The sequence below is a fragment of the Paroedura picta genome, chromosome 5 (assembly GCF_049243985.1).
Source record: "Paroedura picta isolate Pp20150507F chromosome 5, Ppicta_v3.0, whole genome shotgun sequence".
Lineage (NCBI taxonomy): Eukaryota > Metazoa > Chordata > Lepidosauria > Squamata > Gekkonidae > Paroedura > Paroedura picta.
Window position 1 is genome coordinate 20,718,014 of NC_135373.1, and position 143,340 is coordinate 20,861,353.

Below are 143,340 nucleotides of genomic sequence, written 5' to 3' on the forward strand. Positions count from 1 at the left end.
TCAGTTGGGTGTGTGATGCTCACACATGTCCATGGTGGGAAGTCCTGTAAATGTCTCCAGTTTGCCAGGAACGGTCACAATGCTGACAGGGACCCCGTTCGCCCCTAGTTGAAAAGATTCCAGATCTTGTTTCAAGGAGAAGCATCTGCGGTGGACGATTATCCCACCATACTGGACCTGTTCCAGCATCTCGCTGCCCTGATCTGGTCATCTCGGATTTTAGACATCTTGTACCTCAGGGGCAGGACCTGAATTCTTGTGCTCTGGACCAATGCAGAAGTGCCAGGGAAATAATACAGAAGAACCACTGTGGTAGGCATCAGCAACTTCAGTTCAGGTTATCTGCTCAGGCAGATGCTTTTCTTCAAAGGGGAGGGGGAAAAAATATCTCCTGCATTTTTTGGAAAAGTCTTTGGTTCTCCAGAGTTGCCAAATGACCCCATCCACTAAAAAGAGGCACAATAATGCTATCAAATAGGTTTTCAGATTGTTTTTTTTTTAAGCCCTAAGTCAGGGATAGTCAACCTGTGGTCCTCCAGATGTTCATGGACTACAATTCCCATGAGCACCTGCCAGCGAATGCTGGCAGGGGCTCATGGGAATTGTAGTCCATGAACATCTGGAGGACCACAGGTTGACTACCCCTGCCCTAAGTTATATCAAATTGATTGTGAAAAAAAGTTACCTATGGTCCAGTTCAGACGCTGAGTTGAGATGAACACACTGTTCTTGTGGGGGAACAGCTCACGTGCCCTCCTCCACTGGGATCAAAATGTAATGTGCCATGTGGGCATTCCACGTAGGAGATTGGACGGGCAAGAGATCAGATTGTGCCATTTTTACATCTCAGAAGGGATGGGGAGAGAGAGAGAGGGGGAGAGAGAAAGACGGGGGGGGGGGGGGAGAGAGAGAGAGCGGGTGCAAAAGTGCTTATTTTTGTTTGCCCGGGTAACGGATTCCGGATTCCTACACTGCTTTTGGGTGGAAAGTCTCTTAAAACGGCTTCCAATAAATAAGAATTCGTTTAAATCCAATAAAGTAAGAGCTTGGTTTAGCAGTACACCATGAAAACCAGTGTTCGGATTAAGCCAAACCAAAATCGTGCCTAAAGTGAATTGGATTAGCCTTTCGGTTAAAAAGAGTTTATCCTGCATATATTGCCAAACACGCAAGATTAGCAATTAAATGAAGTGCCTGGTTGAATATGTATAAGGGCTAAAATGGGTCTTTTGGAGTTATGAAGGATTCCAGAATTTTTAATCGATATCATATTGTTGTATTCGACTGTTATGTATTTTGTGTTGGTTGGCGACCACAACAAACTGGATTATTCAATCTATGGAAGTGAGCTTCTGGAGGGAAGGGATTTCACAGCCTTGGTGCCAACACCAAGAGGGCCCTGTCCTTAGTAGATTCCCACTGAACCTGTAAAGAAGCTAAGTCTCACTTAGGAGCACTGGCGTGGGAGATCTCTTTGCCAACCTCCAAGCAGATAGGAGACAATTAAGAATTCTTCATATGGAACACCGCTGAAGTTGGCTTTTCTCTTCTGCTTTAGCCTCCAGGTAAAGCCTGGGGGTCATCTGGAATTACAACACACACCCTACTCCCCAAAGCAGGGGTAGTCAAACTGCGGCCCTCCAGATGTCCATGGACTACAATTCCCAGGAGTCCCCCGCCAGCAGTTGCTGGCAGGGGGCTCCTGGGAATTGTAGTCCATGGACATCTGGAGGGCCACAGTTTGACTACCCCTGCCCCAAAGAATACAGAGATCAGTTCCCTTGGAGAAAATGGCAGCTCCAGAGGGTGAACTTGATGGCATTTTAACCTTACTGAGCTTCATCCCCTTTTCCCAAACTCTGCCTTTCCTCAGTTTCACCTCCACATTTCCAAGACTTTTCCAACTGGGGATTTGCAACCTTAGAGGGAAAAGGCAATTGGGAACATAGTGGGAAAAGGTAACTGGGTACCCGTGTCAAAGGTTACACGGATGAGGCTTTCAGGCACTCTTCCACCACAAAGACACAACCTCTGACTCACAGAAACTGGCGCGGAGAACACAAAAATCCTTTTAGAAGACTTTACACAAAGGCAGAGTTCACAAAACCCGCAGGGACTGAGAACCTTGGCTTTTTCTAAAGCCATTTCCCTAGTTACAGAGTGCAAAAATCCCGATGAATTCTGAGACAGCTTTCCTCCATTCTCCAGAGATCTTCCCACTGGTACCAGTGTACAAGCATTTCTCTTCCCCGTGCCAAGTAAAAGCCGTCATTCTTGGGTGCTCAATTAACGGGCCTCATCCCATTCACAGTTCCTTCAAGAATCTTTCCATTCCTTTGTCTGACACCATAAAAAAAAAAAATTCCAAATTTTTCCAGTAGTGCTTGCCATACTTATGCAAGACTAGGGGTTCCCCCAGCTAACCCATCTGAGTAAAAGAGGGGGCTGACCATCATTCACATACCAGTTACAGTTACATCCAGTATCATTTAGGTTTTTGTGTTTAAGTTCTTTTTAGGGAGACTGTCTTCCATCCAGGGTCATCTTCGAGTAAATGCCGTCTAATGCAGCTCATGCCAGGTTAAGCAAAGGGAGGATGGTCAAGTATAAATGGGGGAGTGCAACTACAAATGGGGGAGAAGTTAGGGATACCAATCCCCAGGTGAGACCAGGAGATCCCCTGAAATTGTAGCTTATCTCCAGACAAAAGAGATCAATTCCCCTGGAGAAAATGGTAGCTTTGGAGGCTGGACTTCATTGTATTATACTCCTCGGAGGTGCCTTCCCACCCCAAGTCCTGCCCCTGCCTGCAAAGCCTCCAGGAAGAAGGGAATAATACAGCGAGCCCGTGGTCAGTGGTTATACTTAAAATTCTGAGCACCGAAATGCCTCATTGCGTGGCAGGCTGCATTTTGATGGCTTCTATGTAGGTGTGGTCAGGAATAGGTATCAAGTACGCAGTTCGATAGGGTATGCTTCCTTGAATGATGACAAAGGAGAACAGAAGTGCCTTGGAGCACAATCCTAAACAGAGTTACATGCTTCCAAATCTAGTGAAGTCAGTGGGCTTAGAAGAGTAGAACTCTTCTGAGGACAACAATGGCAGCCATGAAAAACAACTGTTGTCCAGTTTGGGCTGAGCAATGTGCTGATTCTGTGAAGATTCAAGGGGGTGGCAGGTTACAGTGTCAGCGATAGGGTTGTGGGTGTCCTGCATGGTGCAGGGGGTTGGACTAGATGACCCAGGAGTCCCCTTCCAACTCTACGATTCTAAGGGGCTGCGCAAACGGTACCTGCACTAGATGGTTCCAAAGGAAGCAATCGCTATTTTCTGGAACAGACCCAAGCTGTACCAGATTTTAGGGCTTCAGCATGCATTGCTGGAACAGTATACCAGGTGGGTCTAGGCTTGCTGTCTGCCCAGCTGCAGCAGGTCAAATCTTGACTTTAGCCCCAACCTCCCACTCTGGAGAAACAGGAGGGGAAATTGGCACCCACGGTGATGCTCTAGGAATTTCCCCATGGACTTTGCCATAGAGATCAGGGTGGGGGAGTTCCTAGAACGTCACCCCTAAGTGCCCCCACAGCCTCTCCAAACTCCACTCTCTTCAGGCACAACCCTCAGGAATCTCATTTGCTGAGGCACGGCTGGCAACCATACAGTCGGCCTGCCAAGAAGCTTCCAAGCATTAAGAAGGCCCAGATACTTTCCTGGGCTGTCCTCACTGAAGTCTATGAGGCAAGGCCCAATATGGCTGAGGGATAGCTCAGGCAGCGCGACGTTTCTCAACGCTACAGCCAAAAGCCTCTAGAGCAGGGGTAGTCAAACTGCCACCCTCCAGATGTCCATGGACTACAATTCCCATGAGCCCCTGCCAGCATTCGCTGGCAGGGGCTCATGGGAATTGTAGTCCATGGACATCTGGAGGACTGCAGTTTGACTACCCCTGCTCTAGAGCAGTACGGGGTCAGATTTCTTCCTCTGCCGAAGCCTCTTGGACTGGAATAGATGTGGTTCTGCACATTGCGACTTGACAGCGGATCTGCTTTGATGTGGCCCTGGTGAGGCTGGCACACCCTGGCGCCTCTCGCGTTGCCGGCAGCTCTGAAGCCACAGAGACCCACCGTGGCCCTCCCGTTAACATCCTAGACGGAAAAGAAACGGCCATGCCTGGTGAGGCCTGACCCGTCTTTGTATTTTGATTACAGCGGCCAGAGTGCTCCATTGCATTGTGACCCTGTGTGGAGGTTTTGTGAGACACTCCTTCTCTGTCCTTGTCGCTCTTGGGGTTGTTGGGGCTTTGGGGGGGGGGGGGATACTTTAGCACTGAAGTGAATATTTCTGTAACAGGAGCTAACCTTATTGTGATATTTCCTTAACTCCGGGGTGCCCAGCCTGGTTGAAGCTGTGGGCACCTTTGGAATTGCAACACACGGACGACTACAAAATGGCTGCCGTAGGAGACGGAGCTCTCTCTCTCTACACACACACACACACACACACACACACACACACACACACACACACAGAGGAAGCACCAGTGCAGGGCAGAAGGGGGGGTGGTAACTTTAAAAATATGCTGTGAAAGAGGAGAGAGAGAAGTTGAAGCCAGGACTCTGATGGTGGTTTCCACTGAAACACATTCTTTGAATCTGCACAGCGAATCAGACTGCCAGTGGCCAATCGGAAGCTGCTGGGGAAGAGCCCCCCTCCCCATGCCCACTCCCACTCTAAAAATACTTAGTGGGCACCAGGGAAGGTGTCAACATGTGCCATGATGCCCACTGGTGCCATGTTGGGGCCTACTGCCTTAACTGTGGCAGATGTGAAGGGATGTATCACAATACTTCTCCTTCTGGCTGTGGTTCAACTCTGTCCTCAGCCTTTTCTTTCCAAAGTTGGAAGCTCTGGATTAAGAAATACACAGAAACCTTGGGGGTGGAGGGAAGGAGTAGGATTTGGGGCAGGGAAGGACCTCAGAGGAGTACAATGCTATGGAGTCCACCCTCCCAAGCATCCATCTTCTCCAGGGGAACTAATCTCTTCATTCTGGAGATGACCTGCAATTCCAGGGGATCCCCAGGTCCCTCCTGGAGATTGCCATCTCTATCCCTTTTACTGGGCTCCTACTTTCTTTCAATCACAGACTGACAGGTCTGATTGTTGGAAACCTTAAATAAAGACTAAATGTACAGTCCTTCGTAGGTGCTTTAAACACACCCAAGTAAGAGGCTCATGTTTTGAGTCGCACTGAATATTTCCTCAGATGCTATCTTTCCTGGGTGGGCAACATGAAAGTTCAAAGGGTCTTCAAACATCTACTACCTTTCCCTTTCACAATTTCTGTCCCTGATGGAACTGTCCAGAAAGGAGAAATCTGTCCTTGCCCTGATTCAGATATCTAGGATATTAGAAGGCATTTCTCAATCAGGCTTCTACACAACTGAACAAGAGGGATTCTAATCATAGTTCTGCTGTTCTCTGTAGCAGGGGTAGTCAACCTGTGGTCCTCCAGATGGCCATGAACTACAATTCCCATGAGCTCGTGGGCTCGTGGGAATTGTAGGCCATGGACATCTGGAGGACCACAGGTTGACTACCCTGCTCTATAGCATCATGCAATACCCATTCAGATAACAACAGCAAAAGTGGAAGGTATAATACTGGGGTGGAGACATTTGGTGCATGACAGGTGAGCAAGACCCCTGCCCTCTGGATTTTTTCTTACCTGCGAAGATGTGCAAAAATGCCTCCCCTTTCGGGGAAAGAAGTGGCCAGCGGTTGCTGTTCATGTCAAACTGCACTTGAACGTGGTCATGGGGCTATCTGAATGCAAAGCAATAGCAGGGCCTTTAAAAGAGTGATGCAGGAAAGTGAGAAGAAGAAAAAGAGTTGGTTCTTATATGCTGCTTTTTCTCTACCCGAAGGAGTCTCAAAGCGGCTTACCTTTCCTCTCCCCACAACAGTCACCCTGTGAGGTGGGTGAGGCTGAGAGAGCCCTGATATCATTGCTTGGTCAGAACAGCTTTATCAGTGCTGTGGCCAGCCCAAGGCCACCCAGCTGGCTGCATGTGGGCGAGTGCAGAATCAAACCCAACTCGCCAGATTAGAAGTCCACACTCCTAACCACTACACCAAACTGGCTGAGATCTGAGGCATGGGCATGTAATGCCGCCCGAAAACAGAAAACCATGGAGAAAGACTCCATCAGCAGCCACCTCACTGCCCGCCTCATGGAAGATTCCCTTCCAGAAGGTAAGACAATAGCGCTTATGCTAGTCTACATATGTGCATAGCTGCATTGCAATCGACCCTGGAGGGGAAAAAACCACCCCCACCACGCCCACATAGAAATACTGGAAAAAAAATAGGCTAACACCAGGGAAAACATAGAAATGTAATCAACATCATCTGGATTTTCCAGATGGAATGAGCAAGTGGTCTCAAGCCTGGAGAAACCTGCTGGTATGGAAGCTAGGATTGTGTGCCACAAGAACCCACATTCTGTGGCAGACGGAACCTATGCAAAATAAGGAGGGCCGCATATATCTGCATAACTGATTGGGCTTTTCTTTGGCACAAAGAGGAGGAGGTGCTAAGCAATGCAATATGCAAGACTTCTCTACCTTTGACAGGTAAAATCCGGGCTCCGTGTCCTTTCTGGCATCTGAAAGGTTGAGTCTGACTTTCTGATCTTAAAGGCTATGTATTTGTTTTGAGTAATAAAAATGAAAAGGGTGTTGACTAGGGATGACAGACCCTAGGGAAGATCTGAGGGGCAGAGACAGGCAAGATGTCACTGTCATTAAACTCACTCACTTAGTGAATAATACTCTAGTACAAGGGTGGGCAAACTGTGGCCCTCCAGATGTCCATGGACTACAATTCCCATGAGCCCCTGCCAGCTTTCGCTGGCAGGGGCTCATGGGAATTGTAATCCATGGACATCGGGAGGGCCACAATTTGCCCACCCCTGCTCTAGGATTTGCCAACACTCTGTGCCCAATAGATACAATATTCTTTAATGATTTTTAAACATTCTTGAGCTATAACAATAAATTGTTTCTATTTTCTCTATATTTGGTTTTATCCCCAACCTTTGCTGTTTTCGCCAGTTCTCCAGTTTGGCTTTTTATTTCCCTTTATTACTATTTGTTCTCGATGTTTAAACCACTGGTTGTTTTTTTTTTACAGATGCTGGGGCATCAGGGTCAATGTCATAATGTCACTTTCAATTTTTGCAAGAAGCAATGCCACCCACCCATTTTACTCCCAGTTTGTAGTAATGGTTAAGAGGCCTCTAAGCTGGAGAACCGGGTTTGATTCCCGCTCCTTTACATGCAACCAGTTGGGTGCCCTTGTGCACAGTTCTCTCAGAGCTCTCTCAGCCCCACCTCACAGGGTGGGGCTGAGAGAGGAAGGGAAGACGATCGTAAGGTGCTTTAAGATTCCTTCAGGTAGTAAAAAGCAGGGTACAAGAAAATAGTTCTTCGTCCCACCCTTTGAAAATAGTTCTTCGTCCCACTTTGAGGCGTTGGTGGGCAACAGAGGGGAATGTCAGGAGGTCTCCTGCCACAGCAAGAAGCCGAAAATCCAAGTGGGCCTACACAGTATAGCAATTGTGCAAAAGAAGAAAACCCACTGCGTAGTGACAAAACAACTTAGTCATTGATTTAAAGCACCAGCACAACATTGTGATACTCCAAAAGTGTGTATCTGTCGGAATGCCACTGGAAATTCCAACTCCAAACGAGGAACCGGGAAAGCAATGGTTCTCAACCTGGGTGTCAGGACCTCTTTAGGGGTCGAATAACCCTGTCACAGGGGTCGTGGCAGGCGAGCAGCTTGGCTGGGCCATCTACACAACAGCCTTGCAGGGTATATCGACATAGAGTGTTCATCTGTCTGGAGCAGCGGAAAAGAGCGAGATCGACATGGTGGGACAAGAGGCAGAACTGAACTGAGAAACCCTGGGGAAAAAAAACAATTTATATACCATCCTGAACCATGGATCTTCACGCCATCGGTCAGTTTCGGTTTAAATTCTGTGAAAGAGCCCTTGCATCATTTTATGGTTGGGGGTCACCACAACAGGAGGAACTGTATTAAAGGGTCGCAGCATTAGGAAGGTTGAGAACCACTGGCCTAGGAGCTTAGAGAGCTGGGTTTGAATCCCGAGGACCACTGTGGTAAAGCCTGTGTTTCGCTCAGGATTGCTTCCTCAGTAGACCCCAACCCAAAACTTTACTGCCCGTGTGCAAGAGGCCTCTATCTAACCTTCATGTCCTAATGCAGGGGTAGTCAACCTGTGGTCCTCAAGATGTTCATGGACTACAATTCCCATGAGACCCTGCCAGCAAACCCATGGGAATTGTAGTCCATGAACATCTGGAGAACCACAGGTTGACTACCCCTGCCCTAATGAATATCTTCATGACTTTGTTGTAGAGATAACAACACCTAAAACATGTGAAGGACGTGGAATTTCCAGTGGCCCCCTCACAGTTACATGCTTTTGGAGTATTACAAAGCTGTGTTTGTGCTTTTAAAGCACTGGATGAACTTTCCCCATATTCCATAAACTTAGTTGTGTTGTTACCACAAAGTGGGTTTTCTTCTTTTATACAATAGCAGGAAGCCTGGCGCCCCTAGAGCTGTGCTTTCCTCTGCACTGTCAGCTACTATCGTTTGTAGGGTGTCACCACAGCAATATTTAATAAGCATGTCAAATCATATAATACAGATTGAACAATGTACAACGCAAGAATCGTATAATGTACAGCACAGGGGGTCCCTATGTAGGCAATTGATGATCTACTACAAAACTCCACCCAACTCTAGCCAGTGAGCCAAAGAACACCGAACCACTAAGTACATCCACAAAAAAAAGGGAAGGGGGAAAAATACTTACTTGCTGACAAATCTCACTGCAGCCCAAGATTTGGTCCCCAATTAAATCCTGACACTGCCAAGTGACATGCCTCCCGGCCTAATGTGGGCCTCTGAAAGGCACGATCCGCAAGAGAGAGAGCACTTCTGTCTACAGGCCCTAAGTGATTTGGGGGATTTTTGCCAAAGGATGTGGCACCGGTGCTGTTAGTTTAATGGGATTAGGCAAATGCACAGAGGAACGTCCCTCGGTGACTATTACGCATCACATGTCCACTGCGGTGGGGCAGGATTCGGGGGAGGGTTGACTTCTGTGTCCTAGTTGTGGACTTTTGTGGAGAGCCTTTTGTCAGGCCATTGGCCTGATTCAGAAGGCATGTTCATGGGTCCTGACAGATCCCCACAGCCCGATTAAGCACCACGGCATCCAAAGCTTTTCTTCGGGATACCAGAGCCGAATGCACAAACCATAGTCCTATAATTGTCCCCACACTGGGGGGATCAGAGCAGGTGCTGCAGACCTTGGTGATGGGGAACTCAGTTTAATTATTATAGCTGACCTTGGACTGAGAAACCACATGTTCATGCTCCAGTGCCGGACGACAGCACCCAATGTTCCATCTGTGCAAGTGCAGACCTCTGATGCTTCCTCAGAAGATAAATCCACATTTATGGAGGGTGCGGTAGGAGGAATAAAATTGGAATCCATGCTGCCATGACCGCTGGTTCATATTTCAGACTAGGGTTCCTAACCTCCAGGCAGAACCTGGAGATCTCCCACTATTACAATTGACCTCCAGACTACCAAAATCGATTCTACTGGAGGAAATGGCTGCATTGGAGGGTGGATTCCATGGCATTATATCCTGCTAAGATCCCGCCTCTCCCCAAACCCCGCCTCCCCAGGCTCCACCCTCAAAATCTCCGGGTAATCCCAACCCTATTTCAGGGGAAGGGAAACAAGGTATTATGCTATTGTTTGAGATTTGGTTTAAGGAGTGTGGGTTGTGTTGTTATTTTTTTTAGTTCTTCCTAAATAGATGGGATCCTCTCTGGTTCTAAGAGCTCAAAAAGTGCCTTGCTGGAACAGACCAATGTCTACTGAAACCAACGTTCCGCAAAAGCTGACATAGTGCCACAATCCGAATGCTGAACTAGGATCTGGGAGATCCAGGTTCAAATCCCCACACTGACATGGACGCCTAACCTCACAAACAGGATAAAACCGAGGACAACGGAGGAGAGAGGAGAAAGATGCAGGCCATTTTGGAACCCCACTGGGGAGAAAGCGGGATATCAATGAAATGAGTAAATAAATTTCTAAAAGCTACCTTTCCTGATGTCTCTGGAAGCTCTGCCAGCAAGGCATGGAGAGGACAGGGTACTGTGAGGGCCTTGTTTTTTTTTTATTCTCTGGCATCTGAAACAGGTGTACTACTTCTGAACCTGGAGGATCCATCTGGTGGCTGAGAGACCTATTAATAATACAATAGGTGTTTTGATAGACATACCTTTTGTACATTCATTTAATCCTTTGGAGGGGTAAAAGGTGTTTAAATAAGAGAGCCAGTTTGCATCTTGTGCTACAAAGGCTGGTAGGGCAGCAAATGGCTTGCTCACCATTTTGGCCCTGCATTTATCAGTATGCCGGTACGCTTCTGTGCCGCAGCAGCAAACAGCTAGGTCAAAGCGCTTTTCCTTCCTGGCAGTCAGGAATGAAGACCTTTGCGTTAGGAAGGTCAGTCAGAGCTATCAGGATGATCAACAGATTAACTGGACTGAGCTTGGAAAAGCCATCGACAGGACAAGTTAACCAATTTCATGGGGTACAGCCGACAAACAAGCACAGAGCATGTGCCCCCCTCCTGCACCCTCCCAAAAGGGCCAATCCCAAGTGACTGAATTTTGAAAGATGGTCAGAAATTCAAATTTTGTCCCAAAGGGCAGCATAATTTTGCAAACTTTACAATTCAGATTAAAAAGGGACAATAACACTCTTATTACAAACTAGGGGCCAAGCCCGTTGCATTCAAGAATACAACGGGTGCTAGACTGGAGCGGTAGGGGTGGAAGAACTCTGTGGATGGCCTCTCCCTCCCCCAAAGACCTGGAAAGGCAGCAGGCTGAAGGCGCCTGAGAAGGAAACTCACCGGCAGGGGCAGCTCCCATGTGGCAGGGATCTGCAGCCTCGGAGGGAAGGAGGAGGGGGTGGTCAGGGGTGGGGGACGGAAGGCAATTGGCTGGCTGCTGGACAGACAGGCAAGCTGGTTGGAGGAAGAGGCACTCAGGGGCGGGACAGCTGCCCTGAGTGGGTGCTAAGTGGTACTTAAACCATGAGACAGGCTCCTCCTCCAAGCCCTTACCAGAAATATATTATGTGGAACAGATAAGCAGATACCCCCACCCCTTTAATACACCTCCTTTGTCCAGTAGTTCCATACTGTGCAGTCACTATACTGATCTCAGTTGCTTCAACCTGTCTATGAACACTCACAAAGTAAATTAAACAGGCACACCTTCGAAGATAGCTCTTGAGCAGGGTCCTATTCTAGGACCTCCAGTCTCATAGGCTCTCGGTTAGATTTTCTGTTTTTGCAATTAAAAATAGCCCCAGAAAGTAAAAGTTTGCCCTGTTGGAGAAGCATTAATGGATGGATGAATGGCAACTCCCCAGGGCATGCACCCTGGAAATCTTGTTGGTCTTTAACACCTTACTGGACGTATTTATTTATTTATTTATTGCCCTCCTGTGAAGCTCAGGGTGGTTTACATAAAATGCAGAAAACAGTACATGGAACTCAGCTTTTCACAATAACAATAACATTAGCAATAAACTATAACAGAGGTAACAGAGAATAACAATGCAAACAGGTCCAAAACAGAACGCATGGGTGGATTTCTGGGAGGGAGAGAGCAGGGGCCCTGTAGCTGTTGCTGGTTTTACCTTGTCTCAACCCAATGCCTGGTGGAAGAGCTCCCTTTTGCAGGCCCTGCGGAACTGTTTTAGCTCACGGCCCTGATCTCCCCTGGGAGCTCGTTCCACCAGGTGGGGGCCAGGACAGAGAAAGCTCTGGCCCTGGTTGAGGCCAGCCGGACTTCTTTAGGGCTACAGAACTAAACTACAGCCACCCCCAAAAACTATCCCCAGGGTAGTTATAAGACAGGAACATTGTGCGAGGGGAAGACTGGAGCACCCTCTTCTCCTCAACCTATCACCTACCCTGGTCTGAATTGGGGCCCATTTGCCTCAAAACCAAAGCTTTCACTGGGAACTCCAAACACTGGTCATTTTGACCAGGACCCAAGACAAAGCGATCTGTATCATTAGATCCTAAGGCCCTCTGAAACGGTCCGATTCTGCGTCTTTTTTTCCTATGAGGTTTGGGATGGGAAAGAGAAGAAGAAGACGAAGAAGAAGACGACGAAGACAATGAGAGTTGGTTCTTATATGCCACTTTTCTCTACCAGAAGGAGACTCAAAGCGGCTTATGGTCACCTTCCCTTTCCTCTCCCCACAACAGACACCCTATGAGGTGAGTGAGGCTGAGAGAGCCCTGATATTACTGCTTGGTCAGAACAGCTTTATCAGCGCTGTGGCGAGCCCAAGGTCAACCAGCTGGCTGCATGTGGGGGAGCGGGGAATCAAACCCAGCTCACCAGATTAGAAGTCCACACTCCTATCCACTACGCCAAGCTGGCTCTCTTAGAAATGTCTTCCCAAGGAAATCCACAGTCGCCCCTCCCTAATTGAAGATGATTATTTGATACTAGTGTGTTTTTTTACCATTTTAGCAGTCATCAAGTGTGACAAGGCTCCTTCTAAGGAAGTCGTGGGGGAAGAAAACATTCAATGCATAAATGCTCAGTCCAGACGTGCATGCCACCTCCACAATGGCGTTCGCTTCCTGCAGCAGAGATGTAGCAGCCCCTACCCTAGTCACAACCAGTCATTTCCCTGGAATGGGAGGCAGGGAATAGAAACTGTGGGTGGGTGGGGGGATATGTTGCAGTTGCTAAGCTACCACAAAGCTTTCTTCCCATCCCATATCTCCTGGACCGGTGGTCTTCATCCAAGGGACAGAGATCTTAAAGTAGATTGTGAGCCCCTGTGGAGCTTATTGGAGGCAGGTTGTTGCTTTTCTTGGAGCAGAGGCATGAATAGAGTGAGGACTGATCCCTCCTGTCTCTTCTTGCACGCACATTGAGGACAGGAACTGCAAGACAGAGGGGCAAAGTCAACCCAATGGGGGTGGAGACTCCTCGAAGGTTCTGTACCCCATGTCTTGACCTCTCCTTCGAAGCAGCCTGTGCTTCCCGTCCCAGGTGTCTTGCTCTGCTGCCCACGGATCCGGGTTTGACATCGCCAAGGTGCCTCCCTCCTGTCATGTGACTCTGATGTCACCTGCTGATGACTCAGCAGGATCCATGCTAAATATGGGAAGATGGACACCCAGCTGTCTGACACCCAGCTAGCTGGTCAGTCGGGTCAGAGCTAAGAAGCAGTAAGCAACGGCCGCCTGTTCCTGTACTGATTGACTATGTTAACCTCTCACCCACATGTGCCTGGGACAAAGGCCCCATCTGCCCAACCAACGGTCAGTTGGGAAAGGACACTCACGTAAACATGCAGCGTTTTTCTGGCTAACCTCATGACTTAAGCTGACATGCTACATGGTTGGTCCGCTATCAGGGCAACAAGACCACTAATGTTCAAAACACCTTGTAATTTTAACTGATACATTTTATTTATTTATTAATTATATTTATATACCACCCTCCCCGAAGGCTCAGGGCGGTTCACATAAAAGAGAATAGAAACAATGCAGATAACTTCGATTAACAATAACGAATGAAATGAAACAACAAGCAACATGGAATGGTAGAAAAATGTGGGAAGCATTAAATTAACTCATACTGATAGCCCAGTGGGTTAGGCGGAATTATAGTGGGCGCCATAGGAGGGGGCTCAGGAGGAGGGCCCTTGGGAAGTGATGGCACCACTCAACCTCAACCAAACACATGGTGGAAGAGCTCCCTTTTGCAGGCCCTGCGGAACTGTTCAAGTTCCGTCTGGGCCCTGATCTCCTTTGGGAGCTCGTTCCACCAGGTAAGGGGCCAGGATGGAGAAAGCTCTGGCCCTGGTTCATTCATAGGAACAGAAACCATTAGGGTTATTCAGCACAAATGGGCCCTTAATTTTGTACTGTCATCCATTGGCTTTACGAACTGAAGTCCCCAATACCGTTCCCTTCACCACCACCATACGGAGAATCATATTTGTTTTCTTGGATAATTCCTACGCTTCTTCTCCAGGGAACTTGTTCTTTTTAATAACCCAGTATTCCAAGTACCAGAAGGGAGCACTCTCTACTCCTGCAATGTCCGCATCAACAAAATGGAGGAAGGTTGGCCAAGCCCAAGTAAGATATTTTTGCTTGAAAGCAGAGTTTAACTCCCTTCTGCACCTGACCTCCTGGCAGCTGCTGTGCATTGTCAATCCCTGGCTTCCACATGACCTCGTAGCATTTGTTAGCTTAAAAAACAGGTGCCCTTTCTTTTCTTTTTTTAAAGTTACAAGACTTCCATATCGAGGGACGTGGCAGACAGCTGGCTTGTCATCCCCCCTCCCCCCCCAAAAAAAATCCTAACCAAAATATATATTTTCCCTTTCACCCACGAACTGTATCTGTCTATGTTTAGCTCCTGTAACTCTGCATTTCTCATTATGTCAGACAAATCCAACGCCCTGATATTTTGAGAACTTCCAACCAGAGCATGCAACGGCAAAGCTGTGAGATCCACCACAGAAGCAAAATAAAATAAAATAAAGGGGGGGGGGGGAAGGTAAAAGGAAATCTGCCATCCAGTGAAGTATAAAACTGAAAGAGGTAACCCAAGAATGGATAGCAAACCCCACCTGTACCTGGTAGTGCGCACTTTCAGACACGCTGGAAGTATATCTTTCTAATCCACGTTAATACCGTGGTCTTTAGAAAGTGCTCTGGCCTGATGTTAAAGGTACTATTTAAGGCTGTCGGTCTCAACCTGGAGGTCAGGACCCCTTTGGGGGTCGAACCCCCCTTTCACAAGGAGTCCAAGGGGGTCCCAAAGTGGCCGACTTCGCTCCTCTTCCATTTCATCCAAACAACAGACTTGTGAGGTAGATCGAGACAGAGCGTTTGTCTGTCTGGAGCAGAGGAAAAGAGCAAGATCGGCATGGTGGGACAAGAGGCAGAACTGAACTGAGAAACCCCAGAAAAGAACCCAATTTATATACGGTCACGAACAATGGATGTTCACGCCATTGGTCAGTTTCGGTTTAATTTCTATGAAAGAACACTTGTATAATTGTATGGTTGGGGGTCACCACAACATGAGGAACTATATTAAAGGGTCGTGGCATTAGGAAGGTCGAGAACCACTGGCCTAGGAGCTTAGAGAGCTGGGTTTGAATCCTGACTCGGCCACGGAACTCCCTAGGTGACCTTGGGCCAGTCAGCCATCCCAAGGACAAAATGGAGGAGGGGGCCAATGATGTACATTGCTTTGGAAAGAAGCCGGGGAAGAATCCCATTTTAGCGTCACAACCGAAGATCAAAGCGTCAAGGGGACTGAAGTTGTTCAAATGAGGTCCAGGGAGCCAAAGATTATTTGATCCGACTGTATGGGCAGGAAGAGCAGAGCCCCACGTTCCAAGCAATATGGAAGGAGTTTTTTGTTTTTTTTTACGGTAAGGATGAAGGTAGAAGGATTTGAGCAGAGCTGCTGGACTGGGGAGGGGGGGTGCATGGCGAGGTCTGGGCCTGGAAGGGTTAAGGGGGAGCAAAACTGTCAGGCTGCAGCCTTGTGTTAGGCCTCGTTGCCATGGCGGCAGACTGTCTCGCTGGCACTCCCTGACCCCTGAAGGGGGATCTGGGGAGGGGGGAGAGGCTGTGAGACAGACACTACCGGGTGGGGTTGGAGCAGAGTCCCAGGAGAGCCAGTCTAGCACCTGATACATTCTTAAAGCACGGCTGTCTCACCAATGCACACACACACACACACACATGCACACACACTCACACTGGCAGAGGCAGGATGCTACCCAGGCGCTAAGCCACCGCTGCGTGCGCCCCAGAACCACAGTCCCTGAGCCTTGCGCATGGCGATCTATCAGCAGAAAAACCATGCACGGAGAGGCAGACAAAGGACCGCAGCCGTCACCTTCCGAGTAACAGGCAGCAGCAGATAAATCACAATGCCACCAACACCCAGAGGTACAAAATGTAATAATAATAATAATAAGAAACCCACAACCTGCGGCACCACAAAGAGAAACGGAACAGGGCCCAACCGTTGCCGCGCGCACACCCGACCGGACTGCGGCGTCATGGTGCCGTGAGCCGCAACCGCGCAAGGCCGCGCACTCCCCAGGAGCGGGCCCATCGCTACACAAAGGCACAGGAACCGGGCTGAGGGTTTGCTCTCCAAAAGCCGACTAGCGGAAAAAGGACGGGGAGCGAGGCCAGGCAGCAGCATGGACCCACAATGCAGAAGGCACAGAGGATCCCATGAGAGATGCAACATTGTCGTCGCATGAATATGTAACAGCTCAAGCTTACCAAGATTTTCCCTTGGTAAGTATGCCTGATGTTCGGGGGGCAGTGTGATCAGATACCCTGGCCCTGCCATTCTGAAATCCCTCCCAGACAAAATCCTGGACTGGTATCCTTTTTGTCACCAGAAGCCAGCTGCTAATTCACAGCCACCTGGTGGCCCGTCCTTCTCGGTCACATGTCCCAATCCTTAAGTCAGCATCTTTGCACCCTGTCTCCCAACACAAATTGCCTCTGGAAAAGATGACAGTATCTTAGGTATATATATATACCCTCGAGGATAATTGTCCATGGGGTCGTGATGGGTTGGACACGACTTCGCACCTAAAAACAACAATACAATATGCTTGCTGTACTCTTGCCCAAACAATGCAGAGATGGTGGTTCGAATTAGGATCCAGGAAGCATGGGTTCGAATCCCCATCCTGCCATGGATGCCGGCTGGCATAGATCTTGGGTCATTCACACTCTCTCAGGCCTAACCTATCTGACGGGTTTTGTCATGAGGATAAAATGAAGGTGAACAGGATCGTGGAAGGTGCTTAGGGTCCCCCATGAGGGGAAAGGCCGGGTTTGGTGTAGCCAGTTTGGTCTAGTGGTTAGGAGTATGGACTTCTAATCTGGCATGCCAGGTTCGATTCTGCACTCCCCCACATGTAGCCAGCTGGGTGACCTTGGGATTGCCACGGCACTGATAAAACTGTTCTGACCGAGCAGTGATATCAGGGCTCTCTCAGCCTCACCTACCCCACAGGGTATCTGTTGTGGGGAGAGGAAAGGGAAGGCGACTGTAATCCGCTTTGAACCTCCTTCAGGTAGAGAAAAGTGGCATATAAGAACCAACTCTTCTTCCTCAGTAGAGGGTAGAGAAAAGCAGCATATAAGAACAAACTCTCTCAGCCTCACCTCCCTCCCAGGGTGTCTGTTGTGGGGGGGAAAGGGAAGGCAACTGTAAGCCGCTTTGGGCCTCCTTTGGGTAGAGAAAAGCGGCATATAAGAACCAACTCTTCTTCTTCGTCTTCTTCGTCTTCTTCATCATCAGTGAAGCCGATAAAAATAACTAAACAATCAAATCCTGTTTCGTCCTCTCCCAGTTTACAGAGCAGGGGTCTCTGCTTTCCCTCTGCAAGAGAGCTTTGATTTCAGCTCCAGCACTGAGGCCTAGAAAAAGTCGTAATTGGTAGGGAGCGGAGAGAAGAGGTGAGATTGCAGGAGGATGGGGAAAATGGGCCTCAGTGCAGGACCTAAGAATGCAGGAATCTTCTTTTCTACCTTGCCTTGGGAAGCACAGGCTGGAGCTTTGTCTGCATATAGGGATCTTCTACCCCTCCCTCCTGCGGACATGCAAGACCAACCATATTCAAAAAAAGAGTACCTCTCCCCTACATTATGCATTGTTAATCTGGGATCAACTCCACCTGGCTCATAATCATTAACACAAATTAGAATTTCCCCATTTCCATTTCATGCCCAAGGATGGGTTGTTGTTTTTTTGACAATTAGAAGCAACTAATCATATTAAGAGGCCCAATACCTTTATCTTCTTTTTAAAGGCATTTAAAGCAATCCTATAATCCTGAACATCTGAAATCCTTCATAGGGAGTGCCAGATCTCCAATCTCCAGCAAGAAGCACGATACGGTCATTGGGATGGTGCCATTTGTTCACTGTGTACCCACTTCTCCAAATTTAGCTTGGGATGCCCGCATCCCGATTCCTTAATCTCATGGTCTTCATGATTGAAAATTTATTTGAGAAGCATTAAGAAATGTCAATGGGGAGGGGAGGGGAGAAGTGCCCAGGTATCGGGGAGGGGAAGAGAAGGCCCCACCCTCATGAAGTCACCCTCCCTGCAAAAGACGCACCCCTTTTCAGAAGTTGGCAAGAGCTTCAAACTCCTTGCTGTCCCCATTCCCCCCCCCCTTTATTCCCTCCCTTTCTCTCCTGTGGGGAGCCAAAACCATTTCCTTAATTCTTCTCTCCTCCCTTTTATCTTCAAAAGGTTGAGGGTGCACACCTGGCCCAAGGTCATCCAGCAAGCTTCCACAGCAGTGGGGATTGGAACCTAGGTCTCCCAGACCCTAGCCTGCTGTTAAACCACTGCCCCAAAATTGGACTTTGTCCCGCCTAACCAACCACATCCATTTGGGTGTAACATACAGCAGGACTAGAACCGAGGCATGACACTTTCTCTTTCAGCACCACTTCTCACAGATCTGAATTCCAGGAGGCCTGGTGGAGGGCCCTTTTGGAAAAAGGTCTTTATCTGGCCCTTTCTTCCTTCTCTGCGTTCAAGAGTGGTTTCTTCGCTTTCCCCGGGCCACTGTCTCTCCCAATGTTCACAGCAACAGCAATGGGGAAATGTGTTTTTTTTCTCTACCCTCATCAAAGGCTGTTTTCTCTGTGCCTCCATGTTTCCCCACCCCCAACATCTGTGCGAATCTTGGAGACTGGGGGATGCTTCCAAAAGGAATCGATTACGTCTGTATGAGAGACACATACAGACAGAAAAGGAAGGTCAGGCACCATCCCTATGAGGAGGCAGGCGCTTTGTCGTTCCTCGGGACCGCCTGCATACCCGCTCGATGGTCTCACGATCCATGTCAGACCACAAACCCAAGTTCTCGCTTATTCTCCGGGAACTGCTGGGAACCGGTGACAAAGGAATGGGAAAGCTGGCACGGTGACGAAGTTGGCGAATACTTGGCCCTACATGCAGATGTCTAGGTAATGTTGGTATCCTAGGGTCAAATGCTAAGGGCTGTGGGAGGTAGAGTGGCCAGATGAAGCTTCGGAGCACTGGTGGACAGGTTGGTGGGCAAGAGGTGGCACCTGTCCTGGGCAAAATCAGGTGAGCATCCCAGGAGCCTGATGAACGGAAAGGAAGAGGGGGGGGGATCCGGGGAGAGAAAAGAAGGGCGGTCTACTGAGATAGAGGAAAAGATGGAGGGACGGACGACGCTGGATGGACAATTGGGAACCTGTGATTGTGAAGGGTCTCTCTTTTCCTGGACAGGTGGGGAAATGGGGAAGGAGGGGGGAAAGAACCGTGTCTGCATCTACCTTTGCTTCTTGACACGGCATGGACCATAACTCTACAGTTCGCCACGGAGCGCTGATCCCGCTGCGGCCCCCACCCTGTGCAATCCGTTTCGATAATGGCGGCTGCACCCATCCCGAAAGACGGCGGCTCCCTCACCCCTCGGGACCCCCATGTCGCTCGAACCACCCCCCAAAGCAGCCGAGATCATCAGAGAGAAACGGGCACTTTTTTTCTTTCTTCCCAGGAAAAGAGACGGGGGAGAGACTAAGCAATCCACGGGAGGAAGGGAGAGGCCACGGGAGAGCGTTAAGATGGGTGAGGAGCGGAGGAGGAGGAGGAGACTGGCTCGTGGCATGGCCACTGCAGCAGGCTCACCTCCCCCATCTGCCCCTACTTCTGCTGCAACTCCCTTTCTCCGTGCACTCTCTCCGTCTCTCTCACCACCCGCCTAGGTTCTTAAGAGGATTCTGGCTCTAACACACTGAGTGAAAGTGTAGGGTGGGGGGAGCGGAAGAGCAACTGTAGACTGCACACTTATGCATTCGTATGCACAAAATACCAGGTGTGCATGTGAGCGACATCAAGCAAGCGTGTTCCCATGAGCACAAAACCTTGGCACACCCTGCCCGGGGAGGGGTGGGTTGCAAGCAAATCTTCTCCCCAATGCTCACAGTCCACCATCTGCAACACGCAAGCATGTCCTACCTGGCGCACAATGCACAACCCTCCCACACTTCCATGTACAGAAGCACACACAAAATTATAATTGCATGTTGGCTTTAAGCTGCTGGGCAACCGTCAAGCATGATAAAAACACAATGCCCTAACTGCACATGCAGAGAAAAAACACTCAAATTAAGTCATGCCCCACACAGTAACACCTCTAAGGTTTGAAATCCTGAACATACTTTGGTGGCAAGAAGTCCCAGTGAGCTCATTGCTACTTACTTCTGAATGCGCATGCTTCGGATTGCACATTAAGCCTGACAGGAAAGAATAGGCCCAAATCCCCTTCACTCTCCTCTCACCTAACTTGCTTGTGCATTAAGTAGGCAACATCTCAAGGAGCTCTGGGTGGCTGTCGGAACGCAGAATCACTAGGGAAGCAATGCAAGGAAAGTCTCCGTCCACCTCAAATGCAAAATCCTGGTCACTATGCACAAGCTAGTCAAAACCCAATCAGCCGCTGTGACGCAACACCCCAGAGGAAGGCGCATCTCCGGCTTTGTTCTCCAAGCTGACCATCAGAAGCAACCTCGCGAAATGATCACCGGGATCAATAAGCTCACAGAAGCTGTGTGTGAGGCGTTTCTAGATCAGCCAGTTCTTTATCCCCTCACCCGGGTCAAACTTATCTGCTGAATCACGGCTCCCTGCCCTGAACCCCAAGGAAACGGCACCGTTGATCATTTTGCTACAGATAAAAACATGCACAGGATCTCACCTGAGGTGGACAGGCCTTGAATCCCCCCCCCCCAGCATCAGAGTGTACTTTACCCCTGTGTAAAGCAGGGGTAGTCAAACTGCAGCCCTCCAGATGTCCATGGACTACAATTGTAGTCCATGGACATCTGGAGGGCCGCAGTTTGACTACCCCTGGTGTAAAGGATGAGTGGAGGGAACAGAATCTTAGGAACAGAGGTGCATCTCTGTAGGCTGCTGGTGGTGGGATGGTGTTTGTACTTCTGCAGAAAGACGGAAGGAAGCATGCAGGGTTTCTGGATTCCAAGTTAGACCAGAAGTTCTGAGACTGTTTCGAACACAGAGAGGTTTAGAGGAAAATGGGGTGCATATTGCGTGTCTGTTCCCATGCGCTGGGAATCTTAAACTTGCACCCCTGCATTTGAGAATAAGATGAACTGGTAGATAATCATTGATGTCTGCTCACAGATTGGGAGCATGGGCATGGCACATTTGTCCTCGGTTGTTTTCTATGCACAGCTGACTGGGCCATAGATATCAGGAACAGGGGATCCCAAAGATTGCCCCCCCCCCCGACACACACACACACACTTCTTGGGACATACATAACAGAGGCAATTTTCATGTACACGCTTCGAGAACTGCAATGAAGAATACATCCGTCTTTTTCGTTGCCGTACAGATGTGGCTAGTATTAACACGTGTCAGCTTCTGGGTAAAATGGTGCACGTTGCAGCGGGCGCACATCTGTGCGCGTTCTCGGAGGCGCAACATGGAGCCCTGCATGGCTTTCCGCCTCTTATGTAGGGAGAGAAGTGGAAGGGAGGGGGTGTGAGCTTTCACGCATGGAGGGCCGCGAGGCCCTGTTATATAAGACCTGTGCGCAAGGATTCCTGGTTTGCAGCCACCACACCGCCCTCTCTGTTCGTAGCCTCTAGAGCAGGAGTAGTCAAACTGCGGCCCTCCAGATGTCCATGGACTACAATTCCCATGAGCCCCTGCCAGCATTATGGCAGGGGCTCATGGGAATTGTAGTCCATGGACATCTGGAGGGCCGCAGTTTGACTACCCCTGCTCTAGACCCCGCTCTCCTCCTAGGCAAACTGATTTATGCTTAGGTGACAGCTTTCCCAATGAATGGAGGCTGCGGCTGGGAGAGACCCCTGACCTCGCCCATGACCTCTGACCCTGTCTGGCTTCACAGACAGGCTGCAGCTGGGTCTCTCCCCCTTGACCCTTTAATTCCAGACCCGCCCTTCCCCACCAAGGAGACTGCCAGACGTTAACCCCCTGAGCACCAGAGCTCTCCGAAAAAGCGCAAGGGATTGGAGGGGAGAGGGGACACAGACGTGTGCATACACATACACACACACACACATCAGGAGCCTGGTAAAAGGCAGAAGGAGGACAGGGGGAGAAAGCAGGTCTGGGATCTCTCTCTAAAGGGAGCTTCTAAAACGCTCAGTGAATGCTGTCTCGAAACAGAGAATCCAAAGGCACTTCATTCCCAATCAGGAGTTTTAATCTCTACCCCCAGACTATCCCCTCCCCACCCTGTTTCTCTGTCCTGGACAGAATATCTTTCCGTTGGAAGGACTAGCAAGATTTATGGCAGGGTAGGAGCTTTTGGGGGTCACTGCTTGCTTCTTCAGGAACATGAAATAACACCATAACGAGTCTCTTGCTCTTTTTTTTACTGCTAAAGACAGAATAACACAGCTACCGGTTTTGTTCAACCTCAAAGTTCAAGTTAAATCTGGGGGGGGGGGAGAAAAGACTCTGCTCAAACTCAGAAAAATATCCCCCATCCCCTGCTGGAACCCCAAGTAATTCGTGCTGTTGCCCCCCCCCAGGCTCCTCCTCCTCCTCCTCCTCTCTTGTTCAATCCCCCCCAACACACCCGCCCCATTAAGCCTTAAAACCGTCCCACATATTCAGCTCTGCTTAGGTTCCCCCTTTCCCACCAAAGAGAGGTTAAGCAGCAAAATGTACAGTCATGGGGGGGGGGGGAAGAGTCGCTCTCTTCTGGCCTCCCTCCCCCATTCCTCCCTGCAACTGCAAAGAGGTGCATCTTGGGATGAATAAATTATATGGCAGAATTCAGGGACAGAGGAAAGAGAGGGAAGGATTCAGAGAGAGAGAGAGAGAGAGAGAACAGGGCTGGGTGGGAGAGCCAATTTCTGCAGTCTCCCAGGTACTGCTGATGTGCATGCATGCATCCCAGGATTTCCCAGAGAACACCAAATGCACAAATTCGAACCGTAATGAATACCTCAATCGGATTTCTCCACAGCCATCGTGCAAAAGGGGGGGGGAATCACAACAGGCCCTGTTTCCAGGAGTAGGACCCTCTCCATCCTATTCACCCCCTCTCATCTAAAGAAGGGGATCCTAATCCCCCCAACCCCTAGACCAGGGGTAGTCAAACTGCGGCCCTCCAGATGCCCATGGACTACAATTCCCATGAGCCCCTGCCAGCGAATGCTGGCAGGGGCTCATGGGAATTGTAGTCCATGGACATCTGGAGGGCCGCAGTTTGACTACCCCTGCCCTAGACCTCACTGTTCTCCCACACCCCGGGGATGCCACCCAAGTGCATTTACTCAGCAGAGGCATACCAAGGTGGGTGGGGGACACCCTATCCTAAAGGGGTATACAACACCCAACCCTAGGGCAGGGGGTCTGTGGAGAGAGTCCTGGGGTGGGGTGGGGGGGGGTGGGGAAGGTGGCTAAAGTGCCGCCGATGCTTGGGCCAGCTTCAGAGGGGCCAGGGCAAGGAATCGACAACGATCTGTGCGGATCAACCCAGCCGCCCTCGATCCGCCAACCCGCTTCCTTCCCCCGCGATTCTCCCCCCCCCCCACTTCCCTCCCCTCCAAATCCCCCAGCGACCTACCTGATCCGTCCGGGGGTCGCTGCGGTCCGCGCGTCCCCTGCGCCGCAGGAAGAAGGGCGAGCCAGCCGAACAAAGACCGGGCGCCTAAAGGTGGGCACGGGGGTGGGAAGAGAAGGGGGGAGGGCGCCTGTCATCGCCTCCCTCCCCCCCCCGCCGCTCCGTGCCTCTGCTCCGCCGGGGGGGGGAGGAGGCGCGACGTCTCGCCCCCCCCCCCCCCCGCGATCCCCTCTCTCTGCAAACTTGACCTCCAATCTGGCCGCCTTCTCCCGCCTTCTGCACAGGAAAATGCCCGGCGCGGCGCGGCGGCGAGTGGAAAGGGGCCTCCGCAGGGGAAGCGGGGAAGAGATCGGGGAAGGGGAGCCGCTGCACCTGCAGGGGAGGGACGCGTCCCTCGAGCTGCGCCCCACGGATCGCGCGGGGCGGGCGGCGGCCTCGGGGAGGGATGCCAGGCGGGTCGCGGGCGGCGGCAGGACGGGGGAGGCCGGAGGAAGGAGGCGAGCTCAAGGGGAGGGAGGTGGGGAGGGGGCACAGAGCAGCCGAGCCCCACGCAGCACAGCCAGGCTTGGCAGGCAGGGAGGGAGGAGAAGGCAAGCGGGCTGAGATCACCCCCTAAATAAGGGGCCAGGGGGCCGGGACGCCCCCCCCTCCATCCTCCTCCTCCGAAGGGGCCGGCTTCTCTTGGCGGGGATGACAGAAGCGGGGCCCAAGGGAGGCGAGGGGCAGGAGCCGCCGCTAGGCCACTTACTCTGGAGGAAAGCCATTGAACTTCCAGCGGCGCTGCGAGCCGGCCGGCCGGCAGGAAGGAAACGGGCGGGCGGGCGGGGAGAAGGTGACAGGAGAGAAAGCCGAGGCGCCCAGGGAGCGGGGGAAGAAAGGGCTTCGGGAGGACCCGGAGGAGGACGGAGGGGGGGGGGGGTCCCGTGCACCGCTGGCCGGGCAGCAGCAGAGCGCCCGGGTCTCCCTTGGCAAGCCTGGCTGCGCACTCACCTGCCAGGAGGAGCCGCCGCCGCCGCCGCCACCTCCTCCCTCTCCCTCTCCCTCTCCCTCTCCCTCTCCCTCTCTCTCTCTCCCTCCCTCTCCTCTGCGTCTCCACCGGCAACGCGGAGTCTCCGGGGCCCGCCAGCGCTGCATGCTGGGAGAGGCTCTTTGGGGGTGCTGGTGATGTCATTGGCCGGGGAGGGGGGGCGGGATATTGGATCCCCTCCCGGAAAGGCAGAGGCAAAGGGGGAGGGGGAGCCAGGCCGGGCGAAGCGGCACCCGGAGCTCGCTCTCTCTTCCCCCCCCCCCTTCGCGGCCTGTTGGACGCGCCGATTTCGCTTGACCCGGACTGCCCCCCTCCCCCCTTCCCCCCTCCCTCACAGCCGCCCCCCCCCCTTTGGCTTGCAGCAAAGGCTCTCGCTGCGGGCATCGGCCTGGCCTCACACACACTGGGGCGGTGGGCGCACACTGGGGCTGGTGCCCCCTGCAGCCGGCCACGAGGACTGGTTCTGCTCGGCCGCCTCCCTCCAAACCGCTCAGGTCAAGGGCGGCCTGGCGAATGGGTAGGACTGAGGCCCAGGGTAGGACTGAATGGGTAAGACTGAGGCCCAGGGAGTTTGCGTCGTCGGAGAACAGTGCTCCTGACCATGTGTGGAGTTCCTTCCCCCCCCTCCCCTACCCATAATGCGTTCTAAGGGCCCTGTGTGTGAAAGTGCTATCAGGACTGGAAGAGAGCATGATAGCTTCCCTCTTTAAGTATTTGAAAGGTTGTCACTTGGAGGAGGGCAGGAGGCTGTTTCTGCTGGCTGCAGAGGAGAGGACACGCAGTAATGGGTTTAAACTACAAGTACAACGATATAGGCTAGATATCAGGAAAAAATGTTCACAGTCAGAGTAGTTCAGCAGTGGAATAGGCTGCCTAAGGAGGTGGTGAGCTCCCCCTCACTGGCAGTCTTCAAGCAAAGGCTGGATACACACTTTTCTTGGATGCTTTAGGATGCTTTGGGCTGATCCTGCGTTGAGCAGGAGGTTGGACTAGATGGCCTGTGTGGCACCTTCCAACTCTATGATTCTAAGTGGCAGCTGAGTTATGGCAACCCCGCAAGGATTTCAAAGCAAGGGAATCAGAGCATCAGAGTTTGCCATGGCCAGCTGCTGGGTAGAGGGCTTGGACTTCCCTGGTGGGCTCCCATCCAAGGAGCAACTAGGGCCAAGCCTGCTTGGCTTCTCAGGTCTGATGAGATCAGGTTAGCCTGGGCCAGCCAGGTCACAGCCCTATAGCAGGTGGCCCTAACATTATTGGTAATGATAAAGCAACCCAGATGGAAGGGTGGTATAGAAATCTAAATATATAAAATAAAATAAACGGAACAAAATTTGAGTCCAGGGGAACCTTTTAGGTTAACAAAGTTTTATTCAAAGTATAAGCTTTCACGTACATGCACACTTCCTCAGATATAATGAAATGGGGATTACCAGGCCATATAGCTAAGTGGTAAATAAGCATACAGTCTAATGAAGATGTTTTCCATATTCAAGGACCAAACGGGAATAACAACCTTAGTTTACTTGGTTACTGTAAACTTAGTTTACTTGTTTGAGTTTAATTCCTGGCCTGGGGGAGGAGGGACATAGGGAAAGAAAGAAATATGTCAAAATTGGAAACTGATGAGTGAAGGTATCCCTAATTGTGGAATGCTGAGAGCCTGTCATTACGCTCCATCCGTCCCTTCTCCAGCATGGAAGTGACCTTACGGCATCTTCTGTATAGAGTTATCTCCCCTGACTCCATACCCGAGAAATACATTCCAGTCAACCATTCCAAATTACATGACATGATTCTACTATTCATTATGTTACAGTACAATCTACTATTCTATTATTCCAAATAAGTAAAATAAAGAGGATTTATAGCCCTCTGGGGGGATTGGTAAGAATACAGATATGGCAGCTGGATGAGGTTAGCATATGTAGTGAAATAAGACACCAATATTCCTGTTAAGTCCTGGGGATTCCATTGTTTGCAGTTTTGCAATAACTAGCAATTCAGCAATTTCTCTTTCTAGTCTGTTCTTGAAATTCTTTTGCAATAAAACAGCTACTTTGAAGTCATGCATTGAAGGCTGAAGTGTTCTCCTGCAGGTTTCTCAGTCTTGTGATTCTTGATGTAAGATTTGTTTCCATTTATCTTTTGGCATAAGGTTTGACCTATTTGCTCTGTGTAGAGAACCATAAGGCTATCTTGGCATTTGAGGGCATATAAAGGTGAACACGTGAATAAGCCTGAGATGGTGTAGTTGATGTTGTTAGGTCCAGTGACTGTGTTATTTAGGTCTATGGGATAACAAAATTGGCATCTGGGTTTATTGCAAGATCTGGTACCACCACTCTACTTATATATATGGACTAGTAATTTCCATTTCATTGTATCTGAAGAAGTGGGCATGCACACAAACGCTTACACTGTGAATAAAACTCTATTGGACTCAAAGGTGCCAGTGGACTCAAACTTTGTTCTGCTGCTTCAGACCAACACGGCGACCCACACAACTACCCACTCGAAACAACCCTAAACACAGTCACACCTTTCTAAACCTATTATTTCATATTGCGGCCTTAGCGCCTGGCCTGTAGTATCTTTAGGCAGCTTTACCTTAAACAGAGAGGGCATCTCCATCTCACCACTCAGCTCAGGTGAGAGAAAGTAGGAGTTTTATTTTTAAAAACACCATTACCCTAAAGATAGATTCAAGTGGATAGCCGTGTTGGTCTGAACAAATAGAGAGTTCTACCATTATCCCAATTCAGCCTTTTCCAACCTTTTGACCATGGAGGAATCCCTGAAATATTTTTCAGGCTTCGAGGATCTCCATACCCGGGAGTTAAATTTGCTGCCAGACTTTCCTCGGTTGGAGAAGGCAAACGTGCCTTCCCTGCTCCCCGTGGATTGGGGCCAGCTATTTTTAGAGAAGAAAATCCTAATCCCTCTTTTCTAAATCAGCCAATCCCGTCCCGTCCCAAACACATGCTAAAGGCGGGATTCACATCCGTTTTTTTAATTGCTTATCCCCCCACTTTGCTCCTAAACAACCTAGAAGGAAGAAATCCCAAATCTCTCCCCACCCTCCCAGCCTCCACCACTGGATAAATCTGCCTTTCTGCAGGCAGGGTCACAAGAAAGGAGCCGGCCTGGATTAAAACATTATGAATGAGAGTTTGTCCTACTTTCTTTCTCATTGCCACCAAAGGAAAGTGGCAGAATCGCCCGACCTAGGCCTTTGACATTTTTGCAGATTCCTGAGAAGAAAAAGAATCTTCTCTGAACTTACCGGACCCCCAACCTGTGGGCCATTGGTTCCACCAATTCCTTGTGGAGGGGAGGGTCACGCAGGGCATATCCCCCCCCCCCAGGGTTCCCCATGCCTGCAAAAGGGATCTTCTCCACCAGGCATTTACTTGAGGCCGACCAACCCAACAACATCTGCTGGTCCCCCCTCAGACACCCCCTCCCATGACTGAGTAATCCGATTTACCTAAGGGTTCTGTCAAGTTACGGTTCCTGTTGAAATATTGTTCTAGTTGGTATGTTATGATTGTTATATTTGTTATGATGTTCTATGTAAACCGCCCAGAGCTGTATGGAAGAGGCGGTATAAAAATCTAAACAAACAAACAAATCCACAACCAAGAACACCAAAGCAATCAGCAGATAATTACAGATGATGAAGCCAAACTCTCTGGAAGTTCTAGAGCAGGGGTAGTCAAACTGCGGCCCTCCAGATGTCCACGGACTACAATTCCCACAAGCCCTTGCCAGCATTCGCTGGCAGGGGCTCGTGGGAATTGTAGTCCGTGGACATCTGGAGGGCCATTCGCTGGCAGGGGCTCGTGGGAATTGTAGTCCGTGGACATCTGGAGGGCCACAGTTTGACTACCCCTGTTCTAGAGAGCTGTTTTCATGTTAGGGCTGCCAACTCCTGGTTGGGAAAACCTGGGGACTTTGGGGGTGGAGCCTGCAGAGGGCGAGGATTGGGGAGGGGGAAAATTTAATGTGGCAAAATACCATTGAGTCTGCCTTCTAAGCAGCTATTTTCTTTCCAGGGGAACTGCACCATCACACCACTCCTGGGGTTTCTCAAAGCCTAAAGGGGGTCCTCAGGAACATCAGGTGACTGAAGTACTGCCCTTTCCCAACTCTTGGAGTCACCACCAAAAAGGCCCTGCTTTGGTGTTGGCTGATCTGTGGAGTTGGGCAGTTACAAGGAGCAGAGCGAAGAACGTCCATCTGTTGTACAGATATATAAACACCACCTATCACATTGAATCCAAAGCTGCTCTGTGTGTGTGGGGAAAAAATGAAATGGATTCACATTGTTTTCTGTAAACTCCAGGAGATGTTTTTGAAGGCATTCTAAGGAATACACCCATCATATCTTTCTGGAACTACCATGTGGGTGTATCTCGGCATCCTTATGCACTAACGTAGCGTAACTATTGTTTCTGCCACGATCCATACACGTAGGACAATTCCCTGTTGTGTTTTGATCGTTGGAGTCAAGTCTGTTGAGCGGCATCACTTACAGAGAGGTGTTAATTTTAAGATGGGATATAATAAGGTATACGTGTCTTTCTTCCCATCGTTGTGTATTAATCACACCATTGTTTTGCAGAGAGAGACCGGGGTCCAGAGGTGGGATGGAAACCAGGGAAAGAAGATCAGTAGCCAGACTATTTCAGTTTCCACACCAGGTAAGAACTCCGATACATCTTCAGTCCTCGGTTAATTCACTAGTGCTTAATATCCCAAATGGGAGGGGGGCATTATGTTTGACTGAAAAAAATCCTTCTGCCTAATCCCAGACCACAAAAGTTATAAAGCTTTGCTTTTGATTCAGCCCCTGAAATAGGGGTGCAGTTATGACCCACCCAATAGACAAGATGGACTTTAGGGCACTGTTAATAGATCCATGAGGAATTCTTATGCTTTGCTTCAGATTATGCTGTCCTCTTAGTCAAACTGTGGCTCTCCAGATGTCTATGGACTACAGTTACTGTGAGCCACTGCCAAGTGGCCATCCTGACAGGGGCTCAGGGGAATTGTAGTCCATGGATATCTGGAGAGCTAGAGTTTGGCCACACCTGCGCAGGGGTGGCCAAACTGTGGCTCTCCAGATGTCCATGGACTGCAATTCCCATGAGCCCCTGCCAGCAGTCCCACATGCTGACAGGGGCTCTTGGAGATTGTTGTCCATGGACATCTGGAGAGCCACTGTTAGGCCACTGCTGCTGTATCGCCTACATAGAGTCAAACCTTTCTAAGGACTGAGATTGATATTTAGGATTGCACCGTATAATGCCTCAGTGACCAAGGTGGTAACACATAACCCCCCACCCCATTCTCCCTTCAAGGGACCTCAGTTCTGAACCTCTTTATCTATTTGGACCTGAATTTTCTCTGCAACAGGGCCCCAAAGCAGCTGACATCATGCTGCCTCTCCTCCATTTCATCCTCACAGCAGTTTTGTAAGTAGGGCTGCCCGTGCTAGGTTGGGAAATGCCCAGAACTTTGGGGCAGAAAACCTTGGGAGGGCAGGGGTTTCAGCACACAAAGCTGCCATTTTATTTATTATTATTTAATTATTATTTATTAGATTTATTAACCACCACTCTCGGGCCAGCTGGATCATGGAGGTTTACAGCAGAATGAAAATGGTAAAACGACAAAATGAGCTAATAAATCATCTCAGATCCAATAATAAAACCATTCCCTCTGAAATCCATGCCTCAGCTCAACAGACCCATCCTGGTTCAATACCTCCATGTAGGACAGGGGTAGTCAAACTGCGGCCCTCCAGATGTCCATGGACTACAATTCCCACGATCCCCTGCCAGTGTTCGCTTCTGATGTAGGAGCTTGGAGGAGGGACCCCACAGATCTTCCTTACCCCAGCCTCAACCAAATGCCTGGTGGAAGATCTCAATCTTGCAGACCTGAGATAGCTTTGCTCCTCTGGGAGTTCATTCCACCAGGTAGGGGCCAGGACCAAAAAGTCCCTGGCCCTAGTTGAGGCCAGGCATACCTCGCGCAGGCTTGGGATCACCAACTTCTTAGAATTCACAGAGCAAAGAGCTCTGTAAATGGCATAAAAAGTCAGATGATCCTTCAGATACACTGGGCCCAAACCGCAAATGTTCTGGAGATCTCCAGGTGCTACCTGATGGTTGGCAACCCAACCCGGAAGGTAGTTTGTCCTGAGAGAGACTGGCTTAGAGTCATCCAGTCAGCTTCCATAGCAGAATGGCTATGGATTCGAACCCGGGTCTCCCAGAATCTTAGTTTGACCCTCTTAACACTATCTCTCTATTGGACAGGAGGAAGTCACTCATGTCTTATAGGAGTACTTATGCTGCTAAAATATTAAACAGTTGCTTACCTTTTGCAATCCTGGCTGGAGATCAGAAGAGAAGGATTCTCAGAGATTTTTAGTTTCTGGAGCCAGTGGGACCCTCCATTTCACCTTGGGAAGTAATTGCAGGGGGGAAGGAAACAGTGTTTCCCAGGCCTTGAAAGCCTGGCGCACACTCGATATAATTGAAATCTCCGGCAAAAAAATTCAGTTTCTCTCTAGACTGATAAATCGGGAGGCCAAGGGAAAAAGGGGTGTAAAAGGGGCCTCGGTTATCACATCTGAAGTCCAGGGAACGGCGTAGAGAGAGAGCCTAACTTGCGAGAATCCAGCTCTCTTTTAACAAAGGAAATGCAATCACTCCTGGCCTGGTTTTGTCCTCTGAAATAGCTGGATATTTTAAAGCTTAAAATAGGCCACAAGAATTCACAGCCTGAGGCAGACCTGATGTGTGGAAATTTTTAGCCCAAACTGACACCTCGTGCCCTAGCTCCTCGATTTCCCGAATAAGGCGCTGGGCCAGTTTAGATTTTTTTGGAAAACATGCCCCCTCTTCGTCTCCTGGCCGCGTTCCCACAACCACCTTCCCTTTTAGTCCCAGCCGCCTGGCAGTGATGCCTAGGGAGGCCGAAAGAGTGCCGCGCGGTTGCCTAGCAACAACAGGCCGCGCTCCTCCTAGCTGTTTTGGGGTTGACCCCTACGCGTTGAAAGCTTTTTGTCTATGGCGGCGAGACAATTTTCAGGGATGTCCCCACACCTGTGTGCGGCAGGAAACGTCTAGCTACCCTAGACTAGAGCCAGTTTGGTGTCGTGGTTAGGAGTGCAGACTTCTAATCTGGCGAGCCGGGTTTGATTCCCCGCTACCCCACATGCAGCCAGCTGGGTGACCTTGGGCTCACCACAGCACTGAGAAAGCTATTCTGACCAAGCAGTGATATCAGGGCTTTTTCAGCCTCACCTCCCTCACAGGGTGTCTGTTGTGGGGAGAGGAAAAGGAAGAGGATTATAAGCCACTTTGACTCTGTTGGGTAGAGAAAAGTGGCATACAAAAGCCAACTCTTCTTCTTCAGTAATATCAGAGATAAAGAAACTCTAATGGGCCATTAGAAGAACCTCTGGAGCTGATGAAAGATTTCGGGGTGAGATCTTTGTATTCTGGCTGTTAGAGGCAGTCCAGGGCCGACTCTGCACTAACTTTGTTTTTTCTATTATTATTATTATTATTATTATTATTATTATTATTATTATTATTATTATTATTATTATTATTATTATTATATATTTCTTACCTGCCATTCCTACAAGGCTTGTGGCGGGTTACAAGAAGTGCATAAAACCCCATAACAACCCCACAAAAACTATCCCCTAAAAGTACAACAAAATTCAATCACAATAAAAAATAAAATTATGATACATGCAAGATACAGCAACTCACTATAGCCAGTCCACTAATAAAACCTCCTAAGGGAAGGAAGAGGTGGGGTGAGAGTACCCAACCACTGTCCTGCTGTTGTGGATCCTGCTAAATTCAGATCAATTTGAACTCGGGACTTCCTCTATCGCCCCCCCCCCCCATTGAAACAGAAAGTGTTCTGCACTTGATCAGGAAAACTCAGAGCAGGGAGGGGAGTCAAGTGCAGCAGGAGCCTCTCTCACTCTTTTCTTGAATGAGGAGGGGAGGGGGAGAGGATTGGAGACAGCAGAGGAGGGGGAATAAATCGAAGAGGCAAATCTCTGCTGAGAGAAGTTTGGGCTTCTGGAGTGCAGGCACTTTATGGGAAGCCTTGTAACCGGGAACCAGGAAGTCTTTGAACTGACGCCCTGCCCAATCAGGGAAGACTGCGTTCCTGGTGGCAGGAAGTTAATTCGCAAAAAGTAGAGATCTTCACAATTACTGATGCTGATTTTTGAAATATCGAGGGTTATATCCACTTCTGGATATCGTGGGGGAAAGCTAGGGTCACTCCGGATCAATCATGCATGTTGCAGAGGGAAAATTTAAAGCACCCCAAATTGAAGTGGAAATTGAATTCATTGTAGACGGCAGGGATTTATTCGGACTGGGAGTGGGTAAAAAGCCCAGTACAGACTACACCCAGATGTGGTATGGTGGACCCTCTGTTAATTGGATGTTGATGTGCCATAATCAAAGGCCAGGTGGAAGCTGCTAGAAGGATTACTTTACCAGGAAGTGAATTGTTAAATAGAGTGATTGTTAATTCGATCAGACACTGATCCAGGTGTTGTCCCATTCCATTGTTCTTATGGTGCTTGGGTGGGGAAGAAACATACTACCTAGTCCTTTTGTGCAGATAATTGCATCACTTCTGTGACAGCCAGGAGATCCCCTGCTGGACACCTAACCTCACATAGAGCCTGCATTCTAGCTTATTTCTGGCACGCAAAGCATTATGGGTAGCCTTGTGATGGCCTGACCTGACTTGCTTATCGTGAACCAGAAATAAAAATTGAGGATCACATCCACTTTCCACTGCGAAGGGCATACCTGGGACGTATCGGCTTGCCTGAACTATTAAACTTTTCACAATGAGCTGCCTTCTGTTGGAAGGATCCTTGCTTCACTGGATGTTGTATTATTATGAGACTGCATAAACTGAATGAGACCATCAGTCCATCAAGAAAAGGATTGTCTACTCACGCTGTCAGAAGATCTCCAGGGGTTCAGGCAGAGGTCTTTCACAACACCCACCACCCGATCTTTTCAACCAGAGATGTTGGGGATTGAACGGCAGACCTTCTGCACGCCAAACGGATGCTCTGCCTCTTTGCCATGGGCCCACCATAAACAACTGGATTTTCTCGTGAAGTCAAGAGAATCCTTCTGCAAATGATCACTATCACACAACATCTAGGTATGTGTGGGCAACTTTGGGTCGCCCACTGTGGGTCAGGTAATGCCTGGGTGGAACCTGGGGAAGGATTTCAGTAGGGTCTAGTGCCCTAGAGTCTGACCTCCAAAGCAACTATTTTCCTCTGGGCAAGTGTTGCCTGGAGATCAGTTTTAAGTCTAGGAGAGCTCCAGGATCCACCTGGAGGATGGCAACCCCAGGACAAGTCACCCAAGCTCTCTCTCTTTCTCTCTCTCTCTCCTTGGTTCCTCTAGGACAGGGGTAGTCAACCTGTGGTCCTCCAGATGTCCATAGACTACAATTCCCTTGAGCCCCTGCCAGCGTTTGCTGGCAGGGGCTCATGGGAATTGTAGTCCATGGACATCTGGAGGACCACAGGTTGACTACCCCTGCTCTAGGATCTGAACCCTCCCATTTTTCAGACTCTTGTCCTGAGTGCTACCGCCCGTCCTTCGTTTTTGCCTTCTTATTGAGCACTCGAGGGCTTAACACACTGTTGTTGTTTGCTCGGGTATATTAATAGCTATCCCACTGGAAGGACAAATGGAAAATAATGCAGAATAAAAAGGGATTATCGTCGACTCAAACTGGGGCAGGCCTAATTAACAGGAAATAAAACAGCCAAGAAACTGCCCACTTTTTCGGGGGGGGGGGCTTGCTTTCCCTCCAGGCACAGTTCTCTTCGAACCCAAAGCAAAGCCCCCCCCCCATTTGCCCTCCCTAGATCCCCCAGTCTCTTTCCCCCACCTGCTGAGCCCTGCCAGTCTCTCTCTTTCTCCATCCCCTGATTTGAGCCCCACTTCTCTGCTGGGCCGAGTAATCCCTCACTGATCAAGTATAATGCATTTACAGGTGGTAATTGGCTTCCCCGGGAAGGTTTAATAGGGTTTATGGCCGCTGCTAAGGTCTTTGATGCTTAGGAGGAAGAATATGCCGGGCCGCGGAAAGGGATGAAACGGGAACGGAGCCTGAACCAAAGTAAGCCCAAAGCTTCAATGAGAAATAAGGAAGGGAGAGGAATAAAAGACATGTTAATAGGTTTACTGGGACGGTGCTGCAATAATTAAGCAGAAAGTATGCCTCATCATCATCATCATTAGATAATAATAGATTATTATTATTATTATCAGCTAAAATAACAATGCAAATACAATAATGCATATGATCTGGTCTAACAATTCAGTAATTAAGATTAAAAATGGTTAAAATTATTATTAAAACCGCCTACTTTATAGTTTTAAACTAATGAGGGATTAGTTGATGTTGCCACTTCCAGGTTGGGAAATTCCTGGAGGCTTAAGGGTGGAGCCTGGAAAGAGCATAGTTAGGGGGAAGGGCAGCCTCTCTGTGGGGTGTAATGCCAGAGAGTCCACTTTTGAAAGCAGCCCTTTTGTCCAGGGGAACTGATCTCACCCTGGACATCATGTATAACTCCTAGAGATCTCCAGGGCTTACCAATATATTTCATTTATTTGTATCCCACCATTCATCCCGAAGTGGCTTATGTTGTTATCTGCTCCATTTTTTCCTCACAACTATCCGGTGAGGTAGGCCAGGCTGAGAGGGCACTGCTGGCCCAAGGTCACCCAGCAAGCTTGAGGTGGCAAGAGTGAGAATTCAGACCTCCGTTTTCCAGATCCTAGTCCAACACTGTAACCACGATGCTATGCCCGTTGGCAAACCTTTCCGATCATAGGGCATGGTTCTCCCTGGTTATGCTCTATCTTCCAGGGTACTACTAAAATAACAAAATGCACTGTGTAAGGACAACACAATAAGAATGGGTACCATGTGAAGAAAAGCTTGATCCAGTGCTTTAAAAGCACAAACAATTCATAGGAATATTGCAAAGATATGAAGAAGCTGTAGGAGCACCACTGGGAATTCCAAATCCAAGCGAGGAACCGGTAGATCCTGCATCTCGCTCGTGAATGCATCCTCAGTGGGCCCCAACAATGACAACAGAGATTCAGAAGCACAAGAAATGCCACAAGCCAGTTTGCATGGGTGCTCAATATCTGTAAACCACTCTTGGAGCGGTATAAATAAAACAGTAAGGCTAAGGGGCGTGGGCTGAGTCCAGGATAGGAAACAGGGGCCAACGATTGGCTCCTTGGCCGCGGACTGACAAGAATTCCAGCCAGTGGTGTGAGGGGCCAATCGGAAGGTGCGAAGTGAGGCAGAACTGAACTGAGAAACCCTGGGAAGAAACAAATTTATATACAATCATGAACAATGGATCTTCATGCCACTGGTCAGTTTCAGTTTAATTTCTGTGAAAGAACCCTTGCATAATTTTATGGTTGGGGGTCACCACAACATGAGGAACTGGATTCAAGGGTCGCGGCATTAGGAAGGCTGAGAACAACTGTTCACGTCCTAATGTTTCTTCATAGTTCTGCAAAAATACAAGGAATGATGCATGCCATACACACCGCTTAAAATGCACAGAATGACAAACTAGAATGTAAAGCTGTACCCAATACACTTCCAGTAAAGAATAATGACTAATTGCAGAGCGGCAACTCCTAAACATATAAAAGACTGTAAGGAAGGTACCACCTAGGGTGGATTAGAGGCACCAGAATCAGTTCTGCAAAGTTAACTTCCCAGAAGCGATAATTGCCCCCCAAGAACCAAGTCAAGGTCGATGGGAACAATGCTGACGAACAATCAATTCCTACGCAGGAGCCAGTGCTCTCAACTGGATGGCAGAACAGTCTCCTGTTCTCAAGTATCGAGTTTGAGTTGCCCTTGGCCAAGGGTTAAGTGTCCGGAGTGGTTAAGTGAAGGCCGAGGGTTAAGTGAACCGGAGTGGCCGGTTCACACATGCAGGACAATTCCTTTGCGTTGCCTCCCTTGCTGGGCCTGGACTTGGGCAGCAGCAGAGCTGTTTTATGGTACCCCACTTTTTACTACTCAAAGGAGTCTCAAAGCAGCTTACAATCACCTTCCCTTCCTCTCCGCACAACAGACGTCTTGTGAGGTAGGCAGAGGGGCGGAGTTCTGACAGAACTGCTCTGTGAGAACAGCTCTAACAGGACTATGACTTGCCCCAGGTCACCCAGCTGGCTGCCTGTGGAATCATAGAATCATAGAGTTGGAAGGGGCCATATAGGCCATCTAGTCCAACCCCCTGCTCAACACAGGATCAGCCCAAAGCATCCTAAAGCATCCAAGAAAAGTGTGTATCCAACCTTTGCTTGAAGAAAGCCAGTGAGGTGCAGGGAATCAAACCCACCTCTCCAGAAGCTGCCGCTCTTAACCACTACACCAAGTTGGCTGCCTAAGTAGAGGCCAGCCAAGTCTAGAAGAGACACATGAACACCAAATAGCCTGGCTAAGCAGAGTCCCAACCTTCTACTTTAGTCAGCCAATACCAGGGCCGGGGGGCAACTGCAGGAGAAGGCCTTGGACTCTGTGCCCTCTGTGTTGGCCCTCCAGAACATCAGACCTGAAGCACCACCAGCCTGATCCTGCAGGGCACTGAGATGCTCTTAATGTTAGCAAAGTGATGGGGCATGCACTGATTCTGTTTGTGTTCTCATGGACACATCCGATCCTCACCAGGCACAGAAACAAGGACTTTCATCCATTCAGCCCCTCTATATCTGTGAGCCTCTTGTGGCGCAGAGTGGTAAGGCAGCCGCCTGAAAGCTTTGCTCATGAGGTTGGGAGTTCAATCCCAGCAGCCGGCTCAAGGTTGACTCAGCCTTCCATCCTTCCGAGGTCGGTAAAATGAGTACCCAGCTTGCTGCTGGGGGGTAAACGGTCATGACTGGGGAAGGCACTGGCAAACCACCCCGTATTGAGTCTGCCATGAAAACGCTAGAGGGCGTCACCCCAAGGGTCAGACATGACTCGGTGCTTGCACAGGGGATACCTTTACCTTTACCTTTTAAGGCTAATGAAGATACAAAGAGGCCCTGACCTGGAGGGCCCAGGCTAGGCCAGTCTGATTAGATCTTGAAAGCTAAGCAGGGTCATAGAATCATAGAGTTGGAGGGGACCTCCAGGGTCATCTAGTCCAATCCTCTGCACAAGGCAGGAACAGGGTCGGCCCTGGTCAGGACATGGATGGGATCCAGGAAGTCTAAAGTCCTAAGCTGAAACAAACAATGGCAAACCACCAAAGAACGTTGGATCGTCTTAAGTCAGTGGTGGCTAGAATTGCACGGTCCCCCTTGGTCTCTGGAGTGGGATGGGGTGATGGGGGTGCCAGATCCAGATTTGGGAACTCCTGGAGATTGGGGGGGGGATGTGCCTGGAAGGGCAGAGTTTGGAGAGGGCAGGGTTTCGGGGAGAGGAAAAACCTCATTGGGGGTATTTTGCCATATGCTCCTGGGGAGGAAAGAGATATCAGTGGGGTGCAATGCCATAAAGTCTGTTACCGGACACTGGGAGTTCATTGCAGCTCTTTATTGTGACCCAAACTGAAGAAACCGCAACAAACCCTCAACTTATATACATGTACAAACTGTTCCTGCCAGTGTGCCCTAGAGGTGTAGTGGTTAGGTGTGACAGTTTGGTGTAGTGGTTAGGAGTGTGGACTTCTAATCTGGCATGCCGGGTTCAATTCTGTACACCCCCACATGCAGCCAGCTGGGTGACCTTGGGCTCGCCACGGCACTGATAAAACTGTTCGGACCAAGCAGTAATATCAGGGCTCTCTCAGCCTCACCCACCCCACAGGGTGTCTGTTGTGGGGTGAGGGAAGGGAAGGCGACTGTAAGCCGCTTTGAGACTCCTTTGGGGAGAGAAAAGCGGCATATAAGAACCAACTCTTCTTGTTCTTGTTCTTCTTCTTCTAGGTCATTTTTGCTTCAAATTGACTGGATCTAGCCATGCATTGGCTGACGCAAGCACAGAGTTCCAATCCTGCCGAGGACCTCAAGGTTAGTCCTCAGCAGGTCTACAAATGAAACAAAGCCTGCTTCCAAACCCGATCTCTATAATCTGGAGATGAGATATAATTTCCAGGGATCCCCAGGTCCCACCTGGAGGTTGGCATCATCAGCTGAACCTCACTGGCATCTTCCACCCCCACCAAGAGATCTCCACTCGAGCCATCCCTAGGAGATGATTTATGATTCATTTATCCATTGTGTGGCATGTGTGTAGTGCAGCCAGGAGATTGTCAGAGGTGTTTTGCTTTTGTCTGCCCCCAGGTCATGACCTTGGGATTTCTTGGAGGTCACCCTCCCGAGTGCCAATCTGGGCCGATCCTGCGTAGCTGTTGAGATCTGATGGGATTGGGTGTGCTTGGCCTATCCAAGCCAGGTACCTAAGAAGAGACATATCCCTTCCTAAAAACGGTGCTTCCCCTCATTGGGACAGCCACCCAGATGCTTACGAGCCCTGGGTTCCTTGGATTTTGGCAGGGCGTCATCTGCAGGAGGCCTCGCCCACGCTCCTATGACCCGATCCTCTGTGGGGGCTGCCCCCTGCAGGTCTTCCCCTTGAGCCATGTTCCCAGGCAGGGGAACTGCTTCCTTCCCAGGGAGAGAGCTTCACTCCAGTCTTTGTGACCAGCCAAACCACCAGGCCCGTCCGGTTCCATCCCAATAAAACCAGAGGCGCTGGAAGCGTGTCGACGTTTGCAATTTTCGAGGCCGCCTGCAATTTTTCTCATCAAGGGTCTCTCTCTACCCAAGCAGGCGTGTGGAAGGACCTGGCATGAGAACCCTGCCCCACCTTCCGAGCTGAACCTGGGCACTGCAGATCCATTGATTTACTCCCCCCAGCCCACTACACGTATGTGACGGATGGAGACATGGATAAGCGGTCTCCCTTGACTTGATGGCGGCACTGGGTCATGCACACGGAAGGGCGCATGGAAGCCAAATTGTGTGGGCCGCAGCGGCCCGACGCCATGCTCTCTCTCTCTCTCTCTCTCTGTGCACCTCCTCGTGCATGTGCTTGCACGGCTGGCTGCAGAGAGGGAGAGGCAGGGAGAGGAGGAGGCTCCGTTCTCTGCTGCTGCTATTCAGCCGCCTCCTTCCCTCCCTTTCTCCCTCCACCGCCCCCCCCCCATCGCTCACTCTGGCCGGGCAGTCAGGCTGAGCCTTTGGCTGGGAGCCAGGGGAAAAAATTCCATCTCTCCTCTCTCTAACTGCCCCCCCCCTTCCCTTGCTGGCTGCTGCAGCTAAGAGCCGCCGGAGAGGAGCTTGGGAAGCTGAGCGCAGAGATGGAGGAAGACCAACTGCTGGTGCTCCCCCCCCCCCTCCATTTTTCCTGGCCCATGCAGGGCCTTTTTCCCTCTGGAGGCGGCAGTGCTTGGTTTTAGGGGACCGGAGGACAGGCTGGTCTATTCCCGTGTTGAAGGGTCTCAATTGTTATCCCATCCTTCCCCTCCCGGAGAGCTCAGGGCCGTCACTGTCCCCCTTTTGTCTTCAAAACAACCCTGCAAAGGGGCTTAAGGTCAAAGGCCAAGTTGCCAGCACAGGTTGGGTCCTTCAAGGATGGGCCAGTTTGGATTCACCTGCACCTCAGGGGATAAAGACCCCCTCCCCACAGTTCTGTATATTATAGGCCAGCCTTGGCTGCTGACAGCACAAAAGGTTCTCAGGGTCCCAGTTCTGGGATGTAAAATGGCAGGAAATTTGGGGGGGGGTGGAATCTGGGGAGGGTTTCAGCAGGGCGGGTCTTTAGCACAATATAACCCTATTATTATTATTATTATTATTATTATTATTATTATTATTATTATTATTATTATTATTATTATTATTATTATTATTATTATTATTATTTCGATTTATTTCCCGCCACTCCCAGATGGCTCGCGGCGGGTTACAATGTCTTAAAAAACCCATTAAAACTCCCATTAAAAGACTTTAAAATGTCACAACATGGCAGCACAATAAGATCCCCTTGCTACCCCCATTCCTAAAAAAAGGGAGGGTGGAGGAGAAGGAGGTCAACGATGTTCAAGAAGCCCGGGGGAGAGCAGTCGATGTACCCCAGCAGCCCCAGCCTCAACCATAGACCTGGCGGAAGAGCTCCATCTTGCAGGCCCTGCGGAACGTTAAAGCGGCCTTTATCAAGTTTTTGACCATGGAGATACCGTTGAAATATTTTTCAGGCTTCAAGGTGCCAGGAAGTGATGCCAGCTGGCTATGCCTCCTTGCCACACCCCTGGAAGGGAGAGGAGCTTCGGGGAGCACCGGGTTAAACCCCCAAGGCCCCTCCCCTTCCCAACCCCTCCCCACCCATCATTGGCTCCTTTGGGAGCAGATGGGTCAACTTGCCTAAATAAGGGTAGTAGTACTATTGTTTACTTTAAAAGCCTTTTTCTTTCACAGGGTGGGAGGGCGCTCTCCCCAGCTGCCATTTTGAAAAAAACCCATGCCATAGTACCATTGAGGGGCCGCTGGCAGGGGCTCATGGGAACTGTAGTCCATGGACATCTGGAGGGCTGCAGTTTGACTATCCCTGCCCTAGAGCCTACCATCCCTCTCTCTCCCAGGGCAACAAAGATGAGTGACAATTCCAGGAGATCTGAAGACAGCACCTGGAGGTTCACCATACAGTGGCCAATTCTAGCTTGGGGAATTCCTGGAGATCCCAGGACGATTTTGGGAGAGGCAAGAGTTCGGTGAGGATGCTCAGTCATAGCATTTGCCCTGCAAAGTTGCCATTTTCTCCAGGGGGACCGATCTCTGTAGTCCGGAAATCTGGGTCCAGGTTGGAGGCTGCCAACCCCATGGCTGAGAAGAAGAAGAAGGAAGAATTGGTGCAGAAGGGAAAGGATCTTGAATAATTGAACGACCCTTCTGCGTTTTGCACGCAGCCTTGTCAGGGGGAATTGACTGAAATAATCTAAAGCATAAAAAAATTATTTAATACCTTGTTTCAAACAGTTGGTAAAATACAAGGACCATGTCACAGAGTATGCACGGCGTGTAATGCATATTTAGTTATGAATATTTAGATTACTGAGCCAGTATTAACATACCCTGCAATTGCCCAGAGCATATACAGAGTGCAACTCATAATTAGTTGTTAATGTTAATATTTAGACAACGGAGCCTGCATTAACATATACTACATATCACATAATTGCAGAGGAATTTCTGTTTAGATGGTTGGCAGAAGGTGCTGAAAAACCGTATTGGCCTTTTAGATTCTTTTCCGGTTTCGTTTCCATGCATACACCTTTTGTCTTCAACTCTAGGGCTGCACCAGATATTACGATCACAAACCTGTGTACCCAGAGGCAGCACTGGAGATCCTGAATAGGACAAGAGCATTTTTTGACACCTTAAACGTTATTATTAACCCGCTCTGCCATGGAAGCTTGCTGGGTGATCTTGGGTTAGGCACACTCAGCCTCACCTACCTCACAGGGCTCTTGAGAGGATAAAACAATAACAACATACGCCACCTGGAGCTCGCTGCAGGGAGGGCAGGAAAACAATGTAACGTTACTACAAAGCAACCTTTCTCAGCTTTTTTACTGTTGAGACACCCCTGAAGCATTATTCAGGCTTATAGAAACCCCGGAAGTGATGTTATCGTGCAGAATACGGTTGGGAAGCATTGCTGTGTACACGGGGACCCTCCCCTTCCTACCCCTTCTAGGCCCATTATTGACCATTTGGGGTGGGGTGGGTGGGTCGAGATGACCATGTATGTTCATATCACCCAATAAATGTTTAACAAATTTTAAAATATCTATAAAAATGAATTGATGAATTGATTCCCACCCATTGGGACAGCCCTTCCAGAGCTGTCAAGAAACCCGGCTACAAGGTAATCCCGAGATGAAACATGTTTTCATTCCATGAAAGGTGACAAATTGTCAGTTGCTCTTATTTTTCTAAAAATCCAAGAAACATCTTTTGTATTTTCCTCCTCAGGCCCAAAAACCGCTTTCAACCACCCCCGTGGGAGCCACAATGAGCAAATTTCAGAATCATGACTCCAGAATTCCCGTTTAATATTCTTTTAATATTTCCGTTTAATATTCTTTTATTTCCCCCTCCGTACTCAGAAAACACTTCCCAAGGATAGCCTCAGCCCAGGGCAGCCCAGGTCGATAAAAAATCCATGGGGTCAAAACTGTTATGGGGCAAGACTCCGAGAAAGGGACTGTTTTCCCTACACATTTTCCCAGTCACTTATTTTTATCCCAGTCCCAATCTGAAGTGTGGGATTCCCTGGCTGGTATCAGGGAAGTAAAAACAATAAATGTTTAAACAACCAAACAATAAAGATGTGTTTACATATTGTTGTAAAAGCTCTGCTGGAAAACTGGCACATGCGCCCTGAGCAAAGAAGGCTTACATTAGTACGTCAGTGTGTTCTCTTTTCTTTGTCTGAACCAAAACCAGTTGCCAAACTGACAATAGGGCAGAATGTTTGAGGGCGCCATAGGCTGCCACATTGTTAAGGCTCAAATATTAAATGTTTTGAAAGTGGGACATGTTATGGAACAAAACTGACATCCCTAGATGTTACACAGGAGGGCAGGCAACATGGTATAGCTTGATCAGCATACCTGGAGATTGGGTATGTGTGTGTATGCTACATCAGTCTGTGGCCAAACTGTGGCTCTCCAGATGGACTACAATTCCCATGACCCCCTGCTTATGGGAATTGTAGTCCATGGGCATCTGGAGCGCCAGTTTGGCTACCTTGGTTATCAGGGTTATCTGGGTTGCTTCTCTTGTGTCTTAATGTGGTAACCGTCCTCTGACCTCACCTCTCCCTTTGTCCTCACTCTTTGGACATGGCCTTCCATGGGGACATGTCTCTACAGGTCTCTCCTGCAGAATAAGATGAGTTGGTCCTTATATGTCGCTTTTCTCTACCCGAAGGAGTCTCGAAGCGGCTTTCGTTCGCCTTCCCTTTCTTGGGAATAAGCTTTTGTGTGCATGCACATACTGTCAGATATCTTCATCAGCTATGATATGAGGTATGCATGCACACAAAAAGCTTATATCCAGACTGGCTGTTGTGGCTTTTCCAGGCTGTGTGGTCTGGTAGTTGCCATACCCAAACGTTTCACTGGTAACACTGGCTCACATCTTCAGAGGTAGAACACAGCAACACAGGAATCCCTCCATGCCAAAGTGTGGAGTATTCTACCTCTGAAGATGCCAGCGTGAAACCTGGCAATGGCCCACAACAGCCTGCTGACTCCAGCTGCAAAAGCCTTCATGAGCACAAGGAAGCTCACTCCCAGGACGCAACTGGATTGTTCTTCAAGGTGCCACTGGACTCAAATGTTGTTCTGCTGCTTCAGAGGTTCTTATATGCCGCTTTTCTCTACACAAAGTAGTTTCAAATCAGCTTACATTCGCCTTCCCTTTCCTCTCCTCACAACAGACACCCTGTGGCGGAGAGGAAGCTGAGAGAGCCCTGATATTACTGAAGAAGAAGAGTTGGTTCTTATATGCGGCTCTTCTCTACCCAAAGGAGTCTCAAAGGGGCTTACATTCGCCTTCCCTTTCCTCTCTCCACAACAGACACCCTGTGAAGTGGGTGAGCCTGAGAGAGCCCTGATAATCCTGCTCCATCAGAACAGCTCTATCAGGGCTGTGGCGAGCCCAAGGTCACCCAGCTGGCTGCATGTGGAGGAAGAGCGGGGAAACCAACTCGGCTCGCCAGATCAGAATTCCGCACTCCTCACCCCGGCACCCCCCCCCCCACCCCTCTCCACGGGAGCGCCCCTGAACCTGCCACCTGCCTGTCTTCAAGGGGCTGCTAGAGCAGAGGGGCCCGAACGGTGGCAGCCCAGAAGAGCACGATGAGTGCGGCCGCACCAAGTTTTAGTGCACAAGGTGTGTTCTGCTACTTCAGGCCAACCTGCCATTCCCATCCCCTTCCCTGCAATGGATTCGGGCAGCAGGCCGAGGCGGGGGCGGGGGGGCTGCAAAAACCACGGGAGAGCCGGGCGACTTGGCCTGGCCCGCCCCCCTCCAGCAGGCCAGCTTGCCACGCCCCCTTTCTCCGGAAGCGCGGCCCTCTTTTCGCCTGCCTGCCTGCCCGCTGGTGGGGGGCGCAGGGCGCGGCGCGCTCCGGTTCCCTGCTCTCCCCCCCCCCCCCCATCTCGGCTGCGTCGCCTCTGGAAGCTTCTTCGGAATCTCCCCGCCCTGCCGGGCCCGGCCTCAGGGGAGGGGTGAGCCAAGGACACCGGCAGGAGTCAGCCGCCCTCGCGCCCCGAGGCCGCCTCTGATTGGTGCGGAGGAGGCCTCGCGACCGCATTCTTCGGGCCGAGCGCGCTCCCGGGCGGAGCGAAGCCGGGCGAGGCCCCGTGGAAGGCCGCGGCCGCGACGGGGCTCAACGTTGCTCAGGCTCGCGTTGCCTTTCCCTCCCGTCCCCCGCCCGTCGTTAAGGAGCACGGGCGGAGGCCGGCGGTGCTGCGGTTTGCATCGTGGCGGGGAAGGGGGACTCTCGGCACGTGCAACTTCCCGGCGGCGCCTGGAGATCTCCCGCTGTTATAGGTCCTTTGCAGACAATCAAGATCGGTCCCCTGGAGGCAATGGCTGCTTTGGAGGGCGGTTATACCCAGGTTGGGAAATACCTGGAGGCTGTGGGTTGGGGCCGGAGAGACCTGGGTGGGGTACCGTGCCATAGTCCCCCTTCCAAAGCAGCCATTTCTTCAAGGGGATCTGATCTCCATTGCCTGGAGAGGCCACACCTGGAGGCTGGCATCCCTACCTGCCCTCCCCAGCCTCCACCTCTCAATTTGCCAAGTATTTATCAAAGCAGAGCTGGCAACCTTGTCTTCTATCTTTGGACGCCTTGGGCGGGGGTCTGAACTTTTTGAAATCGTTGGAAAATTCATCCCCTTACATGCTCAGTAAGGAAATGTGGCGCAGTGGTCAGAGTGTCAGACCAGAGCAGTGGTTCTCAACCCGGGGGTTGAACGATCCTTTCACAGGGGTTATGGCAGGGCAAGCAGTTTGGTCGGGGGGGGGGGGCATCCACACAACAGCCTTGCGGGGTAGATCGAGATAGAGCGTTCGTCTGTCTGGAGCAGCGGAAAAGAGCGAGATCGGCATGGTGGGACAAGAGGCGGAACAACTGTACCCCCCCCCCCAAAAAAAACAATATATAAGATCATGAGCAATGGATCTTCACGCCATTGGTTGGTTTCGGTTTAATTTCTGTGAAAGAACCCTTGCATAATATTATGGTTGGGGGTCACCACAACATGAGGAACTGGCAGCATTTATTGACAGGCGCTCAGTATTTGTTGACGGGCTCATGGGAATTGTAGTCCATGAACATCTGGAGGACCACAGGTTGAGTGTTCCTGGACTAGAGGCTGCCGCATTTAACCATGACACCACACTGGCTGCTTGTCTATAAAAGTTCACCTTCCAGCCTGCCCCGGGGGGCCAGAACAGGCAGAAATCAGTGGAAGAATCTTCTGCTTTCACTGAATCTCTCCACCGGAGAAGGCTGTGAATTTCCGCCCACCATGGAGCTGTTCCCAAGTGGTGTTAGAGATGAAAATGCACACCTCTGGCACTGGCGTTCTTGCAATCACCCCCAGGGATGGAGAAGTGTTAGGAATGGGGGGGGGGGATGGGTGGTGAGAAGAGGAGATTTTATTCCCTCTCCTGCTCTGGAACCACATGAAGCCTCACACCATAAGACTAGAGAGGAGCGTCACTTTTTTTGTGAGAGAGAGAAACTGAGATGCAGCTTTGCTCTGCTTCGGCCTCATTTGGAGTCCTGTGTTCAGTTTTGGGCACCCCAGTTGAAGAGGGATGTAGACCAACTGGAGTGTGTCCAGAGGAGGGCAACAAAGATGGTGAGGGGTTTGGAGACCAAGACGTATGAAGAAAGGTTGGGGGAGCTTGGTCTGTTTAGCCTGGAGAGGAGACAACTGAGAAGGGATCTGATAACCATCTTCAAGTATTTAAAAGGCTGCCGTGTAGTGCAAAGTGCTTTCTTGCCTCGGAGGGACGGACCAGAACCAATGGGATGAAATTAATTCAAAAGAAATTCTGTCTAAACAACAGGAAGATGTTCCTGATGGTTAGAGCGGTTTCTCAGTGGAACAGGCTTCCTCGGGAGGTGCTGGGTTCTCTGTCTTTGGAAATTTTTAAACAGAGGCTGGATAGCCATCTGACAGAGAGGCTGATTCCGTGAAGGCTTAAGGGGGTGGCAGGTGACAGTGGGTGAGCAATAGAGTGTCCTGCTTAGTGCCGGGGTTGGACTAGATGACCCAGGAAGTGCCTTCCAACTCTATGATTATATTGATTTGGACAACGGGATGGAAATTGTAAAAAATAACATAGGGGATAGGTAGAGGTTGTAACCCCTGAATCTGGGTGCTGGATGCATGACACATTGGCCTGTGACGCATCAGAGACAGTATGGCGGTGTGATTGTCAGCCTGGGTCAGCTTTTTCAACCTTTTGACCATGGAGGAGCCCCTGAAATGATTTCCCAAGCTTTGGGGAGACCCAGGAGTGACGTCTGCTAGCCCCGCCTCCTGCTCATGCCCCTAGAAGTGACATCACCACCCATGCTAATAGGCAGGCTTGAGGAGAACTGAGTGGGGGAGAGACAGGAGGTGGTTTAAAGTAGAGGCATGCAGGTGCAGTAACCACAAGAGAACTCAGGCTTGTGAGGGGGAGCAGCGGAAACGGCCGTGTCTAGCTTTTTGCTGAGTCCTGAGTCCATTAAGGCAGGAAGGGAAGGGCCACAGACCCCCTCATTGAAGAGTAATAGAGTTGGAAGGGACCTCCTGGGTCATCTAGTCCAGTGGTCCGCAACCTTTTTCAGGCTGCGGACCGGTGGGGGGGAGGTCGATCCGGGCGCTGCACATGCGCGGCAGCCCATGTGCAAACACTCATGTGCAAACACTGACAGGTCAGTGCATGTGCGTTTGCACTATGCGTGGCCGCAAACGCGCATGAGCTGCAGGTCCGTGCATGCGCATTTGCGCCATATGCTGCCACAAACGCGCAATCTCAGCACTTTCACGCATGTGCTGCAGGCGGCACCTGGCACAAACGTGCATGCGCGGACCTGCCACACATGCACGTTTGTGCCGGTGGCCATGCTTCCCTTTCCCTCCCCTCCCGCAGAAAGAAGCTTGCCGGGCCACAAGCTAATCGGCCAATTTGGCGGCCGATTTGTTGCGGTCTGGGAAGTTTCTCACTGCGGGGGCGGGGCGGGAAGAGGGATCCGCAGCCCGGTGCCGAGGCCTTTGTGGCTCAGCGCCGTGCCGCGGCCCGGTGGTTGGAGACCACCAATCTAGTCCAACCCCCTGCACTGTGTGTGCAGGACATTCACAACCCTATTGCTCTTCCACTGTAACCTGCCACCCCCGTTGCCACAGACCACTAGGGGGGGGGGCATGGACCCCAGTTGGGAATGGCTGGCAACAACAAGCCTTTAATAGCATATAGGGAATGGCTGGCTTAGGTGGACCCCAGGCAACCCCAGGAAGGGGCTTTCCAAGCCAGTAAGAAGCAGAGATGGTTGGCCATTGCCTTCCTCTGCAGAGCCTTCCTTGGTGGTCTGCCATGCAAGGACTAACCCTACTTAGCTCCTGAGATCTGCTGCGATGGGACTGTACCAGTGTTGCCGTCTCTGGGCTGGAAAATTGCTGGAGAGTCAGGTAGTGGAGCCAGAGGAGGGTAGGGTTTGCTGACCTCAGGGATCCCAGTGGTCCTCATGCCACAGTGTCTACCTTCTCCGGCAGCCATTTTCTCTATGGGAGCAGGTCTCTGTGGCCTGCAGGCTGGGAGTCATTCCAGGAGATTTTCAGCTACCATCTTGAGCAGGGGTAGTCAAACTGCGGCCCTCCAGACGTCCATGGACTACAATTCCCAGAAGCCCCTGCCAGCATTTGCTGGCAGGGGCTTCTGGGAATTGTAGTCCATGGACGTCTGGAGGGCCGCAGTTTGACTACCCCTGATCTTGAGTCTGGCTTTCCAACGTTATAGCTTGCCATTATACATACCTGGAGCTGCAGTGGGTGGTCGCTAGTAGAGGCATCTAAATGCTGCTCAGTCTGGAACTTCTTTCAAGACTGCTGGCGTCCCTTTTTTAAATCGCTTTCATGAGAGAGCAGGAGAGCTCTCCCCCCCCCCCCCCCCCCCGGTCTCCAGGCTCCAGAGCTCTCAGCTTGAGCACGGAGGTCACCCAAGGATACTTGGCAAGGTGGCATGTGGGTTGACGCCCTAGTGCCAAGATGACGTCGGTTCCCCCCCACGTTGGAGGCCCAGCTTCGAGCTCTCCTGGGATTGGACACGGCATCTCCTCCTGGAGACAGGATGCTGGGGGTCTCATTCAAGAAAGCCCAGTGTGATTTGGTTACTCTTTGGCCCTCTTTGACAGCACACTTTAGCATATATTTTAAATAAAGATTGTTTAATATTCGCTAAATAGTATTTCTGCAACTTGCGCCTGTGAATTCAGCAGTCTGTCCCACCGGTCAGTGGGACTTACTCCCAAGTAGGAGCCTGTACATTTACTAGCCATGGTTGGTTAAATTCAGAGGAAAATCCCATTTGGTCCAATGAGAGTCTGAGGCCGTAACATCAAACATTCTTACTAGGAATAAACCTTTTATCTAATTTTGCAGGGCCTGCAAAATGGAGCTCTTCCACCAGGCCTTTGATTGAGGCCATTTGATTGGACAACAAACCCCCTCCCCAGATATGCCCACCAAGTACACCATGGGGCACCCTACGCTGCCAAATCTGCAGGGTTGTAGTCGATGTAATAGTTCACTTACCAATGATGTTATTGTTCTTGCTGTTACCGGTGTTATAAACTGTGATAGTTACTGAGCCTACATTGTATCTATTTTATAGTTTTCTCCTTCTTTGTAAACCACCTTGAGCCACAAGGAGGGCGGCATATAAATACAATAAAGACATAAAAAAATAAAGGCATTATAGTTGCACTAGCAAGCAACCCCGAAGGGCGGAACTGGAAATTCGAATCCAGGCTAGTGCAATTGTATACAGAGAACTGCGGCCTTGGGTGGGTGAATGGGTGAATGGGTGGGGCTGTAAGATTGGCCAGGCTCCCCAACCTCCTCCATTGGGGAGTTGGGGGTGTGGTTGCCAGATCCTCCACCATGTTGTGTCCATGGGTGTCATAAGATTGCAACCTACCGGGATTCAGCTGAAGGCCTGCCGTCCCTGTAGCCCGCTGCCTTTCCCACTCAATGCTGAGTTTTCAGTTAAGCATGCAGTAGTTAAAATCTGCTACAGTTCTAGAATGTTCAGAGTTTTAATAAGGAGCTGTGGACCCCGGCCCAAATTGGACCCAGGCCCAAATTGTGAATATTCTAGGGGGGCGAGGTTTGGTTTGGGAAATACCTGGAGGCTTTGGAGGTGGAACGGGAATAGGCAGGATTTGGCTCAGCGAGGGACCTCAGTGGAGTATAATGTTATGGAGTCTACCCTCCAAGGCAGCTCATTTCTCTAGAGCAGGGGTAGTCAAACTGCGGCCCTCCAGATGTCCATGGACTACAATTCCCAGGAGCCCCCTGCCAGCATTCGCTGGCAGGGGGCTCCTGGGAATTGTAGTCCATGGACATCTGGAGGGCCGCAGTTTGACTACCCCTGCTCTAGAGGAACTGATCTCTGTCTCCTTGAGAGGAGCTATAAAACCAGAGGATCCCCAGGTGACACCTGGAGTCTGGCATCCGGTCTTCTCCCAGCGCATGGTAGAAGCCCAGATGGATCGGAACAAATGCAGGCGGAACTACCATCCTTTTCTGTTTTGAAGAAGAAGCGGAAGGGTGGGGGGAGAGGCAGAGAGAGACAGCAAAGGTGACCCAATGCAAATGAGGGCAGATTCCCTTCACTTTGCAGCGCTGTGCAGAGGAAGAAGCCTTGGCTGATGGTGCCTGTTTCCCCGGCCCACAATGACCGACCGGGGGTTGCCGGCACTGGGTTCAGACATTCCTTGGTGAATTGGGGGTGGAGCTGGGGAGGGCAGAGAAGAAGGGGTATCGTTGCCATAAATTAGCTCTCCAAAGCAGCCATCTTCTCCTGGGAGTCTGCTAACTATAATCTGGAGATCGCTCGGACCCAGTTGGGGGCTGAGGGCCCTACAATGATGACAAACCATTCTACCCTGTCTTCAGTGATTTTGCATCTGGAGAGCCAGCTTCATGGAGTGATTAAGAATGGTGTCAAAAATTGCCAATGAAGAAGAAGAAGAAGAAGAGTTGGTTCTTATATGCCGCTTTTCCCTACCCAAAGGAGGTTCAAAGCGGCTTACAGTCGCCTTCCCATTCCTCTCCCCACAACAGACACCCTGTGGGGTGGGTGAGGCTAAGAGAGCCCTGGTATCACTGCTCGGTCAGAACAGCTTTTATCGAACCCGGCATGCCAGTTTAGAAGTCCGCACTCCTAACCATTACACCAAACTGGCTCAATGCTGACTATATTTCAAGTCGTCATGGCGGGGTGTTGGGAAAAGTTTTCAATTAGCAATAATCGCGCCTCGGATTAACCTCATTGGCTACGGTACTGCAAAGCAAGTACCTAGAGGAGCTTTAGGATAGGTGGACATATGTAGTCTGGAAATGTTTTTATGATGTTAAGTGATTGTTGTCTGAGATTGCACATTCTTTTTATTACTGATTTGAAATGTTTTCAATCCTTTTATATTTTCCTTTTGTATTGTAATGGCCTATGGCTACATGCAATAAAATCTGACTTGACTTGACTTGATTAAGAATGGTGGCCTCTAATCTGGAGAACCGGGTTTGATTCCCCACTTTTCCTCCACATGTGGCCAGCTGGGTGAGCTTGGGACAGTCCTAGTTCTCTCAGAGCCCTTTTAGCCCCACCTCCCGTACAGGGTGACTGTTGTGGGGTGAGGAAGGGAAGGAAACTGGAAGCCACTTTGAAGCACATGAGGACTGCTGGGTGACCTCTGTTCTTTCAGAGCTCTCTCAGCCCCACCTCCCTCACAGGTTGTCTGTTGTGGGGAGAGGAAAGGAAGGAGATTGGAAGCCGCTTTGAGGCACATGAAGCCTGCTGGTTGATCTTTGTTCTTTCAGAGCTCTCTCAGCCCCACCTCCCTCACAGGGTGTTGTGGAGAGAGGAAGGGAAGGAGATTCGAAGCCGCTTTGAGGCACATGAAGCCTGCTGGTTGACCTCTGTTCTTTCAGAGCTCTCTCAGCCCCACCTCCCTCACAGGACTGGGACTGGCCCAAGATCACCCAGCTGGCTGCATGTGGAATAGGAGCGGGGAATCAAACCCAGATCTCAAGATGAGAAGCCACGCTGGTCCTCTGGAGGTCAGTTCTACTAGCAAATCCCCTCTGCTTCTTGCTAGCCTTGAAAGCCCCTCGCTGAGGTCCTTATATGTTGGAAACTAAGCAAAGTTGATGCTTGGATGGGAGATCACTGAGGAAGATGCTGCAGAGGAAGGTCACAGCAAACCCGTTCTGTTTCTCGCTTGGCTTGATAGCCCCTTGCGGGGTTTGCCAAAAATTGCATGCACTAATGTGGGTTTTGACCACCTTTGCACTTTGCACACCTACAAAGAGATGTAATACCTCTCCCCAAACCTTGCCCACCCTGAAGCCTGCCCTTCCAGGCTACTCTCCAGGAATTTCCTCCTGGAAAGTTGGCAACCCTATGGGGAACATCATTAAGCTGCTGACCCTCAGCCTCAAAGGATTTCTGAACCAGCATTAGCTTTGCCTGATGCCTGAGCACACAGGACGCACCTCTCCAAAGCATAAGTGTTGCACATGTCAGAGCAGGGCTGTCAAGAGCCACTGGTCGCCTATGGCGAGCGAGAATCACCTCTAGGCGACTAGGCATTGGTGGAAAAACAAGCCAGCACACATTTGGGGATGTGAGTGGTTGCACAACCGATGCCGGAGCATTTTGGAAGATCGCGTTCCCACATTGGCACCAGACCAAAACTCTGCTCTTGCTTTCCCCCCCTCTGGGGCAGAGGATGCGTCAGGCTGTGGCCTGTGTCCGGAGGGTGAATGGCTGGAGGGTGTTCCCAGCCTCCCACGGCTGCATGGCCCAGCTGCTCTCCGGTTCCCCATCACCGGCCAGCCATGAAGGAAGAGGTTGCAGGTCACTAGGTCAGGGCAGATCAAAGAAGCTGACCCCCTCCCCGCCCCTGTTGTGTCTGGAGGACGTTAACCCTTTGCAAGCTCCACTGCTGCAGTAGCAACGGAAGGGACAGAGCTGAAAGGCTGCAGCCTCAGGATTGGGAAAGAAGAAGGGAATGGAGGGGCAGAAGGGACGCGAGCCCTGGATCGGGGCAAGAAGAGAGGGCAAAGACATCTCTTTGTACTCATACAATCTCTCTCTCCGTGTGGATGCAGAAATGGAGGCACTCTTAAGGGGCTACTCCAATGCCATCTCATGCGAGATTGTTCTCCCCCTGCTGTTCTTTTCCGGTAATGTGCACACTCGTACACACACCCTTGGCTGCGAAATCTGCGCAACCTCCGAATTCTCGTAATGTTGAGCATCCGGCATGCACGCGCGCACACCTCTCGCCGGATCTTGCCTGCATATTAAGGCATTTTGGCTGAGTAGAAACGAAGGGATTAAAAGTATTGCCCAGTGGAGTCTTTGCCCTTGATGTTCCAAGCTGATATCTTTCTAGGTTCTCCGAAGCCAATAGGCTTAGAACAGCATCACTCTGATTAGGACAGTGGTGGTCTTGTTCGGACACAGTACTAGGGTTGCCAGCCTCCAGGTGGTGCCTGGAGATCTCCGAGAATTACAGCTGATCTCCAGATGACAGAGATGAATTTAGGATTTTAGGATGCTTTGGGCTGATCCTGCGTAGAGCAGGGAGTTGAACTAGATGGCCTGTATGGCCCCTTCCAATTCTATGGTTCTATGATTCTGTGACTCTATGAATTCCCCTGGAGAAAACAGCTGCTTTGGAGGGTGACCTGCACGACATTCTACCCTACTGAGATCTCTCCCCACCTCCCGCCCAGCTTGCCTCCTAAATGTCCCAAGAATTTCTCAAACCCAGAGTTGGCAACTCTGGTGAAACAGCTTTGGGGAAGAAATGGTTGGGCACCCTCACAAAAAGGATATCCAGAGAGTGGCAATTATGGAGTTTTGTTGTTGTTAATCTTCTTCTTCTTCTTCTTCTTCTTCTTCTTCTTCTTCTTCTTCTTCTTCTTCTTCTTCTTCTTCTTCTTCTTCTTCTTCCACCTTCATTCCTAGAACTTCTGGGAACTCCATCTTAAGAACCATTTAGCCAAGGTGGGGTTAGCCTCAGTTGCTGAGCCCTCAGAGGTCTAAACCAGGGGTAGTCAACCTGTGGTCCTCCAGATGTTCATGGACTACAATTCCCATGAATTGTATTCTCATGGGAATTGTAGTCCATGCACTTCTGGAGGACCACAGGTTGACTACCCCTGGTCTGAACCATCAGCTACCAGCGCTTCCCAGCTACTGCAGCGCTCCCAGGGAGGATTGTTCAGGTCTTCCCAGCTAGCAAATTCAGCTCTGTCCCTTTTGGATCTAATGCTTGTAAAACAAGCTTTGCCCTTCAGCGAGCACTGTCTACAATATTTCTACCCTTGTCCTTTCAGCTAGTCCAGGGCTTTAGATGACCTCTCCGTGTCACGGTGGCTCTTTCAAAAGCATGCCCCGTGTGCCTTTGCTGAACACGCAAATTAACACAACCTACATAGACTCCTGTGGCGCACGGCGGTAAGGCAGCTGACATGCTGTCTGAAGCTCTGAGCATGAGGCTGGGAGTTCGATCCCAGCAGCCGGCTCAAGGTTGACTCAGCCTTCCATCCTTCCGAGGTCGGTAAAATGAGTACCCAGCTTGCTTGCTGGGGGGTAAACGGTAATGACTGGGGAAGAGAATGGCAAAACCAACCCTGTATTGAGTCTGCCATGAAAACGCTAGAGGGCGTCACCCCAAGGGTCAGACATGACCCGGTGCTTGCACAGGGGATACCTTTACCCTTTACCTTTTACATAGACATCAGCTATCTGTTAGCCTGGTTTGTCTACATAAGGTCTAAGTATTTGCAGTCTGATCACAGCTAGCTCCCCAATCCCTTTCCCCCAGCACAGGCTTACATAACACAGATTTCACCCAACCCCCACGTAGGTTTCATATGAATCTAGGGATGCCAGACCCCCACTGGGGCCTGGGGATTCCCTGCTTTGGGACCTTTCCCCCCACTTCAAAGGCTCAAGAAAGCAGGGGGAATCCCCTCCCCACAATCCCTCCCTCTGAAAATTGCTGAGCTTCCATTTGTGGCTCTACCACCCATAGACGCCACCCGCCACCCTGCCCCTGAAGCTTGTGCAGCCGTTTTGTGTGGCTCTGCCAACAACAGCCTTGCAGGTTTCACGTGGGGGGGAGCAGGTGCAGTGGTCATGGGCAGGTAGCAGAGCTGCAAATGGAGTCTCTGCAAGTTTTGGATGAGAGGGGAGCAGGCACCATGTGTGCAGGTGTGTGCAGGTGGCAGAACCACAAAATGCAGTTCCACAAGTTTTGGGTGGGGGGAGCAGGTGTGAGCCACGGCTCCTGGTTTGGTTTGGGCGCAGGCTTTCTTAATGAGGGTTTTGTGAAACCATGGGGTTTCGCGATGACCCTGGAAGGGTTTCCCAAGTGGGTGGGAGTTAATTTTTAATAAACCTGAACAGTTCTGCAGGGCCTGCAAAAGGGAGCTCCTCCGCCAGGCATTTGGTTGAGGTCGACCGAAACCATCACTTCCCATTGGCCCCCCCAAGCCCCCCGCTCCTACTATGACTGGCACCAATCTGCCCAACCTACTGGGCCCCAGTAAGAGTTGAGCTGAGGCTCGTTACAGTTTCCACCATTCTTTAGTGTTGTTGTTATGTTAATGTTATTGTTATCACCTTGTTGTTACTATAAATCATGTTACCTGTATCGTTTTCTTGTTTCATGTAAACCGCCCTGAGCCTTCGGGGAGGGTGGTATATAAATTCAATACATAAACAAACAAATAAATAAATTTTGGAATTAATTTATTGGGTGATATGACCATATACTCGAATGGGTAGCCGTGTTGGTCTGAATTGGCATAATAAAATCAAAGTCCAGAGAGCACCTTTAAGACCAACAAAGATTTATTCAGGGCGTGAGCTTTCGAGTGCAAGCACTCTTCATCAGACTATGATCTTCTTACATGACAGGGAGTGTATAGCAAAAATCAATTCTGTTACATCAGTAGACTGTGTCACACCCAAATACCGCCAATGATAAACCTTTGTCAAAACGGGATTGTTTGGCTGTTTTGACAAAGGATGATCATTGGCTGTATTTGGTTGACACAGTCTACTGATGTAACAGAATTGATTTTTGCTATATATTTCCTGTCATGTAAGAAGATTATAGTCTAACGAAGATGACCACATATGGTCACATCAACCTGCCCTCCCCCCACCAAATGGCCAATGATGGGAAGGCGAGGGACCCTGGGTGGACATATACACAGCTCTGCTTCCCAACCATATTCTGCACGATCGTGCCACTTTTGGGGCTTCTCAAAACCTGAAGAATGTTTCAGAGGTTTCTCTACAGTTAAAAAGTTGAGAACGTGTGCTCTGGAGTTTTGCTGAAAAGACAGAGAAGAAGAAGAAGAAGAAGAAGAAGAAGAAGAAGAAGAAGAAGAAGAAGAAGAAGAAGAGTTGGTTCTTATATGCTGCTTTTCTCTACCCGAAGGAATCTCAAAGTGGCTTCCAGACACCTTCCCTTTCCTCTCCCCACAACAGACACCCTGTGATGTGGGTGAGGCTGTCAGAGCCCCGATATTCCTGCTCAGTCAGAACAGTTTTATCAGCACTGTGGCGAGCCCAGCTGGCTGCATGTGGGAGAGTGCAGAATTGAACCTGGCTTGCCAGATTAGAAGTCCACGCTCCTAAACACTACACCAAACTGGAGCATTTCTCACCACCGCCATGTCTCCAATAGGCTGACATCATTTTCACCTGATGTCAACATGTTGGGGAGCTCCTGGATGATGCCCCAAGTCTCCCCACCGTAAGACCAGTTCTACCTGGTGACCCTATAGGAATCCCAGAGTTGTGCCAAGGCCAATTTGAAAGTCTCTGGCTTTGCAAAGCAAAACAAAACACAAGAGCTTCTTCAAGACTTGGGCCTCCACCGGTGAAAGCTTTCATAAACGAGGGCCCACTTCATGCGAGGCACTGAGCCGTGTGAAGGGAAAATTATTATTTACGAGCATAGGGCCCATCAGTTTTGATGGCTAGCCCAATGCCTGATTTATTATGTTTCGCAGCACTCAGAAAATGTCTATGGAATTAGAAGTTACGTCACGACAATTTGTATTTTCTTCAGTGTTCCCCTATTGATACCTGATTTATGCTGAATTCTTATTTTGATTTATAGTAAAACAGTGTTTTTGTTCACGTTTCCGTCTAGATTTGTAAAGGCTACCAAGGGATGCGTTGGAATAAGTAGCGATCAAGGAAGTATTGACACAGTGATAATGTAGCAATAAACTTTGTTAAATATTAAATAATGTTTAAGATTCAGATGAGAGGGAGATAGGGAGATTTATGTTGAGAACTTGAAGATGAGGGGATCACTCTAGATCTTTATTAATCTACTAGCGGAAAAACCCGTTGTACAGAAAATACAACAGGTTCCGGGCTTCCCCACTGGGCAGCTCTGGCGAGGCCTGGTAAGACCATGGCAGGGCTGCTCAGGGTGGGGGTGAGCTCTGGCAGGGGCTCCCAGCCTCCTCTCCCCCACCCCTGGCAGCTTCGGTGAAGCCACGGCAGGGCTGCTCATGACGGGGGCCACCTTACCTGACTGCTACCTTTTTGTGCAGCAGGAAGGTGGAAGAGGAGACAGTCAGGGATGGGCCTTTTCCTGCCTAATTGGTGCTTTGGTATGACTGACTCCCCAATGGCCCAGTCAGGTAGGCAGTGAGTCCCAACTCCTCCCACCACCCCAGTCAGGCTTTGTGTTACAGATATTTAATTCTATTATATAATGAATAGCAGTTCCCATATTGCTATCTACAATTTCTTTTCTGTATGTCTATTTTTTGCTTGAAAAATATACTCCCAACAATTAATTAGATAGTTGTCTAGATAGTTGTCTGGCCCGAAGTCACAACCTCTCAGCCTAGCCTACCTCACAGGATTGTTATGAGGGTGAAATGTCACCAGAGAGAATGCTGGCTTAGTCGCTACTATACCCCCTGAGAGCTGGCACAGTTCCAGCTGCCATCATTTAAACCAACCCCCCTAGTAATCTCTTTAATCCGTCAAAAATATCAAGGGAAATTAGTTGCTTCCTTCTTTGCCTGCTCATTTCCACACATAAGGACATCTCTAGGTGTGGTTCGAGTGTCAGATTAGGATCTGGGAGACGCAGGTTCAAATCTCCTCTCTGCCGCGGAAGCTTGCTGGGTGACCCTGGGCCAGCTGCAAAATCTTGCCCTAATCAATCACACAGGATTGTCCTTGTGTGGATAAAAATAAAGGGGATATCAGGATTTGTAAGCCACTCTGGGTGTCCACTGGGGAAGAAAAGTGGGGTATAAATACAAAAATGGCACACAAAAATGGCTACTATTGTAGAATCAAAGTGTAGCATATAATGGAGCATGTTGACCTAGATAGCATGGGCTAGCCTGATTTTTTTTTCAGATTGTGGAAATGAAGCAGGGAATGGCCCCAGTTTGTACATCGATGAGAGACCAGCAAGGAGGTTGTGATGCAGAGACAGGTGATCATAAGCCACCTCTGAACATCTCTTGCTTTGGAAACACTTTGGCAGACATTTTCCAGCCTTTTGACTATGGTGTAAATTCCTGAAAAAATTTGCCAGCTTTGAGGTAACCCTGACGTCAGCTGGCCATGCCTTCTTGCGACACCCTCAGAAGTGACATGTCACCCCCTCTCTCCAAAGGGATTAAGCTAGGAGTGAGATGAGACTGACCAGGGAAGTCCATTATAACAAGAAAAGCTTCTTCAGATACGTGAGGAGCAAACATAAGGTAAGCGAGGCAATAGGCCCACTGTTGGGTGAATATGGAGGGAACTCTGAGAGAGGACAGAGAGAAAGTAGAAAGGCTCCATACCTATTTTGCCTCTGTGTTTTCCTTGAAGAAAATAGACACGTCTGGGAATGGTAGTAGGCAAGGTATGGTGTCTGGGTGGCGGGCTGACCTGGACAGAGAGGTTTACAAGAGGCAACTGAACACACTGGATGAGTTCAAATCCTCTGGGCCAGATGATGTGCCCCAGGAATGCTTGAAGAACTTTCTGGAGATATGGCAGAACCCTTGTTCATCTTCTTTTGGACCTCTTGGAGGACTGGAGAAGTCCCAGAAGACTGGGAGAGAGTGAATGTCATCCAATCTTCAAAAAAGGGAGGAGAGATGACCTGGGAAGCTACAGGCCACTGACTCTGACCTGAGTTTCAGAGAAGATAAGGGAGTAGATATCAAAAGTGGCAATCTGCAGACATAGGCTGCTTCAGGAGGTGGGGAGCTCCCTCTCACTGGTTGTCTTCAGACAGCGGCTGGACAGATAGTTATCGTGGACTAGATGGTCTGTATGGCCCCTTCGCGTTCTGTGATTCTGTGACTCTTATATTCACGTCCCTTAATGGTCTGGGAAACCTGTATCTTCAGGACCGTCCCCTTCCCTCTATTCCCCAAAGAACAGGCGTTCTAAATCTGTCTAGGGTTCCTGGCTCCAAAGAGATAAAACTGGCCTCGACCAGGAGCAGGGCTTTTTTGTCCCCGGCCCCAGCCTGGTGAAACACTCACCTGAAGAGATCAGGAAGCAATTCCAGAGGGCCTGCAAAGCTGAGCTGTCCCACCATGCCTGTGGTTGAAGTCAGGCAATAACCCCTGAGGATGCCGGCCTCCGTATTTGAAACGTCTCCGGACAGGAGCCCTCCCGAGCCTGACGAATCTCCAAAGGAAGAAAAATAATAGGAAGTGCTTTTAATGAAGGATTTTCTGTTTTGTTGATTAATTGCTTACTGCGTCCTGTTTTAAAATGTTGCTAACCGCCCTGAACTAACAGGAACGGGGCCTTCTGCAAATGAAATATTTGCTTATTTGTCAGCAAGAAACCCCCCAAACAAGCACAAATGCAATAATAATAATAAAAAAAACATTCCCTGTTGCTTAAGTAGAACGAAGGGCACAGCAAGCTGAGGCTGAATCCGAGATTCCTTTCCTCTAATCCCTCCCCTCCCCTCCCCTCTCCCCCCCCCCCACCCCAATATTTCCCTTGCCGTCATTAACCCTCCTTCAGTATCAGGAAATCCACCTTTCATCTATGTCTTCAATGCACTAATAAGAGGGAACATTGCCTAGCTTTCACTGAGGCTCAGGTAATGTCAAGGTAAAGCAGGAAATGGAGATGTGATTCAATGTCTTGAAGAGCTGTAACTTTCTACTCCCCGAAGAAGTCGCGGCTTACAATCTGAGATGCGATTCTAGTTTCTTGAGAGGAGGGCACTTGGGGTGAAGCTCCAAGGCAGGGGTAGTCAAACTGCGACCCTCCAGATGTCCGTGGACTACAATTCCCAGGAGCCCCTGCCAGCGAATGCTGTAGTCCACGGACATCTGGAGGGCCGCAGTTTGACTACCCCTGCTCTAGGGAGAGCTTACAGGTGGGATGCTCGTGGCCATTGCAATGTTCGTCCAGAAGGTGGCACCAAACGCCAGTGTAGAGGGCAACCTTATGGCCACCTGTCCTTTCTTTTTGATGCAGCATGGGGGGAGCAGGGTGAAGCCCTCCCCATCTGCCTCCCGCTTCCTCGTTCCCCAGACGACGTCTCTCGGAAAGAGCTGCCAACAATTTGGAGAGAAAAAGCAAGGCTCGACTGCTTTCACGGAAGTGTAGTATGTAGAAATGGGCAGCTGGATCTTTTCTTGGTGCGGAGGTGATAACATGCCATTACAACGGTGGTTCTCAACCTTCCTAATGCAGTTCCTCCTGTTGTGGTGACCCCCCCAACCCTAAAACGATGCAAGCGATCTTTCACAGACGTTCAACCCAAACTGACCAATGGCGTGAAGATCCATTGTTCAGGATGGTATATAAATTGTTTTTGAATGCCATTAAAGGTTTTGTATTGTGTATTGTAAGAGAGCCTCTTGTGGCGCAGAGTGGTAAGGCAGAGACAAGCTGTCTGCCCATGAGGTTGGGAGTTTGATCCCAGCAGCCGACTCAAGGTTGACTCAGCCTTCCATCGTTTTGAGGTCGGTAAAATGAGTACCCAGCTTGCTGGGGGGTAAACGGTAATGACTGGGGAAGGCACTGGCAAACCACCCTGTATTGAGTCTGCCAAGAAAACGCTAGAGGGCGTCACCCCAAGGGTCAGACATGACTCGGTGCTTGCCCAGGGGATACCTTTACCTTTACCTTTATTGTATATTGTGTGTGAAATTGTTTTTTCCCCCAGGGTTTCTCAGTTCAGTTCTGCCTCTTGTCCCACCATGCTGATCTCACTCTTTTCCACTGCTCCAGACAGACGAACGCTCTATCTCGATCTACCCCGCAGGGCTGTTGTGTGGACGAAATGAAAGAGAAGCAGTGTCGGCCACTTTGTGACCCCCTTGGAGAGAAGGGCAGGGTACGAACTGAGTAACGAAAACCAATGATTTGGAAGAACAGAAATTGAGTCCAAGGGCATTTTAAAGACCAACAAAGGTTTATTCAAGGCATGAGCTTTCATTTGCATGCACACTTCCTCAGACAAAATTGATTCAGAGACATCAGTAAAGGGATGTGGGCCACTTTGGGTCTCCTTTGGAGAAAAGGGTGGGGGAGGAGCCAAGAATGCCCATGATTTGGGGGAGGCAACATAGGATGCCCCCAGAGCTTCTCATCACGTCTGGGCTGGGCCGGGCTGCATGTCCAGCAGGGGCAACAGTGGTGGTACCCCCCTCCCCGGCCAAGCTGCTTCCACATTGCCTTTGAATCCTTCCACGTTGCCTTTGAAGCTCGCTGAGTGAACTTGGTTAGTCTCTCTCTCTCTCTCACCTTGACCTGCTCTGCAAGGTTGTTGTCAGGATAAAATGGTGAAGGGCAGAATGACACTGGCTACTCTGGTTCTTCACTGGGGAGAAAGGCGGAGCAAAATTAAAGACACGATGATGGTAATTTTAAAAACACTAAAATCATAGAATCCTAGAGTGGGAAGGATCCATGCAGGCCATCTAGTCCACCCCTTGCTCAATGCAGGATCAGCTTTAAGCATCCAGGATAAGGATCTGTTCAGATGCTGCTTGAAGACCACCAGTGAGCGGGGAGTTCCCCACCTCCTTGGGCAGCTGATTCCACTGCTGAACTACTCTGACTGTGAAAATTTCTTTTCTGATATCTACCTGATACCATTCTATATATAGCTTAGACTCATTATCATGGGTCCTATGATCCTCTGCTACTAACTGGAACCACTCTCTGCCCTTCTCGAAATGACAACCTTTCAAATACTTAAAGAGAGCAATCATGTAGCTTCTTGACCTCCTCCAGGCTGAACATTCCCAAGTCTCTCAGCCTTTCCTCCTAGGGCTTGGTCCCCTGGCCCCAGATCATTCTCTTTGCCCTTCTCAATGTTGTCCACATGTTTTTTGAAGGGAGGCCTCCAGAACTGCACACAGGACTCCAGCTACAGTCTGGCCAATGCAGTATACTATGCAGTAGGACTGACATCTTGCGATTTTGACGTGATGCCTCTGTTAACAGAGCCCAAGACTTCATTAACCTTCTTTTCTGCTGCATTTCGCAGTCTGCTCATATTTAGCTTGCAATCCATGACCTCAAGATCTCATTCATGCACACTGCTCCCCAGAAGTGTACCTCCCATCCAGAATGCAAGCTTCTCATTTTTGTGACCCAGATGTAGAACTCTGCTCTTCTCCTTAATGAATCACATCTTGTTCTCATGTGCCCACTTTTCCAGCATGCTCAGATCTCATTAAACTCTATGTCTATCTTCTGGGGTCTTCCCTGCTCCTCCCAATGGGGTGTCATCTGCAGATTTAATGAGTAGTCCCTCCACTCTCTCATGCAAATCTTTGATTAAACTGTTGAAAAGTGCCGGGCCCAGTAGCGAGGCTTGTGGCACCCCAGTACTCACCTCCCTCCAATCCGATTGAAACAGCCTTGAGAACTACTCTTTGGGTGCAATTTTCCAACCAATTCTCTAACTCTAAACATCCTTTCCCAGAGTAGCCCACAGATACTCCAGGGAAAAGCTTACGTACAAAGCAACCAGGGCAGAGTCTGCACTTGCTTTCTTTATTCCATTGTCAATCCTGTTGAATTCAGATCGCTTTGAACTCGGGTCTTCCTCCCCCCCTCCTCCTCCCCATTGAAACAGGAAAGTCTTCTGCACGTGGTTAGGAAGGCTCAGAAGAGGTGGGGGGAGCCAAGCCTCTTTCTTTCTTTTCTTGAAGGGAGGGGGGGGGGGAAGGAGCCAGGCAGGGAGCCTCTTTCTTTTCTTGGAGGGGAGGGGGAGAAGATTGAAAAAGGCAGAGAAGGGAGAATAAAAATCCAGGACCGACAGAAGTTGAGAGAAATCAGGGGCTTCTCCTTTAAGGCAAGCGTGTCACATGACCAGGTGTAGCCTATCAGAGGTTCTCTACCACGGAGTTTTCTTTCCTAAATGGATATTGAGGATTAAAAGCACTCTGGGATATTGCACAATAAAGGTAGGGTCACTCCGGATCAATCCTTCTTGCTGCAGAAGGAAAATTTAAATAGCCCAAAATCCAAACGGAAATCACATTCTGTGTAGAGGGCAGGGACTGAATCGATCTGGGGTTGGAATCAAAGCTCCGTGCAGTTTACACCCAGGAAAGATCCCTTTTCTAGCAACTGAGTTTGAGTTGTAAACTGCCTCTGAACATGGAGGTTTCCTAGGGTTGCCAACCTTTAGGTGAAGTCTAGTGATTATAGCCAATTACAGCTGACCTCCAGGTGACAGAGATCACATCCCCCGGAGAAAATGGCCACTTTGGGGAGTGGACACCATGGAATCATACCTTATCGGAGTCCCTCCCCTCCCCAAACCCTGCCCTTCTCAGTCTTCACACCCAACATTCCCAGGGATTTCCCAATTTGGAGCTGGCAATCCTGAAGTGCCCCTTTAGCCACCATGGCTGATGGTGGTTGCTCAATTCAGCTTCCTTATCCCTTCTTAACTGAGCATGTTTTGAACTTTAACCTGAGCTCAACTGCTGGACAATTTTACCTTATAGGTATGCCCTCCCCTTAACCATCTTTGGTGTAGTCTGCACCGGGCTTTTTACCCACTGCCAGCTCAAATAAATCTCTGCCGTCTAGACTGAGTTTGATTTCCATTTTGATTTTGGGCACTTTAATTTTTCCCTCTGCAACATGCATGATTGATCTGGAATGACCCTACCTTTCCCCCGCGATATCCTGGAGTGGATATAACCCTCGATATTTGAAAAATCAGTAAATGTGTGAATCTCTGATTTTTGCGAATTAACTTCCTGCCTCCAAAGCTATATCAAAGCAATCTTCCCTGATTGGCCAGGGTGTCAGTTCCAAGACTTCCTGGTTCCCGGTTGCAAGGCTTCCCTTAAAGTGACTGCGCTCCAGAAGTCCTAACTTCTCTCTGCAGAGATTGGCATCTTGGATTTATTCCCCCCCTGCTGTCTCCAACTCTCTCCCTCCCCCCTCCTTGTTCAAGAAAAGAGACTCCTGCTGTGCTTGGTTCCCCTCCCCATTCTGACCTTCCTCAATTGAGTGCAGAACACCTTTGTTTCAATGGGGGGGGGGATAGAGGAAGACCCGAGTTAAAATCGATCCGAATTCAGCAGGATCCACGACGGAAAAAACAAAGTAAGTGCAGAGTCAGCCTTTATTGCCCTGTTCTGCATCTTTGCCAATTTTTCAATACCCTTGCTGAGCTAGGCTGGCCAGAAACTGTAATATATTCTGTATATAGCTGCAAGACAGATTGATAGTCAAACTTTCCGTACACTCAGGGTGCTGTAGAAATACTGATCTCCGAGTCTGTAGAAAGCCAGCAATCTAAGAAGGATGTAATGCAAAAACAATGCCCTGAGACCTTAGCTTTCTGTGGGCTGGGAGGGGCTTATTATGTGGACAAGCATAGAGTTTCCAACTCCAGATTGGGAAACGGAGCTGGTGGAACCTGAAGGGTTTGGAGAGGAGGGTTTGGAGAGGAGAGCACTGTATAATATCATAGGGACCATTCTCTGAAGCAGCCATTGTCTCCAGGGGAACTGATCCCTGTGGCCTGTACAGCAGTTGTAATTCAGAGAGCTCTTCAGGTCCCAACTGGCGGTTGGCAACCCTAATACAAGAATGAAGTCTCCGTGCCCTCCACATACAAACTCATGCGCACACGCACGCATGTGCACAAGCCTTTTGAAGAAGCAGAACCTAGAAATGACATTCCACATGTTATGGCTCCACATTCAAAACCTCTCTCATGGCCTGGGCCAAAAGACTTAATTTTCCAGCTCTCTTTAGATATTCCAAGAAACGGTCAAAAAACAGACAAGGGAGTGGCATCTCATGCCCATCATGCAAGCCCGCATCGTGCCACAGGCAAGGCCTTATCCTTCCGCCTGCCTTTAGCACGTTGTCCAGCAGTGTGAGGGATCAGAGCATCAGAGCCACATGTGGGCCTGCCCATGGTCCAGCAGGATCCTCACACCCCACTCCCCATGCTGCCATGTGCCTGGGCAAGTGTGCCTTCCATCGCCCCCAGCTGAGTCGCAGTGCTGAGCTCAGCTGGGTGGGCCCCGGCTGCCTTTTGGGCATCTCTGTACAGTGCCCTTTAGGAGCCTCTTTTCCATTCCCTCAGGCACCACCCTTCCTTTCCCATCAGGATCCGTCTGTCCTGACCACACCAGCATCAGCTGCTGCAGCCGCAAAACACTCAGTTCCTGAACATCACCCTCACCGCCCTTTGCATGAGCAACCCCTCCTGCCTGTCTCTGGGGCCATACCCAGAAAAGCCCCATCGCAGTCAATAGGAGCTCTTCATAGCCAAGGATTTGGCAAGATTTGGCAGTTTTGCTCTAGAGAGAGGAGTTTCTGGGCATTTTCGCACATTGGAAAAAATAGCGTTATGCCAGCAAAATGGCATAGCACTAAAAATTATTGCGCCTCCGGTCATTCCTCACCTTGAAATGACGGACTCTCCTCCACCTGTCAGTCAAGCCAAGAAGCCAATCCCCTTTCTCAATGTTTTAAAGGGCCCACGATGACCGCTAATTTTTTCTTCTCCATTGAAACACTTATGCATCTAATCATAGATGCATAGTGCTTCTTTATTGTCACCCCTTATAGAATCATGAGTTTGGAATCTTAAAACAATTAATCTAATTCCTGATTAGGGGGTGGGGACTTTAGAGAGGCATGCTTTGTGTAACAACTTTGGGGAAGAATTCTTTTTGGCTTTGCTTGCATGCTTGAACGTCTACTTGTTGCTCCAGGCAGTTTGCTTAAAAAAAACAAAAACCCTGTCCCCGGGAGAAGGGAAAGGGAGGCGGGTACAAGGGTGGGACATTGGAGGTGGAGAAAGTGTTTCTTTGCCTCCATACATTTCTTTAGCATGTGGCTTGCTGGTTGCTCTCCTGTAGCTCGCACTACATAGGTTGGGAAATCTACTTTATGTGATTCCCCAACTACTGCTTTAAAATGGCAGTTGTTGCTTGAGGTTTGCTGGAGGTTAGTGACGTCATGCAAAATGCCAAAATTAAGGCGCCTTCATAAGGTAAGCATTTCAGTATATTTACTGGGTGTGGAATGGCCCTCTTTCTTTTTCTGAGTGGAGACAGAGTTTTGATAGGCAAGCTGGCACATGGCTGGGATGGGCTCATAACGACAAGAAGTGCCATGTTAAGAGCACCAACTCAAACTCACTCACCCACTTGTGTATAAAAATTAGGAGTCATATTGCATGTGGCTACTGGCAGGACAGACTCCTGGAGACTGCCTGCCAACATATCTCCTGCCACCAGTGGCTGGGAATAAGCCAAGACCTGGTACTGCATTAGCACTCATGCATAACAGTTGCTTGGGCAGCTTTGGCCAGAGAGCCATTTTTGAATATAAGGAATGTGGTGGAATCACAATCTGCAAGTGAACTCAACCCTGAAGGAGTTTAAACAGCTGAGCTGCACCCAAGTGCTCACTAGTGCTTCAAGTGGTCATTGGAGAGGTTGCAGGGAATTCTGAGCCATGTGCTCTGGAGGTTCCTTTGTTTTAGGTGGGCTCCGGTCCAATTCCTGCTTCTTGAGGAAGAGCAGATCAGTATGTGCTCTGAAGCAAGGAGCAGACCCTATTAGGCTCTATTTGCTGATGTGTGGGCATGTAGTCTGCCTGTAGCCTAACCATCGAGGCTTGAAATGTGCTGCTTTTGTAACTACTCTTTAAGCTTTTGCACTCTGATTCAGAAGGAGAGTGATATAGATGAATATGATATATTTTGTAAATAATCTTTCCCAGTAAAGATTCTATCTTTTAAACCTCAAAGCAATGTGAGTCTGGATCTGTGCCTCATCCACAATGGTAACTAATAATAATTGCAGAGGGACTCAGGATCCAGCCAAGTTCAAAAGGCCCAACAGTATGTACCTTTTCATCCCTTACCGTAGAGACTGTTGGAAATAGCTCTCTGTGCGATGCCTTGTGACTTCTGAGACTGTAAGCAGGAACTTTCTTCACAATAGGGTTAGTGGGAGACGGGAACACTGACCACCCACCTTTGATCTTACTGACCAGTCCCTAAAGGGTAATTTCCTGTTTCTTTGGACTTTCTCGTTCCTTCTCCATCTTTCAAGCTCACCGACATGATGGAAGGGAGATGCTCTCTCTATCCAGCTATTTAGATGAGAATAGGAACCCTATATTTACCTCTGTGTAGAATTAAGTTATCTAAAAAGTATGTGTTATATTAGTTGCTATGTTGGTGAACGTGCCTTTCTTTGTTGTTTTTTGACTGCATCCATTTTGCCTCACAATCTGCTTACTTGCCACATGAAGACACGTTGCTGTCCTTCAGGATAATAAGACTTTACCAAAAGTCTAACAATAAATATCCTTCTGAGACTGGGGGAATTCCTAGACCCTCATTTAGTGTAGCAGCATCATTTTAGGTAGGGTTGTAGGGTTGCCAGCTCTGGGAAACACCTGGATACTTTTATTGGTAGAAGTGGAGCCAGGAGAGAACAGGGTTTGGGTCAGGGACGGGCCTCAGTGGAGTATAATGCTATGGAGTCCACCGTCCAAAGCAGCCATTTTCTCCAGGGGCTGTACGGGGTTCCCAGTCCGAATAAATCCCTCCCGTCTACACTGAATTCGATTTCCATTTTGATTTTGGCCGCTTTAAATTTTCCCTCTGCAACATGCATGATTGATCCACAGTGACCCTACCTTTCTCCAGCAATATCCAGGAGTGGATATAAGCCTCAATCTTTGAAAAAACGCCACCAGTATAAGTGTAGATTTCTCATTTTTTGCGAATTAACTTACTGCTCTGTGCCTGCAATGTAGCAAAGCAGTCTTCCCTGATTGACCAGGTTCCTGGTTGCAAAGTTTCCTTCCCTGTTTTAAAGTGACTGCGCTCCAGAAGCCCACACAGAAATTTGCCTCGTTCTCTGAGAGCAGCTGCTGGCTAGGGAGTCAAAAGAGAAGGAATAAAGCACTAGTGCCAGCTGGACATCACTTCACGCCCCCCCCCCCCGCCAGTTCAGGAAAGGTAGTTCAGCTTCGTGACTACCACTCCCCTCCCTGTTCTGAGCTTCCACAATCAAGTGCAGAAGGGGGGAGGACGGAGAAAGACCTGGGTCCAAACTGATCTGAATTCAGCAGGATCAACAGTGGAAAAAGAAAGTAAGTACCGAATCAGCCCAGGAGAACTGATGCCAGTCACTTAGAGATGAGCTATGAAATGGAGGGTATCCCCAGGTCCCATCTGGGGGCCACATAACTCACTGCAAATGAGTGCTCACAACCCGGGGAGAGGGGACGTGCTCTCCCAAGTCCTGAGGGGGAATTTGGCGGAAATCGGTGCAGACTTACGCATGAGTACTGGCACATCTTTAAACAAACAACACTAAACCAAACCAAGCAAAACAAAACAACTTAATGCTCACTTCACTGGGGGTGAACATCCAGACCTCTTGGATGTGTTTTCATAGACAAGCAGAATCTTCCAGAAACTAGACATCGTTCCCAATAAACAAGTGATTAACCAAAACCCTCCCTTCTTTAAATTAGCAACATTTCTATGAGGAAGGAAAGCAAAAGTACCATATACATGAGTAATGAAATTAAATTGGCTGTCTCTGGGATGGCTAACTCCCATTAGGGTGTTCCCAGACGGAGAGCTTCCGGCAGTTTTGGTCATCGGAGTAGATGGCCAGCACACGAGAGTTAGAAATAATCTGTGGCTAGAATAGACCCCTTTTCTCTGCATAATGGCCAGCCTTACCATTGAGACATTGCTGCGGGGATGGACGATTTAATCAGTGGAGGCCTCATTTGAGTGGGGCCTGGAATTCTCAAAGAGTTCCAGCTCATCTTCAGAGGACAGAAATCCAGACTATTCACCTGTAGAAATGGGTGCCTTCAATGAGAGCCAGCTTGGTGTAGTGGTTAGGAGTGTGGACTTCTAATCGGGTTTGATTCCCCGCTCCCCCACATGCAGCCAGCTGGGTGACCTTGGGCTTGCCAAAGCACTGATAAAGCTGTTCTCACCAAGCAGAAATATCAGGGCTCTCTCAGCCCCACCCACCTCACAGGGTGTCTGTGGTGGGGAGAGGAAAGGGAAAGCAAATGTAAGCTGCTTTGAGACTCCTTTGGGTAGGGAAAAGCAGCATATAAGAACCAACTCTTCTTCTTCTTCTTCAGTAATATAAGGGCTCTCTCAGCCTCACCCACCTCGCAGGGTGTCTGTGGTGGGGAGAGGAAAGGGAAAGCAAATGTAAGCTGCTTTGAGACTCCTTTGGGTAGGGAAAAGCAGCATATAAGAACCAACTCTTCTTCTTCTTCAGTAATATCAGGGCTCTCTCAAACTCACCTGCCTCACAGGGTGCCTGTGGTGGGGAGAGGAATGGGAACAAGTTTGTAAGCCGCTTTGAGACACCTTTGGGTAGAGAAAAGCGGCATATAAGAACCAACTCTTCTTCTTCTTCTTTAGCGTGAAGTCCCTGCTGAATTTCTTCCCCACCCCAAAGTCCATCCGCTCCAGGGACCACCCACAAATATTCACTGAGAAAAGGCTATAGCAGTTGAATGCACTAGGGATGCCAGCCTCAAGGTGGGACCTGGGGATCCTCTGGAACTCCGGCTCCTCTACAGACAACAAATGCTCTTTAGATGTCGTTCTCTCTGTACTCTGGAGGTCAGTCGTAATTAGAATCATAGAATCCTAGAGTTGGAAGGGACCATCCAGGCCATCTTGTCCAACCCCCTGCTCAATGCAGGATCAGCCTCAAGCATCCAGGATAAGGATCTGTCCAGATGCAGCTTGAAGACTGCCGGTGAGGGGGAGCTCCCCACCTCCTGAGGCAGCCCATCCTACTGCTGAACTACTATGACTGTGGAATCTCCCCTCCGATATCTAGCCAGTACTGTTCTGCATGTAGTTTAGAGCCATTACTGTGGGTCCTATCCTCCGTTGTCAACAGGAACTGCTCCTCCTCCAAGTGACAACCTTTCAGATATTTAAATGTTGGGAGATCTCCAGGGACCACCCCAGCTCTTTGCAGTTTGTCCCTTGCAATGATAGCCCTCTTTAAGTATTTGAAAGGTTGTCACTTGGAGGAGGGCAGGATGCTGTTTCCGTTGGCTGCAGAGGAGAGGACACGCAGTAATGGGTTTAAACTACAAGTACAGCGACATAGGCTAGATATCAGGAAAAATTTTTTCACAGTCAGAGTAGTTCAGCAGTGGAATAGGCTGCCTAAGGAGGTGGTGAACTTCCCCTCACTGGCAGTCTTCAAGCGAGGGTTGGATACACACTTCTCTTGGATGCTTTAGGATGCTTTCGGCTGATCCTGCGTTGAGCAGGGGGTTGGACTAGATGGCCTGTATGGCCCCTTTCAACCCTATGATTCTATGATTCTAAATAGATTAGCAATAATACCCTCAGCAGCCTAAACTCACCTATATGTTTTCCTTTGTTCCATAACCATCAGAAGAATGTTCAGGGATGCACCAATTTGAAGCCAGAAGGGGGTGTATCTAGAGTTGCAGACTTGGGTTGGAAAATACCTTGATATGTTGAGGGGGGAGCCTGAAAAGAGGGAGGGCCATGTGATGCCATGGAGTCCACCTTTCAAAGCATCCATTTTCTCTAGGTGAGCTGATCTCTGCTGTTTCGAAATCAGTTATAATTCCCAGAGAGCTCCAGCTACCACCTGGAGGTTGGCAATCCTAGGAACATCCCTCAGCTTTGAAATCCTGTTTCCCTAAAGATCAGTCAAATCCTGATCTTTGTGTCTTTTGAAAATGGTAAAAAGAAAAAAAGATCTTCCAAATTAATGTTTAGAAGCCAGGAATAATGTAGTGGTGTATTGTCAACCGACCAACCCAAGCCCTTGAGATGGAGTGAGCCAGAAGTTCAATTAATTCACGAATGGATTTCAGATAACCAAGCCTCACGTCGTGGTACCTTATTAATTTATTGACACTTTCAGGAGCCGGAGGCCAGAAGCAGAGAAGCTGTTGAAACGATCTAACAGTTTCCCATTGTAAGATCCAATTTCCGAAACATGATTAAGGTAATCGTCTCTCTCTCTCTCTCTCTCTTTAATCTGACACCAGAGATTTTGGAGTTCCCACCCTACCCTTGAAGTCTGGCCATGATATCTCTGCCATCAAAAGTGGTTTCCTTTGTGCAAATTTCTTCAATGAGCGAGTGATTCACTGCTTCTCCTGGCCCTGGATCACAGCCTTCTGTCAAAAAAAAAAAAAAAGAGACCTATCTCCCCCCTCCCCAGTTTCTTCAACTGCTTCCCCTTCTGACAGAATCGTCTGTGTTCAGGGTTGATCATTTCCTGTACAGAGCTGGCAGACCCGGCCTCCAAGCCCTGACTCAACACCAGCCGAGATCCCTCAAGCCAGATGTTTCATAGCAACCGAAGCAAATGTTCTCGGAGAGGAGGGTGGTGGACCCCAGGCAGCCTGCGACGTCATGGAGTCGTCTGTCGACGCATCGTAGACTTGGGGAGACTTGTTGACTAATCCAGCCGGCTCAGAAATGGTTCCCCCACGAGCCAAGAATGAATAATTCCCACCTCGTAACAGTCTGGTCATGGTGGGCCTACACGGACCAAAGCTGTGGACTCAGGAAAAGCTGTAGCTGGCAAGGCATTTTGCTTATGGGAAGGGCATGGATTCAACGTGCGTTAAACATGTTCTGGTCCCACCCAGTTGGCACCAGGTGTTCTGCCAAGCAGCTCTCTCGTGGCAACCCATGGCAGGACGAAGGTCATCTCAGGACCCTACAAACTCAAGACGGATGTTGTGGGCCAGAGAGAAAAGCAGGCCTTAAGTTGAAACAGGCCTTTTTAGACCTCAGCCTCTGGAATTCAGACATTTATTTCAAATGCCAAGTGTTGGTCTTGCACTCAAATACAAAAATCATAAGGAGTAGAGTGCCTCTGAGCACATGCAAAGTGTTAATATGGAGCATCCATAACCTGCTCCAAACAAGAGCTACCAGGCATACTGAAACCTTGGCAACTTCTCTCCCCCACGACCAAACATCTTTCTTTCTTTCTTTCTTTCTTTCTTTCTTTCTTTCTTTCTTTCTTTCTTTCTTTCTTTCTTTCTTTCTTTCTTTCTTTCTTTCTTTCTTTCTTTCTTTCTTTCTTTCTTTCTTTCTTTCTTTCTTTCTTTCTTTCTTTCTTTCTTTCTTTCTTTCTTCTCCATGGGGACTCCAAACAGCTTACATTATTCTCCTCCTGTCTATTTTATCCTCAGGACAACCTTGGGAGGTGGGCCCAAGGTTACTCAGCAAGTTTCCATGGCAGAGAAGAGATCTGAATCTGGGCGTCCCAGGTTCTAATCCAGCGCTCTAACCACTACAGCACAGTGGCTCTACTCGTGTCTTATTATGTTCCTAAATTGTCCTGTTTTTGCTTTGGGTGGGAGATTTTTTTTTAAAATACCATCATTCTCACTGTACACAAGGCTGTGATTCTTAAATCATGGCTCTAGAAGTCCATAACTCTGGATTTCAGAATATATACCTGTAAAATTAGTGATACTTGAACATCTAGTGGTTTGGCACACGTGCTGTTCATGGTTGCAGACAGGGAGATGATTTTTCAGTGATTGGTTTGATTGTTCATTGACCCGTTTGTTCATTGGCCTGCTCTCACCCTTTTCCTTGCAGCATTATAAGAGGGAAGATGCAGAGCATTGGATATATACTCACTTTTGATGCAAAACTGGTGACAAGCTTAAGGTAAACATGTGACTTCTAACTAGGGTTGTCATCCTCCAGCTAGGGACTGGAGTTCTCTTGGAATTAGGGCTGATCTCCAGACTGCATAGATTGCTTGTTTATTTATTTAAAATATATTTATTCCACTTCTTCCGGCTGCCTTGGAAGGTGGACTGGATGGCATTATTCTCTACTGAGGATCCTCCCCTCCCTAAACCCTACACTCCCAGGATTCTCCCTCAAGTCCCCAGGCATTTCTGAACCTGGAGCTGGAAACCTTACTTCTAACACCCATCAGATGGCTGAGAGTGGCTTCCTTGTGATACATTAAACACCTTTTCATTGTACTGTCCCAAGTAACTGTTTGAGTAGTTAAGGCACCATGGATATTACAACTGCCACAGTCCATTTTGAATGGTTGAGTGCAGTGATAGAGGCCCAGCTTTTGCAGACGAAGTTAATACAGGGTTTTCCAGGGTGACTGAACCAGCAATGGGGAATAACAGGAAAATGTAGACTCCTTGCCATGTCAATTCAACCTCCCTTAAATATGGAGGAAAGGACAAAGTTGTAACCATAGCAGAATTCTATAAGCATTTTGAACTAGTAAAGTCACCACAAGTTCACAGGGGGTGGAATAGACCTCGGCCTAGTGAAAACCATATTTCACAATTCTAAGAAAACCATATGTGGTCATTTATCACATCCTGACTCGAGTCATTTTGAAAGATTTCCCCCTCTCGAGAAGTAGTTATTTAGGGCATATGGCAGGAGAACAGACACAAACGCATTGTTTGAGGGCAAATCCTTCCTCAGAGAAAGGTGACTTGGCCATGAAATATTTCTGTTGGACTCAGTCGATACAAGATGGCTGCTTGTTCCATCTGTTGGGAAAAAAATCAACCATTTAAAAATAGCCATTAGCCAAATTAGGGAATGTCCCCATTAACCAACATCTCTCTGTTTACCAGATTTTGTGACTATAATCGGAAAAGGATTATAATAAAGTTTCCCAGGAGGCATTTGGGTGGGCGTTGTTGGAAACAAGATATGGAACAGGAGAAACCTTAGGATAAAATCTTTCACAGGAAACTCTTTTGGCAAACATAAACTGATTCCCCGGGCCTGAATATTCACCACACACACAAAAAGAATTTCGACTGATTCCAGCACAGGAAAACCTGGCTGTGACACACTCCCTCATTAAAATATGATATTAAGTCATTGAGGGTTGGCTGCTCTTTAACAGAGCGCCCAACCCATTGCCTGAGGGGGCCATTATAATGGGGGGAGGAATTTGCCACATTTTGAATCCTCAGCTGCAGGGAATGAAGAGGCATAGTATATTCCTTGTCCATATTTCTGGCTGAGGGGACATGATTTACCTCAGTTTTGGACCTACGGCAAAATCTGAGGAATGGCTAAATATGAACTATCGGCTTTGCACGTAGCTTACAAACATGCTGTGGCCCCAACGTTCTTGAGCCTGCAGGCACCTTCGGAATTTGGACACAGGGTGGTAGGCACAACCATAACATGGCCACTATGGGAGGCAGAGCCAACCAGACACAGCAGAAACTCAAATAAAGGGGACATTTTTTAAAAATGCAAAGTGATTGTACTGCTTTACTCTGCTCTGGTTTGGCCTCACTTGACGTACTATGTTAAGTTTTGGGCACCACAGTTGAAGTCCAACTGGAGCATGTCCAGAGGAGGACAACAAAGATGGTGAGGGGTTTGGAGACCAAGACATATGAAGAAAGGTTGGGGGAGCTTGGTCTGTTTAGCCTGGAGAGGAGACGACTGAGAGGGGATCTGATAACTATCTTCACGTATTTAAAAGGCTGCCTTGTAGAAGATGGAGCAGATTTGTTCTCTCTTGTCCCAGCGGGACGGGTCAGAAACAATGGAATGAAATTAATTCAAAAGAAATTCCGTTTAAACATCCTGAAGAAGTTCTTGACAGTTAGAGCGGTTTCTCAGTGGAACAGGCTTCCTCGGGAGGTGGTGGGTTCTCCATCTTTGGAAAATTTTAAACAGAGGCTGGATAGCCATCTGACGGAGAGGCTGATTCTGTGAAGGTTCAAGGGGGTGGCAGGTGACAGTGGATGAGTGATTGGGATGTGAGTGTCCTCCATAGTGCAGGGGGTTGGACTAGATGACCCAGGAGGTCCCTTCCAACTCTATTATTCTATGATCCATTGGGAAAATGGAGTTGGAGAGAATAAACCAATGCCATAGTAGCAGCTGTCACTGAGATGTTAGTTTGATCAGCCCAGCCAATGGAAAACCTGAAACCCTACTGGGTGGGAGCCTACCTGGCCCCACCCACTTTATAAAAACTCTTGGGGCGCACCAGGAACAGTATTCCCTGGGCACCATGTCGGGAACTCCAGATATGAGTGGTCATCTTTATTCAGTCTCAGCTGTATTGGTAAAGAGGTAACAGAAGTACTTGTTCAGCTAGGATAACAGGCTGACATTCTCACAGTTTGGGGGAGACCTTTCTCCCTTTTGATGTAACTTTATTTTGCTTCTGATGGACTTGTACTGGGATGGGGGGGTGGCAACTTTGAGTCAAATGGAGGTTTCTGAACTCAATGACATTTAGGGTAGGGGAAAAAAATTTGGTTCAAGAGCTCCATCCAGCCTACAGGGACTCCCTGTATAGCAACACATAGAATCCTAGAGTTGAAAGAGGCCATACAGGCCATCTAGTCCAAGCCCCTGCTCAATGCAGGATCAGTCTCAAGCATCCGGGATACGGATCTGTCCAGCCACTGCTTGAAGACCGCCAATGAGGGGGAGCTCCCCAGCTCTTGAGGCAGCCCATCCTGAACTGTGACATCCCTCTAGCCGGTACCATTCAATGTGTAGTTTCAATCCATTACTGCGGGTCCTCTCCTCTGCTGCCAATAGTCAGTGTTCCCTGCCCTCCTTTAAGTGAGAACCTTTCAAAGACTTAAAGACAGCAATCCTGTCCCCTCAACCTCTCACCCTCCTCTTCTCCAGGCTGAACATTCCCAAGTCCCTCAGCCTTTCCTCCTAGGACTTGGTCCCCAGGCCCTGGATCATCTTCATCAGTCTCCTCTGGACCCTCTCAATTTTGTCCACATCCTTTGCGAAGTGAGGCCTCCAGAACAGCACATGGGACTCCAGCTGCAGGCTGACCAATGTGGTACACAGCTGGACTATGACATCTTGCGATTTTGATGTGATGCCTCTGTTGATCCACCCAAGACTGCATTTGCCTTCTCACAGATAATGTATAAGGTAAAGGTAAAGGTATCCCCTGTGCAAGCACCGGGTCATGTCTGACCCTTGGGGTGACGCCCTCTAGCGTTTTCATGGCAGACTCAAAACAGGGTGGTTTGCCAGTGCCTTCCCCAGTCATTACTGTTTACCCCCCCCCCCAGCAAGCTGGGTACTCATTTTACCGACCTCGGAAGGATGGAAGGCTGAGTCAACCTTGAGCCGTCTGCTGGGATTGAACTCCCATCCTCATGGGCAGAGCTTTCAGACTGCATGTCTGCTTCCTTACCACTCTGCGCCACAAGAGGCTCTATATAATGCAGGGGTAGTCAAACTGCGGCCCTCCAGATGTCCATGGACTACAATTGTAGTCCATGGACATCTGGAGGGCCGCAGTTTGACTACCCCTGATATAATGTATACAATAATGTAATTAAAAACATAGGGCCTGAATATCAGACTGCATTAAAAGGAATCAAGAATCAGTTTTGCATAAGCTATTACAAATCCCTCAGACAAAGTTGATGATACATATCAAATGATCATATACATTTTGAACTCAAGAGCTTTCTTCAGGGGTCAATAGCAGTAATAGTGGAAGAACAGGTTTTTTTATACCATGCTTCTCACTATCCAAAGGAATTTCTCTGTAGCTGACAATCACCTTCCCTTTCTATTCCCAGAACAGACACCCCTTGAGGTAGGGGGGGCTTAACCCCACACAGGCTCTTATAACATAGATTTTAGAAACACATCCAGAAAATAAACTGTATCAACCAGAACCAGGTGGTATTATAGTGCAGTTTGATGTTAGATTATAAAGCAAACGATGGGTCCTGTCACGTGGTAACTATGTTCACACATGAATCATCCATTGATACTACAATCTGGTACAGAATTTCAAGGGCATTTCCACACATCGTCAAAAATAGCGTTACATCAGCTGAGTGGCGTAAATCCACATATAATTGCAACTCCTGGCCCCTCCTCACCTTTTTGCTGTCCCGCTCTTCTCTGCCGCCATTTCATGCTTCTCCCCTCCACAAATGTTGCTGGAAATGGTGGAAGAGAGCAACACAATTTATATGCAATTCTCTTTCACCTGTCAATCAAGCCAGGAAGCCAATCAATCACCTTTCTCCATGCTTTAAAGGGCCTGCAATGTCTGCTAATTTTTAAAAACTCAATACTTCTCTGTTGAAACACCCATGCATCTAATCATAGATGCACTCACTTATGGAATCATGAATCTTGATTCTTTTAAAAATAAATCTCGTTCCTGATTGGTGGTTGGGGGAAACCTTAGAGAGGCATGCTTTGTGCTACAACTTTGGGGATTTTTTTTTTTGCCTTTGCTTGCACAATTTAACTATTCATTGCTCCAGGCAGTTAACTTAAAAAAAAACAACAACTCCCATCCCCAGGAGAAGTGAGAGGGTGGGACATTGGAGGTGCAGATAGCACTTCTTCGCCTCCATACATTTTTTTTGCTGATGGCCTGCTGTTTGCTCTTCATTAGCTAGCACTACATAGGTTGGTGAATCCACTTTTTGGGATTCACCAACTAGCACCTTAAGATGGAGGATGTAGTGGAGAATTTACTGCTCAGATGCTGCATGTTGGCAACGTCATGTGGAAGGGCCAGAATATAACAACAACAAAAGGTAAGTATCCCACTAATTTAAAGGATGCAGAAATCCCCCAAGTGTTTCTTGACATGTGTGTCATCAGTGAGCAACAAAATAGTTACAGTTTTGGGATGCCATGGCGAGAGGGAAACAGAAATAACCTGGAGCAAAAAAGTGAGGGAGAGAGAAAGATGGAGGCTCCCCTTCTCTCCATCCCTCTCCAAATCCCCCCAGTAGATTTTTAAGTACATGCAAGGGAACATCCCACGATGACACTCTTCAACGGTATCAATGTAAGTGTAGATTTCTGGTTTTTTGCAAATTAACTTACTGCTCTGTGCCTCATAGCTAAGCAATCTTCTCTGATTGGCCAGGGTGTCAGTTCAAAGACTTCCTGGTTCCCGGTTGCTAGGCTTCCCTCCCTGTTTTAAAGTGACTGTGCTTCCGAAGGGTAGATTCAAGCAGGTAGCCATGTTGGTCTGAAGTAGCACAACAAAAATAGAGTCCAATAGCACCTTTAAGACCAACAGAGATTTATTCAAGGCATGAGCCACACCCACACATCTCTCAGCAGAGATTTGCTTCGTTCTCTGAAAGAGCTGCTGCTGGCCTGGGAGTCAAAAGAGAAGAAATAAAGCACTAGTGCCAGCTGGAGTCACCTGACACCCCCCCTCCAACTAGTTTAGGAAAGGTAGTTCAGCTTCGTGATCACCGCTCCTCTCTCCCCCCTCCCCTCTCTGAGCTTCCTTAATCAAGTGCAGAAGGCTTTCTGTTTCAATTCGGGGGGGGGGGGGGAAGACCTAGGTTTAAATCGATCTGAATTCAGCAGGATCCACAGTGGGGGAAAAAGTAAGTGCAGAATCATCCCAGGGCTAACATTATTGCAGCCTGTAGAAATCCAAGATACTGACTGCATGGGGCAATAAGGGTTTTAGGGATATAAAGTAGCACGGAACCCCTGGCTGGAGGAGTCCACAAAATGCTTCCCCCCCAGCACTGTTAGCACCTGTCAAAGCCATATTTTTGCCATTTGTTCTTCTGCTCTGTTTTCCGTCTTCTTTAATTGGTTGTGTTAGGTGTGAATTGTTATTGTCGGGGAGTTGGCTAACTCTGGAATTCTGGCTCTGCTGTTTGGATTCCTGGGAAAGCGTTATCTTCTTCTTCAGTCTTGTAACTGGAAGCCTTGGTTGGGTCTTCCTGTCTAGACTGGGTGTGTCATCTGGGTTTTTTCCTACCCAAAGGGACAGGTGAGGGGGAGCCTGGAAGCTCGAGGTATAAACAGAAGAATGGATTCTGGGAAGGCAGTTTTAGCAAAGACCTTAGAGATGTTAGCATCGTCGTATCTTCAATAAAGAGATTTTGTTCTTATGGGGGCAATTGGCAGTCGCCACCTACATCTGCTCTGGGCCAAAGAGCTTGGCCACAATGACAGAGCTTCTGTGGCAAGGCATGGTACCGACTCCAACGGAGTGACTCCATAGGTGACTGCTTACTTACCAAGCCCTACAGGACTGTTCTTGCAGGGGACAAGTTATCACTGATAAACCAAGGAAACAATCCCTGGGACTATGGAATCAAATGGCACATCACATTGTTGGATGATGAGATTCTGCCCTGCAAAAAGCAAAGTAAAGACAAACACCAGGAGAAATGGTTCCAAAACAAAGATATGTTTTATTCAATACCTTTTGTATAAAAAGACTTTAGAAAAGAACACCTTGTTTTTTCAACGCTTCTTTTTAAAAAATCATTAAATAGTCTTTGCTTTTATTATTAAAATACGGCAAATAAATAGAGTTTTCGACTTCCTCCTCCTGCTGCAGCAATTCCACACCCCTCCCCAGTAGTCAAGATTGTGGCAAAATCTACAGGCCATGGGATCCAATTGGACCCTGTTCTTTGCCACGCTGCCAACATCTTTTTCCCACGTGAAAACAAAGGCAGTATTTATCCAGCTTCTGTTGCAAAATTGTAAACTCCGGTGCTTCTTGTATAAATCAAGAAGTGTCCACAAAGAAAATGATTTCTGCTTTTCTTCTCACTTTTTTTCAGTGCACACACACACACTAACACACACACAAAGAGAGAATTCTGTAACACGTGAATGAATTCCCATGGACAAGGTCTAATCTCGAATTACAGCAAAGTCTGGCTCCCCCAACCTTGGTGAGCTCCAACGTGGCCCCAACCTTGAACAGACCGCCAACAAGAAAGACACCCCCTCCCATAATAATCTTCCTGGTACAATGAGATCACTTCCTGTGTGCTCCACCCCGGAGAGTGAGAAGGCAGAGGCGCGCTGGTGCTTAGTGCATGAAATGCTCAATAAATAAACTGAGGTCTGAAACGGTTTGCTCCCCTCCCAGTCAAAGCGGGAGAGAAGGGCAACACTTGACAGCCCTTATTGTCCCATCAGATAAAACAGTATCCTCCCTGAGATACAGGAAACGCGGAGTGGCGTGCTCCCGCTCCACCCTGGGCTGCTCTCTGCTCTCAGAGCTCGGGCTGCATCCCGTGAGTCTTGATTTCTGGTCCTGCCAGGGAGGCAGCCTTCAGGATCCCCCACCACTGACGGCTGACCCAGCTCACACCTGGATGCTATAGAAATCAACTCGTTTCCGGCAGCACCTCCTAATCCACACCCAGTACAGCGAGATCATGGAAGCCCAGTAGCCCAAATATATGGCCGAGCCGGACAGCAGGTACCAGATCTCAGTCTGCTTGGCCTCCGTTGTCCAGTCTGCCTGGGCCTCTAGGCAGATGGTGTAGATTATGCCCCCCAAGAGCAGCAGGCCCCAGATGGAAACGGGCAGCAGGGGCATGTAGTTCCCCACCATTTTCTTCCTCCCGGAAGTGCCCCAACTGCTCTTGTTCATGGTGGCGATGGCGAAATACTTGGCTGGGAGGAGACCGCCCATGTAGAGCACGGCGTAGAGCGACATGAAGATCATGACGGGGTTCCCCCGTAGCCAGCAGGCATAGAGGGCCTTCACGCAGGCCACCAGCTGGACGCAGAGCAAGACCCAGATGATGTCCCACAAGTTGGCCCCGTAAAAGAGCCGCAGGACAGTGGCTGTGACGAAGAAGGGGAAGATGCCGGAGACCACCGACTCGTAGGTCATCCACAGGTGGTGGCGATGCCACCAGAGGGCGTTGTAAAGCCACTCGCGGAAGTAGGACTTGGTCCAACGGGTTTGCTGGGCCAGCCATCGGAGGAACAAGGACGGCGTCTCTGAATAGCAGCGAGAGCGGGCAGTGTACCTGCAAGGAGGAGGAGGAGGAGAAAATTAACATAGTGCAGAGGGTTGGACTAGATGACCCAGGAGGCCCCTTCCAACTCTATTATTCTATGATTCTATGTTTCTATGAACATAAGGCTGGTTTGGCTGCCTCACCTTCTGAGATTAGGTGGGCGGCGATGCAGAGGGTCTTCTTGGTAGGGGCACCAAAACTCTGAAACTCTCTTCCAAGAGAGATCTGCCCATCTCCGTTTTTTATTTTGTTTTGTTGGGCAGCCGTCCTTCTGCCCTGTCCAATGTTTTGTTGGGCTTATGTGTTCGTATGAATTTTAGCTTGAGTTTTAATTGTTTTGATCATGTGAGTGGGTGTTTACTAAAACTAATACTAAAACTAATACTAAAACTAATACTAAAACTAATACTAAAACTAATACTAATACTAGAGCCACTTGTGGCGCAGAGTGGTAAGGCAGCAGACATGCAGTCTGAAAGCTCTGCCCATGAGGCTGGGAGTTCGATCCCAGCAGCCACCTCAAGGTTGACTCAGCCTTCCATCCTTCCGAGGTTGGTAAAATGAGTTCCCAGCTTGCTGGGGGGTAAACGGTAATGACTGGGGAAGGCACTGGCAAACCACCCCGTATTGAGTCCGCCAAGAAAACGCTAGAGGGCGTCACCCCAAGAGTCAGACATGACACGGTGCTTGCACAGGGGATACCTTTACCTTTAATACTAATACTAATACACATTTTCATTTGTCAGCTGCCTTGGTGGCCCTTATCCAGGCAGAAAGTCAGCGTTTATGAGCCAACCAGAGGCTCGGCATATCGCCGGAAGGATCTGCCCCGCTGTTCTCCCAAAGAACCCAGGCATCTTAAGCCTCCTTACTTTGTGGCATAGCCGATGCTCAGCATCCTGTTGGTGAGGTGCCGGTCGTCCCCAAACGTACAGTGGGTGCCCAAGAATTTCTGATTGTACCACGACTCCAGGAACTGCTGCAGGAGGTCATTCCTATACAGGCCTGCCGGGATCAGAAGTGAGAAGAGATAAGGCAGGGGTAGTCAAACTGCGGCCCTCCAGATGTCCATGGACTACAATTCCCAGGAGCCCCCTGCCAGCGAATGCTGGCAGGGGGCTCCTGGGAATTGTAGTCCATGGACATCTGGAGAGCCGCAGTTTGACTACCCCTGAGATAAGGGGAAAGGCCGAGCGGAACAGGAACGCGTAACTGGAATATTCTAGCAATTACGTGTTGGGTTTGAGGCAACAAGGGAATGCAGTGGAAATTCTGTACCCAGAGATCAGCTCCTGGGCGGGGACCATCTGCCCCGCCCCAGATAAAGCTGCATTTCACAAATTACTTATGCTTCACGTTGGGTTGCTAATTGGGAATTTCCTTGCGATTTCGTAGGTGAGTCCTCAGTGGCGTATAATTCCATAAAACCCACCCTCCAAGAGGCAGTATTTTCTCCGGGGACGCTGGTTTTTCTAATACAGAGATCAGTTGTCAGATCAGTTGGGAGATCTCCAGGCCCCACCTGGAGGGTTGGCAGCCGTAGCTAGATGGGGGAATGCAAGGTAATGCTAGGAAATAAAGTCAGCTGATGTTGTCCCTTCTGAACTAGCATGACTGTGAAGAGAGAAAGAAAAAGCTAAATCCTGTCTTCAGTTGGCCTAAAAAGTTAATTTACGTCCTCATACTGGGGAAGAGGAGCTTTGCAGTGTTGGGATCTTTAGCAGTAGTCACAGAGACTAGGGCCGATTCCACACACATAGGAGATTGCACTTTCAATGTGCTTTGGCAGCTGGATTTTCCTGTGCAGAACAGGAAAATCTACTTCAAAAGTGCATTGAAAGTGCATTATCTATTGTGTGCAGAAAAGGCCCAGGCTAAAATCTGACCCCCTGAGCTACCCATTTGCCTCAAGCACAGGAGGAAAGGGAGAGATACAACATCAGCCCCTAAGATTCACATACAACAGGAAGCAGTGCAGCAAGGGGAATTGTGGGAAGATGGCTCCCAGCTGCACACAGTCAGCTGAGATGTTGCTTCTCTCCTGTTGCCGGTGCTTCAACCTTGAGTGTGGCCAGAGACATGAAGAAGAGTTGGTTCTTATATGCTGCTTTTCTCTACCCGAAGGAGTCTCAAAGCGGCTTACATTCACCTTCCCTTTCCTCTCCCCACAACAGACTCCCTGTGAGGGAGGGGAGGCTGAGAAAGCCCTGATCTCACTGCTTGGTCAGAACAGCTTTATCAGTGATTTGGCGAACCCAAGGTCACCCAGCTGGCTGCATGTGGGGGAGTGGGGAATCAAACCTGGCTCTCCAGATTAAAAGTCCGCACTCCTAACCACTACGCCAAGCTTTTTGGCCTGAGCCAAAGGGTTTTTGGGCCTTAATCCCTGTGCCTTGGATCCTTGTTGGACTGTAGCCCAGTACAGGATGTTTCCCTCAATGTGTTTTTCCCCCTTCTTCCTTTCCTTCTTGGATTATGAAAGGGGCCGCCAAGTTACAGCTGACTTATGGCCACCCTGTAGTGTGTTTAAGGCAAAAAGAGGAACTGTTTTTTTTTGTACCCCACATTTTACTACCCAAAGGAGTCTCAAAGCGACCTACAATTGCCTTCCCTTCCTCTCCCCACCACAGACATCTGTGAGACAGGTGACACTGAGAGAGCTCTGAAAGAACTGTAACTGGCCCAAGGTCATCCAGCTGGCTGCCTGTGGAGGAGGAGTGGGGAGCCAAACCCAGTTCTCCAGGTCAGAGGCTGCTGCTCTTAACCAGTACCCTGCACTTGCTCCCATCTCCACCCAGAGCATTTCTTTCCTCGCATTGTACTTTGTTTAGGAATGCCCTAAACTAGCGATCCCCAACCTGTGGACTGCGGACCACATGTGGTCCTTCGACTAATTGGGGGTGGGCCGCAAAGGACGCCTTCTCCCCCCTCCCCGGCCCTTTAGATCACCCCCCCCCCAGCCCTTTACAACACACTTCGGGTGTCCTTGTCTCCCATCACTCCCAGATGGGACTATCTCGCTGCAGAGAAACAAGCTCAGGGTTCCCATTGATTTGTCATTGTCAGGAGTTAAAATGTCCATAGAAAATAAAATGTTCCTTATGTTCATTGTTGTGGCACGTCTGTATCTTATTTTGAAGGGATATTTAAACATCACCATAGCAATCAGAGAGCGTTAGGGCAGTGGTTGAGAGTAGAGGAGTAAACTACCCCCCCCCACCGGGCCTCAGTAAAATTGTCATGCGTTGAGTGGTCCCCGGTGATAAAAAGGTTGAAGACCACTGCCCTAAACAAATAAACAAAGAGAAACCAACCAATCCATACCTAGGGGTCCGCTGATGCAGGAGACGCAGTCAAAATAAGACTGGCAGGCCCGTTCGATGTTGAAGGCCATCCAGTAGCGGAGGCTGCTCATGAAGCTGATGTAGGAGTCGGAGAGGTTGAGGATCCGCACGTCCCCCCCGACGGCCCCGTAGCGCTCATTCGATTCCAGCACCTTCACCAGTTCCACCGTGGCCACCGGCTCCAGCTTGGTGTCCGAGTCGCAAACCTAGAAGATGCCGAGACATTTCATGGTTGGGGGAGAGGGGTCACCCCTGGAATAACCTGAAGGGATCTATGTGGAGTTGAACACTCAATGATGGGTCAGGGGGAGTTTGGACAACAGAGTCTCACACCTAAACCTCATCTCATTGCTTGGGTCTTAGAATCTGCAAGTCAAAGTGATGACCTCCATGGCTGAATGACCTCCAAAGCGAAGACCTCCATGGAGGAATGAACCATCCGTGGTTGAAATTTCACAGCCATTCTTGAAATATACAAGGAATTCGCCTAGTACATGCGGCTGCTATAAGAACATGCACCGTAACCAAGAGATGCACTAACCGGTCTGGGACTTTGACCAGCCAGCTCACCTGGTTCCTCTACTTCTTGGTCAAAGTGGCCCTGGAGGAGAGCTAGTTGCTGACCCAAATTTGGAACCTGGGCCCTTCATGTTGTTTGTTTGCTGTGCAGTGTGTTTCTCCAAGGCTAGGAGCTTCGGTTCGTGCACAACCAGTGACTCGGCAGAGTGCAACGCATCCCACATCTGAGCAAAAAGCAGCACTCTGGAGGAATAACTTCACTCTGAATACAAAGAGGCCCAAACTTAATCAAGGTTTAGGATCTAAGCCACATGGTTTCCCCACACGGTTGCCGTGGTGCCCGCTGACACCTTTCCTGGCACCCATCAAGTGGCTTTAGAAAGTGGGCCCTTGCCCAGCTGGGCTTCTGATGGGCCACTGGAGATCTGATGGACTGGGCAGATTAAAATAACCTTGTTTCAGTGGTAGCTGCTCCCGCAGCGTTGGTTTGATTCTCTCACTCCTCTTTCCCAGTGTATTTTATAAACTAGCGCTATTCTCCAATGACCTCGAGTTTCTTCCGTGCATATATGGTTCTGGCTCCTGAGGCAGCCATTTTGGAGCGGGTGCCACCTAATATGGCAGCCATTTTGTGGTTGCGCCCACTAACTCTGTCAGAATTCCATAGGCTCCCACCTGCTCAAAAAATTTGGGGGCCCTTGATCTAAGCCCAAGGATGAACGTACAATTTGGGACACTTTGGCATGTAAAGGGTTTTAGGTGGGATTAAGTCAGATTTCAATGATCCCAACAAGTTTAACTAAGAAGATGGTTAATGGCAAACAAAGATGGGTGGGAGGATCTACATTAGAGACTGATAGGGATAAGTTTATGACTTCCCGAATGTTAAAAGCTGTTCCTGACATCAAGGGATACCAACGTAAGCACAGGTGACTTGGACACCAGCCTGGGTCACTGGGCTTGTAAAGAGTTTTTGCTTTGAGATATTTCCCATTATCATGATGCAGAATAAGCTTCCTCATGAAAATATCCAGAAATTCCATCTTTTAACCTTTTTAACGAAATCACTGCGCTCGCTGTGACTTGTTCCCTGACGCAAGAAAGACAGAACGGCCGACACTCTGCGGAACAAAGGAAAATGAACCGAAGCTCTTGTGCCAAGAATAAAACCCGAATGCTATAATACAGATTATGCAAATGCAATTAGGCAAATACTTCCTTGTTTTGCTTCATGGTTTCTACTCCTGAACACGTCAGGCACAACTAAGGCCCTTGGAACCCACCCCTCCCCCCAAACCCATGGAAATCCCACTGAGGGGATGCAGACCCCTCCTCCCCCATTTCAAAATGAAACCTAAAGTTCCCAGAATGCTGAATTCTTCACTCAATCTAATCTTGGACTTTCCTGACCCTATGTGAGTCTCTTCCAGCTCTGTCCCTATTTAAGCTTAGAGCAGCGGTTCTCAAGCGCTCTAATGCCGTGACCCCATACAGCAGTGATGGCGGTAGTGCGCGCGCATGTGTGCATGCGCCGCCGCTCCTGCTCACCACGGTGCTCGCCTCCTCCACACCACCTCGGTGATCTCCCTGAGCTTCTGTGAGCTCTGAGATGATGCGGAGGAGACCAGCGCCATGCCGCCACCACCGCCGGGCTGTCGTAGTGACCCCCGGGAAAGGGGGTCTTGAGGGGTCGCGACCCCCACATTGGGAACCACTGGTTTAGAGGTTGTCATAGGAGCCTAGCAGAACCTAGGAAGATCTACAATGAGAGACGGTTTACATATTACTACAAATCTTCCAGTGCACATCCATTCAGGGGAGTAGGGCTGTCAGGTGCAGGTTGGGAAATACCTGGAGATTTTGCGGGGGGGGGGGGGGAGGTTGAAGCCTGAGGAAGGAAAGGTTCGGGAAAGGGAGGGGCTTCAGTGGGGTATAATGCCACAGAGCCTGCCTCCCAAAGCACCAGGTGGACTGATCTCTGTCACCTGGTGAACAGTTCTTCCAGGAGGTCTCCAGTCTCCACTTGGAGATTTGAAAATCAAGATGGCGAGGTAGAAATAAACATCGGAGGACATGTGTCCAGAAGGGGGCAAAAATGGGCCGCTCAATGAATCCTGTATGTTTCTGAAGAATTCGTTTCAACCGAAGGCCTCAATCAGGGCCAAGGCCTTTTCGGTCCTGGCTCCAACCTGGTGGAATGAGTTCTCGAAAGAGCTGAGGGCCCTGCTGGAGCTACCAGCTTTCCGTAGGGCCTGCAAGACGGAGCTCTTCCGCCAGGCATATGGTTGAGGCCAGGGCGGGGTCTCGGGGTTACCATCAGAGAATCCACCGGGAAAGGTTAGATCTGGTTCCGCGCTCCCATCGGAAGAGAACTTGGCCCTCCGGCTGAATTGGGGGATAAGGGGCGGGGTGTTTACAATCTTTAAGGGTAGTGATTGCTGTCTGCTTGGTTTCTGATAAGGGCTGTTTTTATGGTTTTTTAATGGAATCTATTAAGCTAACGTAATGACTGGGGAAGGCACTGGCAAACCACCCTGTATTGAGTCTGCCATGAAAAAGCTGGAGGGCATCACCTCAAGGGTCAGACATGACCCGGTGCTTGCACAGGGGATACCTCTACCTTTTAATTGTTTGCTGGGGGTGATTGAGGGCAAAAGAAGAAGGGGATGACAGAGAATGAGGTGGCTGGCTGGAGTCACTGAAGCAGTCGGTGTGAGCTTAAATGGACTCCAGGGAATGGTAGAGGACAGGAAGGCCTGGAGGATCATTGTCCATGGGGTCGCGATGGGTCGGACATGACTTCACAACTAACAACAGCAATTGTTTTATACTTGTAAATCACTGCGAGATTTTCCGAGACCAGCGGTATAAAAATCGGAAAATAAGTAAGTAAGTAAGTAAAAGTAAGTAAGTAAGTAAGTAAGTAATTTAATCTTATATTTCAACTGGAGATTGATATTAAGCTCAGCGAGAAGGAATATCATTCTGTAGCCAAAATTGAATTTATTTTATTGGTGTAGTAACTGGGGTAACTTGCTTTGTAACTGTTTTTAAAATTTTATTGTGGTCACAGAATGATGATATATTATTCTCTGTAATTCTCAGCCGTTAACATTCAACTGGGGAAGTCCAGCAAAACTAGTTCATATCTAAGATGTGTTGGTTGTTATTTGATGATGACTATGAAAGATATTGAAGACAAGATACTTTTCTTCTTGCTCAGCTTAATGTTGACTTCCAGTTGAAATATAAGACTATATTCTTTGGAAACTTGGAGGATTTTTGCTGCCACGTGGTCTTTTCCTGGCATAGGCTCATGGGAATTGTAGTCTATGGACATCTGGAGAGCCATGATTTGGCCAACCTTGTTCTAGAGCATACTCTTTGATCTCACAGACTGACAAAATGTAAGATCCCTGGCTAATGCTACGTGTCTATTGACCACACACTTTAGAGCAGGGGTAGTCAAACTGCGGCCCTCCAGATGTCCGTGGACTACAATTCCCAGGAGCCCCTGCCAGCGAATGCTGGCAGGGGCTCCTGGGAATTGTAGTCCACGGACATCTGGAGGGCCGCAGTTTGACTACCCCTGCTCTAGAATGTTGTAATGTGCAGAAATTCCTCACAAGTTAACTCAACGGGAAAAAGGTTTTCCTGAAGGCAGAATGCTTGGGGAGGGGACCACTATGAGAAATTCATCAGATGGGCGCATGAACCATCATATTAGGGATGCCAGCCTCCAGGTGGGACTGGGATTCCCCTGGAATTACACATCATCTCCAGGCTAGAGATCAATTCTTCTGGAGAAAAAGGATGCCTTGAAGGGGGGGGGGGCTCCATGGCATTGTACTCCACTGAGATCTGTTTCTTCCCCAGGTTCCACTCCCAAATCTCCAGGAACTTCCCAATCTGTATCTAGCAACTCTACCCCCCACCCCACCCCACCCCGACACTGACCAAAGGGGATCTGGGAACCCTAAAATATATAAATCGAAAAACCTGTCTTGAAACTGAGTCAAGCCACAGGTCTCTCTATGTGTCGTTACGTCTGAGGCTGATAATTTCTCCTGATTTGCATCCTGGGATTCATGAATGAAAGATGCCAGAGATTGAACCGGAGACCACTTGCATACAAAACTCAAATACTGCTGAAGTACAGCGTCAGAGTATATTACAAACAGGAGCGATGGTTTCCAACAAGGACCTGGATTATCTACCGTATTTGCCGGAGTATAAGACGACTGGGCGTATAAGAAGACCCCCCAACATTTCCACTTAAAATACAGTACTATGGGCCTCTATGGGCAGCTATGTCTATCCCAATTGAAGTGCACCCGGCGTATAAGACGACCCCCCCACTTGGAGGCATGTTTTTCAGGGGGGAAAAGTAGTCTTATACGCCAGCAAATACTGTAGTTGGAGAACCGGACGGGCGCCGTTTACCTGGACGTAGTCCACCGAGTTGCCCAGGGCCTTGAAAGCGGTGTACATGACCTCCCTCTTCCCGCCCCATTTCTGCATGATGCAGACGCATCTCCGAGTCCGAATCAGCTCCTCCACAGCCAGCTGCCCCGGATCCTCCATGTCGATTTCGCTGTAGGCCGACGGCTCGTCTCCGGCCTGGTACCCGCTGTCTCCCTCGTCCAAATCGATCTGAGGCTGATTGTGGTAGTTGTTCTCCCAGACAAAAGTCCCCACGTCCTCTCCAGCGAAGACCTCCTGGAACATGTCCATCATGTATCGGTCCTCGGGACTGTTGCCGTCGATTACCATGATAATCCGCAGCTTGTCCGAGGGGTACAAGGTCCCCTTGACGGATTGAAGGCACTCCCGGAGATAGACGGGGTCCTCCTGATAGGCCGAGATGGTCAGGGCCACCGTTTTGGTGTAGCTGCAAGCCAGTGAGCCCCTCCTCATCCTCTTGTGCTCCAGGAAGGCAAAGAAACTCTGGACAATGAGGTGGCCTGCCAGGAAGGCCCCGTAGAGGCCGAAGGCCATGATGTGGTACTGGTCAGAAACCAGCTGGACTCCTGTGATGTAGGCCCAAGCCAAGACCGACAGGATCAGCAAGGCAAACCCAACCGTGAGGATACGGCGGGCGGTCGAAACAAAGACCTTAGGGGCTTTGGCCACGTCCATCCCTGAAAGGAAACATCAAGAACCTGAGTTTTATTTATATCTACCTATGAGGCGTGGCTTCCCTCCCCTCCTCGTAGGACATTATGTGTTCAAATTGTGCCTGGAGTGGAGAGGGTTGATAAAGAGAGTTTTTTCTCCCGTTCCTCAAATATTTGGACTCGGGGAATCCAACGAAGCTGACTGGCAGTAGATTCGGGACAAATCAAAAGAAAGACTTCTTTACACAGTGAGAGATTAGAATGTGGAATTCGTTGCCAGAGGATGCAGTGATGGCCCAGGTGAAAACACCTTGGGAAAGGGGATTAGAGCAATTCATGCAGGACAGATCTACCAGTGGCTACTAGCTACGGTGACCAAAGGGTATCTCCCTGTTCAGAGGCAGTCAACCTCTGAATCCCAGTGCCAGGAACCAACACCCGGGGAAGGCCTTGGACTCTATGTCCTCATGTTGGCCTTCCAGAGGAACTGGTTGAGTGCCACATGAGACATGATGCTGGACTAGAAGGACTATCAGTCTGATCCAGCAGAGCTCTTCTGGTGTTCTTACAAACGCCACAACCTTGATGCTGTCACTAGCCCTCCAGAGGAACTGGTTGGGCCACTGTCTGACAGGATGCTGGACCAGATGGACCCCTGGTCTGATCCAGCAGGGCGTTACTTATGTTCTTATGACATGATTCCACAATCAAAAGATCATAGAGGAGCACAGAAGTTATCTTTAGAAGAAAGTTTCTAGTCCTCAAGAAAGGAAACTTAAGACTGTGGGTAATCCTGGCTATACTCAGAAGCCCAGCTAAAGAGGACACTTCCCAGTTTGAACCCGTGATTGAAAAGACCATAATAAATTATCCCTAACCATCCCCTCAAAAATCCTACTTTGCATAATTTATGCAGCTCACAGAATCTGCCATTTTCTAGGCACAGAACCTGGATTCTCTAGGCAGAAAATTGTATTTGATTTCCCTTCAAGCCAGAGTGTATGTACTCTTGTCTACAAAGAAAGGAAAATGAAAGTTCTCAAAGCAATTAGCCCTTAAACCAAGATTAACATTTAAAACAAGATCAAATGCAATGAAAGCAGAGAGTTGAGCTGTTAAAAAAGCAACTGTGTACAATTCCACTTCATGACCCATCAAGTTAAAAAAAACACCAGGTTTGATTCTCGTTTGGACGTGAGCTTTAAAGAAAAGGACTTGATCGCTGCTTCAGTCACTCTGAAGTGGTTCACACACGGAATTGATCAGCATTACATTTTAATATTTGCAGGGTAATACTTCTTTTTTTTTAAATTTGTCGATGACTGGAGCCAACGCAGCTGTGGATATGCCGGGTTGTAGGGCCCTGATATGGTAGCTTTAGTCCCCGACAGTTCGCCATTAACTGTGGCTGGCATCTTCCGAGGGAGGAGACAGAAAGAAGGAAATCTCTCCGTGTCATTTTGCCATGTCCTACCTCTGAAATAGCCAGCCACACTTCCTGGCCAAACAGCAGGGAGTAAAACGACCAGACCGTGGCCACACAGTCCAGAATCCCCAAAACAGGCAACTCTTCCTCAGTAATATCAGGGCTCTTTCAGCCTCACCTCCCTCACAGGGTGTCTGTTGTGGGGAGAGGAAAGGGAAGGCGAATGTAAGCCCCTTTGAGACTCCTTCGGGTAGAGAAAAGCGGCATATAAGAACCAACTCTTCTTCTTCAGTAATATCAGGGCTCTCTCAGCCTCACCTCCCTCACAGGGTGTCTGTTGTGGGGAGAGGAAAGGGAAGGCGAATATAAGCCCCTTTGAGACTCCTTCGGGTAGAGAAAAGCGGCATATAAGAACCAACTCTTCTTCTTCAGTAATATCAGGGCTCTCTCAGCCTCACCTCCCTCACAGGGTGTCTGTTGTGGGGAGAGGAAAGGGAAGGCGAATATAAGCCCCTTTGAGACTCCTTCGGGTAGAGAAAAGCGGCATATAAGAACCAACTCTTCTTCTTCAGTAATATCAGGGCTCTCTCAGCCTCACCTCCCTCACAGGGTGTCTGTTGTGGGGAGAGGAAAGGGAAGGCGAATATAAGCCCCTTTGAGACTCCTTCGGGTAGAGAAAAGCGGCATATAAGAACCAACTCTTCTTCTTCAGTAATATCAGGGCTCTCTCAGCCTCACCTCCCTCACAGGGTGTCTGTTGTGGGGAGAGGAAAGGGAAGGCGAATGTAAGCCACTTTGAGACTCCTTCGGGTAGAGAAAAGCGGCATATAAGAACCAACTCTTCTTCGGGTAGAGAAAAGCAGCATATAAGTACCAACTCTTATTATAATAATTGTTTGTGGAACGTCATAGCTCATTTTAGTGATTCCGGTTTCATTCTCTCCAGGCTGTGCAAGCTCTACGCACATGTCTCAGAGAGGATATGGTGGTGGGGGCGAGAATGTGCCACCAAGTCCCAGCTGAATTACGGGACCCTCATAGGGTTTTCCAAGGCCAGAGACATTCAGAGGTGGTTTGCCATGGCCTGCCTCTGGGTCACACCCCTGGTATTCCTTGGGGGTCTCCCATCCAAATTCGAGCCAGGGCCAACCCTGCCTAGCTTCTGAGATCTGAGGAGAATTGGTTAGCCTGGGTCCATTCTGCACAGAATGGTTGATGTACTTCTAATGCACTTGAGAAACAGATTTCCATGTTCTACACATGAGAATCCAGCTGCAAAAGCATACAGAAAGTGCATTATTCGATGTGTGCAGAACGAGTGCAGGTCAAGACTCCAAGAAGGCAAGAATGTATTTATTTAGTTATTTATAACTCCGTTTTCTCTCCAAAAAGGAGCTAAAGGAGCTTACATCATTCTTATCTCCTTCACTTTATCCCACTAGCCCAAGACGGGGGATTGGGACATCACTCTAAGCCCTACACGGGACGAGCGGAAAAGCACATATTTATCCATGCCTTGCTTGACATTGTTAATGTGAAAATTCACTGCATGAAAATAAAAGTCACTGAATGTAATTGAGAATGTTTCTGTAATCCATGACTGCATCCTTTCCAAAAAGAGAAGAGCTGTTTTTTTATACCCTGCTTTTCACTACCAGAAGGAGTCCCAAAGTGCCTTATAAACACCTTTCCTTTCCTCTTCTCACAACAGTCACCCTGCGAGGTAGAGAATCCCAAGAGAGCTGGGACTAGTCCAAGGTCACTCAGCTGGCTACATGTGGAGGAGTGGGGAATCAAACCTGCACCATGGTGGCTGTATCCCAACACACAACGGGGTGTCATGGTTAGGAGGCGGACTTCTAATGTGGCGAACCGGGTTTGATTCTGCACTCCCCCACATGCAGCCAGCTGGGTGACCTTGGGCTCGCCACAGCACTGATAAAGCTATTCTGACCGAGCAGGAATATCAGGGCTCTCTCAGCCTCACCCACCCCACAGGGTGTCTGTTGCGGGAGAGGAAAGGGAAGGCGAATGTAACCTGCTTTGAGACTCCTCCGGGTAGAGAAAAGCGGCATATAAGAACCAAGCTTCTTCAGTAATATCAGGGCTTTCTTAGCCTCACCTCCCTCACAGGGTGTCTGTTGTGGGGAGAGGAAAGGGAAGACGAATGTAAGCCGCTTTGAGACTCCTTTGGGTAGAGAAAAGTGGCACATAAGAACCAACTGTTGTTCTTCTGTGTTGCACCCCAAATTTCTGCATGACCAACAGAGACATCTTGAACTACCGGGGATGGGGGACTGTCTATTCCAGGAATGAACCTTGGATTGACCTCTGGAAGGAACCATTGGGGAACTCACAACAGCTATGATAGTCCCCCTCTTCCCATGATGGAGAAGAGGCTTTTCCATTTGGTTCCAAGACTGCTGGATATTCGCTCTCCCACCCGCTGGCATTTTTAAAATTCTCCACCCTGGGCACCTCCGTGCCAAAGACTTGCTAAACCGACCTCCTGGCAAGGTCTCAGAGTAAACCTATAAAAAAATAATGAACGAGGCCAATGAAGAGGCGTTTTCAAAGAATTACTGCCACTGGCACAAATGGGTCACTGAATAAACAGATGACAAAGTACTGAAAAGGGGACGTGGAAACACCTCCCCCCCCCCCGTACCCCACCTCACAGCAACTGGGAGATCGAATCCCTCTCTATCCTCTCCCGATATAGCTCCTCAAGAACAAGGCCTCCTGGAACAACAAAACTCACGTGACCTTGCCAGTTCTATGGCCTACCACGGACTTTTGGAAGGCAACATGCAGGTGCTATATGCCCTTGATCGTGGCCGAAGCACGCAACCGGCACGGAAGGAAACATGCATGCTTTTCCGACAGCAACCATGCGCCTGGATCAGTTACTTGCGCAGGCTTTTAAGTACATCCAGAAGCAGGTGAAAGGGCAGACAAGACACATTGTAAGAATGGCAATGTGGGACATCTCCGTGATGATGGCTTTCTAGCCAAGTTGCACTAGACTGTGTTGGGTAAGAGGGCAAGGCCAGAGGTGGGAAAGCCACATTTCAGGTCTTTATTGCGCTGCAAAAGTGGCCTTAACTTTCTCAGTCTCCCTACTGCAATATAGGAATGACCATTCTGGCCTACCTCGCAGGATCGTTTTAAGGACAATCCTTTTGGTCAAATTGCTAAGAGTAATCGGAACGAGGGCTCGCCACATGTGATCTGTTAAGTTGGTCCTGTTATTGCCTTTGACAAATAGATCTGGCAGGGTTATTATTTTTTTGGAGGGGGGGCATGATTTCCAAAAACCTTCCGCACCTGTTTAGCCAAAAGGAGAAGGCGGAAAAGTCCCAATGCCCCTTAAGAAGTAAAACCTCTCTCGAGCCACTCTCCCCCTGGAAACAAACCTCTTTGCTTCGACGCATGTTCCGAAAACCGCCAGACGGATACATCAATCCTAAATTCTCTTTGGTTCGGATGACTTAGGAGGAAACACCTTTACGGTAATGCTGCTCCTGGAATCCAGACGCCCTAACTCAGTTGCTCAATTGGTGAGGAATGACTGAAGTTCAGCACACGGCCAACGTACAGCCCGGAACCAGATCAGTACTGAGATGGACATGCTGCGGATTGGCCTGCTGCAGGCCTAGAGCCGATGCAAAGATTTTGTACCTGCGTACAGACCTGGCGAAACCAGACCGTCCTGTCGCCGGAGACGCCACCCCCCACCTTTGCAATTCTTCCCCTCTCTATGCCAACGACCCAACCATCGCGGTTGCTAAAACAAAAGGCCTGGGAATCGAGGACAGGCGAGGGCAATTTTTACCCAATCACCTGTCATATTTATCGAGGCAATTTGTCAAAAACCACCCTCCCCATACACACTTTCTGCTTGAGGCACCCTAGAAATATCTTAGTAACCAGGGAGCGTTTCTGTCCTTTTACGTTGGACTCATGCAGGCAACAAACTGCGGCCCTCCAGATGTCCATGGACCACAATTCCCAGAAGCCCCTACTAGCGAATGCTGGCAGGGGGCTTCTGGGAATTGTAGTCCATGGACATCTGGAGGGCCGCAGTTTGACTACCCCTGAAGCCTGGCTCCACACCATTCTTAATGTGGACTAGAAACACCACCCTCCCAGTTTTTTAAAAAAGGACCAGGCAGTAGGTGGCAAGAAAGACCTCAGCCTGAGACCCTGGAGAGCAGCTGCCAGTCTGAACTGGCAATACTGACTGCTTGGGTTTGATTCAGTATAAGGCAGTTTCATGCATTTTCATGTTAGAGCAGTGGTTCTCAACCTGGGGGTCGGGACCCCTTTGGGGGCTGAATGAGCCTTTCACAGGGGTCGCGGCAGGGCAAGCAGCTTGGCCGGGGGGGGGGCACCATCTACACAACAGCCTTGCGGGGTAGACCGAGATAGAGCGTTCGTCTGTCTGGAGCAGCGGAAAAGAGCAAGATCAGCATGGTGGGACAAGAGGCAGAACTGAAGTGAGAAACCCCGGAAACAACCCCGATTTATATACAATCACGAACAATGGATGTTCACGCCATTGGTCAGTTTCGGTTTAATTTCTGTGAAAGAACCCTTGCCTAATTTTATGGTTGGCGGTCACCACAACAGGAGGAACTGTATTCAAGGGTCGCGGCATTAGGGAGGTTGAGAACCACTGGGCTAGAGGCTCAGAAATCTCTGTTTATTGCCACTTAATCCCCGGCCACCACTTTTAAAGCTTGCAAAATGCTTGTGAGCCGGAGCATCTATCCCAGTTATTCCAGGCTGGGCTGCCCTGGTCTGGCAGGCACTAAAGTTAATTAATTAACTAGCAGACCCCGCTGGCCACACAGCCCGTTGACTCTGGCCCCTGAAAACCATCCACAATTCATCTAACAACGCGCATCAAGGACCCCCCCCCCTTTTCTAAATCGGAGAGGTTTTTAAAACTTAATATTCATTCATTCATTCATTCATCCCATTACTAGTCCTAATTTGGGGAGGGGGAGGGAAGTAGAGCGATGTGCTAGAAACCAACACCACCCACTCATCTACAAGGGCTGCCATGTCACGAGGACGGAAATGCACTTTGCACATGCTCCAGGGGACTTCACCCTGTCCCGGATTAATTCCTCGACCCTGAAACTCAGGGGGTGATTTCGGCTCAGACCCTCCCCTGTCCCCAAAGGGGACTCCCTGGCCCACGAGATCCCCCCTCCCGACTCCCGGTTCCCCCGCCGGGAGTCCCCTTCCTCACCCACCTGCGGCGTCGGATCCGGAGCAGCCGGCGTCGGATCCGGAGCGTGGTTGACAGGCGGTCTGGGCTGTTTGATCTCTGGCGGGGGAAGCTTTTGAATCTCGGGTCGGGGGGAGGCGTCCTCCCTTTTGCGTCAGGCTGGGCCGGGCCCCTCTGAGCTCATCTTGAACAGTCACCCGCCTGCAACGCGTTTACACGCATCGAGACAACTCTTCCCCCATTTGCACACACGCTCCTTTTCCGTATGGGCTCCGCTCTCCTTGGGAGAAAAAAAAAAAGAAAGCAAGCAAGCGAAGAAAACCTCCAGCCTTTTTGTTTCTTCCTGCCAGAAGAGGGCGCCGCTGGGCATGTGCAGAGTGCCATTTTTCTCCCGCCCTTGGAATCCTCGGCCTCCGGCCCGTTTGCATTCTGGTTTAAAGGCGGGCGGGGAAGAGGGGCAGGGTCCACAGTTTGCAGGGAGTGGGTGGGTTTTTTTTTTGGGGGGGGGGCTAAAAATAACATTGCAATGCAGATTACGTTGGAAGAAGAAAAAAGAAATGCAACAGGCTTCCCGAAGGAGAAAAATTGGATTCCTGAAGTTCCGAAGAGAACCGGCTTAAGGAGAAGGGAGCGGGGGTGGGAGGCTACGTGGGCCAAAGACGGTCCGGAGGTTTGGAGGGGGAAAACCCGCTGCCGGGAAGAGATTGCGGGAAGGGCGGCCTGGATTTAAAAAGTTTGCAGCTAGGCGGACCGAGGGAATACGCTTGCAGGGGGAGGAGGGGGTGGGTTGCCAGCCTCCAGCTGGAGATCCACGGGAAGGCCAGACCTCAGCCCTACCACGGTCCCTCCCCTCCACCACTCGGCCCCACCCCCCAAATCTCCATGAATCCCCCGGGCAAGAATTGGCAACCCGAGTCTGAAGATGAGGGTTAGGCTCCTTGCAGGGAGGGTGAGGAGAGCTCGAAGTCGGGAGCTGGGAGCTGTGAAACAGTTAAGGAGAGGCAGGTATTCAAACCAAGCCCCCTTTCTGGTGAGAAATCTGCATCTCCTCAAATCTGAGCCCTGTTTGTTTTTATTGACTCCCCATTCAAAAGTTGAAATGCAGATTTCGGGGTATCTCAGGGGTTAGGGCCAAAATGCTTTGGTTGCCAGCTCTGGTCTGGGAAGGACCTGGAGATTTCAGGAGTGCTGCCTCCCAAGTGGGGTATAATGCTACAGATCCCACCTTTCAAATCAGCCCTTTTCTCCAGGAGAAGTGAGGGGGTTTGTCTGGAAATCTATTGTAATAGCGGGAGATCTCAAAGTTCCGCCTAGAGGGTGGCTGTGTGCCCTTATCAGAGCGGAAGCACCAACAGACGCCCCTTAAATTGGGCAGTAAAAAAACAAATATTCGTATCGCAACACAGCTATTCATCTGTTGGAACGATCATAAAGCATGTTTGGGTAAATTCAGTGATGGCTGCAATTTCATTGGGCAGAGTTTTTTTTAAATGAAAATATACATACAAAAAAAAGTAGAGGGGAGCAGCCATGGTTGCCAACTCTGTTACTGGAGATTCTGGACTGGGGCCTATGGAGGGTGGGGGACCTCAGCAGGGGCCAGTGCCACAGTCTGTCTTACAAAGCAGGGGATTTGGAGATGAGTGACTATTTCAGGAGACCTCCAGGCTTCACCTGGAGGTTGGCAACCTTAGACATCATGTATTCCATTAAATCATCTAAGGGGGGGGGTGTTGAAGTTGGCATGAGCACCCTCCTTAAATGATTGCTTCTCCAACTGCAAATCTGTGCAGGTTTTAATTGCCCACTCAGTTGAATGAATTAATCGGCTAAGATTTACTCAATTAATTAATTAATTGATTGGCTTACATTCCCCGTGGATGTATTTAAATAAAATGAAATTTCAATTACAGTTTAAGCCGCCTAAACATAGTATTCAGACAGGACCAATTCGATTCACAGACATATAATGAGATCCAGGGTATTTTTTAAAATTTCATTTATACCTCACTTATCTCCCTGATGGGGAAACCGGAAGTGGTTTATTACAATACTTTTTCACTTCTCCATTTTATACTCACAACAACCCTGGGAGGTAGGTTAGGTTGACAGCATGTGCTGGCCCAACTTCGGGGTTCAGAAATATTTGTGGGTGGAACCTGGGGGGGCAGCCTCAGTGGCATATAATGCCACAGGGTCAAATTGCTAGTCGTAACACAGTCCCAACTTACAAAAATCATAACGGAAAAGCGGAGGAAAATTGTGAGAACCGGTTGACGCAGGTAGGCGTGAGCCAGTGAGGCCTGACTCAGATGGTCTGACTCAGTATTTAGAAGCTTAGCTATATCCACACATAAAATATATTTGATCATGAGCTCCAAGAGCGTTTAGCTATGCAGCGTGGATCAGTACTTAGAAGGGTCAGAAACACGAGAAGCAAGCACGAAACCTGCATTTCCTAAGAAGCAGTGCTTGACCTCCTGGCTGTGAGAGCTCTATCACTTTCATTTTGAGCCTTCCTGCAAAGAAGTTCAGGGGAATGCCCACAATTCCTGTCTCTCAGTCTGACCTTACAACAAGCTGGTGAGGCAGGCTACGTTGAGAGTTTGGTGGGAAAGGGTGGGATTTGAACCTGTGTCTTCACCATATGGCATGCTAGCCTCCATCCTGTGCCAGTGGGTTTCTGGAAGATGGCTTATCAGCCACGCTCCCCCTCAAGCACTTCAGGCTGATCCTCATTGAGCAGGGGGTGGACTAGATGGCCTGTAATGACCCCTTCCAACTCTGTAATTCCGTGACCAGTAGAACGTGCACATCTGTTAGGGCTGCCAGGTAAGCCCAGTCATCATCAGGTGATGAAGGGTTGGGTTTCCGTCTCTAGCTTTGGAAGTTCCTGGAAATTGGGAGCAGGGAGGGGGGCTTGGGAAGTCAGGGACCTCAGCAGGGTATAATAACAGCGTCCTCCCATTTTCTCCAAGGGAGCTAATCAGCTCTGGAGATGGGCTGGAATTCCAGGAGATCTCCAGGCCCCACCTGGAGGCTGGCATCCAGATCACCCACACATACAAAAATGGTAGGTTTGTAGGATGGGGAGGTTCCAAAACAGCTTAAGGTCCGGTGAAAAAAACAGCTTACCTGAATGCTTCATGTTGGAAAACCAAGGTCTTCCTCCATTAACGCCCCCAGGTGCTTCTCCTCCTACTCTCTGGGCCCATGTGTAAATGCAGATTGCAAAACAGAAGACCCTGTTAGGATAGATTTAGCTATCTCGGAGTAAAGGCTATCTGTATCATCCTACCAAGTAGGAATCAGTGATAAGGTTTGGGGTTTTTTAAAAATCTCGCACACATCTGCAGATAAAGTGTGTTTGTATGGGCTCAGTGTCTGCTTATCTCCGTCTTTCAGACTTGGGAAATGTATTTATTTCAAGAGAGAAGGCAGGAGGTCATGGCCAGAGTGTCAGGTGAGGCTCTGCGAGACCCAAGTTCGAATCCCTGCTCTGCTACGGAAGCTTGCTGGGTGACCTGGGCTGGTCAGGCCCTCTGAACCTGACCTACTCCGCAGGATTGTGGGTTGATAAAATGCAGAAGGACACAGCTATGCAAGCTGTTTGGGGTCCCCCGTGGGGGAGAGCCAGTTTGGTGTAGTGGTTAGGAGTGCGGACTTCTAATCTGGCATGCCAGGTTCGATTCTGCGCTCCCCCACATGCAACCAGCTGGGTGACCTTGGGCTCGCCACGGCACTGATAAAACTGTTCTGACCGAGCAGTGATATCAGGGCTCTCTCAGCCTCACCTACCCCACAGGGTGTCTGTTGTGGGGAGAGGAATGGGAAGGCGACTGTAAGCCGCTTTGAGCCTCCTTCGGGTAGGGAAAAGCGGCATATAAGAACCAACTCTTCTTCTTCTAAACTGGGGTGCAGATATATATAAATAAAACATGTCTCTTCAAGTGTGACTGTGCCTTTAAAATTGGAGTATGGGAGAATGTTGTAAAATGCCAGGGTTGCAAAATACCTGGAGGTTTTGGGAGAGGAGCCTGAGAAAGGAGGGGTTTGGGAAGGGGAGAAACTTAAATGGGATATAATGGCGTAGCACCCATCATCTAAGGAGTCCTCCTAAGGCAGCCTTTATCAACTTTTTTTAACCTTTGAGAAACCCCAGAAACATTCTTCAGGCTTCAAGAAACCCCAGAGGTAGAGAGATCATGCAGAATATGGCTGGGAAGCATAACTGTGGACACGCCCACCCAGGGCCGCTCCCCTCCCCACCCCCTCCAGGTTCATCGTTGGCCATTTTGGGGGAGTCCATATGACCTTATATGTCTGGTTCTCAATCTGGGGGTCGGGAACCCTTTAGGGGGTCAAATGACCCTTTCACAGGGGGCGCAGCATGGCGAGCAACTTGGGGGGAGGGTGTTGCCGCCACTGTTGCTGCTTCTCCTGCAGGCGCCACACAACAGCCTTGTGGGGTAGATCGAGAGAGAGCGTTCATCTGTCTGAAGCAGTGGAAAAGAGCAAGATCGGCACGGTGGGACGAGAGGCAGAACTGAACTGAGAAACCCCGGGAAGAAACCAATTTATATACAATCATGAACAATTAATCTTCATGCCATTGGTCACTTTTGGTTTAATTTCAGTGAAAGAACCCTTGCATAATTTTATGGTTGGGGGTCACCCCAACAGGAGGAACTGTATTAAAGGGTTGCGGCATTAGGAAGGTTGTGAACCACTGCCCTATATGGTCATATTACCAAATCCATGTTTAACATTTTTTTAAAATATATATAAATCCACCCATTTGGGAAACCGTTCCAGGGTTGTCCAGAAATCCCAGGGTTTCACAAAGCCCTGGTTGAGAAAGCCTACTCTAGGGATGCTAATCTCCCCTCCCCCCAAGAGCTCTCTCTTGCTACCACCTGGATCCGGCGACCTTAAAGTGAATAAGTCAGCCAAGCCCTTTTCGTCAAACTCTGCATGCCCTTGCAGAAATCCTAGACTTCGGTCCAGACCTTCGGCTTTCTGAGGATCAATTCGAGTCCTGCCTCCATGTTCTCTGGCCATCTCTGGTTTATGTCACCCCTGCCGACTCTGACGAGTGGAATCTCTAGCCAGATGCTGCTGGGATTAGTCACGTCAGAAGTTAGCTTGCCAGAAGCTCTGGCCATTCCCATGTTTCATCCCCACTGGGGGGTCAGCAAAGGGCAGATCCCCCCTCCCCGCCCACCTGGGATTTAGCAGGCAACTTCCAGTTCAAAGGGCTTTTCCCTGAAGTGGGTGCGCCCGGTCCGGCTGTGAAAGATAGTGGAAGGCCAGAGATCACGCATGGTCAGGAGGAGCCAGACTGCCCACGCTTCTCTTGTTATCTTGGCTGAGTTTGCCGTCCTTTTCCCATTAGTTCTCCTCCTGCAGCTTCTGGATGACAACATTCCGGGTTTTTTTCCTTTTTTAAACCACCGTTTAAGGAGTAAATCCCAGAAAAAAACAAAGTAACAGGGCCTAGGAGCTTATGAGGCCAAAGGTTGTCCAGGTGATTGCCATATCGGGGTGATCAAAGCTCCCCAGAGTTCTCTTAGTGTTCTTCAAGACGACTGACAGCCCATCTCTTATTTTGTTTGACGGGTACGCCATCACGTTTATCTAGGGTTGGCATCTCTGGCATGCGAGATACCTGGAGACTTTGGGGGGTGGAGCTGGGAGGGGGTGAGATTTGTGGGGGAGAAGGACCTCCATGGCGTATGATGTTATGGAGTCCCCCCTCCAAAGCAGCCATTTTCTCCAGGGGAACTGATCTCTGTCGTCTGGAGATGAGCTGTAAAACCGGAGGATCCCCAGGTCATACTTGGGGACTGGCATCCCGAAATGTACCGCTTGTCCTAAAGTTACTGCATAGGAATGCCGGCCTCCGTTTGGGACCTGGGGAACCCCCTGGAATTACGCCTCATCATCAGAGTACAGAGATCTGTCTGCACGCAATAGATAATGCACTTTCAATGCACTTTAGAAGTAGAGTTTCCTGTTCTGCCAAAGCACATTGAAAGTGCATTATCCTATGTTTGCGGAATGCACCTTGTTCTCCTGGAAATAATGGCAGCCTTGGAGGGAGGGCTCTGTGGCATTGTACCCCACTGAAGCCCCTGTCCTCCTCAGGTTCCATCCTCAAATCTCCAGGGGTTTCCCATCCCATGCTGATTCTGCACTTACTTTGTTTTTTCCATTGTGGATCCTGCTGAATTCAGATCGATTTGAATTCAGGTCTTCCTCTATCCTCCCCCCCTCCCCAATTGAAACAGACACTGTTCTGCACTATATTGGGGAATCTCAGTGTCTGTGTGGGGGGTGCCAATTGTAGCAGGAGCCTCTTTCTTTCTTTTCCTGACCAAGGGGGCGGGGAGAGGATTGGAGACAGCAGAGGAGGGGGAATAAATCCAAGAGGCAAATCTCTGCTGAGAAAAGTAGGGGCTTCTGGAGCACTGTCACTTTAAGACAATCCTTGCAACCAGGAAGTCTTTGAATTGACGCCCTGGCCAACCCGGGAAGACTGCTTTGCTACATCAGTGTTGGAGGCACAAGGCAGGAACTTAATTAGCAAAAAGCAGAGATCTGTACATTTACTGATGCCGATTTTTCAAACATCGAGGCTTATATCCACTTCTGGATATCGCAGAGGGAAAGTAGAGTCACTCCAGGGCAGTCAAGCATATTGCAGAGGGAAAATTTAAAGCGCCCCAAATCAAAGTAGAAATTGAATTCAGTGTAGACACCAGGGATTTATTTGAGCTGGCAGTGGGTAAAAAGACCTGTGCAGACTACACCCTGGATCTGGCAATCTTAACCCCTGCTGGTTGCCGGGGCAAGGGGAGGGGGAAACCTGGCAACCTTAGACTCCCACAAGAGAATTTTGGATCTGGAGGAAACCAAATGTGCTAGTTACGGGGCTTCCATCCATAAGAGTTCTGGTTGACATGATGGTCCAACTCAGTTGATCTACACAGTCTCCGTACAGGAATTTTCTTTAGCTTTTCCATTTTTAGATGGTGGTTTTGTATTTTTTAAAGAAAAGTTTAATTTTTTGTATACTCTCCAATTGCGTACAGTTTTACCCCATTTTGTTTTCACGCGGGTAGCTGTGTGCATCGGAAGCAACTGAACAGAATGAAACTTCCTTGGTCCTCAAAACTTTTTCAGGTTATATTGCCCTTGTTCTCTTAACCACCTCTTGTTGCCGTGGTCGTTGTTACAACTTCTACTATCCAGAATCGTCCTTTGCAATGCGACGCAGCAGTGGTATGATTTTGTTAAAGACCTGATTAGAACGCACTGAGTTTATAAATTATGGCAAAGTGTTTGGCTTCATATAACGTTTGAACCAATTCTCTTCTTTTTCAGTAACATCAGGGCTCGCTCAGCCTCACCCACCTCACAGGGTGTCTGTTGTGGGGAGAGGAAAGGGAAGGTGACTGGAAGCCACTTTGAGACTCCTTCGGGGAGAGAAAAACCAGCATATAAGAACCAGCTCTTCTTCTTCTTCTTCTTCTTCTTCTTCTTCTTCTTCTTCTTCTTCTTCTTCTTCTTCTTCTTCTTCTTCTTCTTCTTCTTCTTCTTCTAAAAATGCCGCTTCCTTGCTATGAAGATGCCAGCCACAGTTCCTGGTGAAATGTCAGCGACTAAATCGACCAGACCACAGTCCCGCAACAGCCAGTTGACTCCGGCTCTGAAAACGTTGGACCATTCATCTTAGCTGGCAGCTTCGCTCACCTGTCTCCAAAACGCACAAATTCCTATCCCTTGACCTCACCACCCGATGCCCTTAACCGCAACGGCTTGTGTGCTCTGCTTACCCACAGGTTTGCACAACCCTGCCTCCACCTCCCCTGCCTCCGGGCCTTCACAAAGGCCGCCCCAGGGCCCTTTCCTCTTTGCCAACCTCTGCCCGTACCCTCCTCCGCCAGGCATTTCCTGACCTTTCTGCTCCGTGGAATGACTGGCGGCTTCAGGTACCGGGCAGGAAGAACGCACCCAGTTTCAAGATATGTTTTGGGTGACGCGTTACTCTGCGGAGAAGCACTTTTCATTCTCCCCCCTCCCCACACCCCTCGCCCTGTCAATTCCCACAGTTGGAGCCTGAAATGCCTTCAGCGTGTAATGCAAATATGGAACACGCCCTCCAACCTTTCAGAGAACGAAAACAGGAACACTTATGGGCTTAGAATCCCCCTCATTCCCACGCCAAGGAGTGCTTCTGGACCAGGACTCCCACCCCCTCTGTTATACGCTGCCAACTCCTCTCCTTACTCAGAGTATCCTCCGCCGCCTTCCGAGGCAAAGCATCTTGGCAAGCGGGCCAGACATATTTTGTTCTAAAGCTTGTTGAAAAGAATTCTCCGCTCGCAGCCTGATAGATACACATGCTGGTGGCCAAATTACACCATTCGAAGAACTCAAGTGGTGTCAGGGTCAGCCAGGAGAGCTCTCGGTCAGACACTCAGTTAGTTCCTTTATTTCTGTCCCGCATTTCTCCCCAATGGGGTCCCAAAGCCTCTTCCATCACTTTCCTCCCCTCCATATTGTTCTCACGACAGCCCTGCCAGGTAGGCGAGCTTGAGAATGTGCAACGGGCCCAAATGTGTGTCTGTTGTGGGGAGAAGAAAGGGAAGACGAATGTGAGCCGCTTTGAGACTCCTTTGGGTAGAGAAAAGTGGCATATCAGAACCAATTCTCTTCTTTTTCAGTAATGTCAGGGCTCTCTCAGCTTCATGTCCCTCACAGGGTGTCTGTTGTGGGGAGAGGGAAGGGAAGGTGAATGTAAGCTGCTTTGAGACTCCGGTTAGAGAAAAGCGGCATATAAGAACCACCTCTTCTTCTTCTTCTTCTTCTTCTTCTTCTTCTTCTTCTTCTTCTTCTTCTTCTTCTTCTTCTTCTTCTTCTTCTTCTTCTTCTTCTTCTTCTTCTTCTTCTTCTTCTTCCTCTTCTTCTTCTTCTTCTTCTTCTTCTTCTTCTTCTTCTAACCTGAGTTTCTCAGATCTTCCTGCAACTTCCCTCTTGGGAAAGCAATGGCTCCAGGGTGGTTGTGTAGCGTAGGGCCCTACCTGGCAGGGTTGTTGTTTAGCATAGTCCAAGTGCCAGACTGGGATCGAGGAGACTCAGGTCCGAATGTCCCCTCTGCCATGAGAGCTTTCTAGGTGACCTTGGAGAAGTCTCTTTCTCAGCCTAACCTACCTCACAGGGTTGGGGTTGAGAAATACCTGGAGCTTTTGAGGATGGACCCTGGGAGAGCAGGGTTTGGGGAGGGGCCTCAAAAGGTTAATAATTGCCATAGATTCCTCTCCTCAAAGTGGAACCCCTCTGTTGCCTGTTGTCATTCCAGTCAGTTGTAATTCCAGGAGAACTCCAGGCTCCACCTGGAGGTTGGCAACTTTAGCTGTTGGAAGATTAACTGGCAGAGGGGAGAACAATGCCATCAACTACTTTGCTCCACAGGGGAGAAAAAAGTGGGAAATAAATAAGCAAACCCAGGTTTTCGTTCCCCCTCTGAAATGAGCAATATATCTGCTCTCTTTTGGCTCTCTTTTCTCCCAGGATTGAAGTAATGGCTTCTGAATTTTTATGCACACTCACTTTGGAGTAAGTCCCACTGAAGTCAATGGAATTACCTCTCCACAAATGGCAGGACAAGGTGAGGCCTGGGGGGACGCCTCAATTTGGAAGCGTACGTGGGAGGCTTTGGGACGCCTCGGTTCTGGCATCTACTCCTGCATCTGAAGAAAGCCAGAAAAAACAAAAGGCATTTTAAAATGCCTTGCTCTATCTGGAAGGATCCTCAGTCAACATGTAAGTGTTATTGGCCTGAGGCCATCTCAGGATACAAGAGGGTTTTCAGACCCAATTCCAGATCCCTTTGAAGCTTATCAGGGGGTCGGAGACCACCCAAGGTGTCTCGGTGCCCAAGAAAGGACCTCCCCTCTCCCCAAACACACACATCAAGGTAGCACAAATTGCAGGATAAGAGGAGCTGTTCTTTTGTACCCCACTTTTTATTACTCAGAGGAGTCTCAAAGTACCTTTTCCTTCCAGTTTGGTGTGGTGGTTAGGAGTGCGGACTTCTAATCTGGCACACCGGGTTCGATTCTGCACTCCCCCACATGCAGCCAGCTGGGTGACCTTGGGCTCATCACAGCACTGATAAAACTGTTCTGACCAGGCAGTGATATCAGGGCTCTCTCAGCCTCACCCACCCCACAGGGTGTCTGTTGTGGGGAGAGGAAAGGGAAGGAGAATGTAAGCCGCTTTGGGCCTCCTTCGGGTAGGGAAAAGCGGCATATAAGAACCAACTCTTCTTCTTCTTCTTCCTCTCTGTACAACAGACACCCTGTGAGGTAGGTGGGGTTGAGAGAGCTCTGAGAGAACTGTGACTGGCCCAAGGGCACCTAGCTGGCCGCATGTGGAGGAGGAGTGGGGAATCAAACCTGACTCTCCAAACCACTACACCAGGAGTGGCTCTCTGGATGGTGGACTCCATTGCATTGTCTCCTACTGACTTTTCTCCCCTCCAGCCTTTCTCAACTCTTTTACCATTGAGAAACCCCTGGAACATTCTTCAGGCTCCAGAAGTGGCAGGATCCTGCAGAATAGGGTTGGCCAATATAGCTGTGGACACACCTACCCGGGGCCCCTCCCCTCCAGGCCCATCAATTAAACAAAAATATGAAAATTAATTAACTCCCACCCATTAGGGCAATGGTTCTCAACCTTCCTAATGCCGTGACCCTTTAACACTGTTCCTCATGTTGTGGTGACCCCCAACCATACAATTATGCAAGGGTTCTTTCACAGAAATTAAACTGAAACTGACCAATGGCGTGAAGATCAATTGTTCATAATTGTATATAAATTGTTTTTTCCCCTGGGGTTTCTCATTTCAGTTCTGCCTCTTGTCCCACCATGCCGATCTCTCTCTTTTCCGATGCTCCAGACAGAAGAACGCTCTCTTGATCTACCCCGCAAGGTTGTTGTGTGGCGCCTGCAGGAGGAGCGGCAACAGTGGCAGCACCCCCTGCAGCCAAGCTGCTCACCCTGCTGAGACCCCTGTGAAAGGGTCGTTCAACCCCCAAAGGGGTCCCGACCCCTAGGTTGAAAACCGCTGCATTAGGGGAACCTTTCCAGGGCTGTCAAGAAACCGCAGGGCTTCATGAAACCCTGGTTGAGAAAAGCTGCCCCCCACCCTAAGCTCTAACCTCCCAGTTCGAATATTAAATCCTCAGCTATTTTCCTAGCCCAGAGTTGGCAACCCTAAAGCCAAAGGATTTATAATGGAGAAACTCAACGCAAGATTGGGTCACTTCTGTGTCCAATCCCCACAGAACTTCCTGGATTGGCGTGCAGAATCACTGCAATGCTTCGAGATTCCTCGGGAGGAAATTCAGAGGGAAAGAAATGAGAAAATGTTTCATCTGTTCAAACATACTGAACGTCAGCTTTGGTCTTACCATACATGACACGGTCCCTATGGAGAGCATCCTCAACCAGGGAGACTACTTTCCCGACGCCATTTTGGTAGGTTATGTAAGCCAGCCTCTAGAGCAGGGGTAGTCAAACTGCGGCCCTCCAGATGTCCATGGACTACAATTCCCAGGAGCCCCTGCCAGCGAATGCTGGCAGGGGCTCCTGGGAATTGTAGTCCATGGACATCTGGAGGGCTGCAGTTTGACTACCCCTGCTCTAGAGCTGAGGAGAGGGTGGCCATTTTGCTCTTTCTTAGCAGGTCCAGCGACACCTGAGGCTGCTCACAAAATGGCGGAAGCCTCACACGCAAGAATGCCACCAGCTGAGATTGGATCAAAAGAAAAACAAAGATATTTAACTAAGGACTGGCTATTTAGCTCTTCTCCCCACCCCTCCCCTGGCCCCATACACGCACACGTGCCATTGAGATGGAAAGATTAGTTGGGATGAATTCCATTCCAAAAGAAGTCCAGCCCAATTTTATGACTGCTCCCTCAGTCTCTTTTGACCAATAAAACACTCTACTTTCGGGTAGCTGCTCTTGCCAAAATGCATTACCTATTTTACCAGAGGGGAGGACCTTTTAAAAAAATATATATGCATCCAGTTACTGGCTTTCCCTAGGGTTGCCAACTTCTAGGTAGTGGCTGGAGCTCTCCAGGTGACAGAGATCGGGTTCCAGCTGTGGGTTGGGAAATAGCTGGAGTCTTTGGGGATGGAGCCGGGATTGGATGGTTTTGGGGCTGGGAGGGACCTCAGTGGAGTATAATGCTCTAGAGCAGGGGTAGTCAACCTGTGGTCCTCCAGGTATTCATGGACTACAATTCCCATGAGCCCCTGCCAGCGTTTGCTGGCAGGGGTTCATGGGAATTGTAGTCCATGGACATCTGGAGGACCACAGGTTGACTACCCCTGCTCTAGAGGCCACCCTCCAAAGCAGCCATCTTCTCCAGGGGAACTAATCTCTGTAGGTCGAAGATGAGGAGCTGGAAAACCAGGGGATCCCCTGGTCCTATCTAGAGATTGGCTTTTCCTACATGGTACACAACTGTGGACCAGTTTTTCAGTGAGGGAAATGTGATTTAATTCCTGACTGAGTTCCAATAGAATTGCCATCTAAGGTTCAGACCTACACCGATTTCCTTGAAGGCCAACCTTTAGAGTTGTCAACTCCAGACTGCAGAGAAGGCAGAGTTTGACAGCTGAGTAGGGATGCGTAGCCGTGCAGTCCAAGATGCCTTTTCTTCTAGGGAAACTCTGGTCTGGAGATCACATGCAATCCTAACCATTCTCGGAACCTGGCTTTTAGCCTCCTTTTTGCACATAGGTTTTTCAGTCTGTTGTATTTTGCCTAGCCCTGACGGCTGCGAGCTAGATCCCCCAAAACCTTCAGCTTCCTAGAACCCCTTCAGCTAAATGCTGCAGATCCCCTTTCCCTCATGCCTCTGCATCTGGTTTCATCCAATGTCTGCCTATGGTTGTCCTAGGGCAGGGGTGGCCAACCTATTGGTCTCCAGATGTCCATGGACTATAATGTCGGGGACCCGCTTGCTAACTGAAAAAACAGGGTGCCCTTTTGAAGAAAACGTCACGCCAGGCCTGGTGAACGATACAACAGGAACAAGCTTTATTTCAGCAACGTGGAGTCCGCTGGTATGGAGTAAGAGCTTCCACTGAACTCCAGGTGGAAGCTCCCTTTTATACAAAACCCACCTCCTTAGGCTGTATTGCCCCACCCAGTACTTGCGGAGGGAACATGCTGATACAATCATGACTCATGCACATATGCGAGGTTTTCCGGGGTTCCTGATGGCCCATTTTCCTGGAACAAAGGGCCATCTCCGGGCCCTTGTCAAAAGGTGGAGGGGGACATTGAGGTTCTTTAGCGGCCATTGCCACCTCAACGATCGGGTGGGGCGCCCAGCTGCCGGCTTGCCTATGATCACCATGCCCTACCTCCGTGATCGCGGGCGCCTCTGATGGCGGGGTTCGGTCCGGTTCCCAAGCCACCAAGGACCGAACCACGACATTCTGCCCCCCCAAAGGTCCATTCTCCAACCCCCCGGGACGGCCAGGATACCGCTTGTGGAAACGTTCAGTGAGTCGGGGCGCAAGGACGTCCGCTGCCCAGACCCATTCCCGGTCCCCCAAAGCGAAGTCCTTCCATTCCACGAGGTACTGCAACTTCCCCCTGTGGAGTCTAGAGTCCAGGATATCCGCCACCTCGTGGTGCTCCCCCCCCGGCAGGACCTCGGGCGCTGGCGGGGAAACCACGGGGTGCCAAACGTCACCGTCCGGAGTTTTTTTTAGAAGGCTCACGTGAAAGACGGGATGGATGTGCCGGAGGTTCTTGGGGAGCTTGAGCTTGACCGAAACTTCGTTGATCGGGGCCAAGACCTCGAAAGGCCCCAAAAACCGAGGGCCTAGCTTCTTGCTGGGCAAATTCAACCGTAGGTTCCGGGTGGAAAGGTAAACTCGATCCCCCGGTCGGATCTCTTCAGCTGGTCGTCTCTTCCGGTCGGCGTCCTCTTTCTGCGCTGCCTTGACTTTGTGGAGCTGCTCCTGCAGCGACTTCCAGCAGCTCCCGGCACGCTTCCCCCACTCGCGAAGGTCGGCCGATTCCCGGGCGGGGACCTCTCCAAGCTCCGGGAAGTGTCTCAGGTCTGTCCCGTAGACGACGGCAAAAGGCGACATCTCCGTGCTGCTGTGGTCTGCGTTGTTGTACGCGAACTCGGCCAGGGGGAGCAGGGGCACCCAGGTGTCTTGATGATAGGAACCGAAACACCGCAAGTACTGCTCCAGTACTTGATTAACCCGCTCGGTCTGCCCGTCCGTCTGGGGGTGGTAAGCGGAGCTCAGCCCTTGCTCGATGTCTAACAGGCGCAGGAAAGCTTGCCAAAACCGGGACACGAATTGTGAGCCCCGATCGGAAATCACCTTGTCCGGCAGCCCGTGCAGTCGGAACACGTGATCCAGGAACATCCGAGCCAATTGTGAAGCACTGGGGACACTGGCGCAAGGAATGAAATGGGCCTGTTTGGAAAATAGATCTACCACCACCCAGATCACCGTTTTCCCCTTGCTGGGAGGCAAGTCTGTTATAAAGTCCATGGAGATCACTGACCACGGCCGGGTCGGGACCTCGAGCGGGTGCAGCAGACCTTTCGGCTTGCCAACCCCCGGCTTGCAGGTCAGGCAGACAGGACAACCACTGACGTAAGCTTTTGTGTCCCGCCGCAGACTGGGCCACCAAAACCGCCGCCGGGCCAACTTCCAGGATTTTACGAAACCGAAGTGCCCGGCGGTCTTAGCATCGTGGCAGAGGCTGAGGGCTTCCCGTCGTAGCCCTTCCGGGACGTAGACAGCCTCCCCCCTCCGCCAGAGACCGGAGTCCAAAATCAAAGAGTCCCGGAGCTCAGCCAGCTCCTCGTCTGTCCCGTAGGCTGCCACTAGGCGGTCTCGGAGCGGGGCGGTCGCCGGGTCGGGCTCCCATTCCTCCCTGGCCCGACGCCTAGTGACGACCCCCCGTCCCAGCTGCTCCTCACCAAACACGGACCTGGTGCAGGGAGCGTACCCCTCCCCATAATGCGGCAGACGGGAGAGGGCGTCCGCGAGGAAATTCTCTTTGCCGGGGATGTGACCAAGCTTGAAATTGTACCGCGAAAAGAACTCCGCCCACCTCATCTGCTTGGCGTTCAGGGATCGCGGTTGCCGGAGCGCCTCCAGATTCTTGTGATCTGTCCAGACCTCGAACGGCTCCTCTGTTTCCTCCAGCCAATGCCGCCATTCGGTGAGGGCGAACTTAATCGCAAACGCCTCCTTCTCCCAGGTAGACCAGTTCCGCTCCGTTTCGGCGAATTTTCGTGAGAGGTAGGCCGCCGGCCTCAGCTGTCCCGCCTTGTCTCGCTGCAGGAGAACCGCCCCGGCTGCTGCGTCGCTGGCGTCGACTTGTACCACCATCGGCTGGGTTGGGTCGACGTGCAGTAGCGTGGGCTCAGACGCGAAAGCTTGCTTGAGGGCCAGGAACGCTGCCTCCGATTTCTCATTCCAGCCGAGCGCTGCGCTGGGCCGCGTGGCGCGAGGACCTCTCCCCTTGGTACCTAGCAAGTCCGTGAGGGGAGCCACTACGGAGGAGTATCTGGGGATGAAGCCTCTAAAAAAGTTAGCAAACCCCAGGAAGCTTTGTAGCTGTTTCCGGGTGCGGGGCCTTTCCCAGGCCAGCACCGCCTGCACCTTCTCGGGGTCCATAGCTATGCCCTGGGCTGAGATGCGGTAGCCCAAATAGTCCAGGGAGGGACGGTGGAATTCGCACTTAGCCAGCTTCACGTATAGGTGGTTTGCCAGCAGGCGCTTTAACACCTCCCTCACCAGGGTCACGTGCTCTTGGGGATCTTGGCTGTAGATCAGGACGTCATCCAAATAAACAACCACCCCCTGAAACAGAAGGTCCTGCAACACCTCATTAATTAGACTCATGAAAACCCCAGGTGCCCCGCTTAAACCGAACGGCATCACTTTAAATTCGAATTGTCCCAATTGACAGTTAAACGCTGTTTTCCACTCATCCCCCTCCCGGATGCGTACCCGGTAGTACGCCTCCCTTAGGTCCAGCTTAGTGAACAGAGTCCCTTTGCCCAGCCGGGCCAGCAAATCCGGGATCAGCGGGAGGGGGTAAGCGTTCCCCGCTGCGATGGCGTTGAGGCCCCGGTAGTCCTGGCACAGCCGTCGGGACCCATCCTTTTTCCGGACGAACAAGACTGGAGCTCCCATGGGACTGGAAGCGGGCCGGATGAAACCTCGGGCCAGATTTTTACCCAAAAACTCCCGGAGGTCCTTGAGCTCACCCTCACTCATCTTGTAGATGCGCCCTTTGGGTAGTACCGCCCCCTCTGGGATGTTGATAGCGCAGTCCGTGCGGCGGTGTGGGGGTAGCTCGTCCGCTTCCCGCTCGCTGAAAACGGCTGCGAGGTCTCGGTACTCTGGTGGGACCTCGGGCTCTGGTATCTCCTGCTGCGCCGCCGCCGCTCCCCTGGGACGCGCCGCCGTCCTCTTGTGGCTGGAATTCTCGTGGGGGACCCGATGCCGTGCGCCCACCGTCAAGTCGAACTTCAGGGTCCCCGCCCGCCAGTCCACCACGGGGTTGTGTTCCTTCAGCCAATCCAGGCCCAACACCGCCCGATATCCCGCTACGGGGACCTGGATCAGCCACCGCAGCTCTTGGTGGTCCCCTATGTGGATGGCGATAGGACCCACCTCCTCCCCGAAAGGTCCCCCCTGAATCGGGCTGCCGTCCATCTGGACGAAAACCAGGGGAACCTTCCGAATGCGCTTCGGTAGCCCCAAAGCCCGGGCTATCTGGGGGTGGACCATGCTGTGGTCGCATCCAGAGTCCAAAAGAGCCTCCCCCACCCAACTTAGTCCGTTCTCCGGGTTCCGGAGCTCTAAAATTACCACGTTCGGAGGTCGCGCCTCATGCTGTAGGGGTTTTCCCTCGCACCGCGGGACCTGCTGCCCGGCGCCGTCTACAGCAGGTCCTGGCCGTTTTCCCGTCGCCTGGGCGCTTCCCGGTTCGTTGCGGAGGTCCTCCGCCCGGCGTGCCTGCTGGGGGCGTGTCGCACCTCCCCCCTGGGAGAGCCCGCGATCCTCCCCCCCTTGCCGTTGGCACGCTGCTGCGAAATGTCCTGACCCCCCGCATTTCAGGCACAGACCTTCCCGGCGTCTCCTTTCCCGCTCGGGGTTCGGGGGTCGTTTGGGGCGAGAGTTGTCGGGGCCCGGTCTCGGCGCCTCGGCTGACCCGCCTTTGGCCTCCCGGGGGGGTGCGGCGGCCCAACCCAGGCTGGCTTCCAGCTTGGCGACCACAAAACACCACCCCTCCAGTGTAGACAGATCTTCTTCCGTCCCCTTGATCACGGCCCATTCCCTGAGCTTCGGGTTAAGGCCCTCCCGGAAGTACTCGATTTGGGTCTCCTCGTTCCAGGAGAACACCTTGCCTGCTTCCCTCCGGAAAATGTCTATATAGTCCATAACCCCCCTAGTACCCTGTCGAAGTCCCTTGATCCGACTCTTTGCCTTGTCCTCAGCCTGGGGGTCCTGGAATCGTCGGCGGAGCGCGACCACGAAGTCCTGCAGGTCCCGAGTTGCCGGGTCGCCGCGCTCGGCCAACCCTAGGTACCACTGACCCGCCTTGCCCTGGAGACACGAGGCCACCCCCCAGACCAAGTCCTCGGAGTCCTCATACCGGTCTCCATACCTCCGGGCATGCGTCAGCGCGTGGAGGAGGAACTGCGGGAGGTCGTCCGGCGTCCCGTCGAAACGCGCCTTAAGCTCTGGGGGGGAACGTTTTGGAGAGTAGTCCGACCCCCTCCGGATCCGGGATTCTCGGCGTCCGCCGTCTCGTCCTGCTCCGCTCCACCGGCTACCAACTTGCCCAACGACGCCGTGCCGCTCCCTGCCTTGCACGTCGCTCCTGCGTTGGTCCGGCTCTCGCCGCCCCGTCGGCTCCCCCGCTCCCCCGAGATCCTCTGCTGTCTCGCCTCTCCGCTGGCCGTCTCGCCTACTCGGGACTGAAAACTGCTCCGGGTCGGGGTCCGGGGCCCGCTCACCAGTGCCGGGCTCGTCCTCGTCGCTGGAGACGTCCTCACTCGACGCGATCCCCTCCGCCGTTGTATTACCAGTCCCTCCGGGCCCGGCCCGAGCTTGCTCACGGGCTTCAGCTGCCTGCAAGCGCCTGGCCAAGTCCGCCATGGCCCGCCGCAGGTCCTCTAGGGATTCCTCAGGTCCTACCGGGCGAAGCGCCTGCCTCAGCTGGGTGTCCCAGGTTGGGGCCAACCCCCCAGACCTCGGCGCGCTCCCCGCCGTGCTTGGGAACCCCATGGCCCGGCGCCTTCCCTTGGCCGCCGCTGCCGAGGGTCTCGGGGTCCCGGACAGCTGCTCCTGGCCCCCCGATTTTCGGAGGAAATCTCCCGGGGACATTAAACTCATGTTCCCGGGGTTCGTGGGGGTCGAGACCGCCCCGTTGCTTGAAAACGCCATCTCTGGATCCGTCCCGATAAGCGCTCGGATGCGATGCCGACCCTGGAGTTCGGTGGGAAGCTCTTACGATGTCGGGGACCCGCTTGCTAACTGAAAAAACAGGGTGCCCTTTTGAAGAAAACGTCACGCCAGGCCTGGTGAACGATACAACAGGAACAAGCTTTATTTCAGCAACGTGGAGTCCGCTGGTATGGAGTAAGAGCTTCCACTGAACTCCAGGTGGAAGCTCCCTTTTATACAAAACCCACCTCCTTAGGCTGTATTGCCCCACCCAGTACTTGCGGAGGGAACATGCTGATACAATCATGACTCATGCACATATGCGAGGTTTTCCGGGGTTCCTGATGGCCCATTTTCCTGGAACAAAGGGCCATCTCCGGGCCCTTGTCAAAAGGTGGAGGGGGACATTGAGGTTCTTTAGCGGCCATTGCCACCTCAACGATCGGGTGGGGCGCCCAGCTGCCGGCTTGCCTATGATCACCATGCCCTACCTCCGTGATCGCGGGCGCCTCTGATGGCGGGGTTCGGTCCGGTTCCCAAGCCACCAAGGACCGAACCACGACATATAATTCCCATGGGCCCTTGGCAGTGCTGGAAGGGGCTCATGGGAAATGTAGTCCATGGACATCTGGAGAGCTACAGTTTGGCCACCTCTGTTGGGACTCCCCAAACGCTGAGCTTTGGACCAGGAAACAGCACATGTCCTCTTGAAGGCAGACCCCCCCAAGTGTTAGGATGTATGAGTTATGGTGTTCCAACCCTTATTTGGGAGTTCTGAGCTCTCCTCGGTGTCTTTGGTTGAATTCACAGATGCGTCACGAATAAGGAATGGATGAGGAATAAGGAGGCAACCTCAGCTTCCTGTTTCAACGCCCCACAGGAGAAATCCCTTCTGTTTATCTCTCCCTGTAACCCTGCACCCGCTCCTATTCCAGCTCTGCCGACCTTCCGATGGGTGATACCCAAACAAAGACAGTCCAGTACAAAGGCTGCACCGCATTAACATAAACTTGAACAATGAGCTGTCCCAAGGGAACATCTTCTTCTCCTTTTCAACTTTATTTACTGGCGAAGGACTTCCCAGAGTGTTCTCCCATTCAATAAAATGCTTTCACATAATAATTTCCTACTGGAAAAAGCCTGAATTGAAAAAAAAAACACTTGTAGGAATGTTTCACAGTTATATGGGGACAGATGGGGGCAAGCAGCATATGGTGAGGTGAGAGACTTTGATCACTGACACAGGCAGTGTTTTTGTAAACTACAACTGAATTCCAGGGGATTGATTGGCTGTTTTGACAAAGAATTATCATTGGCCGTATCTGGTTGGGTGACACAGTCTACTGATGTAACAGAACTGATTTTTGCTATGTATTCCTTGTCATGTAAGGAGTTCACAGTCTGAGGAAGAGTGCTTGCACTAGAAAGCTCATGCCCTGAATAAATCTTTGTTGGTCTTAGAGGTGCTACTGGACTCTGATTTTATTGTGCTACTTCAGACCAACAATCTAGACTTAACAAAAATTACCTTTCTGAGGGAACACTTGATGCCCCCCCACAGGGCTCTTTGCTCTGCAGGTGCTAATCTACTGGAGATCCCTGGCCCTAAGGAGGTTTGCCTGGTCTCAACCCTGACCAGGGCCTTTTCAGTCCTGGCCTTGACTTGGTGGAATCTGCTCCCAGAAGAGCTGAGGATCCTGTCAGGAGCTCCTCCACCAGGCATTTGGGTGAGGCCAGGGCTTGAGTTCAGCTGGGCCCCTCCATGGGATCAAGTCCCCAAACTTACACCTGTGTACCCCGCCTGGGGTGGCTGTGGGAGGGAGGTGAGAGAATTGGTTTACAGCAATTTTGCTGCTGCTGTTATAGGGGTATTGTTATTAGGGGTTTTTGTGTGTGTGTGGGGTTATTAGGGGGTTTTGTTTTACCTTGTAACCTACCATGAGTCTTTTTGAGATGTGGTAGGATAGAAATCAGATAAATAAATAAATAAATAAAGTCCTTTATAACACAAAAACTCAATTAATTGACGTCTACTCCTTTTATGTTGGTTACAACAGCTTTCCAAAAGAACTGGGTGGGAAATGGCTGTTTTGGGGGTGGATTTAGGATTGCCAGATCAGAGTTGGGAAATGCCTAGAGACTTTGGGGTAGAGCTGGGAGTGGGTGGGATTTGGGGCAGGGAGGAAGCCCAGTGGAGTAGAATGTTATGGAGTGCCCCCTCCCAAGCACCCCTTTTCTCAAGGGGAACTGATCTCTTTAGTCTGGAGATGAGCCGTAAAGCCGGGGGATCCCCAGGTCCCACCTGGCATTCCTAGGTGGCCTTGATGGCATAGTCCTCTACTGAGGTTCTTCCTGTCCCCAAACCTCACCTTCCCCAGGTTCCACCCTCCAAACCTCCAGGAATTTCTTAACCCACTAGAGTTGTCTATCTCCACAGACAGGAGATTGGGGATATGGTTGCCAGATCCAGGTCGTAAAAGCCCCTGGAGATTTGGGAATGGAGCCCAGGGAGAACAGGGACTTTAGTCAGGTAGAATGCCAAAGGATGAATTTTCTCCAGATGAACTGATCTCCATCGTCTGGAGACGAGCTGTAATTCCAGGGGATTCCCAGGCACCACCTGGAGTCTGGAATCTCTGCATGATTTTTGTGTTCCCTATCACAGCCCGTTTTGAGGAACTTTTCAGTTCTTTTCTGCAGCCAATTTCCACCCCCTCCTCAATAGCCCACTCCATCCATCCATCCATCCATCCATCCATCCATCCATCCATCCATCCATCCATCCATCCATCCATCCATCCATCCATCCATCCACCTACTTCCCGCCACTCCCATATAATGAAGACACAAAGTCCTCATTAAAAACCCATCAACATCCCCATTAAAAGGACAAACCAATACAATACTCCCTTTCCAGTTTTCAAGAATTTCCCATCCTGTATCTGGCAGCTGTGGAGCTAATCCTGCCCAATCTCTTCCAGGAGCTGGCATTCCTCCTCCTGTCCTCAGCTTCGTTGGCGACTGAAACATCCTTTTGTCATCTCGGACTCTTTCTTCTTTCTTTTTCTCTTGTGGAGAGAGGTGAACAATTGTTCCCTTGTTGAACGCCCTTCAGGATTCAATAAGCATCAACCCACGTTCCCCCCTTCCCTTAAACATCCGACTGTGTGCATCATTCCCTTAATCTTCTTGGGAACGGACCCAGCTTGGTGTAGTGGTTAGGAGTGCGGACTTCTAATTTAGTGAACTGGGTTTGATTCCCCGCTCCTCCCCCACATGCAGCCAGCTGGGTGACCTTGGGCTTGCCACAGCACTGATGAAGCTGTTCTGACCGAGCAGGAATATCAGGGCTCTCTCAGGCTCACCCACCTCACAGGGTGTCTGTTGTGGGGAGAGGAAAGGGAAGGTGACTGTAAGCCACTTTGAGACTCCTTTGGATAGAGAAAAGCGGCATATAAGTACCAACTCTTCTACTTCTTCAGTAATATCAGGGCTCTTTAAGCCTCCCCTCCCTCACAGGGTGTCAGTTGTGGGGACAGGAAAGGGAAGATGACTCCTTCGGGTACAGAAAAGCAGCATATAAGAACCAACTCTTCTTCTTCAGTAATATCAGCCTCACCTCCCTCACAGGGTGTCTGTTGTGGGGAGAGGAAAGGGAAGGCAAATGTAAGCCGCTTTGAGACTCCTTTGGGTAGAGAAAAGTGGCATCTAAGATCTTCTTCTTCTTCTTCATCATCATCATCTAGCAAGTTGCAAACCAGCAGGTAAAGGACTTTTCACGCAGGGCACAGCAATGGCTAAGTTTTCTGAGAAATTGGCTCCTTTCATGCAGGCCTTAAAGGCAGAGGAGCCTAGCCCGGGAAAAAGCAAACCAGATGGCAGCCCAGCTCTCGGCACAAAGAATTGTGGGCTGCCTGGCTACAGTGTCCTTTGTCAAAATATTATGAGGTGTGTGTGGGAACCGCGGAGGTTTGTGGCGACACGCACCGATGGTTAATGCCAATTTAGCCCAGGTGAGTCAACAGCAGAAGCTGCCCTTTGAAAAATCTGTGTTTGGCAGTTACATTCCTGGTGTCTCTGCGGTTTTGGGAATTTCCTCTATTCGGCCCTTCTTAAAGAAGTCTGCATTGCTCAATCCACCATACCTTTTTTTAGCAACTGAAGGAACTGTGTGGAAAAAACGGAAGCTATTCCTACTATACAAGGACTTTCTGCAGGTTTTTTGTCGGCTGGGGATAAATTCCAATCAAAACACTCCACACCTCTGTATCTTGGAGAGTGTCGGTTCCTTAGTGGAGCATGCCTTGATGCGCAGAAGGTAGCGGGTTCAAATCTTGCCCTCTTCAAGGATCCTGAAAAGGCCGCAGATTTTAAGAAATGCTTTTCTCTCCTGGAGGCTGCAGACAATGCTGCCAGGAAGACCTGCCAGAGGACTGCCCTTGTAAAAGATGGATGCATCCAAGGTCAGATCTGTAGAAATCAGCCTGGTAAATTTTTTCCTGCTGCAGAATGAAACATGTATTCCTGGATTTACAGCTGAACTCCGGGCAACAGAGGTCAGTTGCCCTGGAGAGGATGCCTGCTTTGGAAAGTGGTCTCCATAGCATTATACCTGTTGAAGCCCCCCACCACTACCCCAATCTAAATTCTGTCCTTCTCAGGCTCTGTCCAACCTGGAGCTAGCCACCTTAGCTATAGGGCTATTGCTAAAGTTGGCAGTCTGATTCCGGGTGGAATTCAGTGGTGAACTTTGAAGAAGAGAGGAGAAGAGCTGGTTTTTTATACTCCGTTTTCCCTACCCGATAGAGTCCCAAAGCACCTTACACTTTCCCCTTCCTCTCCTCACAACAGACAACTTGATGTGTAGGTGGGGCTGAGAGAGCTCTAAAAGACCTGCTCTGTGAAAACCACTCAAAGAGAACTGTGATGAGCCCTGGGTCACCCATTTGGCTGCATGTGAAGGAAGAGTGTGGAAAGGGCCTTCACCACTCCGCCACACTGGCCAGCTTGGTTTAGTGGTTAAGAGCGGGAGCTTTGAATTTGGCAAGCCAGGTTTGATTCCCTGCCCCTCCTCCACATGCAGCTAGATGGGTCACCCTGGACCAATCTCAGCCTGGATAGTGCTCTTCTGACCGAGCAGTAATGTCAGAGGTCTCTCAGCCTTACCTCCCTCACAGGGTGTCTGTTGTGGGGAGAGGAAAGGGAAGGCGACTGTAAGCCACTTTGAGACTCCTTCGGGTAGAGAAAAACAGGATATAAAAATCAACTCTTTGTCTTTGGGTTGTAAAAGTAGAAGGCCTGAAACAGGGGTGGACAAGGGCATAAATCAATGAACTCTTTGGGTGAAACTCCTTGGGGGGGGGATTGGAGGGATCCCTAAATTCCTAACACAGATTAGATGGTCACTGTTTGAGCTTAGCTGTTAAAAAGACAGAAGGGGGTGTCTTTCCTTTATGCTCACGTTAATTCCTAACAACGATTGTGTGTCCTAGCACGACGAACAACAACAAAAATGGCGACAAAATGAGGAGGGGACAAAAAGAGAGGCAGAGAGAGGCCTGAGGAGTCTGATTTTTGTGCTGAATCGGGAAAATTCCACGCAGCTAAAAGAATGCCGCCGTGAAATTTTAGGTCGCTGTGGAATCATCCTGGGTGAACTTTCAGGGCCATTCCGCACCGGGATCCATGTAGCAAATTGTTTGCTGAACAAAAAATCACCATTTTAAATAGTGGACTTCGGCGTAACGCATACCTGACTTTGTAGTGGAATCCAGTTGCGTTTCTATCGTTTCCCACAGGGTTCCGGTCTCTGCAAAAGTCGCTAGCCAGGAAGCGCTATTGCTAAGCTGTGTCCCGCCCCTGGCCGTCAAGCAGCCAATGGGCGGCCGTTATCATGCTCCCAAACAGCCAGCCCCTTTCCCTTTAAGGAAGTTAAAAAAAACAAAACCCGTTGCAACGAATATGCATTGATTCGTTGCAACAAGAGACCCATCCAGCTAGCAGGTGGTGTTTGAGCTGCCGTTTCATCGTTGCCACGCTCCCCCCGAGTGAAACCCCCCCCCTCATGGGCGCGATTTTTGGCCGAAAATAGTGTGAAAATAAAGTGAAAATAAAATGAAAATAAACCAGCAAACGGGCTTGTGCTTGGTGACTTTAAACAGAGGGGCTGCAGCCAGGAAAGCCTCGCTGGGTAAACGAAGGCTCGCTGGTGCGTTGATCTCCGCTCGCTCAGAGAAAAAAAAATGGCGATCGCTTCGCCGGAAGATCAGAGGAGAGAGCCAGGGGGAGGGACTTTGCAGAAACCGCAACAATGGTAACACACAGAACTTTCCCGCTAGTGTTGCAGATTGGTTGCAGGAGTGTAGCGCTTTCCGGAAGGTGAATCCACTTTTGGGGATTTCCCTGAAAGCGCTACAACGAAGAACTTTTTGCAGATCAGTTTCAGGAGTGTTGCAGATTGTCAACGACGTTGTGCATAATGGAAAAACTGTAGCGATTTCAATTAGTAACCATTGTGCTATTTTGGACGAATGCAGAAAGCCCCTCACTATAAGCCTGGCCCACCTTGCAGGATTGTTGGGAAGGTATAATGGAGGAAGCGAGAGCAATATAGGAAGCAACTTTGGGATCCCACTGAGGATTAAAGCAGAGTATATCTTCTAAGTAAATAAAGCATGATTCCTGAGGTATGACGCAACCTTAAAAAACAAACAAACTAGTCATTGTTTCACCCATATATGTTATAATGGACTATTTTAAGACTTCTGGGTGTAAACTGCACGGAGCTTTTATTCCAATCCCAGGTCGATTCAGTCCCTGCCCTCAAAACAGAATGCGATTTGTGTTTGGATTTGGGGCGATTTAAAATTTCCTTCTGGAGCAAGAAGGATTGATCCAGAGTGACCCTACCTTAATTGTGCGGTATCTTAGAGTGCTTTTAAACCTCAATATTTAAATATTTAAATATATTATATATTGAATCTGGGCTCTCCTCCGTGGTAGAGGACCCGTGATTGGCCACAGGTGGTCATGTGACAAACTTGCCTTAAAGGAGAAGCCCCTAATTTCTCTCAACTTCTGTCGGTCCTGGATTTTTTCTCCCTTCTCTGCCTTTTTCGATCCTCTTCCCCCCTCCCCTCCAAGAAAAGAAAAAGGCTCCCTGCCTGCCCCCCCCCCCGCGCGCTCCCTTCAAGAAAAGAAAGAAAGAGGCTTGGCTCCCTCCCTCGCCATGATAGAAAGAAGCCATAAACAGCAGCCCCCTGTTGAAAAGATGAATGGAATACATTGGAACAGAGTCCGTCTCTACTAATGAATTATCTCTCTTTTGCCATTTCCCCTTTGGCCTGGTTTCCCAGATCTTCAGGCTTCAAAGCATGTTCGGAGTCTGGAAACTTTAACATCTGGGGGGGATGGGATTTGGATGCGGTTGTGATTTAATGCACAATAAAAATGGTCACAGTGAGTCTTAAGGTTGCCAACCTCCAGGTAAATTCCCCAAACCAAGAGACAACAGTTGATGAATGACTGTCTCCTCTGATTCTTTTAATCTATTAAAATGCAGACTGGCAAACAAACGTTTTCACTCTTCAGAACTTCATCAGTGATTGAAATTGAAAGGATTCTCATGCAAAACTTTCTTGTGGCTACATCAGTATCCTACCAATTTCACAGCAATATTTGTTAATGGGGGACCGGGCAGAAACACACAACTGCCTGACTCCTGTTTGTCCACCAAAGAAGGGGTGCAAAGCCCCTTCCTAAATACAGAAATTGCTCAGTTATCCTTAAAGGTACATACCCAATTTGCCATAGTTTCTCTGTACTCTGGACCTCTTCCAGTAAATTTTATACTTTCAAAAGAAACAAGAAAAATCGAAGGATAGCTTTAAGCCCATAAGTTGTATAGACTGTAAATATTTATTTATTTATTTATTTATTTATTTATTTGTTGTGTTTGTATTCTGCATGCCCCCCAAATTTCAGGGTGGATCACATAGAACATAACAGGAACAGTATATCAAACTTGGCCATTACAGTCCCTTTTGCAGGCCATGCGGAACTGATTTAGTGAATATAGTATCTGTCTTGTGACAACATTTTTGTAAAGTTAGTGGTGCCAAATGGGTTTGGGTAGATCACTTCTAGACCCCCAAAAATTAAGTCCATTAATGAATGATTATTCTGCACAAAATGACTTCCCATAGGAACATCCAGTACACAATTTCTAATCCTGGACGCATGTTCTAACACACGTGTCTTTAGATCAGTGGTTCTCAACCTTCCTAATGCCGTGACCCTTTGGTACAGTTCCTCCTGTTGTGCTGACCCCCAACCATAAAATTATGCAAGGGTTCTTTCACAAAAATTAAACCGAAACTGACCAAAGGTCAGTACGTGTAGCAGTTCTAAGAGTGCTGTCTTACATCTGGGGTCATGTCCCTTTTGAGTAAATGCGTTATAGTGTATTTTGCATCAGATTTCCGAAACCTGTGGCTCATTCCTTGCGACCTTGATATGGATTTGCCTTGCGTTCTGGAAGTTCTCCATCTGTATTAAATGTTAATCCTGGCTCATTATCGTCTCCTTGATCTTACCCGGATCGCTGCCACTCGTCTGGTTTTTTGCCATGCACTGGAAACAGCGGACTGTGTCCTCCCTTGAAAGGGGGAAGGGATTGATAAGGCAGTTGAGTTAAACAGCTTAGTAAAGCTTACCGTTTTAGTGAAATGTAAAGATGTGTTTGGAAACCCACAGTTTGACAGACACAATGCACAGAAGATGGAGAGGTGGTTTTTATTCCCCACTTTTCACTACCCCAAAGAATCTCAAAGCAGCTTAAAACCGCCTTCACCTTCTCCACAACAGACACCCTGTGAGGCTGAGAGAGCCCTGATATTGCTGAAGAAGAAGAAGAAGAAGAAGAAGAAGAAGAAGAAGAAGAAGAAGAAGAAGAAGAAGAAGAGAGTTGGTTCTTATATGCCGCTTTTCTCTACCTGGAGTCCCAGAACAGCTTACATTCGCCTTCCCTTTCCTCTCCCCACAACAGACACCCTGTGAGGTAGGTGAGACTCTGAGAGAGCTCTGACAAAACTGATCCATAAGAACAGCTCTTAGAGGACTGAGATGGGCCCAAGGTCATGCATGTGGAGGAGCAGTGAATCAAACCCAGCTCTCCAGATTAGAAGCTGCCTCTCATAGCCACTACACATCACTCTGGCTCTATAGATCTGTAGCCATGCTAAATATTTTGTTTGTGCTTATATTTGGGTGTAAATGAACGTTTATCCTTTGTTTTTAAACATTGACATTTTATTTATAATAGCGATAAAGCCCATTGTGCGGAAAAATACAACGGGCTCTAGAAAACTGTACTGGGCTATTTTTTAAATTTTTCATGAAACAATAAATACAGGATGTAGAATTGTTTGCAGGATGATAATCCTCACAGGGCAACAGTGGCAGACCCACTGCCATACATTGGCCCATGCTGTTTAGAGTCTTTCCAGTCTGTCTAGTTGTTATGGTTTATTTATTTTATTTAAGACAGTGCGGCCAGCCGAAAGCTCATTAAAATGGGCTGCCCCTTTGCACTCCCCACCCCTTTAAAGTGACTTTGCGCATGCAAGAAATATTTCCCCCACTTTCTCCTCTCCCAGAAGAAGTGTTTTTCCTTCCCCACCCGGCACTCTCTCTCTCTCTCTCTCTCCTACCAGAAGTGCCATCCTCCATACCAGGGGTAATCAAACCAGGGGTAGTCCTGATGTCCATGCACTACAATTCCCAGGAGCCCCTGCCAATGTTTGCTTATAGGGGCTCATGGGAATTGTAGTTTGACTGCCCCTGCTCCAGACGTTTGCCTGAAGGGAAGAGCGGGGCACGTGTGGCTAGGTTCTCAGCTCATGTGCCTGATTCAGATGTCACGAGCAGAGCCTAGGGAGGGTCTATACCAGGGGTAGTCAAACTGCGGCCCTCCAGATGCCCGTGGACTACAATTCCCAGGAGGCCCTGCCAGTGAATGCTGGCAGGGGCTCCTGGGAATTGTTGTCCATGGACATCTGGAGGGCCGCAGTTTGACTACCCCTGGTCCATACTGAGGGACCCACAAGGGGAGTGGTGGAAGGGAACAGGGAAAGCAGGGAAGTTGGGCACTGCTGAAATAATAAAATAGTTTTTATTCAGAAGAGAAACAGGTATGCACAGCAAGAGACACACACAGAGCTAGACTAGCTGTTCTCTGAAGTCATTCTTCCACTGTTCAACTGCTGTTCTGGAGTCAAGCAGGGAAGACATGTGCCTGAGAAGCAGGAAGTCTCCTGTTGAGCCAATCAGCACACTGGAAGAGATAATATGAGATGTTGCAAGCAACCAAGTCCACCCCACCAAGCCTAGACTTCTTTTTAATGTTGCTTTGGCAGCAGCTGCCTCCAAAACACAAAGATCTACCCTGTGTTACTGGATTCCAGTGGCCATTTTGTGGCTGATTCATTCTCATATGTTGTGGCAGCCATTTTGTTTCAGCGCCCACAATGCTGCGTCAAAATTCCATAATGCCCCCAGGCTCAAAAAGGCCAAGGAATTTGCCCTAGCTCAGTCAGTACTACCACTGGAATCTCTACAGGCCACAGCATTTGAAGTCTGGGATTATACCCTCTGAATTGTTTAGAACAGGGATTCCCAGCCAGGGGTCCAGGAGGTCTGAAGGGGGTCTGCAGGAACTCTGAAGTTTGGCATTTTGGGGTGGGGGAGTCTGGGCTATCTTTTCAGCTCCTAATCTTCTTTTCGGGCGACATGAGGCAGAGCCACCATAGTAGTAGTAGTAAAGGCACTGGGAGGGAACAAAAGAAGGGCTAAGGGTGCATGTAGTGATGTCACTTCCAGGGTGTGGAAGGGGAGCATGCCCAGATGACATCACTTCCGGGGCTCCTTGGAGTCTGAAAAATTATTTCAGGGGTTCCTCCATTATCAAAAGGTTGGGAAAGGCTGGTTTAGAAGGAGACTCCAGTATAAAACATCTGCTCTCTATTATTTTGCATCTACGTGCTCCTGATTTGCCCTGCCACTTAGAATCCTGCCCATGTATCCATCTCTGGATTGACCCCCACCACCCAGGTCACCTGGGCTATGGGACTGTAATGGATGCCATAAAATGTGATTCACCCCCCACTCAGAAGCTTTAAAAGTCTACCCTAACTTTCCACCACCGTCAGCCCTAGGTTCTTATGATAGCTGATCCTGGCAGAGATCCAAACTGTCACATTTATTTGTGGGCTTTCGACATTCTGAACACACCTTCTCCTTCAGCCTTGGAATCTCCACGTTTGCTTCAGTGGGTATGCTCAGAATTTGCGTGTGGCTCAGATCTGATAAATTAAAAGGCAGGCAGGGAAGAAACCTTGGACGTTTTGTGAGCTCATAACTGGGGGGAGGGAAGGAACCTTTGTAAACTCTTGTGTGTGTGTGTGTGAGGAACAGCTAGACCATTTCCGCACGGAATGCTGAAACCCGTGTGGTGTCCGGCTCGCAAACGCGGGATTGTAAACCTTGTGTTTGCAACCCTTCATACGGGAGCCCCCTCATGCGTTTCTCTGCCGCCATGTTGCTCTTTTTCCCTTCTGTATGAGGTGGCAGCTTAGTCAGAAGAGAGAGCAACGTGAACTTTACTTACCGCTCATCGGCCTGTCAATCATAGGAGGCGACCAATCAACTTTCAGCGGTGGTTTGCGGGCCCCAAAATGTCCCCTGAGTACCAAAATTTAATTTTTAAAATGAGAATTATTCGTTGCTATGCGTTAACAGCACTACATTGACCCATTGCATTAGACTTATGATTCACTTTCTCCTGTCGTTTTGGTGCCCGCTGTTTGGGCGACAGCCAATCCACGTTTTGCAAACACCCCCATGTGACCTCTGTAAACCCGCCAAACAGCGCACCCTTCCACCGCTTCCCCTTGATCCCTGTGAGAGGACAGCATTTCACAATGGAGAAGGTATTGACGGCAATGCTGGCTCGCGTGGAAGCTCACCGGCCCGTCAATCATTGGAGGTGACCAATCAAATCTCAGCGGTGGTTTGGGAGCCTCAAAAGGATAGTGCCATTAAAAAAAATTACTCGGAGCAGGAAATGGAGAGGAAAAGGTAGGTGCAAGAGCGGGACAATGCTGGCGAGACTGTGGCACATTTCCCCCTCCATACGGGGATGCCCCTGGATGCTTCCTGTTTGGAATGCTTGGTACGGCGTGGTAGACTGTGTTCACCTTCCAACGCATCCATTCCAGGGGAAGCCTATAGTCTGGAGATGAGGCATAATTCTGAGGGATCCCCAGGTCTGACCTGGAGGTTGGCAATCCTAGTTCCTGCTATGCGTAAGTCTTTGCCCTTCTGCCCAATAAGCCAAGTACATCATATCCAATACTGGCCACTGAGCCATACAAAATAAGAAACTATTCACAGGTGACTCATATTTACCGATTGTAAAGAACAGCTTGACGATTACCTAAGAGGGGCATTATAACTCTCTCTCTCTCTCTTTTTGAGTAGTTGTCTTAAGAATGGAAATACAAACAGCCCTGTCAATTCTCTGAACCCAGAGGCCTGTTTAAGACCCACAAAGTACTGTTCACGGTATAAGCTTTCATGTGCACGCACGGTTCTGCGCCTTCTGCCTTGAATGAAGATTTGACGGGATTCAAAAGCTTCGGACCGACAGGGATTCCTACCCAAATCTATGTTTAATCTCCGTGAAGGATGGTGTTTAGTTACATTTTGGTATCTGGGTGTCGACTGTCAATTGGGAAACCGTCCTGGTGACAGGGTGATGAATTGGTGGCAGTTGCTGGGAAAGATGAGGAAAAGGGCAAGCGAAGTGACCAAATTCGTCATTTGCACACCTGATGGATAAATATAGAACAGGGGGGGGAGATGCGTCAGCTATGATCATACCTGGGATCAGTCTTCGGAGGGTGTATCACATGCCACATCAAGGCGTGTTCACCCCCACCCAATTATGCTAAAAAGGCTGGACGATTGCTATTCCCCCCCCCCAAAAGGCCATTTTAGCCTGTTTAATGCACCTTACACATCCCCCCCATACACACACCTTCTGGTTTATGGTGTTTGTGTGTCTCTCCTTTGAACACAATACTGTCAAGATTGTTAGATGTAAGGTGTGCATTGGTGCGGGTCATGCTTTAACCATTTCTCTTCTGGATAACAGGTCCCTCGGCTTTCCTTTTGAGCAGCCAAGTTTCTAGTCCGCGGGATGGCAAAGGTGAGGCTGGTATCTGCTGAAATATTAAACGTCAGCCAGGGTGACCGAACAAAACTTCTAAGGGGTGGTGTCAGAATGACTGGGGACTTGGGTGGCGTGGGTTGTGGAGACCTTTGCCTGTCTTGCCCATGCCCAAAGCATTCCCCAACATTTTAATTTATTTATTTAAGAAAGGTATATGTCACCTCTCCAGAAACCTGGGCTGATTCTGCACTTACTTTTTTTATTCCGTTGTGAATCCTGCTGTATTCAGATCAATTTGAACTCGGGTCTTCCTCTATCTCCCCCCTCCCCATTGAAACAGAAAAGTGTTCAGAACGTGATTAGGGGAGCTAAGAAGGGGGGGGGAGATCCAAGCGCAGCAGGAGCCTCTTTATTTTCTTGAAGGGGGGAGAGAGGATTGGAGACAGCAGAGGAGGGGGAATAAATCCAAGAGGATAATCTCTGCCGAGAGAAGTTAGGGCTTCCCCTTTAAGGGAAGCCTTGCAACCTGGGAACAAGAAAGCCTTTGAACTGACGCCCTGGCCAATCAGGGCTTTTCTACAGCGTTGGAAGTTTGGCAGCAAGTTATTTCGAGGAAAGCAGACAGCTGCATGCTTACTGATGGCGATTTTTCAAATATTGAGAGTTATATCCACTCCAGGATATTGTGGGGGAAAGGTAGAGTCACTCTGGATCAATCATGCTTGTTGCAGAGGGAAAATTTAAATCGCCCCAAATAAAAATGGAAATTGTATCCAGTATAGATGGCTGGGATTGAATCGATCTGGGATTGGAATAAAAGTCCCGTGCAGATTCAGCCCTGCATAAGGTGGTTTACATTGGCTGGCTGGCTAGGGTTACCAACTGTGGGCTGGAAAATTACTAGAGATTTGGAGGCAGAGCTTGGGGAGGGTTAGGTTTGGGGGGGGGAGCCTCAGCAGGGTGTGATGCCATAGGCTCCACCCTCCAAAGCAACCTTTTTCTCCAGCAGAACCGACCTCTGTCACCTGGAGATCAGTGGTAACTCTGAGAGCTCTCCAAACCTCATCTGAAGGACTCTCTGCTGTTGTTGTGAAGCTTTCCCCTTCCTTCTGCCTTGGGTTCTGGTTCTTCCTGATCTGCCAACTGCAGCCTAGCCTGCAGAGTAGATTGATTCCCCATTTTTTGGAAGTCAAGAAGACATAGCTGCTTTATGGTGACCTGGGGGGGGGGGATTTCAAAGCAAGCGACATTCAGAGGTGGTCTGTCATTGCCTGCCTCTACCTAGTGACCCTGGACTTCCTTGGTAGACTCCCAACCAATTACTGACCTGTATTCTGAGATTTAACAAAACTGGGCTAGGTCGGGGTCTCTAGAACATATTGTCCATGAAACCTCAGGCAGTTTCCATGGCCATGTTCTTTGTATATATGACTCTTTTCTTCTTGCATTCTTTTTGAATTTTGTAAGCTGGCTTTATTACCCTCCTTTGTGAATGGACTCTTCTGTTCCTCTGTATTGCTCTCTAATCTCGGGGGATTTCTGCACTCTCCATTGGATATAATGAAGGGATGGGGGCACTCTCTTAGAGAGGCCCTAGACGTGGACCCCTTGGACCAATCATTTTGAAAATTGGAGAGGAGTCAGGGAAGAGCCTCCCGGAGCTTCCCTGAAAGTTTGGAGGCTGTCCCTCAAACCCCCACCCTCCCAGGACCCAGGAAAGTTGGGAACACCGAGATTCCAATTATCGTCTATGGCGCCATTGACTTCCATGGGCACTGATTCCAAATTGGCCGAATCAAGCCCTTCTTGCACAAGCCTACTTGTGATTCCATAAGGGGTGGTGCCCATGGATTCTATATATAGGCATTGCAAGGTAGAAGCATGATTTAAAAACAAAATTAGCGGGCATCGCAGGACCATTAAACTGTTAGAGAAAGGGGATTGGTTGCCTGAATTGATTGACAGGCGAAAGTGCAACATATATAAGGCACATTGCTCTCTTCCGCCTCTTCCAACAGCAGGGGAAGGGGGGGGGGGTAAGGCAAGCTAAAAGGTGAGACAGCAAAAACGTGAGGAGGCCCGGGGGGAGGGCGATATACTGTCACGCTTTGCCGTTCCGCAGGTGTGATGCTATTTTTAATAATGTGCGGAAACGCCCTCGGAAAGCAATTTTATTGCACTGTTTTGGGGGTGGATGATAGAACTCTCATGGCAGAGTCTTAGTAAGAAATGAAACAAAGAACAGAATGAATGCTAGTCTTGATGGCAAACTCTTGCAGCCAGTTTTGGCTCTCTGCATCCTCCCCGTTTCAATTGGAAATGCTTTTTGCGTTGATTATTTTTTAACAAGGTTGATGTGTGGATGGAATGTCTTAGCATGGTCTGCTATTAGTCGAGTATCTAGTAGACCAGGGGTCCCCAATTGTTTTGAACCTGCCAGCACCTTTGGTGTTCCCACACTGGGTGATGAGCAAAATGGCTGCTGGCAGGAGACAACGCCACCCACTCTGATGAAGCCCAAGTACAGGGGAGAAAAGAGATCATTTTAAAATACACTCCTACTGAAATAAACTTATTTGAATTTCCACAGCCCATTGGAAGCATCTCTGGCCAAGAACTCCAGGTGGGGAGCTTGGTCTGTTTAGCCTGGAGAGGAGACGACTGAGAGGTGATCTGATAACCATCTTCAAGTATTTAAAGGCTTCCATAAAGAGGATGGAGCAGAGTTGTTCTCTCATGCCCTGAAGGGACAGACCAGAATGAATGGGATGAAATTAATTCAAAAGAAATTCTATCTAAGCATCAGGAAGGAGTTCCTGCCAGTTAGAGTGGTTTCTCAGTGGAACAGGCTTCCTCAGGAGGTGGTGGGTTCTCCCTCTTTGGAAATTTTTAAACAGAGGCTAGACAGCCATCTGATGGCTGTGATTCTGTGAAGGCTCAAGGGAGTGGCAGGTTACAGTGGATGAGCGATAGGGATGTGGGTGTCCTGCATAGTGCAGGGGGTTGGACTAGATGGCCATGAGGTCCCTTCCAACTCTATGATTCTATTGCCACACCCACTTTCTAAAGATACTTCATAGGCACCAGGAAAGGTGTTAGCGGGCACCACATTGGGGACCTGTGTAGTAAGCAGACTAAATTGCTCATGGAAAATCGACTTGTTTGAATCAGCAGGTCAGCAGTTCAAGTTTGGCCAGGAAATTGCATCTGGAAGATAGCAGAGGGGAAAAAAACAGACCTCTAGTGAGAAATGGAATGTCCTACCAACATAAGCCACGTTTCTGTTCTGGGCTAAAGAGTTAATCCAGGAAGCTCTTTGAACTCTTCAGGTAAAACTTAATTATCAAGTTACCCAAGTGTAAATCATTAGGTGTTATTCCCGTATAGGGTGTGGGGAATCCCTGCATGTCATATAATTTCAGGTTATGATTGATTGATATGTGAATTCCTAGAAGCAGCAGATTCAAGTGTGAGTCCAGGGCACCTTTAAGAGCAACATATAAGCTTATGTGTGCATGCCCACTTCTTCAAATACAATGAAATGCAAGTTACTAGAACATACTACCTGTATGTATGGGCTGACAATTTCCATTTTATTGTGTCTGGGGAAATGGGCATGCATACGAAAGTTTATATTTTCAATAAAAGTCTCGTCAGTCTTAAAAGTACCACTGGACTCAGTTCATATGAATCCTTAATTGGCCATGTCGTCCCTGTATTAATTTTGTATTCAATTATACAATGTAACAAAATTAATTTAAATATATCCAACAACATTCAAATACGAAGCCATCTTGGCTTGAAGACTCTGGATCTTCCTGGCTTGAAGACTCTGGGTCTTCCTGGCTTGAAGACTCTGGGACTTCTTGGGAAGCTGAAAACAGAACCACACCTGACTAGAGCATGTCCACATTTAAAATATACATTTAAGTCAGTTTTTTTAAAAGGTGTAACTGAGCCAGAGCTTAAAGAATCCTCAGATTCCTTTTATGGAAGCTTATGTAAGAGCAAAGAAAAAGAAAAAGGGGGAGAATGGGTGCTCTTAAGCATGCGCAGAGTGCAGTCCTCTCACCAGAGTAACATTATAAGGTTGAAAAGAGGAGATCATGATTTCATTTCGAAACAAGTGGTGATTTTGGTTTCCTAGGCAAATTCTGTGTTGTCTGTCTCGCCACCCCCGCCCAGAGAATAGCAAAACAGAGCCGCAATCTTCGTGGTGAACTTCCCCCTTGGGTTTGGTGTCATCCGAAAGCAAAATTGCTGAATGGGAGTCGAACCAAGGGGGGTCTGACTCAGCATATCCTTATGAAGATTTGGACGCCCTTATGATTTGGAAGAAGTTGCGTGGATGGCAACCGTGACGTCGGACTAACGCTTGCTCTTTCGGGAAAAAAAACAGAACAGCTATAGATGTAGCTTTTGCACTCTCACTCTATATTGCAAAACGCTTAGGACATCTGGTTGCTTGGGGAACACAACAGTTGTGCCAGGCCTGTTTCTGTGTGGGCAAGGGAAAGTTCATCGGCAGACGGGGAGACTGATTCCTTGTGCTAGTAAACTCCATGGAGGTAGCTTCCACGACGAATGCAGAATAATCCACAGAGATGGAATAAAACTGTATGTTTCTGCTCGACAGTTAAGATTTCTTAGGTGGGAAAAAGGCAGGCAGCCTCAGGGGACAGGACCTGTTTGGTGGTGGCCCCTCACTCAAATCACTCCTCCAATGAGGATCGTTGGGCAGCCATGCTGATTTGCAGTAGAACAGAGTCGAGTCAGTAGCTCCTCGAGAGGCAGCTTGCCGTAGGAGCTAAGAGCGGCAGCCTCTCATCTGGAGAGCCAGGTTTGATTCCCTACTCCACCTCCACATGCAGTCAGCTGGGCGACCTTGGGCCAGTCACAGCTCTCTCAGAGCTCTCTCAACCAGTTGTGGGGAGAGGAAGGTAGCTCTTCATCCTTAGAAGGGGGGAGGGATGAGGTTTTGCGTGTTGAGACTTCTTTTGCCAGCGACCTTCTATTATAGATTTGCTGACATCTACGATGTGTGTGTGTGTGTGTGTGTGTGTGAGGATGGGGTGGGGATGACTCTAGAAAGGGGAGAGAGTTTGGGGAGCAAAGAGACCTCAGTGAGATATCATGGAATAGAAGCCATGCCCTAAAGCAGTCATTATTTCTAGGGCAAGTGATTCCTGCCATCTGGAGACTGGCAGCTTAACTTTAAATCTGGCTTTCTTAACCAGGGTTTCCTGAAACCCTGGAGTTTAGCGATTTCCTGGAAGGGTTTTGACAATTGGGTGGAAGTTAATTAATTTAAAAATTGGGTGGGAGTTAATTAATTTAATTCAAATTGGGCGGGAGTTACTGAATTTTAAAAAATTAGCCGTGATATGACCATATATGGGCACATTGACCCACCCACCCCTCCCAAAAGGGCCTGGAGGGGCTGGGAAGGGGAGGGGCCCCAACCATACAAATCCTGGCTAGCGACTGTAGTTCAGAGAGGGAAGGACTCTCATTTTGACTGTGGGAGGGGCGATGGAACAGCATAAGTCTTTTCCGGCCCTGCTTTTGGAGGCTTCCCTTTGTGAAGAAGAGCAAACTGGTATCCCGTCCAGAGTTCAGGTCTGGTTCTGTACACAAGTCATATAAAAATAGTTCTGTCCTGCCACTTCCTGTGCTGTGGGAGTGGCCTGGTGTTAAATCTGTGCGTTCAGAGGTGGACACGGACACTGGTAGTGATCTGATCGCTTTATTGTGACCCCAGCATGTTACAAGAAGCAACTGAACTGAACCCCTCCCCTCCCCCCGGAAAAGTATACACACAAGCAACAATGGATCTTCCTGCCAGTGCACGTTATTGGTCAGTTTCAGTTCAAACTGACTGGATTTGGCAGAGGGGATCTATCCACGCATCGGTCAATTACAGTGTAACTTACGATCCTCCCTTGGACCTCAAGCTCGGTCCTCAACAGGTCTACAGACACGACTCCTGGTGTTGTCATATCCGGTGGGAGTGTCTGGGTGATGTCACTTCCAGTGACATGTGACTTCTGGGGGCGTGGCAGGAAGGCGTGGCCTGTTAACATGACTTCTGGGGTTTCTCAAAGTCTGAAGAATATTTCAGGGGTTTCTCAATGGTAAAAATGTGGAGAAAGGCTGCTTTATCTCCAGGTTTTCACTTAAATTTTAAAGGTTTCTTTGGTTTATGATCACATCACAGACTGGGATTTTTCATTGGGCTTTCTGCTGCCTGGGTTGTTAATTATTTCACTGGGGTTTAAAATACTGTCTCGTGTTTTTATGACTGGGAGCTGCCTTGTAGACCCACAAAAGTAAAGATACCAATGTTTGAACTAGTATATACACTTGAAAAACGAACTTGTATGTTAAATGGCAACATAAATGGGCAATTAAAGAGATGGCAGACGGAGGAAAGGCTGGTGGTGGTGGGGAGTCAATGAAACATCTGACCAAACAGTAGTTTTTTTTTTTTACTTGGGGCTTAAACTAGGCAGACCAGGATTGTAATCGAGTTTCTGTGATGAGGGAATCCCAGAGGTTCCACCACAAAGGAAACTGAACCCTTCTTGGTCACCCATTTACCTCAGAAAGTGTTGCCTGCTTAGAAGGGCCCATCGGAATATGGTAAATAGAAGGAAGTTTTTATAACCCGCTTCTCTCTCCATTAAGTGGCTACAAAACAGCTTACAATTGCAAGGAGGATCAATGTGCCAGCTACTTAAAGAAAGAAGAATACTTTTCATTGAGAAGTGAACAACTGTAAGTAAGAGACGAGAGAGAGTCCCAACTGTCTAACTGTTCTAGAGGCAACCAAGGGAAAGTGTGCCCAAAACGGCAGGAAGTCTCCAGTGGAGCCAATCAGGACACTGGGGGAGATAATTTGAAAAATACCAGGAAGTTATTGATCTAAGTATGCTAACTACACATCACTCTGATGCCCCATACAGGATATTCTTCATTTATGCGGTTGAATATGTGAAACCACAAATTTTGCATAGTCCACCTTGAAAAGCACCTGGGGGATGCCAGCCCTGGCACAGCAACCATCCTCTGGAGAAACTGGTGCTAAAGGCAACTTCCAAACTGCATTCAAAGGCAGCCCCTTGCTAGGTGCATTGTAACAACCCAGGCCTGATTCTGCGCTTACTTTGTTTTTTCCGTTGTGGAACCTGCTGAATTCAGATGGATTTGAACTCGGGTCTTCCTCTATCCCCTTCCCCACAATTGAAACAGAAAAGTATTCTGCACTTGATTGGGGAAGCTCAGAGTGGGGAGGGGAGCCAGGCACAGCAGGAGTCTCTTACTTTCTTTTCTTGAATGAGGAGGGCGGGGGGCAGGAGACAGCAGAGGAGGGGGAATAAATCCAAAAGGCAAATATCTGCTGAGAGAAGTTAGGGCTTCTGGGGCGCAGTCACTTTAAGACAAGCCTTGCAACCAGGAACCAGGAAGTCTTTGAACTGACACCCTGGCCAATCAGGGAAGACTACTTTGCTGCGAGGCAGGGAGAAGGGAGTTAATTCGGAAAAAGCAAAAATCTGCACACTTCCTGATGCCGGGTTTCAAATCTCGAGGGTTATATCCACTTCTGGATATCGTGGGGGAAAGTAGGGTCACCGTGAATTAATCATGTTTGTTGCAGAGGGAAAATTTAAAGCACCCAAAATCAAAGTGGGAATAGAATTCAGTGGAGACGGGAGGGATTCATTCGAACTCGGACTGGGTAAAAAGCTTTGTGCAGACTACACCCAGCAAGCACATGGATGATTTTGACCAAAGCCAACCATAAGGAAGGAGCAGCAGATTAGAAGTAGGGCCTTAGGGCTGAATTTCGCATTACCCTGAATCAGAAAATTTCTCATCTGTTCCTAGGATCTTTCCCTGTTGCTTCCGCAATGAAACGGAATGAAAAGTGCAGTTCTGTGCAGAAATTTGACAGAGCATCACATTGCCATGTGATAAACCCACTCTCCCTGTGGTGTCTATGCACGGACATGGCCTAATCTGTTTAAGGGAAAGAACCACGATTGACAAATGAAGTCGGGAAGCAGCCCGTGGATCCACGTGGGATTTCAATCACACATTCAGCTCTATGTGCACTGATTGTAACATGAGGATTACGCAATGCCTTTATAAAGAAAAGTCAAGAGTATTCCCAGATTGCACACATGTTGTCTGTAACTTGTGAACAGGACTGCTGGATAGGCAGGCACTGTGATTATTTAAACATTTTTCAGGATGTGTGAAATCTTCACAAACCAAGTATTTTTTTAAAAAAGAGAATACTGTAGGGCAGTGGTTCTCAACAACTTGGTTCTCAACAAGCATGCAAGCGTGCAAGCATGCGTGCATGTTCACACGTGCACGCAGGTGCACAACAGGCAGAGCACTGTGGGGACGGCCATTGCCATGGCTCCTCCTCTGCCAGCCACCACCACCGCCTGCCGCCTCTGTCTGCCGCCCACCGCAGCCTGCTACCATCACCTGCAGATGCCTGCCACTGCTTCCGGCTACTGCCGCTGCCTGTCACCCCCTGCTGCCACTGGCGGCAGGCAACCTGGGGACCCCGCAGAAAGAGCCAGGTGACCCCAAATGGGGTCGCGACCCCAGGGTTGAGAACCACTGCTGTAGGGAGAACCATGGAATGCAAGTGTTGGATGATAGCGTCATATGGCCATTCTTTGATATACTGGCAAACTTCCCCATGAAATGCATTAAAAATGAATTCTGGTTTGCCTGTATTTCTCACTGTGTGCGGAAAGGAAGTCCATTTTTGTGCTTCGGCTGCTTGGAATGATTTTTGCCATTCACCTCTGTGATTGGTCACGGCGGACAGTGAGTACCCCTTTGCCTAGAATGATTTCTAACCAAGGCCCATTCCGCACTCATCATGCACTTTCAATGTGCTTTGGCAGTTGGATTTTCCTGTGCGGAATAGGAAAATCTACTTCTAAAGTGCATTGAAAGTGCATTCTCTATTGTGCGCAGAATAGGCCCAGCTCAATCTGTTGAGAAAGGCAGAAGTTAGAAATAGCATTGCTGGAGCCTGAATACGTCTGAATCATCCCTTGGGACATTTAGGTACTATAACTGGATCTTCTGGTGATAATTTGCACATCTCATACTGGTACGACTTTACTGTGTCTGGGATTCTGCGGTATTTAAGCAAAACTGAAACTGGCGATTTCCCACTTTCCCAATGATGTTAATTATTTCAGAAGGCCAACAGGAAGGGGGCAATAAAAATTCAATAGTGACCATGAATTTCTCTCTCTCTCTCTCTCTCTCTCTCTCATGGGTCATTTATTTATTTATGCCCCCCTTCCATACGGCTCTGTGTGGTTTATACATAACATCATGGGGTAATTGCATAGAACATTGTAACAAATCTGTTTATATAAAGACTATTTCCTTGACATTTTATTCGTGTTTCTGGACATTTTTAAAAGGAAAGAGCCAGAATCCAAGAGCATCTTAAAGATTAACAAAACTTGTGGCAGGGGAGGCGCTTGTGTGAATCACTGCTCACTTATGGTAAGTCACTTCTCTTTGCTGCTGCTGCAGGCAGACTAACATGGCTAGCCGTCTCGACGTGGACATGTTTGTCATATGTCACTGGGACATATTTCTCTTACTTCAGGGTGAACAAGAAAGCAAATATGGGGTGGGTCCTATCCAAATAAAAGCAGGCTGAGAACAGGGGCGGGGGGATTTTAAAAGGCTGTACAAAAGGATTGGAAGTCAGTGCCATCCAAACTAGCAGCTAGGCATTTGTGGAAGCTATTTAACCATAAGAGCGTCTTGTGGCGCAGAGTCGTAAGGCAGCAGACATGCAGTCTGAAGCTCTGCCCATGAGGCTGGGAGTTTGATCCCAGCAGCCGGCTCAAGGTTGACTCAGCCTTCCATCCTTCTGAGGTCCGTAAAATGAGTACCCAGCTTGCTGGGGAGTAAACAGTAATGACTGGGGAAGGCACTGGCAAAGCACCCCGTATTGAGTCTGCCATGAAAACGCTAGGGGGCGTCACCCCAAGGATCAGACATGACCCAGTGCTTGCACAGGGGATACCTTTACCTTTACCTTTATTTAACCATAGCTGGGGCTAGGGAGAATGGGAGGACTGTTTTAAGGTGTACCTGCTCCATAAAAAGTGCAGTCGGAAGAGACAATGGGAAGGGGTCCCTCTCAAAGTAAGGTAAATCTGAAAGTCCTTCACTCGTTTGAGAAGGGAAGAGCAGACTAACATGTAATTTTTGGTACTGGATCTAGAACTAGACATATAGGTAAACTAGGGACAAAGCCCATTGCATTCAGGAATACAACGGGTGCTAGATTGGAGGAGGGGGGGGTAGGGTGGAAGAACTCTGGAGATGAAGGAGATAGACCAATTGGAGCACATTCAGTGGAGGACAACAAAGATGGTGAGGGGTTTGGAGACCAAGACATATGAAGAAAGGTTGAGGTGCTTGGTGTTTGTAGCCTGGAGAGAAGGCGACTAAGACGTAATATGATAGCCATCTTCAAATATTTGAGGGGCTGTCACATAAACAATGGAGCAGAGCTGATTTTTGCTGCCCCAGAGGGTTGGACCAGAACCAGTGGGATGAAATTAATTCAAAAGAATTTTCGGCTAAACATCCGGAAGAAGTTCCTGACAGTTAGAGCGGTTCCTCAGTGGAAGAGGCTTCCTTGGGGTGGGTTCTCCTCCTTTGGAAGTTTTAAAGCAGAGGCTAGATAGCCATCTGACATAAATGCTGATTCTGTGAACCTAGGCAGATGGTGAGTGGGTGGGCAGAAGGGATTGTGTCAGTGCTTGGCTCTTGTGGTCCTTTCCTGCATGCCCAGGGAAATGCCTGGGCATTCTGGTTTCAGGGGAGAGGCGTCATCTGGGCATGGAATTGGGGTCACTGTGTTTGAGCAGGTGGTGGTCAATTTTCTGCATCCTGCAGGGGGTTGGACTAGATGACCCTGGAGCTCCCTTCCAACTCTATGGTTCTACGACAGAGATCAGTTCCCTGGAGAACATGGCTGCTTTGGAGGATGGACTTCAGGGCACTGTAGTCCACTGAGGCCTTCTCCTCTCCAGGTTCCTACCGCAAATGTCACCTCTGCCAGTGGCCAGAGAGGACCAGAAATTTTGCTAGCCTGGAGAGACCATATTGACTTTGCTGGACCAAATGTCTGATTCACCACGAGGCGACTTCTTATGTTTGTGAGTTAACCTTTGGGATGCCCTCTCCGTGCTATTTTGGGACAAAAGGAAGCTGTTGGGAGGAACCAGCCGTTGCTTTATCTCTCTGAAAGAAGCCTGTTGAGAAATCACGCTGCAGCAAGGAAACTGTGATGTCCCAAGCTGAGTAAATGAACTGAAGCACGTCTTTCCTGGCACGGGGCCGGCTTTCCTCTCCTTATCCTGCAGCTGCAATCAGCCGGGCTAGGCAGGGGCTTCCGAGAAAAGGCAGGAATGCCGGCACAGCCCCGCACTCCAGTGTCAGCCTCACACCCAGGAATGACACTGGGGCAGTGGCTCCTTCTGGCCAGTTTTGCACAAGAATCTGAGTCAGCCGCAGGCCTCGGCCTCCCTGGCACTTGGGAAATTCTGGAGAGGCCTGTGTGGCAGCGTGAATCAGGACGGAGACGCTCAGGAGATTGCTTACCAACCTCCAGGGGGAACCTGGAGATCTCTTGATATTACACTTGAACTCCAGAAAACCAAGATCTGTTTATCTAGAGCAGGGGTAGACAAACTGCGGCCCTCCAGATGTCCATGGACTACAATTCCCAGGAGCCCCTGCCAGTGAATGCTGGCAGGGGCTCCTGGGAATTGTAGTCCATGGACATCTGGAGGGCCGCAGTTTGACTACCCCTGATCTAGAGGAAATGGCTGCTTTGGTGGGTGGACTCTATGGAGGTCCCCCCTCCCCAAACCCCACCCTTCCCAGGCTCCACCCCCAATCTCCAGGTATTTCCCAACCCTAGAAAATAACAGGCTATTTATTTATTGCATGGCAGAGTCACACACAGAAAGCAAATAATAATATACAACCTGTAGTCGGGTAGGTACAATGCTTATACAGAGTGGGCAGTCCTAGTAAATACTAATATCTAAGCCAGCCTTTTCCAACCTTTCGATGGTGGAAGAGCCCCTGAAATAATTTTTCAGGCTTTGATGTGCACTGGATGCGATGTCATCTGGCCACACCTCCCTGCCACAGTTCCCGGAAGTGACACGTCACTGGAAGTGACATCACTACCCATGTTAACAGGCAGGCTCAAGGAGGACTGAGGAGGGGGGGGAGGAGTAAGTGTGCAGGCTCTCCCCCCTCTCAGGTACAGAAACGATGAGAGAATTCACTTGTGCTCAGGAGGGGGGGAAGGGGAGCGATGGAAGTGGCCAGCTCCCTAGCTTGTGGCTGAGTCCATTAAGGCAAGAGGGGAAAGGCCATGGACCCCCTCTGGAGCTCTCTCGGGTGTCAATGGACCCCTGGCTGGGAATCCCTGATCGAAGTTTTCAGTCTACTCAGTCACAGCTGGAGAGAGTACAAAGAGCTCTCTCACATCTCCATGGAAAGCACAATGCTCACGTTCCTGTTCGGCAGGATGCACCATAACCACATTTGAGACCTAGTATTTTATCCCATCTCAGCAATAGGTCTACACAACTGCCAAAGCCTTTTCATATTCTATTAGCCATCTTCCATATTTTACATGGCAAATCGAATCCTGAGGGCCTCCTGTTGGTGTTTATCAGGTTACGGGTCTTGGATAGAAATGATTTCATCCATGTTCATTTCCTAGACTGAAATTTTCAAATTGCATGACTGGTGCAGACATTATTGCCAGGTGTCCTTTTAACTTGGATAGGCCTGTGTCAGCCATGTTTGTGTGGTTGGGCAGATGTCTGTTTTCAGCGATCTTTCTCTATTCACAAAGAGGAGAACCTTGCCTTCTGAGACATGGCAGAGCAATACAGCACAATAGCTTGGAGCGGGTTTAATACATCTGCTGACGGTTCTCATTGTTGTACTGAGTGGGACATCATGGACATGGGGGCTGCTGAGCAGCTCTAAAGCACCCTATTACCAACCCCAAAACTGACCATCTAAGTGTTGTAGCAGATCCCCCCCCCCAAGTTGTACCACATAATTTTTGGAGAAAGTTGTTTTGTGTGTGTGTGTGTTTGCTGCTACATTGCCAAGGGACTTAGGCGTACGGTTCTGCCATTAAAATAGACGGTCAGTTCTCAGGTGGCAAGATTGTTATCGAGATGGAAACAGGAGCATTTTGCTTATCCTATACTTGGGATGAGCTGCCATTTATGGTAAGAGTTCACCAAAATTTCAAGCTCCTTAGTCGGTATTTCTTCAGTCCTTTCCGTGGATTTGTGTCTCACTGCAATCACCATGCATTGGCATAAGCAAACTTCCCGGTTGTCATCAGAGATGTATAGATTGAAAAGGACCGCAGCAACAACAGATATTAAGTCTGAACACAGACTCCTATTCTTCAGAACAGCTCTTTTTATTTAGCAATTCCAGGAACAAACACCAAATATTGAACAGAGAAAAACAGGCAAACTCATGCATGCATACCTTTCAGGCAGCCCACAGCTGCTGCCTCTGATTGGCCCTAAGCAGAGCAATCTGATTGGCCCTAACAGAGCATTCTGATTAGCCCTAAGCCAGGGGTTCTCAATCTAGGGGTTGGGACCTCTTTCGAGGTTGAATGACCCTTTCACAGGGGTCACGGGAGGACAAGCAGCTTGGCCAGGGGGCGCCATCCACACAACAGCCTTGCGGGGTAGATTGAGATAGAGTGTTCGTCTGTCTGGAGCAGTGGAAAAGAACAGGATCGGCATAGTAGGACAAGAGGCAGAACTGAACTGAGAAACCCCGGGGAAAAACCAATTTATATACAATCCTGAACAATGGATCTTCACTCCATTGGTCAGTTTGGGTTTAATTTCTGTGAAAGAGCCCTTGCATCATTTTATGGTTGGGGGTCTCCACAATATGAGGAACTGTATTTAAAGGGTCGAGGCATTAGCAAGGTTGAGAACCACTGCCCTAAGCAGAGCAATCTGATTGGCTCTAAATAGAGCAATCCGATTGGCTCTAGGGCAGGGCGATCTGGTTGGGCCTTAACAGGTTCGTTTGATTGGTTAGTTCCTTGGCTGGCAGAAGCCCTCATTTGCATCAGTGGCCAAATGCCCAGAGATATAACAACTGGCCTTTAGGGTAGGTCACTTTCTTAAAATGAATAGTTTCCTGTCCGCTATACAGAGGATCATTAAGAAC

At 49.4% G+C, this 143,340-nt stretch overlaps 1 protein-coding gene, 1 long non-coding RNA gene and 1 pseudogene across 3 annotated transcripts; 1 reads left to right on the forward strand and 2 right to left on the reverse strand.

Moving 5' to 3' along the window:
* The first annotated feature begins 23,830 nt into the window (after positions 1-23,830).
* On the forward strand, positions 23,831-43,531 carry LOC143837264 (uncharacterized). 2 transcript variants are annotated; one of them, XR_013230942.1, is made up of 4 exons: positions 23,831-23,936; positions 29,495-29,573; positions 38,913-38,996; positions 41,406-43,530. It is a non-coding gene; the product is annotated as an uncharacterized LOC143837264 (long non-coding RNA). The 2 variants fall into 2 exon arrangements; XR_013230943.1 differs by lacking the exon at positions 23,831-23,936 and adding an exon at positions 25,237-25,419 and having other exon boundaries at positions 41,406-43,531.
* A 7,916-nt stretch (positions 43,532-51,447) lies between these two features.
* Positions 51,448-51,576, reverse strand: LOC143839186 (U4 spliceosomal RNA; annotated as a pseudogene).
* Positions 51,577-80,025: 28,449 nt separating this feature from the next.
* Positions 80,026-97,689, reverse strand: LOC143837265 (hyaluronan synthase 1-like). The gene is made up of 5 exons (XM_077336883.1): positions 97,294-97,689; positions 89,930-90,627; positions 84,948-85,173; positions 82,496-82,628; positions 80,026-81,632 (listed from the first exon to the last, which is right to left on the reverse strand). The coding sequence occupies exons 2-5, from the start codon at positions 90,623-90,625 to the stop codon at positions 80,957-80,959; spliced, it is 1,731 nt and encodes a 576-aa protein (XP_077192998.1). The 5' UTR covers positions 90,626-90,627; positions 97,294-97,689; the 3' UTR covers positions 80,026-80,956.
* Between the last annotated feature and the right edge of the window lie 45,651 nt (positions 97,690-143,340).

What these genes read in the sequence shown, in the direction of transcription:
- LOC143837265 (XM_077336883.1), bottom strand. Translation starts at nt 90,625, where the DNA reads ATGGACGTGGCCAAAGCCCCTAAGGTCTTTGTTTCGACCGCCCGCCGT. An exon ending in ACTCGGTGGACTACGTCCAG is followed by an intron (nt 85,174 to 89,929) that starts GTAAACGGCGCC and finishes GGCATCTTCTAG; the next exon opens with GTTTGCGACTCGGACACCAA. An exon ending in AGCATCGGCTATGCCACAAA is followed by an intron (nt 81,633 to 82,495) that starts GTAAGGAGGCTT and finishes TCCTCCTTGCAG; the next exon opens with GTACACTGCCCGCTCTCGCT.